Genomic DNA, 139,249 nt, shown 5'->3' on the forward strand with positions numbered 1-139,249 from the left:
TGCAGGTCTTCATTTAATTTCATTATGTTAATGAGTAGTATATAAATATCTTGCCTTTTCCAAAGTAAAACTAGTCTCACAGCAAGTCCAAGCAATAAGTAGGCGTAGAAAATATAAAGTACTTGGGGAGACATGCTTATAGAACCAAGTATTCCCACTGTGAAGAATGTTGTCGAAGAAATCAGTACCAAAACGAATGTATCCCAATAACTTTTAAAAAAGAAACTTTCATTTCCTGGTTTGTAAGTCATACCTAGAATGGCAAGTACTTGCAAAAGATATCGGTATGGACTATTGTAAGGACTGTACTGAGATTGTTGGTGCTGGTTGTGGTTTTCTTTAAGATAAAGTTTCTCTACTGAAGGTTTGTCTGGCCATGCTTCGATGTATTTAATCATTTTATTTTCCGCCATTTTCAAGAATGATACTAAGAGCTCAAATATGACTAGCTATAGCTCTAGAGGACCAGGATTTAAAACCGAAATCTAAGATATATTTATCGTCCTATTTTCTCCCAGTTTCAAGGGTGTTGCTACGAGCTCAAATATGACTGGATGTAGTGGTTGAGGATTAGGATTTAAAACCAAATTCTAAGATATACCCATCACCAATTTTCATGTTGAGGTGGGTACGCTTTTCTAAAAATGGCTGTTCATAGCTCAAAAAGATGTAACTCTTTTGACACAGTATCGCTGCTGTGGGAACAAAAACAATTTTTTTATTTTACAATCAGTCTTCCCTTTGCCTTGCAGTTCTTATCGTAATAAAAAAAATTTCCCTCTAGAGTTTTTTTTCAATTATCTTACAGAAAAAGATGAATCGATGTATTCAATTTATCCGTTAAAGACCTTTCGACAAAAATATGACAAACATCTTAATGAAAAATTTAATGATTGCTCGTATCGCTAACTACAGGGTTTCTATAACATATATCACTTCGTTATTTTTAATGGAAAATGGCTAAAAATAAATCCATTTCTTCCTGTACTTTATTAATACAACTAAAAAGTTCACATTATAAATAAAATTAGTAGCAGAGAAATTGCTTATATTTTTCATTTTTCTGTCAAACTCAATACATAAAGCTTTTTCTTACTGTATTGATTTTTGGAATAGACTAAAAGGATTTTTTTTGTTCGGGGAACAATACTTTTCGAATATTCCATTTATGTGGCCAATCGATGGCACGTGTTCCCCACCATTTATCTCTGCCATTTAGTTTCATGCAACTCGTTCATCATCACTCATCCTTAATTTTGTCGAAAAAGCTTTTATGCGTTTAAAAATGTTCATTAAGTCCTACATTTAAAATTAATCGATAGAAGTTATTATAAAAAAAGGAGTTGTCTCTTATATAACTTTCTCTTGAGTTTATAGAAAAATATTTGTTATTCTAAGAATTTTCACTTACGTGCGTGTTTCAAGAAAAATGAGAAATTTCTTTCATTTTTATTATAGTATTTCTTAGAAAAACAAGAAAAAATTGTTTATTTTATACTGTATGTAAAATTACAATTTGGAACGAATTTTTCGTAGGTAATTCCTTTCCGAATAAACCAAATATTTATCACAATCCGTTATGAAAGAATTTTGAATTCTCTGCATGAAGTAAACCCTGAATGGCACAATGGTTAAAGTACTGAGTTGTTCATTGTTAAGTAATGGGGTTCGATCCCCGATGTTGGCCCAACACCCAGCTTTACTTTGAAAGTTTTTACATGAGAACATAGTTAAAAATATTTATCTGGAGTCTTACATAAGATTATAGAGAATTAAAAATGGTAAGTAGCAGTAAAAATTCAGAAACATATTCAAAGAAGACTCAGTAGTTTTACAGAACTAAAATAAATAAAACACTGTAAATTAATACTGGCTCTCAGTACGGATGGTGGTAGTTAAGCGGTTGAAAAGATGGATAGTGGTTACTTGATGATTGTAGAGCGGGATGTGGAGAACGAACCCGGCCTCTCTGCTCCATGCTTCTCAACCACCACTCAAACAGCTGTCGGTATTTTTTATTTTATTTAATAACCATCGTTGAACACAGGGCTAAAGAGAATAGAAGGGCTAGTTCACTCCGCTCTTAGAGCTGAAGCTACGATTTCCCTCCTCATGACGTCACTGTGTCCACAGATCTCGGAGATCGCAAGCAAAGATATGATAATTTCGCATCTTTCTCTTTGTAAAAATAAGTTAGACTTTTTCTGGTTATTAGACTCCAAACTTTACGTAATTAACACATTATTTCCGTTCATAAACATAGTTCAAAAAAAACTTTCTTGGTTATTATATTAAAAAAATACCATTTTAAACTTATAAAAATGTTTTGCTAGTTGGTGAAAATGACACGATAAATACTTTATTTTAAAAAGTTCAGTTTTAACTTTAACTATTAAGAAAAATGAAGGCATATATCGACACTTTTTTTATCTACATATTCTTTTATAAAGATAAGTTAAGTTAAATTTAGAATCCCTGATTTTAAAATATGTCGTTAATAGCAATTTGTTCATACTTAATCATTAGGAAACATCAACCTTAAACGCTAATTACTGAAACAAAATAATAATTTAGGTTCATAATGACATCAGAAATTTTACAATTGTTTATAGACATTTAAATTTACGATGATATAATATATAGATATTTAAATTGAAGAGAATATAATTTTTAAAAAAAATCATAAATATTTAGAATAACTACATTAAAAAATATGTTATGAAATTAGGAGAATTTCAACTATATACTATATATTTTATTTATACTTTTTACTTACATTTTAATTTTCTTTGACTTTATCTATTTTTTAATTCTTTTCACCTGCCTTTCTTTATGAAGTAACGAGGCGGTTTCTATTTAGATAATGAATTTTTATAAAAGTTCTTTACGACAGAATAAACGTATTGCTGTTTTATATTAACTGTGTCATTTCGGAATCCATTCTTTACATAGTTGTTCATTTACTTTAGGGAACACGCGAAAAATTATACTTTTTCCTTTTGTTTTTATATCAGAATTTTTGCAAGTTGCAATCGCGCAAACTGGCATTTCGATAATAGTTTTAAATTCTTGTAAATTCACTGCAAAAACTGAGGAAAGTCATTATAGAAAATAACAAATGTCTTAGAATATCTCGCAAAAAGAAATGATACAATATTAGTTAGAGCTTTACTAGCTCTAACTAATATTGTATCATTGCCAAACGCTCCGTTCTTGAAGTAAAAGTGCGAGCTTTGCGCCAAAGTGACGTCACTAGAGTGACGTCGGAGGATCGGCGCGGCGAGAGATACTTCAAAGGAGTTCCCTTCTATTCTCTTTAGCCCTGCGTTGAACAGCCGACCCAAACTTATGGGTTTACGACTACTAAGGTTCAACTCCGTAGCTGTGTAATTTTGAACCCAATTCAGAAGACAAGGGAACTCCTGAATCGGGTATTGGGAGAAATTTGCCTTCGTGGAGGACTTTTTAATGGAGCTAATCCGCATTTGCGTTACATGAAGAGAAAGACTTCGAGAACCTCCCGAGGCAAGGGACCCATGATCCGTCTACCACTGAGGATATTTGACGTCAGCACTGTGGTCGGTGCAAGCCGGTTCCAGAATTCGTATCGACTTGCATTCGAACCCGGTTCGCCTCATTGGAAGGCGAACGCTCTATCCCCTGAGCCATCGCGGCTCAGCTGTGGGTATTATTACTAGCCACTAGACGCAATTGAAGAAGTGCCAATTGATCAGACTCCCAGCTTATAGTATAGTTAAACTGAATCTCGACCTTATAGCCGAGGTAGACAAAGACTCCACCCACTACACAATTGGGCGACTTTTTACTTTTAAGCTGAATAACAACATATTGAAATATCTGAAAGGAAATCCCTTAGAGATTTGGGGGAAAAGTGGTATTTTCTGTAACTTTGTTAACAAGAATATCAGTTTATGCGTTTGAACAAGAACTTACGTAGCTTAAAAGATATTTTTGCTTTTCGCTCTGCATTCTTGTAGAATTTTTTTACAACCTGAAAAATGAAGGTGCATCATGCTCACCTCATGACCACCATAATTCCGTTGGTCTCAAAATTGTGAAGTCTTAACTTCTGTTGAATCCTTTGGTCAACAAGCTAGCTGTTGCTGGAGTATTTATGCATAAGTAATAATGTAAGCTAGTAGTAAGGTAAAATTCATTAAATAAATTAAATTAGTTAAAAACTTAAGAAGAACGAACATTCATTAAAAAATTGCTAAAATTCTAGTTTTCTTTTTTAAAAATAAAAGTGAATGAAAAAAAACTATATCGTTTTAGTTGCATTGAAATGTCACCTTAAGGATATTTTTCGAAATTCAATCGCAATGAAAAATTAAAATACACTGCAAATTGAAGGTATAAAACTCTTAACTAAAGCATTTGCTGTTGTCAACATGTCCAATATTAAAACAAAAATAAAATTGGATATGCAATGATTTTTAAGCTTTCGTTTTTCTAATATTTGAAATCTTATTTTCAAAAATAATTTTTGTTATAATTAAGTTAATAATGCAAATTTATTTACTATGTAATGCAAATTTATTTATCAGTTTTTCCCAGACATTTGCAAAATTTAACCCACGGGCAGTTTAGCAAATATTCAAAATTGGGGCAATGTTTCTCTACTATTTTTCTATCTAATTGCATAGAAAAACAGGTTTCTCTTTGCGAAGAAGACTGCAGGTTAAAATACGACTTTTTAAGTGAAAAATAGTCAGTGGGTTAAAAAAGAAAAACATGAAAAATCAATATAATCTCCATTGTACTCTCAATCTAAAAATGTATACTTTTGATGTAAATTCTCTAAATTACGGAGTTCCGTTTGGGTGTGAAACCTCTTTTAACAAAGAATTCTGCGATGAGCAGTGAACTGTAGCAAATAATTGTTTTTTTTAATACAATTTAATGGTCTAGATCATTTTATTACTTATAGAGTTTTATTGCCTGTATTGTAAATCGTTTTTGATTCGTTAAAGAACTGTAAATTGTCGTTAAAGAATCGTAAGAGAATTTAATTCTAACAATTTTTCTCTAATTAGTAGCTTTAAAAGGTGTAATCAATTATGCGGATACCATTTTCATGCTTAGCTTGCTCTAAAATTTAAAATTTTTTACAAACATTCTGACTTTATGATTTGATTTGAATAGATTGAATTACAAACATTATGAGCATTCAGATTTGTTGTTGTTGTTGCAGTTCATTTACGTCGCACTAGAGCTGCACTATGGGCTATTGGCGGCGGTCTGGGAAACATCCCTGAGGATGATCCGAAGACATGCCATCACAATTTTGATTCTCTGCAGAGGGGATGGCACCCCCGCTTCGGTAGCCCGACGACCTGCACGCGAAGTCGAGCACGAGCGCTTTACGGTAGAACAGTTTAACGAGGACCAATCCCGCTCACGAGAGAGAGATGTTGATAATTATCAAACCATTGATCCCTATTTAGTTAAGAATGACCCAGAAGAAAAGGCAGAATTTGACTAATAGTTGTTCTGTTTCTCATCGGCTAAAATATCCTCAATGACTTATGGTTTGGTCCTACTGTCGTTGAGTCACCTGAAAGATTCGTGGTTTCCTTTTCCTGTGTACGAAATTAGTTGATTTCATTAATGTCTTCCACAAAAACATACCTGGTCACAAACATTTTCTTAAATGTTTTATCTTTTAGGTAGGTAGGTATTTTCTTCACGTCGCACTAGGGCTATTGGAGACGGTCTGGGATACACACCCCGAGGATGTTATCTTTTAGGAGGCATGGTAGAAATGGCACGCAATTGATTTTACAATTAGAAGACGAGGGCGATGTCTCAACTGGTTACCTCTCTGTAAACTTCCACAACACTCCATTTCCGATGGAATTTAAGCGCACCTTGAAGCTAATTCTGAACGGCCCAAATTTTAACTGGAAATTCTGGTTTTATTGCTTCGATCCTAATATGTTGCGAGTTCGTTCCACCATGTGTTCGTTTCTCTTCTGAAAAACCACACATCTTTTTGAGTGGACTGACTAGTCTATTTATAATGTTAAACATAGAGAATGAAAACGAGACAGTAGAGTGATATTTCTAATAGGAATTAAGAGAATTAAAATTGGTTTGGTTGATAATGTCACACTAGAATTATGAATGGGCTATTGGCGATTGGTTTTGGGATTCCTTCTTAATGATGATTCAAAAACAAAGCTGGCACATGCATGCATTACACTACCGCAATTTAAATCAGCGACTGATGGTGGTAGTAATTATCTGACTTCCGCACCATACTCCTCAACAATGAGTGGATTTTTATAGCTCTGAAACAACCAGGTACATTAGTACTTTTACTTTTTATTTACGTCACACTAGAGCTGCACAATGGGCTGTTGACGACAATCTGGGAAACATTCCTGAGGAGGATTCGAAGACATGCCATCACAATTTTGATCTTCTGCAAAAGGGATGGCTCCTCCCCTTTGGTAGCTCGATGACCTCCGTGGAAGTCGAGCACTTTACGATAGAGCAGTTTAACAAGAATCAATACCGCGCTCTCGGTCCCTACGCAGGCTAATTAAAGTGGTAACCTACCCGCTTACTGACCGTAGTCAGTGATGCTTGACTTCGGTGTTCTACTCGGAACCGTGTCTTTATAATCAGCCCACTGTGGGATACCGAGTACAATAGGGTGGAATTCAGTGAAAATGCTGTCCGATTAGACACCCAGTCTTGTCATGCCAACTGAACTCCGGTCCAAGCTATGATAGACGTGGCCTAAACCTATTTTATCAACTGTGCAAGGAGAAAACCAATGAAGTGACCCAGGTTTGAATCCCAGCGGGGGCTGTTTAATCCGAATTCTGTCCTTGGTTCGCTTAAACCATAACACTGATGTAAATTATTCTCAGTAATATCTTGATCATGGGTTAAAATCCCTTTGTCATCGGGCTAACCGTTTGATGTTTTCATCTCAATATAGCGTAAATGTGGGTTTGTTCCTAATAAACTTTTCCACTGAAGCTAGTTTGTCTCAAATGTTTAATCCAGGAGTTTCCTTGTCTTCTGGGTTGTGTTCAAAATTACTAGGCTTCGAAGTAGAACAGTGATAGTCATAAACTCAGAATTGGGTCGGCTATTTAATAGAGTTAGTAAAACAAAATGGTTTGCTAGAGATATTTTGTTGGCTAGATGGTAAAACCTAGTTTTCGGGGCACTCGCATATAAAATTACGTATTCATTCCGTATCTCGGGTGGAGAGATAACATAAATATTTTAATGGCACTAAAGTCGATAGTGGCTATATAGCTCCATAATGTATGTGACACTATGTAATCTGGTAGAACAATCGAATCGTAAACTAACTGTATCTCACAATATACAATTTACAACATACAAATACCAGCATAAGCAAAGTACATATTTAATAATAATTTAATAAGAATCATTGTTGAAGTGTTCCCAGAACTTACTAAGATAAATTAACCAGAGAAACTAAACAGTAATACAGAACTGGAAAAGTAAATTTACTTAAAAGCATAACAGAAAATTAATCTACCTAAACGAATACATATTTCGCACAGAACTTATTCTTATAATCTATACACATTAAAAAAATGTTCAAAATTTTCAGGCTTTTTTTTAAGATACATGCAATTCAACAGCGAAAAAAAAAAGAAGTTACAAGCATTGTGTTTCTATAATAATAGCAAAAGAGCAATATTCTTTCATAAATTTTATATTCCAAAATGCTGGCCAGGTCGATCTATCAGCGTATGCCTGCGAAGCCAGTGGTTGTGGATTCGAATCCCGCTCAGTGCATAAAAATGTTTCTCTCTGTGAGTTGTCCTTTGATGTGTGAATGTGGCCCACACTATCAATGGGTATCTATGGCAGCCTGACGCTGGTAATATTGTTCACTTTTGTGTCGTAGTTTCACAAGTACCCACCCGGGTAACATTAAATAAGCATCGTTTCCGGTACCTTTTCGAGGCAAAGAATGAGAAGTTCAGTGCTTACCGTTAGAGAAAAAAATATTTCAAAATTGTTATGATATTTGGTTAAACTACAATCGAATCCTATGGAAACGGCACTGTTTATTTTAACATAACACAAGCGTAAAGAACAAGCTGATTAGTTTGGTGAAGAAATTTGAAACTTGGATCATTTTTGAATAACAGCAATATTACAAAGAACAATAGACTCCTAAGAAAGAAGAAGCACGTGTCGCTTGCTTATGTGCTGAATTTCTGTATATAAATTTCTTCCATATTGACATTTTTATTTTTCACCCGGCGTTGAACAATCGACCCAATTCAGACTTTACGACTATCAATTTTATCTACTTAGCCTTCTAAATTTGAACTCAACCCGGAAGGCAAAGGAACTGTTGACTGTTGGATCAAGCATTGAGACAAATTAGTCTTCATGGAGAGCCTTTTGATGAAACGGTGCTTTATATTTTGATTCGTTACATGGAGGGAAAAACCACGAAAACCTCCTACAGTTAGCTCGATGGCAAGGAGATTCTAATCCATGATCCGTCTACCACTGAGGATATTTTTTCCGTCAGCACTGTGGTTGGTGCTAGCCGAAAGCAGAATTCGTATAAACCTGCCATCGCTGGTATTCGAACATGGATCACCTCATTGGAAGGCTTTTTGGCTCAACGTTTTATGCCCTGAGACACCCCTGTCCTCCTACATTGATATGTTTTAAGAGATTTATGTCTACTTCGACTTCCGTCATAAAATTCATACTTTATATATATATAAATGTTATTAATTTTTTTCAGACGCAAAGCAATAGTGCATCGGTCAGTCGGTTTGAATTTAACAAATAAAAAAGTAGGTAAACCTACCTTTGAACATTGAGAACGCACTTTAAGCCTGATTATTTAAATAATTTATCGCCAAGTGGCAAAGAGTCAGCGACGCATTTTAAATACATGTATTTTAATAAAAAAGTTCATTAAAAAGCGCTATATTCTCATAATTACAGCAAAATGGACGAAATAAATTTCACTTAGAGCAATCTCCAAATCTATGGAGATATGCAAATGATCTTTCGAATAATTTTCTTCTTTTTCAGAGTGTTTTGAAAAAGAATAAAATTCCAGCAAAATTCGTGCAATAGAATAAGGCTTGTTGGATCACACTTAGGATCACTACACAACATAGGAAAATAAATAAATAAGATAAAAATATATTTTAAGAATAAACAGGAAAATAAATAAATGACATAAAAATATTGTTTAAGAATAAACAGGAAAATAAAAACACCGCTTATAACAAATAGATTATGAATTTTTTACAAATAACTCCATAAGAAACAAGACAATTTTGTTTTTGAAATCTTTGATAATAGCTTCTCTAACGTTTTTTAAACATCAAAACATTCTTATGAATTTGGTATTATAACATTGCAGTTTTTAAGGGAAAAGGAAGAGAGATTGACAAGATTAGTCTAAAATAGGTACATCTTTAATTATAATAAGAGAGACTCATCTCATCCTTGTGAAGTTATGAAAGAAATCTTTAATTATAATATCGAATCTAAAAAAAGTAACATTTTAAACAGACACAACTTACAACGTAGATAGATAAGAAATATAAGCTTTTTGACAGATAGATAATTACACAGATACATTAACTCATTATAGATTAATCTAGTAAACTAAATTAGCTTGATTTTTAATACATGGAGCTTAAGAATTATTTATGTATATCTTCATATATTTTAGATTTAGGGTTAAAAAGAGAGTCCGCAAAGTTTTTTTTTTCTTCTTTCCTTCTCGGTCCGTTTTTTGCCTTTATGTAATTGGCATAAAAAGTATTGCATATTTAGTTATTAATGTAAAGAAAGAAAACAAAAAGCTTCAATTTCTGATTTCGCTTGCATGATTGAACAGTTCACATGAGCATATCAGATTTATTATTCATCCAAAACTATATTTCCAATTGCAATGAGTCGAGTTTTGTGGCGGTCGAATTGTTTTGAATGTATACCATGAAAGTCTCACAGAAAACATTATCCTTTCCAGGTAGACCATATTAAGTGAACAATGGAATCTATAGGAGTGTTAATGTACATTCAAAGTTTTTCTAAATCTTTATCCTAATAAAATAACGCGAAGTTTAAGTATGAAACTTTGTACTGATAATTGAGACTCATCTCAATTTTGTGAGATGAGAGTGCCAATGCGCTTTTTACAATTTTAAATTTGAAACATTGTAATTCTTTTAAATTTGAAACATTGTACTGATAAAACGATTTTTCAGTCTTGAAGCTTATCTTAACCTTGTGAAGTGAGAGTGTCAAAGTATTTCCATTTTTTAAAAGTACTAATGCCGCGCAAAGTAAAAATATTGAATATGATATATTCTATATTGAATATGCATTGTGCTTATTGTAAATATATATTCTGTTCAGCTAATTAATAATTAGTATTCGTTAGCTTGCACATTTAAAATAGTATTGCTCCGTACGTGACCATAGCTCCAAGTGTAGTCAAAATTAGACTACAATTGATTGTGAACATACCACCAACTGTAAAGTTGGGTGATTTCAACATAATACAGTCTGTAAGTGTATTCAACATTGTTGTAACTTCCACGCTAAAGCTATGTTCGGTTGTACTGTCCATCAGTTCAAGTAATGTTGTCTTTAAGGTGTTATATTGGGCATTTGCTGTAGATCCTCTGTAAGTCAGCATGGTAAAAATGAGCAAACCCAGTAAAAAACTAACACCAATTTGTCCCATTAAAATCGTGTCTTGCAAAACTTGGTCAGGGAAAAAAAAGCACGTGCTAACTGTATTAAAAAAGCAAGTGACAGCTGTCGCATATAGAAGTAGCGAGAAAGTTGAAACAAAGGAATCTATGTCAATAAAACAGAGCATTATCTTTTTGTAAATAGATAAGCAGGATGATAAGGACTCTTTTGTGACGCATCCCACTGAAGTAAGGTTAAGCTTGTCTCCAAATGCTTCTAAAATGTTCTTAGCAGAATAATATAAGTTGCCGCTAGTGATAAGACTTATGGCAATAGTAAATGACGAAGAAATTGTGGAGAAGGCCAAGCAAACAGGCACAAAATACATAAGTGATCCTATTTCTGACTCATTCATTTTCAATCCAAAGAATTTATAACCTTTGTCCATAGGCGTAATTTTAAAAGAATATAGTATCAGAAAGGTTGTTACAGTTGATACCCATACATAGAAAATCCTCATTGACTTTCTGGAACATGCTTGGCATTTAAGCACCTCTACTTGTAGATCTTCGACATTTATTTTTATCATTTTAATAATCACTGCGTAAAGATCTCGTCTTTTCCGAAGTAAAGCTACTCTCACAGCAAATGCTAGCAATAAGTAAGTGTAAAAAATGTAAAGGACTTGTGGAGACATGTTTACAGAACCGAGTATAGCCACGGTGATAAAGGTCGTTGCAGCAACCATTACCAGCATAAAAGTATCCCAATAATTTTTAAGAAAGAAATTTTTATGTTCATTTTTGCAAGTCATACCAATGACAGCAAGCGTTTTCAAAACATAACGATACGGGCTATTATAAGGATCGTATGCGATTTTCTTCAGTTTTTGCTTTTCTTTCAGATAAAGCTTTTCGACCAAGGGCTTGTCTGGCCAAACTTTGACATAATTCATTATTTTATTATCTTCCATATTGAAGGAACAACCAAGAATTTAAATCTGAAAGAAATAGAGGTATTTAAAGTGGGATTGAAACTTTATGTTTCTGGATGCTAATTTTCACAGCAAAGTCTATTTTGCTTCAGATAGTTGATTTTGTTTGTAGTGATTGTCTGGAAACTTAATATTTGATGCCGCTGATTTTCACTGCAATTTCAATTTAAATTGTTGATTTTGTTTGTAGTGACTGAGATCTAAACTTGGTATTTTTAGTTGCCGATGTTCACTGAAATTTCGATTTAGATTGTTGATTTTGTTTGAAGTGACTGAGATTGATAGTCAGTAACTCAAGCTGCCGATTTTCACTGCAATTTTGATTCAAATTGTTGATTCTGTTCGTAATAATTGAGAATGAAACTTAAAATTTCGAGTTGCCGATATTGAGAACAACTTAAAATCAAATTGTCGAATTTGTTTGTAGTAATTGCAACTGAAACTTAGTATTTCAAGTTGCCGATTTTCACTGCAACTTTGATTCAGGTTGTTGATTTTGTTCGTAGAGATTCAGATTGAAACTTAGTATTCCAAGTTGCCAATATTTACGGCCAAGTAGTCTTTGAATTGGTCTTATAATTACTAAAATGACACGCAGCAAATTAAAACTTTTAACCTACTTTGAATTAGAAGCAAAAAAGTTATTTTCAACCAATCAGAATATTATTTTGAAGAGAAAATTATTTTCTTAAATTTCGTTTAATTAATGAGTGAAATGGTTCTAGCAGAGTTATTGCTCGTCCGTCAAATTGCTAAAGTATTTTTTAAAGATTCGATTCTTCCTTATTCTTAGATGAAAATAGTTTCGTTTACAGTTACTGTCGAATTCATTATACAAAATTGTTTTTTAGTTCTTTTCTGCGATATTGATTTTACGAATAAATTAAAATGGTTAGTTTCTATAGTAGACAATAACAAATATTTTAAGAAGATTGCATTTAGATGTCCAATCGATGACGCGAGTTTGTCACGATAATTTATACCTGCCGTTTAAGTTTTATACGCCGCATTTATTATTTTTTTTATGCTTCGTCACGTTTGAAAAAGTTTTAAGCGTTAAAAATATTTATTAGTTTTAGTTTTTAAAAATAATCGATATAAGATAATAATAATAATAACGAAAGTGGTTAGATAGCACACGTAATCAACAATTTTTCTTGGAAACGTTTAGGAAATAAATTTTAACTCTAACTTTAATATCTACCTTAACCCATCTTAACTTTGACACACATCCTAATTAAAAATTATAATATCCGCATTATACATTCCTATATTTCAAATACAAAAATAAATAATATTCAGAAAAAAGATTTTGCTTGGTAAAATATGCAAATTTTTACATTATCTAAAACTAAGTAACTTCAAAAGACAAAATTTCATTAAAATTAAGTGATTAGTTTTGGGGAAAATTTCAACAAAGTTCGGTGATTCGATAAATAAAGTTTAAATTTTATTGTTTTGAAGCTTATTTGTTCCATCGTTATCCAATTTTGGATTTCATCGTTTATGATTACTCAGTTTGAAAAGGTAGAAATCTACGCATGCTTTACAATTCATTATATTTTAATGATTATTAAATAAAATTATAAAAGAAATTTCTTTTTGTATTAACGAGTTTTATTAATATGTGCCAAAAGTTTTCGATTCGGAATAATTCTCGAGATCTGATAAAATGCGCAAAAAGCAAAATTAACGTTAAGGGGATCAAGTTTTTGTCGTTTTCCTATCACAATATTCTACAGATAACGACTAACCACCATATTTTGAGGCTCAAACAACCAAATCCGACGAGAAAAGACATGTTATTCAGCATAACTACGTTTTTGTGTCTGCCTTCGGAATTTAAATTATCGCCAACATTAAGACATAAGTAAACGGCAACAAGCTGATCCGCCTACATGAGCTCACCACCTCGCGATTCCATATTGTCTTTTAACTAATTGACCTCGCGATTGTTCTTGCTGCATTCGATAGTATGCCTCAAAATCTTTTGGTAATAGGATTTTAAATACAAATAGCAGGGATAGCTGATCAGAAAATTTTAATCGAATTCACCAGCTGTGGCCATTTGGTCCACCTGCAGGAATTCACCTCATCAAGGTTTAAAAGCAAAACAGGCGGTATCGGGTATGTACTCTTCGTAAAAACGTTTTTTAGCATTAATGTCAATCACGTTAATCCTCCCTTATTAAAAAGGCGGCATCGGGTATGTTGTACTCTTCCTAAAAACGTTTTTTAGCATTAATGCCAATCACGTTAATCATCCCTTATTGCCCCCGATAGTTACAAATACCGAAATGAATCTTTTTTTCGAAATTAAACTAGCTTAGTTTTTCTATTCATCACATAAAGAATATATTGTCCAAATTTGAAACTCGGTGAAAACGTGTTATTTGGCATTGCTGTCAATTATTCTAATTACTCATTCATTACAAATATCGAAATGAAACTTGCTTAGCTTTTCTCTTAATCTCACAAAGAACATGTGGTCTAAATTTGAGACTTCAATCTTGGGCAAAATCTGTTCTTTAGCATGCTTGTGGTCACGTCCTTGGCGGTGGGGCAGTGGTTATTCGTCTTCCTCAATTATTAGAAATCTTTTTAAGTGCCTCTCAATATTTCAGACAAATAAAATAATTTTTAAATTATCATCATCGATTTATATCCATCAAACGAGATCAAAATACTGCCGTGCAACTGAAAAATCAACGTAAGTGACAGAAAATTCAAAATTGTTTTATCAGTTTTTTAAAATTCTCTTTTAGCTTTCGGAAAATAGCTGTCAAGCCACTTTTCTCTGAATAACCGTGAAGCACTTATACGTTGTTGTTTGAATGGCAAGGACGGCAGTGTTATCTTTTTGCAAATATTTAATAGACATTTTTTTATGTGTGAAATTTAGAGAGATAGAGTGACTGTGTATTTTAATTTACCCCTAAAAAAGTGGACCTCTGCGATGTCCGTGGCATTACAGTTAATTTTGGTCAAATTACTACGATAATTACAAATTATCGAAAGGAAACTTTTTTAGTTTTTCTATTTTCTCATAAAGAACTTATGGTCCAAAATTCAGTTTTCACGATAAAGTTCACTCTCTCAAACCATTTATTTTGCATCTTTATATGCGAAAATCCGAACATTAATCAAAAATTTATTCAAGAGTTCTATTTTTTGTGTGTGTACTGTATACAAAGAATTTTATTATATCAGTAATGATGAAGATGGATTCTAATTAAAGCTGGATTTTTTTGTGATTAGAATTGTGTGTTAATAAATACAGGTATCTCCAGCCATTATAAAATCTTGTATTTAAATTTTAAATGCTGTAAAATAATAAACTTACTTTTTTTAAAACTTTACAAACATATCCTCACTTTTTTTTTAAACCGCTTAACTGTTCAAATTAGACTAGGATGTTTTAAAGTGTTGAAAAATGCAAATGCTGCGCTAATCTCATTAATTATTCCTATACATTATACAAACTTAATTTATTTGTCAACATTTTTAAGTTTATTCACGAATAAAATCATGCCCTTGAAAGAAAAAAAAAAAGCGAAAAGCTTTTCTCAAAGTTTCGAAAAAAAGCGTGACGAAAAATAATATAATATTGACATTGCCACCGTAACGACTCAAGACGTTATTAATTACAAGAAAACATATTAAAATAAATGATCGTAATAATTTATAGCGAATAGTTAAAAAGAAAAAAACATATGCGTTAAGATAGAAAAAAAAAATACACAGCGTGTTTAGAAAAAAAAAATGGACCCTGTTATGTTCGTTAATCACCCTAGCAACCAATAAAATCGAAAACAAAAACATTTAATTTTCGGATAAACAAGCAATTAAAGTTAGAGATTAAAATTTAAAGAAAATCAAAATGGTTAAATAATCGGCATCCTTTAAACTAACATTTACATTAAATGCAAAAATTTGGAAAATTTATCATTGAGATAAATGAACCACACAGAATAAAAACTTAAGAGGCCAACCGAGTACAAATTTTGAGGTAAATGTACGAAAAAAAAAGACAATGAGTTCATGAGTAACTATAAAATAACTGAAACCAAGAATAAAACCTGCATATCTCCACCAAGCCTCACGTTTGAGATGATTGTAGAGGGGAAAAAAAAAGGAGAATGAATAAGTTTATTTTGAAAATGAACATTTTAATTCATTTCCTACTTCAGCATATGAAATTGAGATGACCGAATATCCTGTCGTCATACATTTATTTTAAAATTCGAGATAGGATGGGCCATTAACTAAACAACACAATGACCTCTAATTCAGTCTACTTAAACAGAGCATAAAAATAGAAAGAACGAATTGCTTAACATGGATATTGCATTCTAAAATATTGAAGTTTTTAGACAGGTTTTTATGGATAACATGTTAACATGGATATTGCATTCTTAAATATTAAAGTTTTTAGACAGGTTTTTTGCACGCGTGTCGAATCAGGTTTTTTGTAAATTTTTACATCCATTATTAGAAATAAGGAAATACTAAAAATTTATAAATGGGTAGATCACAACATTAAGCCCTGTTGCAAGCATTGATAAAAAATCTTTGAGTTGAAAATGCCCCCTTGCTTTTATCAAAGTGGTTTGGAAAAAGTCTGAAGTGCAACTTTAGTATGATTCCATTTCAGACTTTTAACAAGCCTTTTACGGTTACGTCTTTGAGTATCAATCCATGTTAGAAAATCTTTAGTTTTACTGGTAAAACCTACAATTAATTAGATTTAAGGCGCTTATAGTAACTTATTCTTCAATTACCTTAATACGAGTTTTTAGAATTCTGTGAAAATGAAGTGAAAAAACTGCACAGTAAGAGTCGTAAATCAATAACGAAGAGGAAAAAACAAAAACAAAAACGCTTCCAAACTAAAACCAATCAGTATAAAGATCTGCAAAAACTCATACTGATTGGTAGAGGAAAAGCTAGGAGAGTTCAAAATCATTAAAAACAAGTTAAATTTAGGATTCATACTCAAAAGTAGGATTTTTTCCCGCTTATTTTTACAAGTAGGTTTACATAAAAGAAAAAAAAATTAACAAAATTTAAATTTAATAAAAAATTTAAATTATGTTTAATACAAAAAAAACAATAACATAATAATGAAATTGGATTAGTTTTATTAGTTATGAACATTATATTTAAAACAAAATGAAACGCCAATTCTTCATTTCAAGGTACATTTAAAAATCAGTGATTTTTAAATAATTTAATTTAAAAAAAAGTGAAAAACAATGATCGAGATAATTTATTATGCTTTCGATTTGTGTAGAGAGAACAACAAAACATAATTTTTTTATAAAACTGCAAAATATTTACAAATTTTTAAACAAACTTCTCATATATCTCGTAAATCTTTTCATATATTGACAATAATATAGGGTGCAAAACTGCGCAGGAATTGGCTAACTCATTACTCTAAAAAACCTAATGTTTTTTTTTATATTACCTTATTTTTCATAAAAGATGCAATGACTTAATAAAAAGGGGAAAAACTATGATAGCTGTCCATAAAAGTTTTTAACAATAAATAACTAAATACATAAAAAAATAGCTGAAGTTTCAATTGGGGTAGAAACCCAAAGGGGAAACAGAAAAAATTTAAATCGTATATTTAAATCATATGCTTAATTATTATTTGTTTCAAATTTTAAACGTGGAAACTTTCAGATTTTAATTTTTTTTACAAAAAAAAACAAAATTTGGGCTATAATAAAAATGCTAATAAAAAATAAAAGTTTATCAGAATTACACTAATAGAGAAATCCACTTAATCAAGAGTTTTCTTTTAAAGAAGAATATTACTTTTCATCATACTGAGTTGATAAATAAGAGTGGTGAATTAGTCAGATAATGAACACCTAAATAAAATAATATTATACTGATGAATTAATGAATGGCTCTTAATAAATTATTTATTAATTATTAAATACTATCATCATAGGCTTAAAAATTTTTTTTCCCCCCCAAATGCCCACCTTTTAGAAAGATCCACTCTTTCAGGGGCACCATATTAGGTGGGCCAACGTTGCACCCACAGTAAGGATCGATAGTACAGAGAAGGAAAGAGCATCCAATCCTTGCCTGGAATTTGAACCCAGAACCTTTCTGATGCAAGGGCAGTTCCCTAATCCCTACACAGGCCAGTTGGCGACTTAAAAATGTAAAAGCTAGAAAGCTGCAAAATTTATCAAAAAATTTTTTTCCTCCTAAATTTGAAGATTCGATAATAGGTAAAAATTTTTTCCTCAGATTCGTAATTTCCCCCCCCAAAATAAATTAGTATACAGTGTCTCAATACATTTTAATAATTCTGTGATTATTAAATTATTAATTTTAGCTGCTTATAAATAGAATGATAAAGAGATTATTCAAATATTTTTATGAAAAATCAACTTCATTAAAATTTGTCACTGCATTTACTAATATTAAATGAATGGAGATTCCTTGAATTCATACTTTTTAAAACTCTTAAGACTTAAAAAAACAGAGTTTTTTTGTAATAAAATAATACAAGAGTATTATAAATTCTTGAAATTACAAATCCAGTAAGATAAATAAGAAACCTTGAAGAGTTTGTACAATTAGTGGACGACGCCCTAGACGCAAACTTCTTGATTTTAGTACTGTTGATACATTTTAATCTTAATTGTTAATTTTAGATGAAATGAATATAAAGGATACAAAAAAGTTTGAAAAAATTAAAATTAAGATCTACTGTTGTAGGCTGTCCTAAACTAACACTTGAAAATTCCATTAGTGAAAAATCCATGAGTTCAAGGATAGTAATAATTTGAAAGATAAATAATTCAAATATTTTTTAAAATATTAACTTGTACGTAAGCGTGAAACCTCTAGCGAATTAAGGTGAACAATTCATAGACAATTGGTTTGAGAGTAAAATTTCACTTTGCCTTGACAGTTTTTTGTTGTATCATGTTTTCCCTGACTTTTTCAGATATTCCAGTTGCGTTTGAACTTTTATTTGTTTCATGGCAGATTGGACAGTAGTAACTTTTTTCTAGGAACTTTTCTTTAAATTTCATACTCAAATAAACTGTCTATAGAGATTTTAATCTTTTCATTACTCTGATTGATCCATATAGTAAAAAAAAAAAAAAAGAAAAAAAAAGAAGAGATAAAATGCTTCGTTAAAATTGGCATATTTAACATTAATTACAATTCATAATTGTACATTGTCAAACCCAGATAAAGGATAGACTTCAAGAGATAATAATTAAAAAAATTCTTCAGATTATTAATTTATTCATTCTTTCAATTTTCATTAGTATATTCTTACAAATGCATTTTAATATAAACAGTATAATGAATTTCAAAAAAAAAAAAAAAAAAGACAAAGAAGCTGAAATTTGCAAAATTAAAAAATAAATAAAAGACTAAAAATAAGATTTAGCAAACGGAGATAAAATCACAGGATGGTCACTCAAATCAGGTTTCAAATTTCACTGATTTTTCCAGGTAAACATTTTAAAATTTCCAGGTCAGCATGTTTCCAGCCAGCTTTTTAAAGTAAAAGGAGGCACAGTTTCAGAAATATCTCTGGAATACAAGCATCATTTACGAACTTTTACATTGTAATTGCTAAATTCATATTTTCAATCAAAAATTTACCAACAAAACAGTAAAATTAAATGTTAACATATAGTTGGTTCTTAAAAGAACCTATTTTCCATCAAAATATGTTATAAAAGGCTACAATGAAATTGAGAAAATTAGAATTAATGCAATCATTGAAATGATTTGTTGACAAACATTGCTGTTAGTGATTGCAACAAAAATTGTGATTGATTAGCTTTGCTGAGAAAAACAAATTCACTGATCTCATTGAATGTGAGTACAAAAGCTAGTGCAATATAAAATCTAATGTCATTAAGTTATAAACAACTCATTTTTGGAGTACTTCATTAAGATAAAAATACTAAAACATTTTGTAAAAAAAAAAAAAAAAACTACCTCAAAAGCATCTGGACAAACTTGAACAATAAATGGATTCAGTCCATAGACTAGAAGGAAAAAAAAAAAAACTAGTTTTATAAACAGAAGCAAATATCCTACTCCCTTCTTTCACCCCCACAACTTTCTTTGTCTTTTCTAAACTGCATAGTCCCATAGTCAGATTTATTCATTCATTTAACAACCATGGGAGAGTTTCATATGGCATCTTTTGATGCAAGCAAAGTATTGCTAAGTTGATCAAATTTCAACTATATAGCAATAAATTTCTATCTATTAAAAGTGGGTATATATGGTAAAATAATTTAAATTAGTAAAATTAAAAAAAAATTGAAGAAAGAAATTCCAGCTTTTCTTTAAAATTCCCTGATTTTTTTTTCCAGTGTAAAAAAAATCCCCTGATAATTCCAAGTTCTCAAGGTGGGTAGCCACCCTGAATCAAGTTAATTAATTTTATATCAAGCGATTAAACTGGTGAGAACTAAATGCTAAAATTAAACACTATTTAATACAATACAGTTGAAAGATGGATTAGGATTAATAACCAATAAATATACTGAGGTGCTTTTGATAAAGTTAAAATATTGGATGAATATTTAATTTTTAAAAAAAATATTGGTTATTTGAAAAGTAATTCTAATTGAAATTGCTAAAACTGCTAACGTTCAGAAAAAGTTCAATTTATACCATCTGAAGCGAGACTAGCATTATTTTCTGAGAAAAATGATTTTAAAAATGTCATTGTCGAGAAAAAAAAAATATAATAAATGTCAAGAAAAATTTTATACATCAATTGATATTAAGGTGAAAAAAAGAAATTTTCTTTTTTTAATGACTTGCCTAATTTCAATCATGGGTGCCACTCCAGAAACATTTCATAAGTGAACATGTTTTTTGACCAATTAACACAGTGTAGCATTTTAAAATCATTAGCGTTTAACACTGTTTTAGAAAATTTATCGTTCGCTTTCCATGAGAATGGCCCACACTTTATAACAAAGATAGATTATTTAAAAAAAAAAATTCTTTTCTTCATTGAAATATTTTTTACAGCTAAAAAAAAAAAAATCCTAGTATATTTGTATTACACCAATTGTTAAAACACACTACTAATCTTTTCATGCATATTTCTACTTATTTTACACTTCACTTATCTACACTTGATCTACACTTGATTCACTTATTTTACACTTGATCTATGACTTAATGCTTTGTCATAGATCTATAAATTTGATAATTTAAAAAATAATCTTAATTTAACTTTGCCCACTATCTCAAAATGTTGGGAAAAATATACAAACTAAAGCAGATTTAGATTCAACAATATTTTGCTTAGACAATCACATGTATGTATGTCAGCATGAAAAAAAAAGTCGATCAATCCCATTTCAACATCATTACTTAATAATTTTGCAATAATTATAAAAACAATTTTTTTCCATAAATAGTAATAATTTTTTTATTTATTTTAACGTAAAATAATTATGACATTTTTAAAGAAAAAGTTAAATTTGCAAATGAAAACTTAATTTGAAAAACAAATGGAAAATAAATATTTATTGGAGGATGGAAAATCATTCCACTGCTCTTTTTTCATGACTGATTTCAGTCCTCATGACTGAAGAGTGACAACCATTTTTCAATACCTTAGCTATAATTGAATAAAATGGAAACATACTGACATATATACATCAAATGAGAGAATCGGACAGTAGTGAGTAATTAAAGTGTACAACTGAATATACTTCTAACTAACATTTTAATGTACAAACTATGATATAACATCTGATAAGTTAACCACCTTTTTAAATTGGTAATTTGTTTAAGTTGATAGAATTTCTTGCATTGGATACATATAACCCCTAGAGGATATATCACCATAACCTCTGCTGTGATGACAAATAATAATAAGATGCAAATTAGGTTGTTTTAAGGAAACTAAATTTTTCAATGTAAGAGAATTAATGTTAATAATCAAGAAATATTTGTTAAAAAAGAATATTAGAATTACCCATTATTGTTTGAAAATCTCAATACATATATATTGTAAATCTAATTCCATCAATACGAATGTAAAGTACACTGCGCATAATCTGCTGTTTAGAAATAAATTTAATAATTTGGAATGATTTTCTTCCTACACTGTTTTGTTAAAAAATTATTTATATGAAAAGAGCTTTGTAAGATAGCCACTAACATTTCTGTGTATCAGCGCAAATTACATTTTGCAAAACTAAAAAGTAATACATATTTTTTAAAGGTATGAGTTTAAAAATAACAAAAACTTTTTTTATAAATTATAAACTGGTTAAATGCTCAAAAAATTATAAACTGGTTAAATGCTCAAAAATATTGAATTCTAACAAGTTCAATCCATAGAAACACAAAATCGACAGAAAATGATTCTTTCTTTAAAACGATATTTTATAAATAAAATACTACAATATTTTATACAATAAAAAAGGGAAGATTTTTTTTATTGCATGGTTATAATGAATAAAATTATTTTAATCCTGTAATTTAGATGTTTAAATAATATTTTCATTTATGTAGAACATAAATCAGTGTAATGAAATTATATAATAATATTTTGAAAGAAAATAAATTGATAAATTTGAGTATAAGAAATAATTTTATTTTACAGAATAATTTATTTATGGTATAGTAATGTATCATTATCTGATTACATATATTTTGCACAAGGTGTCATCAGCCACTGACAGTGCCTTTTGTTTGTCCCTGTAAACAACAATATGCTATTAATGTAAGCAAAGTAATACACACAACATATAAAAAAACATTCTAGCTTTTATTTAATTATTCCAAAAATATGTTCTCATTCACTTTAACACTTTTGAAAATTGAAAGCTTTAAAAAATTAAAAACATTATTTCATGAAAAGAAATTAATTAACTTGGTTCAATTACATTAATATTCCTGTTTTTTTTCTTCTTTTTAACATAGCTAATTTATTTGCACTATTATAGTTTTTTTTTTTAAAGAAAATTTCTTAAAGCTGAATAAGCCTAGTGAAATGTAAGAATTGTTTTGATTACGATTTTTGAATGTCGATAAAATAAACTTCAGGTAATAAAAGAAAGATCACTTAGTAATAAAATAAATTCATAACACAGTTACAAAAATTATTCTGAAAAAAAAAATAATAATAATTCCCTTTTATACTTTATTACACAATTGATTGAGTTCAACACAGTTTCACAAATTTGAGTGATATTATACATAACATTTTGATATTCTGGTGCAAGATTGAACAATTTTTTAGCAGCATACAGGCAGATAAAAACAAATAGAATGTTCATAATTTATGTATGAAGATTTATTGCAAAAAATATATTCAAATAAAGTGAGAATGATCACTCTATAATAAATGTGATAAATCAAAATGTCTAACTTTTTGGTATGCAAATAAGTAAAGCTGAGATATCTTAAAACCAGGAAAAAATATTAATTATATAGATTAAGTAATTGAAAATAAGAAAAACATTGAGTTTCAGTGAATGTGTGTAATTAATAAAATGAAAAATATTAATTAATTAAATATCAATTTTACACATACAAAAGAAAGGAAAAAATGTAAAGACAGGGAAATTAAAAAAAGTAAATAAATTAAAAAAAAATTGTTTTTGAGAAATTTTTTTTATCATCAAAATATCAAGTATTTACATATGCATACCCTCCAAGATTATTCATCCAGTCATTGCTATTATAGCAGATTGTAAAATAGATAATTATTGTAAAGTAGATATTGAATTGCACCTTACATAAATTTAAATATAAAAGATTTAGGTAGATGAATTACATAAAAACATAAGTTAAATGGGTATAACCTAAAACTTGACAAAACTTAATTTGTGGATGATCTTTCAGCAATGCCATTTTGATAAATCAAAATTGCCAGTAGCTAGCCCTTATCTTAGTTAATCAATAAGTTTTTAGTACTATTATACAAGTTTCTGAAACATACAATACATAAAATTATGAAGGGTGCAATTATTTTTAAAACATCAGTAATTTGTCGTTAAAATATTTCCTTAAAATAGAAAGCAATCGTTAAATTTTTATAAATGTTGATATAGACAACATTGAAATGGGCTGAAAATTTATCATTTCTGAGTTTTGGTTAATAACTTAATATAAGAGTCTCAGTTAATGGTAAAACTTAATTTATGGCAAATTAGTGAATGAACCTAGTAATTATACATAAAAGTATTAAAAAGGGTATATGACAGACAGTGGGAAAAATGATTTAGATTTGTAACAAAAGGACCATTAAATAGAGTTAATATTCTAATTAATATCTCAGTTTAGTCTAGATTGGAGGAAAAGAAGAAAGGTTAAACAGAAAAAAAAAGTTTTTAAAGGAGGAAAAAATTCTTTTTAACAGGACTCCGGAAAAATTTAAAATTTTAGATTTTCGGAATTTTATTTAAATATTTAGCCAGAATATAACTTATTGATTTGCAGATATGAACATCAGGGATAAAATAGTTAGTAATAACCTGAAAAAAAAAGGCAATGGTAACACGAGGAAATCATACATACCCTGAGATTACAAAATCTAAAATTCGATTATCATGCCCAGTCCATTTTTTATCCATCTGTGCAGTGCGAGCATCATATCTTTCAATATTACCAAAACTGGCAATATAAACTAATGGTTGATCTTCATCACACACTAATTTAACAATTGGAGCCTATCATAACACAATTTCAAAAATAGTATGTTAGAAAGAAAGAAGAAATAGCAAATTTTAAAGAATTTAAATTTACAATATGAATTAAGAGTATAGTACGTTTGAAACTAATATTCTTTTTAAAATGATGTTTATGTTCAAACTGTAAGCATTAATAATGGCAGTTAAATAAGATGCAGAAAAGTGGTGTATTTTTAACATATACAGGGATGAGATTAGCCAAAAGGCAAAAAAGCTGAATTTCCACGATCATAAATTTTACGCAAGCGCAACCCTTTGATAATAAATTCCAGACAGTTTAAGGTAATAAATAATGTGTTGACATACAATTTTGTACTAATCTATTATTATATAAATGATTACATTGCTACTTAACATTTAGTGAAAATAAAAATTACCAATTGAAAAAATAAAGCTGGAAATTATAATTTTCCTCAGTTCACATAAGAGACAATTATTACTTGAAAAACTACCTGGTTTAGCAAATTAAAACTACTGAGAATATACATTAATATTTCATTTCTTTTAATAAATACTGTTATGTGATTTATAGCAAATATATCAGTAATATTACTTTTTAAATTATATTGGGAAAGAGCCTCATTTCCATTCCTAGCAATTTGGTTAATGCACAAATTGGAATGAGCACCATAGCTAAGAGCAATAGCAGAAGAAACTCTAGACATTTCCTCCAGGATGATAATATGGTCCAAAAATCCCTGACCTGAACCTCCATATTTTTCTAAAATCAATTAATTTAAATGAACAAATTTAAAAAAAAAATGATACATTCAATTGTGCCTCATAAATTTACTTTAATGCTTACCAGGTACTGTTATTCCATGAAATCCTAAGCTTCCCAGCTTTTGAAAAAATTCCTGATAAATAGTTCGGAATTTTAGTGAATAGATAAATCAACCAAAATAATTACAAAAATATTAAATAAACATATTTATTCATTACAAACTTAACAATCATAATCAATCAATGTAAGTATAAAGCAGCTATAAAATTGTTCTAAAAGTAGTGAACATTTTCTTAATTATAACAATATTTAACAAATCAAAGAAATTAAAAATTTAGTTTTTCAAATATATCTAAGTAATTAATGTAAAATAAATAATTATCTAATGCAATCTAGATAGAATTTTTAGAAATTACTAATTACAGTATTTACATTATTTATGCTCAATTTATAAATTTATGTTGAAGTGCATATAAATGAAAATCCATTATAAGTAATTAACTTTTTTCTAAATTACTTTTTAAGAATACATATAACAGAAGTTATTGTTATCATTATTTTATTATTTTTTTTAAATAGCTAACGAAACACATCTGTTCACTTTTTTTCCTTTCTGGGACAAATTTGAATTCCAATGAAAGAACATTTTGAGGCTACCCTACTTTCCCATGCCCAATGTGTTAAAACTTGAATATTGTGCAGGCACAATAATTTTAATCAGTTAGAAAGACAAAACTTGAAGAGAAAAAAATACTGTGTTTTAAAAAGTTTAAACAATCTAAATATTTTATTAATTTTAATGAATTTTCTTATTTATTAATAAGTCTTAGAATATTTCTTCAGAAGTATAGGTGCTAGTAGTACACTTTAGGATCAGGATCATGACAAGTTACAGAAACTTGTAAATTTCTAAAATTTAAATCTTTATACTTGTGGCTGTTACAAGTGTTTTCATTCAATATATAAACTTTTGATATGACTTATACCCTGCAGCAGGATTTTTTCGAACTTTCCGAGACAATTCTCTCTAGTACTAATACCTTTCTGAGAGACATTTTTAATAGTAGCAAATATATTTGTGACTAATTTAAAATAACACAAGTGCTTTCTGTTTATAAAAAGAAAAAAAAAGCCTCAATTCATAGAACAGTATATAATTTTTTTTAATTATAAATGTAAGTTTTTATTTATTTTTTAATCTACACATAAAAGAATACGTATTCTAATACTATTGGCGATATTCTCCTGTTCTAAAAAAATATTTGTATAGTTAATGTTTTTAAAATTTTTGCTGTTTGGAAATATTTTTTTATATTAATCTGAAATTCCAGATAAAACCAGCAAATGTGAAATTTCTTACTATCAAAAGAAAGTAGGAAAAAAAAAATCGCAAGCGTACGCGAAAAAGCTATTTTTTAAATAAAACTCTGCAGAAAGAGGAAAAAAGTTCTGTGGAAAAAAGTATTTCAAAAACTTCTGCAGATAAAAAAAANTATATATATATATAGAGAGAGAGAGAGAGAGAGAGAGAGAGATCTAAGCAATTTTTTTAGTGCTCCTCACCTTACTATTCTATTGAATATTTTGCTTTGGGTATATTGATACAATATGAGAAAGCACTTCTTTTTGCGGATATAATCGCATGAGCTGATGTTGAGATTATATCTCTTCACTATTTTGTTTTCCAGCTTTTTAATATTATTTAAAAATATTCTATTTTTATATTTTTTCTTCTTCTCTTGTCATTAATTTTTAATATTTTCCATGTTTTCTCGATATTTTTAATTTTGCATAATTTAATGTCAGTGTTATATTAAATTATTTTTAATTTATAATGAAATCTTTAAATTTTTTTTTTAAAAGTTTCTTAGTAACAATATAAAAACATGAACTTTTTAACTTTTTGAGCATTCAAAATTGCATAGTGTACATGCAACAATACATACACTAACAGAAACAAGTGATCTGAGTACAAATGTTGAAACATCGAATATTCTTAAATTGCCATCATTTGTTCCAACAGCTAAAAGTGTATGCCTGCAAAGTATAAGATTATTAAAACATATTGGTATAATTGCTAGTTAATTAATAAACTAAGTAACATTTTTATCAGCTTAGATACACAGAAAAAAATTCTCATAATAAGTCAAAACTAAATGCTTACTGATAGGAGAAATTGAAATTTTCTAACTCAAGCAAAATGCAAACGAAACAAATAACAAAAATACACTTTCTCTCAATAAAAATACTTTTTTCAATGGATTTGCATTTTTGACTATCAGAATATGATGGGGGGGGGGATAATTATAAGGAAAATAAAATTCCAATAGTTAAAACAGACGAGCTGTCTCAAAGACAGATTTTAAACTGAATAAATTTTTTTTTCACACAAGAATACACATGCAGAAAATAATTTTTAACCAATTTCTTTTATTGTTTTTATTTAATGAAAGTTGAAATATATTGAATTGCAAGATATACAAATATTTACACAATTATAAACTATGTAAATCTGCATGCCAAAATACAAAATTTGTGCGAAATTGGTTCAACAGTTTCTGAGCTATAAAATTAAATAAATAATAATAAAATAAATAAAAAATTCTTAGTACCATATTTTCCAGATTGTGACTAACCTCATATTTCGATGAACAAAAAACAAAATCCGTCATCTTTATTAATAGTTTACACTAATTAAGATTTGAGAGCTACTTTAAACCATTAGTTAGACACTTATTTAATGAAAATATAATCATTAAAACAAAAGTGTTTCAGGATAATACCTTTATTAATGTGTACTATGTACAGTTTACCTATGAGGCTTATTTAGGATAAATAAATAAAAAATTAAATCAGACAAAATATAATACGAAAAAAAAGTTGATATATCATCGATTTTATTAAGGTAAATAATCTTTTTTTAGTAAGAGGAACTATTTGATATGAGATTAACATGTTAGATAATATAATAGATGAAAAATGTTTTAATTATCTTGGAATGATGTATTGTTACTAGCAACAAGCATTTATTATGACTTTACTAGCATTTATTATGAATAGATTTTTTTATAAATTTAGATACTATAATAATATATATAGAATAAATAAAATTTTGAAAAATCTGATGGTGAATGATGGAATAATTTTAGTTTTGCAGTTATTTTTATACACCCTCAAAAAATGAAAACTTGAAAAATAGTGAGAAAATTAGGGAAAAAAAAGCCCTTAATAGAACGAAAAATAGCAAAAAGCATTCCCGCAACAGCTTGAGTGAGCCAGGGAATTCCATGAAGATTAAGGTTTCACAATTTCATAACCAACAGCATGATTGTGACAATGTGGTCAGCATTGTGCACAGACTGCCTTTACTTCACAGACAAGCTGGTACCCATCGATATAAAGCTGGGTGGGTTTTAAGTTGCCACTGGGGATGGAACCCCAGTTCTTCACAATGACAGTTCAGACTTGTATACATATATTATAAATATATATTACATTATAAATACATATGATATTATGAATATATATTATATTATAAATATATATTATATCAAAATATATTATATAGACAAAGAAAAAAAAAGAGAGAAAATTATGGATTTAAGGATTTTGTATGATGTAACCATTTGTCATGCAAAAACATTTACTGGGATTACAAATACAGTAGAACCATTATTGCAACTTTAAGCGCACTTGTAAACCTACAATGTACTTAAAGATGCATGCTTGCAATTGAAATCACCATTTGCACATTTTTTTGAATAACTTAAAAACCATTTTAGTAATTGAATTTACATTATTTCTGATACTTCATTTCAAAATTGTCCTTGAGTCACATTTTCTAACTTACGCTATTTTAGAGAGTTACACTCAAGTGTCTGCTTGTAAGCAAAAACGTGACTTTGAAAAAAAAAAAGAGTTAAAATTAAATTTTTAAAATGCAAACTTAATAAAATAAAATTCCGTCATACCCTTGTAAAAAGCCGATTCCTTCAATTGATTCTTTATCTTCATCGGACAGAGAACACTGTAATGTCTTTAACACCTAAATCAGAGTTAGGTGCATTTAAAACATATTACCAAATTAAAAAATATATGCATGGATATAAAATAATGTACGACATACTTCAAGATTACATTGCAAAAAGTATATACCAAAAAAAAAAAAATAAAATAAATAAAATAAAATAAAAGAGATTTATCAAAAATTATTATTTGAATTTCTTTTCGCTGTACCACTACTTACTCTACAGTTAGTTGACCTAATAATTTTAGCAGTACCATCTTCAGAACCAGTAGCAATTAAAGAACCATCTGAACTGCATGTAATACAATTTACGTTGCTTTCATGAGCTTCTTTCCCTAAAAACATTAAAAAGGATTAATTACTGAAATTTATATATTTAAAGTGATAGTTACAATTTTATAACATACATAAAAATGCATTCCAAAATAAGAAAAGGAATTGCATTTTAAACAGTTATCCAGTCACTATATAAATATGGTGAAGAAAATATACAAATATAAAAACTTAATTCTTAATAAACATCAGAAACATGTTTTACACAAAACAAAGCCTATTTATGGACAAGGGAAAATATACAAATGTTCAAAAATTAACCACTTCATGTAAATATTATTATCATAAAAATATTTTACCTGTAACAGAGCCAATTAATTGTACATTTTCAGTATCCCAAACTTTTATAGAGCCTTCCATATAGCCTACAGCACACTTAGTACCTTAAAAAAATTTTTTTATATTGTATTTTCAAATCTAATTTCATATCTGTTTAAATATTAGAAAAACACTGTAATAGCAAATAAAGTAAATTACTAAAAGTAAATATTGTTATTGTAGAGCACACATAAATATAGCATGTTTTCTTAAGACAATTTGATGTGAGATTCTCAATAGATGACAGTCCTAGTCCTACCTCTCTACAAAACTTTTGGAGGCAAGAGTTGTCACCAATACTGTGAGCAAATAAAATCGACAGAGTCATATATTATGAAATAAATGAAAATTAACCCAATTAACTGCACGACAGTAATAGCATTTATCCATGTGAAACTTATTTATTCTAAGACAAGGGAAGAAATTGGAAAAAAAAAGAAAGAAACAAGACAAAATGGAAGAAACTAAATATGACCAATTCAATTGTTCAGCAATATGAATTATAAGAGTAGCTTAGATTTAAATTTTCTTTTTTCTTCCATATTTTAGTTTTACTTAGAATTTTAAAATCTATCAATCATATTATTTAAGATATTTTTTAGTATTTACATTGAACAACATTTGATTCCAGAAATGTGTCATTTGTTAATTAAAACTTGATTAAGATAATTTAACAGTTCTTTATATAATTATAAAATTAGTTCTACTATACTCATTTACATAAAATAATAAAGAACTAGAGTTATTTCAAATTAATGAAACTTATTTTTCTTTCCAGATTTTAATTATTTCAAAAAGTTTAGAATATAATGCTATTTTATAAATAAGACTGCAATTATAAACTGATAAAAAAAGTTGCACAAATATTTGATGTCATTTTTTAGAAAGTGTTTCTTCCATTTGGGTTGAAGGAAACATTTTATTTTTATGGCAATTTTTTCCATGACTTTTTCCACTGTGGAAGAAATTTGCCACCCCTGCTGGGTAGCACATAAATGCATCATGATTCTGCTATAAAAACTTTTTCCTTTGTAAAGAGGTAAAAGGAGAAGACCCAGATGTAGGTGGATGGAATCATAGGAAAACTTGTTTCTTGCTGTCTAGAAAAGGAACTGGTGGTGTACAAATGCCAAAAATAAAATGCAGTGGAAAAGAATACCAAGGGATGCATTGACCAGAATGTCAAGCCAAATATGATGAGTTTAGCAAACAATATTTTGCATTACAAGTTTTTTAAAGACAAAACATTTTTATGTATACAAATCACATCAACTTTTAATGTAAGAAATATTAAGTCCTCCTTTATGAAACCTCTTAAAAAATGTTTTAAGAATAAGATATTTATAATAAATTTTTTTAAAAAAGAAAAGCAGTTTTAATGTTTATAAGTCCCATAATAAACAGTTTAATTATTAGCAGTTATTAATAAAAAGTTCAAAAATTTAACATACCATTATCAAATAATTTGCCACAAGAACTTCCAGATCCACTTGTTTGAAATAAGCTACAGATATCATCTCCAGGCACACTCCACTTCCAACAACTTCCATCAATTGTACCAGCAAAAAGTATATTTGCTGTAGGGTGCCACTCTGTCCACTAGATATACGCATAAAAATATATTTAATTACTTTATTCATTGAAAGAAAGAAAAAGCAGTAAAAACAACAATACAATAATCACTCTTACAGCTCTTAACTACTGTTGGAAAGTATACAGTCACAATTACATACAATTTAACATTTGTATAATACTTCTATAAAGAGTAAATTTAATTAAAAAAATTATACATTCAATTAAAATCTTACCATTAATAAACTGAATTAATCTTTCCTTTCAACATGAGTCTAAAAATTATTGTATTCTTGCTATGCAATGTTATTGTATCAATGGTTTTAATAATGATTTTGTTTTGTTGTAAGAACTTAAAATGAAGTCATCAGTTCTAACTTACAGTGATTTCTGTAGCATCAAAATTCCACACTTTTGTTCCACTAGCCACATCAAAAACTTGTACTACTCCATCCATATCAGCAGTCACAACAAGAGAATCATCATGATTGAAATGAACGGATATTACTGATTCAGTATGACCTAACAAAGTTAAAGGAAGAAAAAAAAAATTACATGTTCGAATTCACGAAGACATATAACAATGATATGCTAAAGATAATAGGAAACATAAATAAAGGGAATGATATGGAAAATATGAGCGTTGTAAATTTAACAGCATTTTTGTTCTTAATTGTAGCAAAACCCGTAAGATTCCTGTTCTAGAAGCCATAAGTTTCCTGTTCTAGAAACCGTATTTTTCCTGTTCCAGAGATCAAAACTATCTTTTTTTTAAAAATTATTAACATACATTCAAAAATATATTTTGCTACAAAACCATAAATATTATCTACAAGCCGTGGTGGTTCAGGGGATAGAGCACCCGCCCTCAAATAAGGTGCCTCGGCCTTGAATCCCAGCTGCAACACAAATGGGCATTAGTTCCATTTTCTTTTGAATTTTATTCAAAAGTACAAGGTTACGGAGCTGAACAATGATAGTTGTAAACTCAGAAATGAGCCGTTTGTTCAACGCCGGTTATAAAATAAAATATTCGGTACAACTATCATCTAAATAAAAAATTTGGATGATAAAAATGTATCTATTTCTGTAGCACTATTTCAGTTCTCTTTCACTACATCAGCTTAGAAAAATTATTCTGTCCTTGATATTAATATTTACTTCCACCAACCAAAAGGACATTTAGTTTCTTTATTTACAATTTTAGTACGGGACTGCATTAAGTACACATACTATTTTTGAAGAAGAGACTTAAATGATTTTTTAAGCTAACTCTCAGAGCAAATATCACATCAAGAAAATACCTATCATACATAAAAACATAATAGATTGTTTAGGGCACAGCGGTTTTGTTCGTTTGAAAGTTCTCAGTGTTCCATTTAGATAATTTCAGTGGTGAAAAATTGATTAAAATTGATTAAAGTAAGATATTATTTACATGTATGAAATATAATTATAAGGGAAATATCATTAAGGTTATTGTTTCACTATTCAGTGAAAATATATTTACAGTGAATAGTAACTACTCTTTAGAACACAGTGGTTTCGCTTGTTTGAAAGTTCTCAGTATTACATTTAGTCAGTATTACATTTCAGAGATGAATAACCTTAAAATGGATTAAAGTAAGAAATTTACATTTGGGAAATATAATTACAAGGAAAATATCATAAGGTTATTGCTTTACTATTAAGTATAAATATATTTATAAAACATATACATTTTTTATACATAAAAGAAAATTATTGATAAAAAAAGATAAACAAAAATCTTTACCAGGACATTCAAATTTAACAACACCAGTTCCTGTATACCATACATAAGCTTTTTCATCCTGTCCACCAGTAACAGCAAGACTGCCAGTTTTATCAAAACTGCAGCATAATACAGAATCTGAATTGAATAAAACAAAAATAATATTTAATAATAAGTAAATGAATTTTGAAATACAATACAAATGAAAGTAAAAGACAAAATTCAATGAAACGAATAAAAATTAAAAGTATTGGAAATTTTTGCAAAAGAAATAATCAAATTACATCAGGCTGTGTAGTCAAATCTTTCAACAAAAAATAAGCACCTTTTAAGTACTTTTCAAGCGCTCAAAAAATATTTTTAAGCACTATATACATTAACAAAATGCAAAATAATTTTCAAAGACTTCAGTTGATCATGAGAAAATAACTAGTTTCTGACAAAGAACTTTTTTCTTGATTATATTAGTCGTTATAAAATGATCAAGAGATTTTTCGGATTGATATCAGATGGTGGAAATTGAGAATATCTTGTAAAATGCAGCAGAGTTGCACATGAGAAGGCAATCTCACCAAACCTAGCTCAGTAGACGCACATACAGACTTGCAAGTATTTTATCAAGCATGTAAAATGATTGGCGCTTTCAAATGCTATGGACCGACGGTACGCCGAAATGAATTGTGAAAACGTTGAATAGAACAATGCGAAAAGCATGCTTTTGCATAATACATGTCGAAAATCGACATGGGAATGAAAAAAAAATCTCATTTTTGAAAAGGGAAAATAAAGCACTTTTTCAAAACATCCAATGAAAAATGCACCTTTAAGAACTTTTAAATCACGAAAATTGAAAATAAGCACCTTGAAGCACTTTTTAAAAACGCTATGTAACCAAGTACATGAGAAAACCTTACATCATTTGTTTTTAAATACAGCTTGTTTTCTAAAATAACCACCATAATACTAATTTAGTTAACTATTTCAGTTTTGTGCAACTTATTGAAAAATATAATTTTGACAATGCACATGAAAATATCATTTTGGAACAATAGGTTTCTTTGTAATTGTGGTTTAATATTTTCTTATACATTTTCACACAGTTTGTGTATTCATATCTCATTTCAATGCAGTACAAATTAGACATTTTAAGTTAATATTGTTGAAAATTAATCAATATAAAGTACTAAAAATTTTCTGAATTAACTAGATAGTAGCTGTTACATTAGGAGAGGTGGATGGAAAAATTAAAACGGGAAAAACAAATTGAAACAAGCAAAATAAATAAATAATATAAAATAGCTTTAAAAACTCATGTTAGTTAAGTTCAGTTTTGTTTGATAACCTTTTAATTAAAGATGATATATATGTTTGACGTTATGTTATTATACAATGAATAAAAACTGAAACAATAAAAATGTACAAGTGTGTTTGTCTTGTAAAATGAAAACTTTGATACTTAAACTCTAATAATATCAAAAGAAAAAAAATAAATTTACGAAATAAAATTAAAAATTTGCATTTACACAACATCAAAAATAAAATATAATAAAAACATTTATAAATAATAACTATGTTGATGTAGGATGCATTGCAAATTTCAACATAAAGTTACTATAACTTATGTTGATATAATTCAAATGAAAAAAGACATTGAAGACAAACTCATAAAATAAAAGCATTTTTAAGATTTTATTATTATAAGCTATAGAAATTTCTTATATACAATGGTCTCATCTCTAGATAACAGATCTTTCTTTTTTTTTTTTGGTAATATGCCTAAAACTTTTTGTTTAAATTTCATGTTGCATATTTTTAATATAGTTCATTCCAAAAAAATAATAATAATTTAAATGTTCAATGCCTATAATTTAGAATAACAAAAAAAAAGTTCAGAATCATTAAATTAGACCAAAGTTGTGTTACAAGGATTGGGGTGTACAGTCTAAACTTTTTAAGAGATGCATGTGTGTAACAGTTTTAAAATTCCATTTGTAAGAGTTTCAACAATTGTTCTTAGCGTAATGCTTAAGATTTATCTTATATTCCTAAGACATTTTCTAAAAATCTTTAAAAATAAGTTCTATCCCATTTAGGCTGATGTAATAAAAATGAGCATCAACATATAAATAAAAAACATGTACCTGTATGTGAGGTAAACGTTAATGCTGAATCATCTACTAATTCTAGTTCATCAGGTAAAAACTCATATTCCAGCTCATTTGGATCTAAAAAAGTAACAACAGTTTTAAAAATAAAATACACATGGCTATATACATATATTTGAAGACAGCCTAAATAAATAATCTTTCTACAGAGATAATATATGATTTTTCTTCATAACATGAATACTAGCAGAGTTTCTCAAGTAAAACAAAAAATATAAAATTATAAGATGAAAATAACATTTAAAATGTTATTTTTGAGCAAGTTGAGAGAAAACTGAAAATCTGAAACATAAAAAACTAAAAATTTTTTTTTGTCAGATATTACCTTTAAGAAATGAAAAATTCTAGTTTTATTTTATTACTGCCCTTAATGTTCTAAATCAATTAAATATGAGCTTTTGCATAGAATACCTTAGTCTTCAAATCGATATCATACTTGTTAAGATGAAATTATTTTTAAAATTTTCTTAAACTAAGCAATTGGAATATAGGTATAACAACACTTGTTTACCAACAATGGCAAAGACTGCTTAGATAAAAATATAAGCAGATATTTTGAATATTCTATGCTTGGTTAATGAAGATGATAAATTTCACTGTTAAGTATTTTTGCTACGTCATGTTTGTTACTTGAAAGTTCTTGAAAAATATTTCTCGAGTTTTGCCTGATTCTTAAAAGCATCAATTTGCTGTGGTATACACAGTAATGCAGCATAACAAGAGCACAAAATAAAATTAGAGCTTAATGTGCATGAATAAAACTTAATAAGTGTGAAAAAAAAGTTAGATTACTTCGTCACAAAATCGATATTACTTTAAGTATTTACTAGCGCAAACAATCAAACATACATACAGGGTTCCCACTCTATAATGAGATTGAAATTCAAGGACTTTCCAGGACTTTTCAAGGACCTCAACAAAATTTTCAAGGACCTTAATNAAAATTTTCGTTAAAATTTTTTTTGGTAACGAAAGAAAAAGATCGAGAATTTTCATTCCTTCTTAGGCTTTAAATTTCCTCCCAGTTTTTTGGACAAAATTTTCCTTTCTCTTATTTTTTTAAGCTCATTTTAAATCCCCAGAGATTTAAAGGTGTTTTCTGAGGTGCATAAAGGTAAGTTTTTAATCTAAATGAATTTTAATAATTTTTAGAATTATGTATCATTTCAAAATTATTTTATTAGTGAAGAGATAATTTAAAAATGGCTATGCAACAATATTGAACAAATAACTAAAATAATATTATAACTCATAAGATCTACTTAAGTAGCAGATGAGAAATATACTTTAATAATCCCAATTAATCCTTCAAAAGTTTATAATAGTGAGTATGTTGTAATTTAACCATTTTTCAGTCAGAGTCATGGTGTTTCTCACTAAAAAAATATTTCATTTTAGATAGGGATAATAGAACAAAGATTTCTATGGGATTTGGCATTCCTCCATAGGAATGGAATGCAACAGGTAAAATATTTAAATTTCAGTAAATAACAGTAATTATTTAAAAAAAAAAATTCTTTAAAATACAGATTAAATCTCAAATTACCATCCTCAATGACATCATCCAAATCTTCCAGAATAGGGGGTGGTGGTGGTGTATTACAAGGCATAACCTGATAAACAGATGGCAAATTATTAAAATAAAATAATTAAAATAAATGACTATGAACAAAATCATAAATTTCATCAAATATACTGTAAAAAATAAATAAAAATGTGAAAAACCTGTAGCAATCTACCCTTACTAGCTTATAAAGTGGTCATACAATGTAAAAAACTGAGAAAACATTGCTACAGTCAACTGGGATTACTTTGCACAGCTTTAAACGGCTAGTAAAATTTTTCTGTACTTCTTTAACAGAAGAAATAATTTCTTGCTTTGGTATTAGGCTTAAAAAATCAATATAGTGTTTAAACCCCCCCCCCCAATTTTCTCTTCAGTAAAAAAAAAAAACAAAAAAAACAGGGTGAGCAAAGAAACCCTTATATTGAGAGAAACTTTGCCCACAAGATGTTTCCAAGCGACTGTCTCTTAAGTCAACTTTCAGCAAACAATTCTTTGCAGGATGTAAAATGAGAAAAAATAAGCTTGAAAAGAAAAATATTTATACCAGATTCTTCTTAAATTTTTAGATTCCAATTATAGGGTAAGACGGAGTAAAGTGGATAACATAAAATCAAACCATTAAATTTATTCGGCTGAAAATTTTGATGTATTTTACATACATTGGATTTATTAAGACCAAACATTAGGCAAAACTGATCTATTTTGTTTGATTGTTTTCTAACAGTAACCCTTAAAAAAATTTATTTTTTGTTGATACATGCACTTTACCATAGAGTGGAGGAAAGTGGGTATAGCTCTAAAATTAGTATATATTCCACTAAAAAACAAATGTAAATATTTTTTTAGAAATAAAAACGTTTTTAAATAAATGTATTATGATTATATTTAAAAAAAAAAAGAAATGCTAAAAACTTATTATTTATAACAGAGATGTATTTTTATTGAATTTAGTTACTTTAAGGAAATTGTTTTGTTTTCCATGAAAAAACTGCCATATGAAGACAGAAACTTGTGTGAAAACTCATCTTTATCTTTAAATATGCTCATTAAGTTGTACAATTATGCTATTTTGAAAATTCTATTAATTGTATAACACATCTGTTACATTGTTATTCTCCCTATTATTCTTCTCTTTAAAAGTAAATTATTTTTTTAGCTTGCTCATTATAAAATATATATTAGATACTTATTAAAACTAAAATCTCTATCATACAACATTTAGCTAAGCCCAACCATGTACCCACTTCACCAAACCTCAGAAAACAATTCATGTAATAGATATAATTGTAAAATTTATTCTTAAAAATTTCTATATAGATGTCCCTCTACCAGTTAGAAGTAAAATTAAGCTTTTCACAGTTTTTAATGAACTTATAAGTTCAACTGCTTAAGCTACCATAAGTTGATCATAAATAGATAACTTTATAAGTTGATAAAAAACAAATAATTTGTAAACATTAAATCTTTTTATAAGTTTCTAAAACTGAAATAAAAAAACTTGCCTCAATCCTAATAAATGTCTCTAAAAATATTAAATAAATTATCTCAACTTATCAACAGAAAATAAATGTTTTTTAATATATATATACCCACTTTATCCCATTGTAATCCTTAAATTTTAAGCATACAAGTAACTATAAGTAGAAATAATTTTCTTAAAAAAAGGGAGAAAATATATGTTGGTATATAATTCAATGTCAACTGTCCTCTAAAGTCATCTTTCAGAAAAAAGTTCCTTTCCAGGATGTAAAAAAAAAAACTTGAGAATAGTTGATAATTAAATATTTATTTTAAGTTCTTATTAAATTGTTAGAGCCTAATTATAAAATTTTAATAAGTAACTATAAATAGAAATAATTAAATAAAAAGGAGAAAATATATGTTGGTACATAATGCAAAGTCAATTGTTCTCTGAATAAACTTTTAGGTAATGATTCCGTAGCTGGATGTAAAATAAGAAAAAATAAACTTGAGAACAGTTGAATACAAGATTCTTCTTAAATTGATAGATTAAAGATAGATAGAATTGAAACTCTTCCTAAGGGTCAAAAAACAGAACACACATAGAATGTGTGTTTATAACATTATTTATATTGTGTATGCTTATTAAAAACAGTATTTATTTAAGGTACTATTGTATTATAAGTGTTAAAACCCACACATCCACATACTTCACTTATTTTGATATTTCATACAAAGTAGTTTTTTTAAAATCATTTCGAAGTTTGTAGAATTAATGCTTGATATTTAGAATCATTTCTAAAATTGGATTCCGTAACAATAGCTAATGTTAGAGCAATCATTACTTTAAATACCCACTTTTACAAAATATATAATTTGCAAACAAACTAATCGCTTCAATATTTTCAGTTCAATTTATTTATCTCACATTGATAAAAATTGTCTATTCTCAAGCTAAAGATCCAAAATAGTTAAATTACTAAGAAAACTGTTGAATTTTTCTTTGAAGTGTATATGGAATATGAAACATGTGTAGAGAAATGAAACATATGTAGAGTAATTTTCTAGAAAGATGAAGTACCTGCATTGAAGCAGGCACTTCAACTTTAAGAAAAACTTCTGCAGAAACATTAATACAAATAATATGTACAGAGACAAAGAATATCATGATAATAAATATTTTTGTAAGTCAACTTAATTTCTACATTTGATAGAAAAAAACTCAACGTCTCAATCAATTTGACATGCTCAATTAATGCTTAATTATAACACCCAACCCTTTTTTTTATATTAGTTAAGTGGTACATGGGAAAAAGAAAATTCACACATGCAGGAAACTACGTTTTATTTTTTAAAAGTCCCAGCAGAAGTTGAGCATAAAACGTCTTATGAGTATAACAACTATACAGAACAGAATTAAAACAAGTAAAAAAATGTAAATTTCTACTTTAATTACTTAAAATTTGTTGTCAATTACCGCTTTCAGCGCAATACTTGCAACTTGATTAATGTTTACAAAATTTTAGAGGGTGAAGTTGTAGTAATTGTTCATAGTAATAGAAGTCAAAGTAAACGTAAATTAAGTAATACGTCACTAATGATCTTTCATAGATACATTCTTATGAGAACTTAAAAGTTAGTTTGCCTTCACATATTCGTTTTTAAATGAACCCTTATTAATTTGGATTATTCCGGAACATTTTCACAGAATGCGGTTTTCGCACTTCCGATAGTCATCGAAGGGAAAATATTTTCCCGAGTAAAACTCACCAATCAGATTCTCCATTTTTCTACGTGGTGGTCGGAAATGCGAGAGATGAGAGAGATTGGCGATCGCAACACTCGAATACGCCATCTGGGGAGAGACCAGTTACATGCCTTTATTAGCCCTTCTCCCTTCCCTCTCCTCCTCTTTTCAGTTGTACAGGAATGTAGTACGATATTTACCCTTTTTATCATATTTTTCCTTTTTATTTAATAAAAATATTTTTTAATATTTTCGTGATACTTTTCTTTAGAACTACGTTTAATGTAGTTTTCAGTTCCACATAGTTTTCCAACTTAGAAGATTTTAATCTATATGAAAATCAAGAGAGAAACTAACGTACTCTATGACTTTCCACACGCTAATGGGGAAAACATGCAAAGTATTGCCAAAATAGGTAGAGAGTTCTGCTCTACGTCACCTGTAGCACATTTCGATCGCCAATTGTCCCTTCTCACTGCCTGTGATTTTTTCACATGTGAATGAGAAATAGATCGTTGAAAAATATTTATCCGTTCACATGTGAAAGACAAAATCGCATGCGGCTAGAATGGCCCTTTTTGCCAGCTGTGGATAAGCTGTAGCACAATGCGAGCAGGCAGGGTTTCCTAACAGTGTAGGTTTGAATGCTTATGTTTGTTTCATAAATATAAGGGGATTTCCGAAGCAAAGAGTTCAACTGGTCTATTACGTAAAAAGTTTTGAGTTGTGTGTGTTTGAGAAAGGAGAAACCTCTTCGCACGCTTCAGAACCGGTGTTTGTTCATATTTAGAACATAGATATGATATTTTGATTATCAATTAACTTAACTACGTTAGTTGATTAGTTATCTATCGTCATTGATGTGGTTTGGTAGTTAAGTTTGTAATAGAGCTACACTAATGGACTATTTACGACGCGTTGGGATTCATCCGTAATGATGATTTGAAAACAATGGTAGTGCAAGCACGCACTTCATCACCGTAATTTAGATAGGTGGGAAGTAAACCTCACCTCGCCCAACATTACCCTACCACCCTTGTGTACGTGGACTTTTCTAGCCCTGAAGCAGTCAAAGACATTACACTAATGTGCATTTCGCATTGTAGGGTATTGTTTTTAATATTAGGCGAAACACTAAATGTATCCAACAGATGCGAGTGAATGTTTAGACTCAAGTGGAAGTGCATGCGAAAGTTGGATTTGCATATGAGTGCTATGGCATATATGATGGGAATCTGTTGCAGTGTGTATGGCTCCTTAAGAACTTTTCTCCCTGCTAGTTAAAAATTTGCAGTTTAAGGAGACCTGATTCTTGGAATGAATTCACCAATCAGGTTTTTAATTGCATGCGAATTATTCGCATGTCGTGAGAATGTTCCCTGAATGCAGAAATCAGGAATAAGATACTGATTAAATACCCTTAAGCTGTACAACGGGGAATCGAAATCCGGCCTAAGCACTAGCGGAAAAAGCTACACATCAACTAGGTGACTTTCAGTGGGAATGGCATTTGAAGATGTATAGAAGTCCTTTTTGGATTTAAGCTTTAATGAGAACATTTCAATTTGTTCTGCATTTTTTTTTTAAATTGAGATTTTAAAATTATTTGGTGGTATACAGCAATCATGGGAGGAATTCTTACATTTATTTCATTACGACACTGACAGTGATTAAAAATTTGTTCATACTAAACTATACTACTGTAAAACAGTATATGTTACATTTCCGGAAGTTCTTAGGTTTAGAAGTAACAGAAATATTGCTGTAATTTTTTCGATGAATCTTTCTTGTAAATATATATTTTTTTCTTTTCTTTTTATGGACCTTGGGAAACTTACTTTATAGGCGACTCTCATTTTTCATTCATAGATGCTCGTATGTTTGTATTTCTAAAAATGTAATTTGTCTCATTATTACAAAATGATTTATTATTTGAATTCAGCGCACCAAAAGGAGTTTACATGTACTAAATAACAAACATAGTAGTCAAACTCGCTTATAACGAACACAAAAGGACAACAGGACTTTCGGATTTCAGCTGAACTAATTAATATAATGTTTCTTTCCTTGCCAATTTATTGCAATTTTTCCACATGTGTCAAATTATTTATCATTATTTTATGCAATACGGAAAAATACATAAATTGTTTTTTTTTATTTATTATTATTTTTTTTTTACTGTACCATTTGTTCTGAAAGACACATTTATTGAAAATAGAAGTAGAGGAATTGATGACTTTACTAAATAATAATAAAGTAATAATATAACTGTGTTTAAGTCCGCAAAATTAAGCTATTTAAGAGTAATATTGTATTGTAGAGAAGTTAAAAAAGAACTGTGAGAAAGTTATGAAATAAAAATTATATTCCTCGCTGTCAATCTAGGAAATACGATAAATTTATGCATCTCTCTATGTATATACAGAAAAAAAGTTGCAATCACAATTATTTCAGAAAATTTTCATTGTCACATTTGATAGAATTTTAAGAAAAGTGCTCTAATAACATTCCGTTATGAAACGTCATTGATACGGACATTAGCTTTCGAGTTATTTTGTGTCAATAATTAAATTTTTTTTTTATGTGACAATTTTTGTGTCAATATTAAATATTTCTCTGCACCGCGGGATTCAGTTTAGCGAACACTACTTGAGTAAATTTATGATATTTTGCAGCTATTTTCTTTTATGCCTGAAGTTGTAAAACGTGTTTCTTTTTTACTCAAATACAAATTAGAATTAGTAGAGAAGGTGTTACCTTTGAAGTTTCGCTATTTCTAAAAGGATATTTATTGTAAAGAAAAAACTATTCATGGATGGTTGACAGTGTAAATTTAAGCGCAGATGGCGCTAGGGGTCAAAATGCGTCGTAAGATTTCCGACCAACTGAATTTTAAGAATAAATTTGAAAAAAAAAAGAAAAAAAAAGACAATTCAATATTATTATACTTGCAGTGTTTTCAATATAACGCGTTTTTTTAATGTAACTTTCAACGAAATAAACAACGGATGTAAACAATGAATTCGGAAGACTCTGCGAGCTTGCTATGATGCTAATCAAAAAATAATAAACGGTGTTATCTTACACAAATTTATCCAAATCAGAGATAACACTCAAAACATGACTCATCTTACACTTTTTTTTATGCAGTGATATTAATTTTGTTAAATTTGGTTTAGGCTCAGGACCTGTTAGAATTTATAAATTACAGAAAACTCTTATGTATGGTAAAATTACGCGTAAATTTTAACACAAATCACAGTAATAAAACTTCCTAGAATTTTAAGCCTGTTCACACATCGTCTCGTAGGCATAACATAAGCGGAAGGATACACTGGAAGTTTTATAAATTTCTTTCGGATTTAGGAAGCGTGTTATTGTTTATATTCAGTCAACCATCCATAGTATGATAATTATTTGTATTCATATACTTTTACGCCTGAAGATAGTAGGACTATGACTGGTTCGCCTATATGAGCCTACTGTTTTAAGGTCTTTCTCCTGCAGAAACACACGGATTCGCGGGACTTCTAGATGATTTGGAACGTGCAATTTCATTTTGATTTGCTGTCAGTTAGGATAACTACCTTCAGTTAACCCGATAGTTACAAAACATTAAAATGAAACTAGTTTAGTGTTCTTTATAATATGATAAAGAACACATAGTCCGAATTTAAAGATTTCTATCTTTATAGCAACATATTATTTAGCATACCCCAATAGTTACAAACATCTGAATTAAAATTTTTTAGATTTTCTATTTATCTCCTAAAAAATGGAACGAATTGAAGACCTCTATCTTGGTGAAAACGTGATATTAAGCTTTGCTGTCAACTAGGCTGATCACCTCTTTATTACCCCAATAATTACAAAATATCGTGATAATTGCAAAATATAGAAATAGTGTTAAAAATTTTATTGGTTTTGTTATTCATAACTTAATTGACATAATTTTAAAAAAATTTCAAACATTATTTAAAAAGTTAAATATTTTACATTCAATGCTTTAACACTTTAAAAAAAAAATGAAGTGGTAAATGTGCCATTCCAAAAACTTTGATTTCTTGTAACAAATTAACGGATTGTTTTTGTTTGTGCATAATGTTATTATCGATAAAATATATAGCAGGAAATTCTTCCAATATTCTTTAAATATTATGCAATAAATGTTAATAATTACTGTAAAACTAATTGTATTAAATGTAATACATAAAATTTGACCTCCTCTTTTTATTATAAATCTAACATGATATATTTTTATCTTGCTCACTCTCAGTTTTCCGATCAATCCAAGATTACGGACAAATCAGAAACAGTTCTTGAGATTAGTATGAACGCGCCCGAAAAATGTATCCCACTAGTCTCAATTAAGCTTTATTTTAATAGTTTGTAATCTGGCAACTTGGTTATGGAAATATTTTTAAATTAAGTAATTCGTAAGCACATGTCCTCTTTCTATCTTTGCCCTTTATATGTTCTTTTTATATTTTATTTTTAATTTCTCTTAAATTTTCATGAAATTTTTACTTGATTAAATTATGTTAACGAATTGGTCTTATTTTATCGCTTTGTTCTTCATCCACTATTGTACGGATATATTTTCCTAAATTAATATGCAATATTAGTATGGAGCACTATTTTTACGGATATAATCATGTTAGCTGTTGACAAGATCGCATCTTTACGTTAATTTTTCTATTTTTAAATTAATTATTATTTTAATTTCTTGATAATTATTTCCCTTTGTGTTTCCATCAGAATTTTCTTTTAAATATATTTATAATTTACCGGTTTTAATTTGCGCACAAGCAACGGATATCAATCCACTCCATTGCTTTGATTCTATCCCCCCCCCCACACTATATTGATAATCTGCCTCCTTGTGGATTGGAGAGGTGAAACGAGTGAGCGAAGCGATCTGAAAAGAATCGCGTAAGCAATTCTGGAGGCTTACGTGAGATATCGAGCAGAAGAGCGGAGTCTATAAATAGTGTTAAAAAATTTTGTGCTTGGATTTTTGAAGCTTATGTGCATTAAATCTTTTGAAACCAATTCGAACAAATAGTGAATTGACATTTCTACTGAAACTTTTTTTTGTCTTGTTTTTGGAATTCATTATTGACTGTCAAAATGCAAGACGCCGACAGCCAAAGAACGCTTTATATTCAGCTGACTGTTATTTTATTATATTTTGCTAAAGAAAAAAAAACATGTTTGTGCTTGTTATTTTAGACAAATATATAACATTGTTGACAATGTTGAAGATGCTTATTTTTCTTGTCTCTGGTGGTAGTAATATTTTTCGGCCAGATGAAATATTAATATAACTCATAATATTATATTTCCTAATAAGATTTATTACAATTACGTAATTATACCTAATAACATGTATTACTATATTAATAAGTATACTTACAATTAATATTAATAATTATTATTTATTATCATAATAAACCCCATACATAATGTTTGGCTTTTCACATAAAATATTTGATAATTAAATATTATTCATTTAAATTCAATTGCACAGCAAAGTTTAAAATATATTTGACGTTAGTGATATAATGTTTTTTGAAAAATGAAAATTTTTAAAATTATTTTTTAATAGCCACATTTCTCCTATATTTATATTGGAAAATTTAGACTAAAAAAATGTGTTAAATTAAATTTTAATTACAAATTTTCTTTAAAATAACAATGTACATTTAACACTTTTAAAAATGTCTAGTCAGAAAAATCAAGTTTGCTTTCGTAGTACTCAACATAATTGACATATAGTTAAAACAGACTTAATTACTTCTTAATATTTTTAATTTTGTTGACTTACTTGTATACTTACTAAGATATCGGTATAATGATTTTAGTCGCTTTAAAAGGCTGAGATGGGATTTTAATCACTTCAAGTTATTTTTGACGAAAATTAAAGCGGAATTCACTTATCTTTATTGAAGGTTTCTCAGTTTTATAATATTAAAATGTTACATTAAAAGCTTCTTAAATTGTAAAAAAAAGTACTAAGTGTTTTGTCCATGGATTTTTGGTTTTTTAATAATATAGTTTTTGTTTTATGTGTGCAACAAAAAGAATTGGTTTACACTCTCTTCTAGCAAATTTCAAAAAGTTTAGCAAACAAAAATCTGTGATATAAGAACTGTACCAAAGACGAAGACCAGCACACAATTTTGCGTGTTAGCTTGTCGTTAAAACAAATCAAATTATGTCGAATCAATGAAAATAAAGTACTAATCAAAAAGCACTATGCTTATTGGCAAAAGTTATTTGTGAAAAAGCTACATTAAATGATAAAAGTACTAATCATTAAAATATTAATGAACATAACAAAGCAGGCCAACATAATCAACAAAGCAACCTATCATAAGAGTACTACTAAATAAAAGTAAATACTATCAACACAATAAGTCATAAAAGTACTTGCTGTCAAATTAATGGATTTTTGTTTTGATTTCCTAAGCTCATAAGAATACAGCGAAAAATACTGGTTCATAATCATGAAGTAAAACGGAAAAGTTTTAGAATCATGAAGTCTGAAATAGCGGAAGTAATCTATTACGCCAATAATAAAAGCGAACACTCAATTTGGCACTAGTGACTTTTAAATTCAGTTTAAATAGATCTAGTGTGGAAATTTCTAATGATGTAAATACTTTTCCTCAAGCATTTTTACTTTTAACTATTCAGATTCAACGTAGTTAAGTTGTGAAGCCTTCTATTCACAGTTCCACAAAAATATATACTAATGTTTGTTGCATAATACTTGAAAACTGATTTTGTTATATTTTGCTGATATATTTACTTGAGCTGATTTCAAATTATAAAATGTTTTGTAATTATGAGACAAATTACACTAACAGAAATATGAACATAACGAGCATCTATGAATTAAAAAAAAGGAGTCACCAGAAAAATAAGCTTCCCAAGGCCCATAAAAAGAAAAGAAAAATAATCTACAGGAAAAATTCATTGCAAATGATACAGTAATATTTTATCTACTTCTCAGCATAAGAATCTTTGGAATTGTAACTGTAAAAAGTTACAATTCCAGCGAGTTCTGTCAGACTGTAAGCAATTTGTGTGAAGTTTTTGCAGTCTACTATCAAAAGAGCATTCCGCCTGGGAATGGAAAGTGATGGCTAAACTGGATTGCTTCATGTGCAAATAACAGGTGTGCAACAACAGCAAAATCGGGATTACTGAGTGGATGGTCAAACCAATCGCAGTGAAATTTTTGTTCACCTCTCATTGACTTCTGCAGCACCAGCGACGAAACTTCTGCAGCTCCCAATGTGTTTTGTAGCATCAGCGACTTCTACATGTTCTGGCACATGAAGAAATTTCTGTTCGCTCATTACCTTTACAAAGACATACAGACATTTGTGACTCAATGGCGCCATTCGCAGACTGAAGAGTTCTATGACATTGGAGTTAAAAAAACTTATCCCATGCAATGACATATGTCACAGTTCTGGTAGTTCTTATTTTGAGAAGTAGCTGAAATTTTGCTGTTTCTGTCTTGAAAATTCTTTCCAAGTAGCTGTTTTTTTCTTTTAATGTTTTTTGTGAGATAGTGAGCAAACTATTAGTAGAATAGCCACATGATTAAACTATGAATAAAATACGAGAATATATGAGAAAAAACTATGAATATACGAAAAAACTATGAATATAAGAACAGTCATATAACTTAGGTTGTTTATGACACTCCGACTCCATTCCCAGACGGAAACCTTTTATGATATTGTAGACCAAATTTATCCCACGCAATGACATGTGTCACAGTTCAGGTAGTTCTTATTTTGATAAGTAGCTGAAATATAGTTGTTTCTGTTACAAGAAATCTTTTCAGATATGTTTCTTTTTATGGATCTAGTGGAGTATACTTTCTGAATGACCTTCATACTATAATGAACGAGTAAATTGTTTGAATATACGACTTAATGAGTAAAGTAAAAAACGAATATCTATATCATTAAAATATGAATAAAATACGTGAATATATGAGCAAAAACTATGAATATACGAATAGAACAGTCCTATAATTTTGACTTAGTTTGTTTGACTTTATTCCATTTTGGAACTCAAAACTAAATCACTGCAATTCTAGAGATTCACTACTTTTTCTTCCATTTAAATATAAATTTTTTAAAAGCTCAGTTTTAAATAGCTTTCGATTTTTTTAAATGAGTAAATTATGAGCAGAATAGCCGTATCATTAAACTATGAATTAACGTGAATATACGAGAATCAACTATGACTATACGAGTAGAATAGTGATATATTTTTGACTTAGGTTGTATGATTTTATTCTATTACGGAACTTAAAATCAAATCACCACTGCAACAATTCTATAGATTCACTACTTATTCTTTCATTTGGATATAAATGTTTTAAAAACTCAGTTTTAAATAGTGTTCCACTTTGTTAATATTTAAAATGAAAAATAGATTTTATAAAGATGTTAAATCTGAAAGTGGAAATCTTCCTTTTTGACATTTTACTAAAACGCAATGAGTAATTTTTTGTGCGCTGACTTCATTTCCCATAACAAAGGAAAGGACATGAGGAACTAAACGAATTAAATGATACGATTTTCTTCTCCTTTTGAACTAACCACCAAACATACTTCAACATCTTTCTTACTTCTCCTATTGTAGTCGTTTTCTAAAATATATAACCGACGAGAAACGGTTCCAAATCATTGAAACGGAACACTTCTCGAATGAGAGGAAGACACAGACCGTTAGCTTTAAGAACCCGATGCTCGTTATTCAATTGGAGTAGCTAGATAGTTTTTAAGAATTACTTAGTATTTCCCTAGAGAAAAGTTACTCGAATCTAGAGAAACTTTTTTGAGTTTTGAACCTAATGAGTTAGCTTTACGTAATGACTCTTGTTCGTAAATTCATTCGGTTTAATCAAATAAATGTGGGGAACGATTACCAAGAAAAGTGTTTGCTTCCTATTTTTGGAATTAAACAGTAAGAAGCAATTTAGCGTGATTATTCCGCTCCAGAATATGCCGACGTGTTGTAATATTGGCTATATTACACAGAATTCTGAGTGTTTTACAAATTAACTACAATTTAAATTAGAAGTCAAATACATTGCTATATTGATACATTGTTGACGCACAGCATATTAGATACGTTTTTATATTTGGAATAAAATATAGTTAAACAATGTCATCATTAATTTTGCGATAAATAAGTTGCTTTTTCATTAATTATAGAGCTTTATGAAAGAATATTATAATGACTATGACTGAATTATGATTATTATTATGACTAAACTATTTTTTAAATAAATTTAGAAAAATCAATTTTGGAAAGTATAGAAACATAAAAAAAAGAAACTGTTTTGAAATGATGCTTTTTCTTTGAAATTCGTCTCATTTGAGAACAAGTTAATCTTCAATGTTATTGTTGTTTAAAACGCTTTCCGTAATTTTTAAATTTTACTTATCACTTCAATTCTTCCTCTAACGGGAATGTGAGAGTTTTTTTAAGGTTATCTAAAATGCGTTCGTCAATATTTTTATTAAGCTTTCTTCTATTCTAACCCTATTTGTTTTAGAGGCTTACAGTTGATTTTAAATATTTTTATGCATGGAAATTGTGATTGTTTTCAAAATAACACTTAACATGTTCTTCAATTCTCCCACTAAGCTCTCATCGATTCAAACTTAAGTTTTTGCAGACGTCGTCTTTAAATATTTTTATTTCCGAAAATAAGATTATTTTCAGAATTGCACTTTGATTATTTCCAGAATTGCATGGTCTGCAATTCTTTCACTTAGCATTTTTTAACACCAACTGCAGTAGAGAAGACAACAACAATGTTCTTATATGTTCTTAAGCCCGGAAGTTGGAGTATTTTCAAAGACAATTCAACATCTTTCTTCATTTAATCTTGGAATCTTCACAGGAATTTTCAGCAATGGGGTTTAAAGTCATAGATAAGCTTTCTCTTCATAAGCGATTTCAAATTAAGTTTATCATTAGCAAATATCCAAGGTTTATGCATATTTGATAATTTTTATATTTTTTTTTTAAAAAATATTGACTATGCAAGTTTTCTAATTTTATTTACATTATCATACAAGTGATTGGATTTCGCTCGACTTGTTATTAATAAATTAACCGTCATCACAATATTTCATAATTGAAATAAAATTTATTTTTCTAGGTATTAGTATTAATTATTACTTTTCATAAGCATGTCTTCTTTTAATTAAATGTGGTCCAACTTCTTTGACACTGTGGCATCCTGAAATAAAGGGACACTCAGTTAACTATCAGGATGAAACTAAAGAACTCATTTCTGAAAATTTCTTTTTCTATTAAGATAGATATTTATCTTTTTTACTTAGAAAATCTTCTTTATTTAATTTGAATAATTAATTTAAACAATTTAAATTGTTCGAATTTTAATTGAAATTATATTTTCACGCTTTCAAAACGATGCAAGAATTGACCTAAAATATTAATTTAAATTACGAGTTATGTAGATTTAAATGTCGGTATTTTCCTTTACATCTGAGTTAAAATGCAAATGCAAGATGAGTTTGAACAATTGAAAACTATATTTACTTCTCGTTTTATTAAGGGTGGTAAATAACTACAGTGCACTCCCGATTATCTGGGTTAATCACCGGGACAGGTAGCACGGACAATCGAAAACCACGGAAAATCTGAAAACTCCCTTTTATTAAAGAAAAAATCAATATCAGTACAAAAAATATAAAAATTACTGACATTTGCATGCTGTTTAACATAAAACAAGTAATTTTCCTTTTAAAAAAATGCGTAATGAGTCATCGCCATATATCGATACACATATTTCACGAACCTCAGTAATGTCACCGTAATCAAATCCTCCCATGTAATCCAATAAAGTTTCCACAGAGCAGCAGAATGAGAAAGTGTATTTCTCTCATTTACTACATCTTCTGCATCAGTTACTATCATCACTATTTGATTTAACAGCAAAACGATGCCTTCATCTGTCAAATACTGGAACCCAGACTCGCATGAATCACTTTGAAACCAAGCTTTTAAATTTTCTTCGTCAAGAAATTCGAAACCTTAGATTTCTTTTGTTTGTTCAAGAATACTGATATCATATTTTTCTTGAATATTTGAAGAAGATTATTTATCAAGCGGTATGATCTTTCTCCACGATCGTGATAACGTAGACGATTTTACCTTTCACCATGCTGCTGATATTCCATATACTGCAATTCAATAACGAATATTGCTTCGAAAAATTTGGTAGTGTTATAAAGCTTGAAAATATTTCTCTTAATATTTTTTGGGTGACTCTGGAATGAGCACGGATAATCCGCAAACCGGATAATCCGCGCACGGATAATCGAGAGTGTACTGTACATCATTGTTAGCGAAGATTAATAGACTTATCTACAGTATCAATAAAGTGTTTGAAAGGATAAAAAATAATTAACGCGTGAGAGGCTCAGAAGATAGAGCATTCGCTTCCCATTGAGGTGTCCTAGGTTCGAATGTCTGTGGAGGCTGGTTGATAAGAATTCTGTTTAAAGTTTGCACGTTGACAGTTATAAATTAAGACTAGGCTTTACCTTTATTTCTTGTTCAAAAGCTTCTACATGAAAAAAAAATCTATGAATCCTTAACACTCATTTAGGCTGTTTGCTTGGCACTTGCAGCTTCGGCATTTCAGTTTGACGTCAAAAGACAGATAATCTATGGTTTCTCGTTGACAGTTCAATGCCAATTATACTTAGATCATTCTTCCACTCTAAAAATGCTCCGACACTGTCACACGCATCCCTCACCCACTCAGACCTTCAAAATTAAAAGGCATTGAAGAATAAATGTATCTTGTATAGTTAAATAGGAGTAAAATAAGGGCTTGCGCCATATGAATGAATTTTTTCAAAAATGTTACATATACCAGCCAGGTCTGTTATAGGGACTTTTAAGGTAATTCTAGGATGAATTTAATGAAAAAAAATGATGGTGATCAGTGACGTGGAGAAGAATTTTGTGAGTAATTTAAAGTTGTTATTATTTTTTTTTATCATGTAAGAGAATTGAACTAAAACTTACCCACAAGGTGCATCGCTCGATCCAGTTCAGATCGCAGAGTCTCAATAACACTTTTAACTCCTTCTTGTCCCTGAAATCGATTCACTAATTTAAAAATAACCCTCTTGATAATATAAAAACAAGTATCAATCAAATAGAAATACTATCAAGAATATAAAAGAGAATATCTAAGTAGGGTGAAGTAAATTACGCTATATCGCTAAAAATGATAGGATTTGTTGGCTAAATTCTATCTACATGAACTTTAGAATCAATCACTGTTGTATTAATTAATTTGATTTTTTAAAAATCCATTGATTATTTCTGTAAATAAAAAAATATGTCACTTACCGAGTGGGCTAGTCCCCAAACTATTGGTCTTCCAAAAAACACAACTCTTGCTCCCAGAGCTAAAGCTTTAAGAATGTCACTTCCCCAACGTACCCCACCATCTATGTAAATTTCACAATCAGTTCCAGATAATGCATCAGCTATTTCTGGTAGAGCATCTAACTACAAAAAATATGGGTTGTCCATAAGCAAAAGATTCTGCTTTAAAGTGGAAAAAAATTGTTTGAAAATTTAACCCTCAAGACGTAATAGTTTAGGAAATTGTTGTACAATCAGAGCTTTCAGAATTTTAAAATACTCTGCCAGCCATGCTATTCTGTGAAACACATACTCGAAGGAAAATTTTACTTGCTCAAACAACTTTTTCCAATTCCTTATTAATGAAAACATATAAACATACCAATTATTAATCTGTCGAACGAAAAAAGTTAACAATATTTTACAAACATCAGCACTCTTATTATTGAATTATGCATATCAGAAGACAAATGTAAATTTATTAAATTCCCTATTCCTATAAGTCACTCCTTGCAATATTTCGCTTTGAGTGCATTTGGAACATCAGATCAGTCGGGAGTTCTGACCAGATCTTGCAGATTGACAGCAGATTGAGGACTTACTATTAACCTTTCTTATTCTTTCAGAAAAATTGATTCAACTTTGAACCTTAATATTGGCTGTATGAACCATAATAATGAGCAAATTAGCTAGGATAAGGCAGTTATTACTCTGTTACTAGACTCGAAAGAAAATGAATACAACTTTAAACTACAACATTGGAACCTTAAGCAATATTATATAGTTCAAATTTGCTGCCACTTTAATAAGATGTTCAATCGTGCTATCTTTACGTTGTAATTTAACCATAATATTATGTAAACGAGTTTAAGATTTTTTAATTTGCAAAATAATATGGTTCAACTTGGCAATATAATTAGGTCGCAGCAAATTTACATGATATTGTGGAAGAACATGATCTTAAATTTCAAACAGTGTGATTTCCAGAAGTCGGTAATTTTTTGAAGAACCCATGTCAACAGATTTCAGTTATCAATGATCTGGTTTAAAAAAAGTAGAATTATATTATCAGTATTTTGGCATCACTGTAGTCTAGAGTATACTAGTATAATCTATTTTTTTTAGTCTGCAATGATTTAAATTGTTTCTATTCATAAAAAAATATTTTTGAATTCATTACAAATAACAAGAAAAACATAAGTACAAACCGTTCCATCAACGCCATCTAGTTGCCGACCACCATGATTTGACACCCAAACAGCTGCTGCTCCATATTCCACTGCTTTCTTAGCATCCTCGGCTTAAATAAATAATATTAGAATTGATAAATAATGTATAAATAAATATATATTTGGATAACTGAATCGTAGATAAATCATTGCATTCCTTTTTACCGCGATTCAAAAGCCAATAAGAATAGACATACACGCATGACGTCGCCTTGAGCATCCAATTAAATTTGGTCCAAAAATTGGTTCAACTTGATGATAATTCGAGTCTAATTGCTGTAACGGGAATCCACCAAGGACAACCATGTGTTTAGGCCCATGTGATTTTGATGTGACTTAAACCACATTATCCCGCTCTACTCTTCTTTTCGAGTTACATTAGGGTACTGGGTACTTGCACTTCGAAAAGAAGAAGAAGACCTTCCATACCCACACATGTGACGTATGACGTCAGCGACAGCTAATCTTTATCAGTAAAATGGTGTATTAAAGTTGAGCTAAATTTCTCTACATAAGTTAGAAGGGTAATTAACGATAAGTTAATTAAATAACGATCCGTATCGCACATTGAATTATCTGAAATATAATTCTTTCTCGTCGTCTTTCACGTAATTTAGAATTATTATTTGTTTATGTATTTTATTGTAACCATGATATATTTTTGTTTTGTGTACCTTGCAACTTCGATGCATAATTAGTTTGTTTGTGTTCCTCATGGTTTCGTGTCTGTCTTTGTGTTAAGTCTCTGTGTAAATATATAGTGAAAAAATTTAAATCTTTGTGAAAGAATTTTTAATGTGTTATTTAAGAGAACTGATACTTGACAGACTTGGTTTATTCGAAATAGAATGGAAAGAACAGTTGCTAACGTAAGCAAACGCCTCTTTTCAACAACCTATCACGATCGAGATAGTCTACGTCACTTATAGGTATCCTATTATCAAATTAAAAGAAAAAAGTAATTTTACAGTTCTTTTCATTGAAGTTAAATAGCAGATTTAGATAATTTAGATTTAAAACTAATAATTAGCTTAGCAATTTTTTTGAAAATAATGTATTTTTCCCACACTAGTTTGACTATAAAACTTGTAATATATTAACGTCATTAGGTTGTTTCCGATGAAATCAAGTTTTGATTATTTACATATGTTTTCCGTATAGTTTCTTGGAAACAAGTCAAATAGTAATGGACTAAAAATAAAAAAAATAAAAAAACCAAACATAATTTTTAGCGACAGATCGAAAAAACAAAAAACAAAAATTAGTTTTTTTGTCTGGTCAAAAGCAATTTTATTTAATATTTCATTACCGTCGCTGAACAGCAGACCCAGTGATTGGGTTTACGACCACTAATGTTCAACTACGTAGCCTTGTATTTTTGAACCCAATCCAGAAGACAAGGGGACGCCTGGATCAAGTATTGGGAGCAATTAGCCTTTGTGGAGGACTTTTTGATGGAACTAACCCGCATTTGCGTTACATGGACGGGAAGACCACGAGAGCTTCCCCTAGTTAGTCTGACGGCAAGGGGACTCTAGCCTATGATCCGTCTACCACTGAGGACTATGGCAATGTATCACGTCAGCACTGTGGTCGGTGCAAGCCGGATGCGGAATTAGTATCGCCATCGCTAGGATTCAAACCCGGTTTACCTCATTGGAAGGCAAACGCTCTATCCCCTGAGACATCGCGTCTCGGCCAAAAGCAATTGTAAAAATTTGAGCATTGTACCTAGACGGAAAGTAGCTGAAATGTAGATTAAATACTCATTTCTACCGAATAAATAGACAAAAAAAAAGCGAATTAAGCAAAACATGTTAACATTTCATAAATTCTTTCAAGGAATCAAAAGATAGTATATATAATAATTAATAATTTAACAATAGAAGTTAAAAAAATAATCACTTTACCAGTTAGAATTCCTTTTAGAACAATTGGCAGGTTTGTGATACTCTTAATCCATGTAACATCATCCCACGTCATTTCATGATCAAAAACACTGTGTCCCAAGTTTACATGATTTGCAATTTCTTCTCCATTGCTGATTTTCTTCAATGCATTTGCAACATTGGGTACACTGTAAGAGTGATTTTCATTCAGTAATAGGATTTAAATAAATACAATAGCTTTTAAATTGGATAGAATGACAATTTATAAAAGTTTATAGTGAATAAGTACATATATGTAATACTGTCTTAATTTAAAATTTGCAATGAGATTTTTTTTGTAATTTTTTGTTAGAGGAATGAATTTTAAGTAAAGGAAAGACGAATGAGGTGACAACTATTTTTTTTTAAAACTTTCATAAATACGTGTTTAAGTAATTTCATGGAGACAAGTAGGCAAAGTGAACACAGTTGCCGTACTGACTTTCTCCAATCAAGAAGCCAATAAAGTATGTATTGCATATTTCAAGCATTAAGTGATTGTTAGAAGAATGCAATAGAAAAAGATGATGAGTCGGAGTACAAATTTTGGAAAAGAAGTTTCATGATTAGTAATTTATTGATACGTTGCTAAAAGTACGAGTACTAATGACTCTTGTACTGTTCAAACAGGGTTTCTACAGTGAATGTCAAAACTGGGATGGATGCTTGTCCATGATTGAGTGATGTGACCCTCGGTTGATAAAGATTCATTACTTGCTTTAATTTAATACGCAGAGCTTTTGGAGAGCACTCCAAATTATTTCAACTTTTAAAATGTAAACAATAGTTTGACTGCAGATGTCTAAATGTGCTAATTAATTAGTACGAATGATATTTACAGTTATGAAACTAGATAAAGAAACATAATTTCTTTGAAAAAGCATACCTTTTCTCGACAGATTTGGATTCGTAACTTTCAGAGGGTGAGCGATAGTCGCAATCTGGATATTTATGGTTTCAGCAGTTTCAATTTCAGTTCAACTCGTTCAATTTTGGTGTTTGACCGATTTCGACCTGCAGTAGTTATTGGTCAAAACAATAAAATAGTTAAAAGTAATCGAATGACGTACCTTAAATGAGGAGGAAAATCAACACCCCCAGTTCGCCACATCCGGAGTTGCAATCCAGTTACAGGAATATCTATGGTTAAAACTATAGCTTTGTATCCATTGGATTCAGCATTCTTGATTATGTACTCATTGACAGCACGTATTCTTGACATGTATAGTTGCATAAACAATGGCGAAGAACGATTTGGAATGCTACTGGCCACATCTTCCAAAGATGTAGTAGCTACAGTACTTAGTGTATAAACAGCACCCATTTCCTCAGCAGCTATAATACACCAAACACAAGTTTTTTTATAATTTGAGAATTAAATTTTATTAACATTTAAAATAAATAAATAAATAATTTAAAAATTGAAACTTTAGTTTCGAAAAATACGACTTTTGACAAAAAGAAAAAAAAAACTTTATGTTTGATAATTTTTTGATTTTCTAACAATTATCAAGATAAATAGAAACCAATGTCGATTTTCAAATAATTACTATTACATTAAATACAAAAAAAAATAATTATATTCTTGACCTTTTGAGCTAAGGAACATTACAAAAGGATAGAAATATCATTATTATGTATTTTATATTGAATTTTCAATGGGAGGAAAATAGTTATTATTATAAAATTATCATAAAGTGCTTATAAAAAGATGAGTTCGTAAAATTCTTTATATTGTTATTTTACAAATGCCAGTCTATTGGCTATCATACCATTTGACTACGTGCTCTCCAATTCTTTTTTTGCAGTACATATCAAGTCCTTCAAAGCAGGGCATTTGTCGAGATGACCTGCAGTCATGTTTTGTCCAGTTCAAAGAGAGCGGCAGTAGCTGTAGCAGATTTAGCGTTAAGCAGTGAACGGAGAAGTCTGCTACATTCTTTATATTCTTATAATTATTATAAACTAAAAAAATTAACTATTGAGACCCAACTCAATGTTCTCGGTGTAAAAAGTTATTATTTACTAATATAGTTTCATGGCGATATTCCGAAAATTAAATATTTATATAATATAATATAATATAATATAATATAATATGATAACGTTAAATAAAAATAAGGTAAAACGTTCTGCCAACCGTCGTTCTCGTTGCTTATAATATATACTTATCAAACACTGTCCCTCTTTATACATAATAATAAATTGCTCACTAAAACACATATTTGAACTACGTGAGAATGATTCATTTGTATGAGATCTCATTCATCATATCTATGAAGAATTAAATATTGNATATAATATAATATTAATATAATATTAATATAATATTATATTAATCAAATGTTATATTAAAAAAGTGGAAAAAGGAAGAAAAAAAATCGAAACTAAGAATGACAAAAAACTGAGGCATGCGGCAATTATTATAAACGCAATTATTATTAAACGGCAATTATTATAAACGCATTAAGCAGAATTATATGAAAGGCATCAGTTATTACAACTTATAGCAGTTTATTGTACTGCATTTTTATTGCAATTAATTTAGTTTTTGCAAAGAAATCTTTTTGAAAGTTAAATAACTTATATAACAAACCATTGTTTAAAACAAACTGCTGAAGCTTTTAGGACATTGGTTTTCCAATCTTGAGAGATACTTTTTAGATTTTCTCTTCGGTTATTTTTAGTCAATAATTCAATCAATAAAATGATCGAAAATCCGATACATTCTACGATACGAAATGTTTTTAGTTGGTAAAGGAAAAAAAATTCTTCAAAAGGAATGAAAAACCGAAACTGTAATTCTCAAATTTTAAAAACCGATAAAAAAATGGCCAAAAATTCATTTTACAAATGATTATTATATTCCTTTACCTTTAAGTGAAACTTTCTGTAAGTGAATAAAACTTTATAAATTTGACAAGAATTTGTTGTGCATAACAGTGAACATCTTAATAAACTTTTGATCTAATGATTGGATCTTCTCGTACTAAGATACAATAATGATTCGAGGAACTAACTCTTCTGCCTAAATTTTTGAAACTGAAATTTGGAAACTTTACAAATTATGAGGGTCAAAATTCCAAATTCCTCCCCTCCCCAAAAAAAAGATGCGCTCATAACGAGAAAGTAGGCTGATTTCGTAACTTACAACATGGTATGAAGAAACATTTTAGCGTAAATAAGTTTAGAACTTTGAATTTTAAAGATGGCATCTTAATGCGTGAAAATCCGATTATTAGATAAAAAGTTATGAAGGTGTTCTTTTTTTTTTGAAATTTTTTTTTCGCACTGTACGTTAAATAGCTTCCGACTATGCGTCAATGGATCTCATTTCCGATATTAATTATTTAATTGTTTATATAACATATCACACATGATAATAAATAAATAAAATATAATTAGTTAATTGGATATTGCATATATTTTGGAAAATGTACACTTTAATTTCCACTTAATTATATTTCTTTAAAATTTAAAACATCGTTAGAAATTAATTAAATATTACCACTATGCTTTTGCCACATTATCCCCTGATTAGATGAATTATGTTGTTAAATAAATTCAATACTACAACGTATTTTTTAAGTAATCGATAGGAAGACTTCAGTTTACTAACAGTTTAAAAGTGAAAAAAGATTTATGTATGAAAATGCAGTTATGTACATTTTAGAACTTATAAAAAAGTTAAAATGTGAAGTTAGTTAAAACTGTTAAACTGTTTGTGAACTGACGTATTCCTATTGACTGCTTAAAAAAGTGCATCAGAATCTGAAAATTAATTCAGCGCGAGGTTAAGCCCAAGCCCTAAAGCTGTAACGTTAACATGCCATTCACAACCACACTTGATTAGGCATAACCACTTGATAAGTCACAGATGCCCAATTAGAATACTTTTGAGAGCCCAGCACTTTCTGAAATTGGGAATGGTGCCACTTGAGGACAGCTTAAGATCTGAAACCGATGCCTCTCTATTCACGAGGCATCGAAGCTGGTTTATCTCAATTGTACAGATTCTTGTTTCAGAAATCCATAGACACGAAAACAAAAACAATAGCAACCCAATTAGAATGTGTCTAACTTCAAAGTAAAATATTGTAAACGGTAGTTGCAATTAGTAACCACAATATTACACAAATTGATTGAATAACAGACAAGTGATATAGTTCAGGATCTGGGTTAGATATCTCTATTGTTGGTATGGTAAAATTTCCATAAAAATATTTTAAATAAATTTTTTGGAAGTAAGGCGAGAGTTAGTCATAAGAGAAATTAGTTTTTTTTCCTTGCTAACGATGCGTTCGTCTTATGGCATGAGCACCATAATAAGGACATAAAATTTGCATGAATAAGTTTACCTTTTGAAGCAGCTATTTCTCCGTCTGGATGTGCCAGTCTTTGATAAGCCGTTGGGGATAACCCGATTGGTAAGGGTATTTTGTGACCAAGAATAGTTGTAGACAGATCTCTATTCGGAATATTCTGTAACATTCTTGGCACAAAGGCATATCTGTAATGCATTTGTAAAATGTTAATCATAAACGAGTACAATAAAAACGAATAAAAACTATTTTATCTGTGGGGGCTCTTTTAATAATTTTGAATAATAATTTTGATTTCTCTTTTAATAATTTTGAAGAAAATTAGCGAAATTTAGAGATTTTAGAAAAATTTTAAGTGCCAAGAAAACTTTCCTTGCAATAACCAAATTTTCCCCGAATTTTTTATTCTTTCGATTCTGGTTTTCATTTGATTTTTCGAATGTTTAGGGAAAAAATTATATCTTTAAATTGAAGTAGCACAAGTTAAATTCCCATACTTTTATTTTTTGCTCGTGATGTTTAATTGTACTTATATCATTTTCAGACCTGTTGAGAAATTGCCATTATCTGCTCTGTAGTTTAATATTCTTTCTATGATTTCTGGTTTCATTTGGGATTTTTAATTTCAAATTATCATCCAATTTAACGTCAATTTCTTTAGTCAACATATTTTACTTCTTACAGAAAAGAAAAAATGATTTAGGCAAAGTGAAACTCAGTAGAAAAAACACGTTGAAGGTAAAGAAGCAATAAGTTTTCCATTTTCTTTAAATCGTGTACTTTATCAATCTCTTAATTGTATTAAACTTTTTGTTCAGAAATTTTTTTCATGGAAATTCAATTTTTGTCGCATATTTCTTCTTAAAAGTTATGCGCGTTTTTTTTCTTAATAAGTGAAATAATAATAATAATAATAATAATAACAATAGTAACAACTAGTCGCCATAGGTGAAAACGCTTTGTCAGCTTTCAAAACAATCTTTTACAACCCATAAACTTTAATGGTAACCAAGCTGAATGCACAACTGTATTTAACTTTTCTTTTTCATCAAAACCTTCTCTAATCTTTACAACTTAATTAGTTTTAACAGTTAAACAGTATATGAACCAATTTCTTTCAGCGTCTAGCTATTGTTGGCTTTGTCAGCATGGTAGTAGTTTGATTTCAATTTTAACTATATTCATGAGATGCCCCAATATTGTCCAAATTTTTTATGCATTGAAGTTTAAAGAAATAGTTTAAAAACTGTCCTGGCAGTCATTAAATCATACAAACAAAATAAGTATAAGCTCGGGATATTTCAACATAATAGGCTAGCTGAAGTATTAAAATTATTTCCATCTCTGTCGTGAGTTAAGATAAAAAAAAACAACTTATTTAAAGGTTCCCTTCCTTACGCACGTCTCAAGTCATGACCTGAGTATTGTAAGATATATACATGCTATTGTTCAAAAAAGTCATGTCTCCATCTCAAATAATTGGTATGACATTCTGCAACACCATAGCACCATGTATTATTTGAAATTTCCGTAGCCATTTTAAAAAGGATAAAAAATGTTCTTTACAAATTATTTCGTAACTAAGTTCTTATTTCCGTAAAAAAAACAATTTTAAATAAATACTCAACGTATAACTAACAACAATTATTACTTAGGATAACCTAGTGGAAATATATAATATTTCTGAACTCCACCAAAGACAAACAACAATGACAACAACAACAAGAACAACAGTAATTATGATAATGAAACGAACCTTTCAAAGGCACTAACATTTTCTCGTAAAGTTACTTCTCTCTCCGCTCCTTGACTGAAGAATTCCCATGTTTTATAATCCAAATGCTTTCTAGAATATTCTTCATAATCTTTGATACACAACATTTTAATTGTATTTCTCTGTAAATTAACTTGATTAAAGTTTTTCTTCTTTTTTTAAATTCTTAAAAGTGAAAAAGCAAAATAATACAATTATTAGTAAGAATAATGCATTATTAGAATTATTAACTGCAAAGATGAAGTATTAGAAGAGAACTAAAAGCTGCATTTTTAATTAAATTCTGTAAAAAAATCACTGTTTAATTATCACTAATCCGGTAAAAAGGAACTGTTGACGTATCGTGGTAGCTTACATTCCTTGATAAAAGTGATTAAGTATTTAGGGTGTCGCAATATCTACCCTTAATAAATAGTATACATTTTAAGAATCGTTGCCTGAAATGAAGTCAAATTATCTAAATTTTAGGAAACGCACATTAATAGTTATAGCGTTAAAAAAATAAAAACGTTATCAAAATTTGACAGGCATCAATTGAGGAAGGCGGAATGAAAAACATCAGAACTAGTTAAATGGCAGAGGAAATTTAATTGTTTTTCTGATGAAGTTCTCTCAATTTCTGCAGTCAATCAAGCTGATTTTCGCATTTTAAATTTGTCTTATCAGAATATGATACAGTTATTGTTTTTACCAACTTCAAATATAAATTTGAGACTTCAAATTGTATCTAATTTTTACTTCATTCTTTTACAAATATGTATATCGAAATATATATTAAGGGTGATTATCATGGGTCACTCTGTCTGCCTATAAGTGACTTAATTTATTTTAGGGTGATTTTATTTGATAAAAAAAGTTGTATCAGGTACCCATAGGTAATAGGCTAATCCTCTCGGTATTAATATTTCCAATAGGAAAGAGCGTTTTAAAACAGTAGTAATGCTTTATTGAGGTCGCACTACATCTTCACAATGGGCTACTGGTCATTGTCTGGAAATGATCCGAAGACTTAACATCACAATTTTCAGTAGGGACAACCCCACTTTAGTAGTCCGATTCTTCATTTTAGAGCTTTCTTAAACAACTATGATGTCTAATTTTTAAATAACTTTAAAAAGCTATTCATAATCTTTTAGTATAGCCTTCTTATATATTGCTGTTGAACATAATACATAAATCATTATAAATATTACTAAAATAATAATAACAAAAACTTCAAAGAGTGGACATAAACTAGACTTTCACAAAACTTTTAAATATATGAAGCACAATTTCATAATATTTTCTTGTAGGTTGTTATCTTTTAAAAATTGACAAGCCAAGAAAAACTTCATTATTTCTTCACAAGCTCTTTAATTAATAGTCTGTTTTATTAAATACATTACAATGTGTGTTATTTATAACAGACTTAAAATTTTTATTTCATGGTTTGTAGTCTAAACAAGGGTCATTTAGGGCAGTATATCTAATCAAAAACTTAAAGCTAAAATTTTAAACATTAACCTTATATTTTTTCTATTTTATTCACAACCAAGTTCAAAAATAAAAATTTCGATAAAAAGTTCTATTTTTTCAATTATTGATGTTAGTTTACTTGAATTTGAGACAAATTGCATTTAAATTAAAAAAAAAAGAGTTTGAAAAACAATCAGCTTATAAATACCGGCATTGAATGTTTTTTATAAAAACTAAAAGTATATCTTACCAAATAACTTGAGTATGTTGATTTAAAAAGTACGTTTATGAGTTGCATGCTTCTGTTGTTAACATGATAGAAGATAAGAAAATAAGCTTAAACAATCGAAACTTTGATAAGATATACTATCAAGTATGAAAGTCTACGTAACTAAAATAGTAAAAAGAGACAAACCTTAGAGGCCATTTAAATACATGTTACTTAAATTTTTATAATAATAATAATAATAATAGTAANAATATTATTATTATAATAATGTTATTATTATTATTATTATTATTATTATATGTGGAAGTTGTGGTGGAGCAAAATAGCAAGAATTCAACTTTTCCAAAGGAAGGAAATTCATATTTGAAATTAAATAATTCTGAAAATATTTACCAATCTTTAATGTTTTTGTATAAGGTTAACTAGTTATTGAACTCATTCTTACTCAGATAAAAAAGTTGCACTATTGTTAGAGAGATCTTTATCAACAGTTTTTAATTCTCAAATATAAGTACTTGTAGTGTTACTATTTTATATGTGTTTTTAGTAAAGAAAGCGTAAACATTGGCCCTTACTTTAGTACATAATTTCTATATTTTCTTATTTATTATACCTACAAGTTTTTATTTCAGTTTCTATTTTTGTTTTGTTTTTTGCTCGGGGTTCAAAATTATAAGGCTGCGGAGATGATCATTGATAGTCGTAAACTCAGAATTGGGACGGCTGTTTAACGTCGGTTATAAAACAAAACAAAATAAAATAAATATGAAATTGTTAAGAATATTTATATTATTTTGAAAATTACTTTATTTCATGCTTGTTCCTTAAACTTTTTCTTCCTTTTAGAAATGAATATTGTAATTTTTGCTATATTTTGAGAAATGCTACAAAAGAAATGACATTAACATCAACAGTTTTCTTAAATCGCTTAAAATTTTCAATTATCGAAAAAGTGGCCACATTTTGCAAAGTGACCACTGTTAAAAATGCTACAACTGGTCACTGGTCAGTAGCAAAATTTCCTAAACACTGTTATATTTGGCACTAAAAAAGAAGCTACTGATTACAGTCGTTCAGTAACGATTAAGATTTAACCACATTCCGGTATTTTGGAATTTAGTGTACAACACTTCCAATTTTAATCTTTTCTTTAATTTCCGTTGTCTTTGCATTATTTAGATACATAAAAATCGATTCAAAGCGTTATTATAGGCATTATGAATACATGGCAACAAATAGTATTAAAAATACTGATACAGAAACGTCATTCCCAAATGGCAGGCAAACTATCTAGGTTGATTTTATTCTTGTTCGCTTCATGCAAAGAATCAAGGAGACATAATTATTATAAGCGTGTAATTAACTCTTAGAGAAACTCATTTTCGATTAAATACAGCTATGAGCTACCAAAACTCTATTTTAAAGTTAACAATTATCTACAGTTTAAATTGAAACAATATAAAATGAAAATTATACATTGCGTTTATGCAATTATACCATGCGTTCCATTCTTCCGTATGGTACCGAATGCTGGAGTCCCCGGAAATCAGAAAAGAAAAACTTGAAACTTTTAAAAATATATGCCTAAAAATTATACTAAAAATCTTCTGGCCCAATAGTATAACAAATAAAGACCTTTTAACAAAAGCTAATATCCCATCTGCTAATGAAGAAATTTTAAAATGAAGATAGAGATGGCTCGGCCATGTACTAAGATTAATAGTGTTCGACCTACCCCCGGAGGAATTTTCGGAAAGGGATTCGACCCGTCACCACGTGACAACCAAAAATTGCAAAATTGCAGTAATGCAAAATTAAAACTATAACTCAGCCATATACTAAGAACAGATAGAAACTATCCTGCAAATGTTGCAAGCTCATGGGCGCCTGACGGAAAGAGAAAAAAAGGGAGATCGAGATGCATTAAGGAAGATCTTAGTAGAGCAGGATTAACTGGAAGAAGCGCGTTGCCTGGCCAAAGACAGAAGTGTGTGAAGAAAAAGACTCGAGGCCTCATGTGCCAGTTCGGTACGTAGAGGATAAGTAGGTAGTAAGTATAATAAAAATCTTAGGTGAAATTCGAATCATCCAAAGCAAAATGTTCTATTATCGACAGTGTACCTCTTTCTTAACTTTGTAACTACTTTATACCTAATAAATAGTAAACGAAAACATAAAAGATTTGCTTCAGCATAAAGTATTTTTGAAAACATCTCACAGTTAGATCTAATGTCTTAAAGGTGAGACGGTATGGTGTTCATTACCTTTACCCCTCTGAATCCGTTATTAGTGTTACTCACAATTGTTCCAAAACGTTTATATTTCATAGATATTCCTTTCCCTTAACCCGCTCAAGACGTGATGACGTGATTATATTTTCACGATCCACGGTATCATACATGAGATCAGTCTTTCTGACTTCAGAAACCCATCATCACACGGACGAGATTTCAATTTGGAACGTTTTATTCCAGGTTTTAAAAGGCACTAGATGGTGGTTGAAGTCCGTTATAATTTCGAAAAATACGACACAGGTGATGACCTTCAATCTGTGCTTTCTATTCCGATTTTTTTTCTCTTTTTTATCCGGTGTATTTGAACATATAAATAACTGCACACGTTTGACCTTTTCGAGAGGATTGGGGACTTTAATTATTCTTTGCTAGGTTTTTGTTTATAATTTAATGAAACTTGAAAAGGATGGTTTACTTATTTGTTTATGTGGGCATGGACTTGCTGTTTACAGTTACGAGTTTGCTACATGGTATTTGGTATATTTGGGTCAGTTTTTTAATTATTACTTTTTTTTAATATCAGGAACGTTTAATTACAATATCTTCCCATACTATAAATGATAATAAACACTAAATTTCAGCGCATTTAATTTCAGTGAGTTTTTTATGAAAATTTTGAAATGAAATTAGGCTTAAGAGGAAAAATCACTCGGTCACGTGCGTATGTATACTTTCGGAATGTGTGAGTCTGCGGAAACGCTCTTTTGTACTTCCGCTGGTTCAGGTTACTAAACATCATTGCAATTATACTGCTTTTATTTAATTTATTTCAAACAACACAACGACAACCTTTACAAAATTTTTTCTAAAATATATAAATGAACTGCTGTTGTTACATAAAACAATTTACAATATATTACATTTCAATTGAAATATTGCATGACATTTTACATTTTACAACAGTGTCTTCTTCTCAATAAGTGAGGACCAACTTCTTTAACATCTCGGACTCCTAGAACAGGGAATGCATTAGTAAAATGTTTGACAAACATCACAATAATCTGCTTTATTTAACTTATGCTGTAGAGATACCTTTCCAAAACGTTTGTTGTCTAATTATTCAAAGTTCATAAACTTAAACTTTAGAAAAAAATTGCACTGAAATTAGACACTAGATCAGAGTTTTATAAGATATTAAGACATGCCAATTTCAACAGATAAAGGCACACAAGGAGCATGAAGTAATAACACTTAATCTCAGGATTATTTCCTCATTTTGGTATGACTAGAACTTTCACATTGCTGCTTAGACTGGCGAATGCACAAAAATTAAAAATATTTTTATGCTGTCTCAATCAACACAAGGGAAAAATTATTTAACACTATGAAATGCTGTATATTGTTATGTTTTCGTTTTAACGCGAAATGTGTTTTTTTTTAATACTGGAGATATTTTGTTTGCATTTAATGTCTTGAGATTTTTTTTACAATCTTTATTTCCAAAATATAGAATAAAAGAACGTTAAATAATTTGGCGTAAAAAAGTATAAGGACAAATTAGTATTATTTCACTATTTCGAGACATTATGAAAGAGATAATTATATTTTCTTGAGAAAAGTTCATGAAATTTTCACTAGGCAAATTCTCTTCATGTATCTAAAGTTCAATTTTTAAAAAATATTACATGGTGAAGCATTTGTAAATTACTAATCTAATACCCCAGTAGTACAATAGAATTTATGGAGTGAATCTGCATCACTATCTTCGTAAGTTCAAATTTGTCAGCGAACTCAATTTAGTCAGATAGATAATTATTCTAAAAATTCAACTTAATCTAACATACATGTAGCCAAATTTGCATGCATGATGTAATAAATGAAATCGTTATGTTGTTTTAATTTAAGTTGAATTTGATGCAATGAAACTAAAACAAGAAATATATGCAGTAATCAAATAACAAAAACAATTTTTACGCACGTTATTTTCGGCGTTCTCAATTTAGCTCTTAAATTTTTATTCGAAACAAGTATAGAATTGTATTATAAAGCAGTTTCAGCAATTCCTCCTTCACTTGTTTTTTTTTAAATAAAAATAAAGCGAATGAAAATAATCTGCAGATAAATTAATAATCTGCAGATTCATTAATGATCTGCCGAGCTGCCCGGTTTCTAACCGGGCGGCCTAATAACAGATTAGAGTATCGAAGTGTTAACCTTTTTTAGGGCGTATTACTTTTATATTCGTATTTTAACATGATACAATTAAAACAAAAAGAGTAATAAATTCTTAAAATGTTGTTTTCTTTTAATTAACATATGACATCTATAGAAGCATTTTGATGACATATAATGGTTTTCCTTAGTTCTTTACAAGTATAAGATAAAATTTCTTAGACCGTTTTACTAAGGTTTCTTAGAAATATCTAACATTTAACTACCTGCAAGATGCATTGCCCTATCTAATTCAGATTTCAGAATTTGAAGAATATTTTGAACTCCCTCTTGACCCTGCAAAAAAAGCATAATTGAAAAATTAAACAATAATAAAACAGTTTCTGAATTATTATAAACAATTTTCTAAACAAATGCTAGATTTTATTCTGACTATTAGCTTCAAGAATGTTTTGTAATAGACAATAATGTAAAATAAAATAATGTAAAATAAAATAAATTAAAAAGTGTGTAGATGGCCCATAAATGAAGTTTTTGTCGGTTGACATTATAATGGAAAGAAATTTAATATTTGTTTAGTAAAAATAAAATTAAAGCTTTCCGCAGTAACCCTATAATTTTTTTTTAATAACCGTCGTTGAATAGTCAACCCAATTTTTAGGTTTACGACTACTAATCTTCAACTCTGTAGTCTTGTAATTTTGAATCCAATCCAGAAGACAAGGGAACTCCTGGATCAAGTATTGGGTGAAATTTGCCTTCGTGGAGGACTTTTTCTAAGGGTTTGAGGCGGTTAAGTATTCACAATCTTGTGACTAATGGCATGATTTCAAGAATGGTTCAGCATTGTGCACAATCAGCATTTACTTGCTAGATCACCTTGCACAAACTGAAGTATTTTATATTTAGTATAAAATGTGGAAAACAAGTGCTTTTTATAATCAGATTGATGATTACGGAGCTGCAAAAATTATGGAGAGAAGATAAGTGGCATTTTGAACTGATGTTAAAATAATACGTAATTTCAATTAAAAGAAGCATGATCTTTAATACAAAGTGACTGTTTAATATAAATATTTTGTTTTTCAGGGAACCAATTATAGATTATGAATTTTTATTAATTTTCAACAAGGAGAAAATGTAAGTAGACTTTAGTTTTAAAAAGACAATAAAAAAAGAGCTTGTTGCTAATTGCGAATTTAAATACAGCATTTAATTTTTTTACTCTAAAATGCTATTTATAATGATAACACACACTTTTTCAAAATGTATATTTTTTCAAAATTTATTCATCAAAATATTCTCTGATATTGTTTACAGAAAAGTATTTTAAAAATTTTCACTTAATAATAGCACAATGTATAGAAACATTGCTTTCTTGCAAATTGTGGTCCTTCTCACCTAGGTACTTGATAAATCGGCACTAGATTATAGCACAATATATAAAAACATCTTATTATTTCCTCTTAAACTCTGTTTTTTCCCCATCACGATACTTTATAAATTGGCACTAGATAATAGCACAATGTATAAAAAAATCTTATCTCTTACTTGAAAAATTGTCGTCTTTTTCACCACGGTACTTTATAAATTGGCCCTAGATAATAGCGCAATGTATAAAAATATCTTATCGCTTACTGGTAAATTGTGGTCTTCTTCAACAAAAATAGTCTTGAAAAAAAAAAGCTATCTTAAAGAGTTTGAAAATGTAACTTAACATTATATTGCTCCTGTTAAGTAGCGCATTTCCGTAGCAGGCATAATTGGCCAGGTGAATCATGGAGGCTAAAATTTCGGCAACGAATTGAGGTCAATATTACGCATCAACCGCCTTTACTCCCCAGACAAGCTGGTACAAATCGATGAAAAGTTAGGTGGGTTTCAAGCCACCATGGGGTATCGAACTTCAGTTCTCCTTAATAAAAGCTCAGTGTCTTAACCACTAAACCATCGCAACTCATCAGAAAACACAATTAAATCGATAAAATGTTAATATTCATTATAAATCTTATTATTGAGAAAGAAACGTTTCCAGTTAAAATCCTTGGAAAATTTTCTCCTTGGAAATATATTTCTAAAATAAAAAAGTTGACTTTTGAAAGAAGAAAAAATTAAAGCCTTCAGTTAATATTAAATACTTCTGATACCGTAACATTTGGTATTACCGTAGGTTCGCTTCAAATGTGCTTTCTGCAAAAAACATAATTGACCTTATGCATTTGTAATGCAAATGAACGTTAAACTGTTTCAAAATATTTTTCTTTAAAAATCAGCTCAATTATGAAATATAAATCTGCTTACTGAATGAGCTAATCCCCATATCAATGGTCTTCCAATGAAAACTACTTTTGCGCCCATTGCTAACAATTTAAGCACGTCACTTCCCCAACGAACTCCTCCATCAGCATAAACCTCAACATCTGTTCCCTTTAAAGCAGCAACTATTTCTGGTAAGACATCAATCTAGAAAGATAAACAATTAGAAAATCAAAACATAGAGTTTTGATAGAGTCAATCAAAACATAGAATCAAAACATAGAGTTTTGAAAACATAGAGTTGAAAACAAATCCAATTTAAGTGCCTTACAATTGAGGTAAAGACATAATTTCGAATTATGTTTACCATCTAACGGTGAAGAATTATTAACGAGTAATTAGATTAAATATTTAAAATGTTATTAAAATTTTTTAAAAATTGCCAATTTGGCGAGGTTTTCCCACCTAAATGAAAGTCATCAAAATCACTGAATAATTCTCACTTTTTGTAATCAATGAATAATTCTCACTTTTTATGAGCTCACATAATCCAGCATTGGACAAACTCTTAAAAGATTAAAAAGTTAGAACACTTTTTAGTTAGCTTAACTGGAGCTTTTCTTCAAACAGCCATTTTGTGCCATTTTCATAATTAGCATATTAAGCGTTGGATAAAGATAGGCTTAACTTGACCTAACAGCCGTGATTAACTGTTGCAAATTCTCAGCAATTATAAAAAATAGCATATCGTTCGAAAAATATTTTATCTCATGTAGTGAAAGAGCCTGCGTATACAGTTTTATCAGAAGCGCAAGGTAAGCATTCCAGTGAATTTGAGAAAAATCAACTTTAAAGAGTATAGAACAATCAGAATGTTTTAGAGCATCTTTTTCCATCAGAAGTTTGCTTATTTAACAGTTTGACTGTTATAACCATCTTCTTTGATATATTCTTCTACCATGCTCTATAGTTAGTGAGGAATTTTAGAAAATCTAATGTCTGTTGCAACATAAATTACTTTATTTTAAGGTTATTCTTCGAATCATTTGCTATAATAAGAAATAACCCTTTTCAGAGAACAATATTCTATTTTTAAAACAGTTAATTTGTAACAATTATGTATAAATGCTATGTTACATTTTGCCCAATTTTAGCTTGCATCATCTATATTAATTTCAAAAATGGTGAAAAATGTCAATATTAAAAAAAAGCCACAGTCAGGTGATAGTTCGAAGTTCTTATGATTTAATTTTGATCTAAATTTTTAATTTCTTAATTTTCGAAAAGTTATTCCAAACCTGAATTGTTTAGGCTGAAAACTGAAAATTATTCATCGATAATAACGAGCTTCATCTAAGTGAAAAAATCTCGCAAAATAGGAGTTATTTTTAAAAAAAAGTTTACTAATACGTATCTTTAATGTTTGAGCTATTTGTTCTGTTTGGTTCTGATATTTCTTTTCAATAAGACAGTATAGATAGTTTGAAATCAAAAATTCGCTTCAAGTTTGAGTTAATCAAACTGGGACATTTCATTTTTATTTGGCAAAACAGCTTCAAAGAACATCCTTATAACAAAATTAAAACATTGACATATTCAATATTTATTAAATAAAGCTTGACACATTAATCATAACGTACACAATGAATGTTAAATATTCAAAGACTGATTTACGACAAGACTGATTTAGTTCAGTTGTTTGAGATATGGGAAATCTCTATTTTCTTACCACAGAACTAACACCATCTAACTGACGTCCTCCATGGTTGGACACCCATACCGCAGCCACACCGTATTCTGAAGCCTTTTTAGCATCTTCAGCTATTTAAAACAAATGTACTCTTAAGATGAGATATCATTTTGAGTAAACTATATAAAAAGGAACTTTTTGTTGATCACGCATTAATTTAAATCATATTTTAACAGTTAAAAAATGAGCAGTTATAAAGATATTACCAGTTATAATTCCTTTTAAAACAAGAGGGAGTTTCGTTATACTTTTTATCCATTTTACATCTTCCCACGTGATGTTACAAGTAAATAGATTCCTTTGCAAGTCTACGTGATTTGGAATCGATCCATCTTTGCTGAGAGTTCTAATGGCGTCTATAGCGTTTGGAACACTAAATAAATTAAATAAATAAGAAAAAGCAAACCAATCATACAAGGAACACGGAAAGTTCATTGAAAAAAACAAACATTGTAAAATATTTTTACAAGACATATTTACGAATGTAGATTAGAAAAGACATAGCTATGTTTTTTTTTAATATTTTTATTTATCATCTTTGTATGTCAAAAAAATTATTTAAATAAATAATCCCAAGAAACTGAAGCGGCAAGATATTACTTGATTAAACACTTCATTTACTTCAAAGGCATGCGATTTGGAAATAACAGTAAACATGTTTCAAACGTTAAAAAATTGGCGCAAATTTTCAAGACTTGTCACACGTGAATGAGAAGAAACAAAAGTGTTTTGAAACATGAAATGTGAAATTGCCAATAAAAAATAGAAAAATAAAGGTGACTTACAAAACTAGGAAAAACCACAGTAGCCGAGAGAGAAAAAAGATAACTGTTCCTGCAGTTCATTTATGTCGCTCTAGAGTTGCACAATTGATTATTGGTGACGGTCTGGGAAGCATTCCTGAGGATGATTGCGATTTAAAATTGTGATGGCAAACAGAACAAGAAAAATCACAGTGGTAAGTCAGGGTAAAATGCATTTCCACGTGCCATGGAGAGATTGTGAGAAACTAACGTGGTTCCTTAGTTAACGACATTAGTTTTTCATCACCTCTCCATGGCACGTTGAAATGCATTTTACTTTGATCTGTCCCTCTAGGTTACTGTGGTATCATCAAAAATCATGAAAATCATCATTGTATCATCAGATATCTGTAACTAACGAAAAAAAAATCAAGAAAAAGAAAATTAAAAACTTAATCTAAAATTCAAGATGGCAAAGAAAGCGGACTCTTAAGTTGGAAAATTCAAAAAACTTTGTCCTTGGTCAAATTCATCTGCTCGCTGTTGTATATTCCTGTATGTTTAATTATTTCTGGAAAGAAGCAACGGGATTAAAAATTTATTTCTACCTTAAGTGTGGTGGCATCTGTATTCCTCCAGCTTTCCACATCTTTAGTTGTAAACCAACGACTGGTGTATCTACTGTAAGGACAATAGCTTTGTAGCCATTGACTTCTGCTTTCCTAATCAGATCCTCATTGCATGATCGGATTCGGGCCATGTAGAGTTGCATAAATAATGGCGAGGATCGATTTGGAACACTACGAGCAACATCTTCTAAAGAAGTATTAGAAACTGTGCTTAGAGTGTAAACAGTCCTCATTTCTTCAGCAGCTGTAAAAGAAGGTTTTAAAGTATGATTATAAAATATATCCAAATATATTCTCTTTTGGGAAGAGAAAAAAAAAGAATCTTTTTTAAAATTCGCTCTGAAATAATGTATTTTTTTAAAAGATGGACGTTATACCAAGGGAGAATTCCTTCGTAGCGAATTCTCTTCCATTTTCATTGGTAATTTTAAATTTAAAATACAGAAAAAGTGGGATCAGGTAATCCTTGAGTAAGCCACGAAGTTCTAACTGCTAAAAAGAAATCCAAAAAATGAAAATTAAGGCGAATTATGAGAGGGTTACTCAGAGTTGCGCTATGGGCAAGTTCTCCAAATTCTGCTTGAATATATGAATATTTTTGAAATATTTTTTCAACATTCGAAACCTTATGGTTTACTCTAGGTTTGCCTTAACTCACTTTTTCTATTCAAAAATAACAAATGAAATGAAGATTAAATGGTGAATTTGAGATTTAAAGTTTTTCTAGTATTACAGCATCCTCTTAAAGTCATTGATGAATTTTTGATTATGATATATGAGGATAATTTGTAATGACAAAGTTATGGTTATGACTTAATGATGAAATATGTTTTATGTTTAAAGTATGTTATATGTTTAAAATATGATTTTTTTTAAAAATTTCAAATGAGATTTGCATCGATAAGCGTATTTCTAACAACAAACTTTAACCGCAGTTTTCTTGAAATCATCATTCACAATTGCTGAATAGCTCACTGGTACATCTTCAAAATTGATAGACTTATGCTAAAAAGCATTAATATCACCTCTAAATTCTTATCAAAAAGTGAAAAGTTTTGACTTTTAGGTAATTTTTTTCGTTAAGAAAAGGAATTTTTCAATATTTTTTTAAATAAAAGATTTAACGAAAACGAAAGACAATCTCTCTAACTGTGCGTCTTTTGGTTATTAAAACTATTCATTTTTAATGATTGTTAAAAATGAAAAACGATTTGTTTCAAACTAAAGATAGGAAATTTTAAATGAATATAAAAGTTTCGTTATTATTTTCGATACAAACTGTCCCTAAAAATGTTTTTTCAGAAAATAAAAGTTTTGATTGCACAATATTTTAAGTGTCTACACAAAATGTGATGCTACAATCTTTACATGCCATTAACTTAATTGTCATAGCCAAAAATGGATCTTAACTTTCTTCATCACAATTCCTTCACGCACAATGGGTTTCAGTTAATGACATCCAGTACAGCTGTTTTTACATAGTTTCTTATTATGAAACTTAACAAAACTAAATTATTTGACTTCCTTATGAACTTGTGTACAAAAGTATCTTAGAATTAAAACCAGATGAGCGAAAATGTTAATAGAAATTTATTCAATCTATGTGAAACAACAAACGTATGCTAATTTATAAATAAGGAAGTAATAAACCAAGTGAAACTAATAATTATTTCAAATGAAATTGACGATGTTTTTTTATGAGTTGATGAAAACTGAAACGTCAATCTAAAGCTCGATAGTGATTTGATAGTTTTAAATGCAGAGATTGTGATGACACAATTCGATACCTGCAAGTGATGTAGAGTGGGCATCTTGATCCTGATTGATTGTAGAAATGTAGCACTTGCATACGTTAGCAACTGTTCTTTCCCTTCTATTTCGAGTAAGCCAAGCCCGTCAAGTATCAATTCTTTTAAGTAACTCATTCTAGATTCTTTCACAAAGATTTTAATTCTTTCACAATCTATTTCTTACTTAACACAAAGATAGACACGAAGCCATGTAGAACATAAACAAACCAATAATGTATGGAAGTTGTCAGGTACACAAAACAAAAATATATCAAGGTTATATAATAAAAGACGTAAACAAATAATAAATCTAAGTTAAGTAAAAGAAGTAGATGAGAAAGAATTTTAATTCAACAAATTTGATGTGCGATGCGCCTCTGTATTTATTTCACTTCACGTTAAATAACATTCTAACTTATGTGGAGAAACTTAGCTCAACTTTAACTCGTCAGTTTGCTTATAAACGATCAGTTGACGCTGACGTCATAGTTCACATGTGTGGGTATTTGTGATCGTCTTCTCCTTGAAGTGCAAGTACCAAGAAAAAGAAAAGTAGCATATACGAACGTGCAAATTTAAAACAAAATTTTAATAACTCTGAAATTGTGAATTGGTGTCAGAGCTTTATAACATTGTTTCATTTAGCTTCTTTGAATGAGTAATATTGTTTAAGTCAATGCTCGTTTTTTCTTGGAATTCAACTTTATGCTGGGTGTTCCGCAATTCTACCGAAAAATTCCGACATATGACAAAAGTGTGAAAATTTCGCATAAAATAAGGGTTGCAAAACACGTGAGAATCGAAAAAAAAAAACTCATGCAGGCTTCGAATTCTTGCTGAAAAAACAACAAAAGGTGCTACAAACTCGCTAACTACAAAAATATTTATTTAATTAGATATTACAAGAGTTTCTCAAAGTGGTACCCACTGTTGTCGTTACACAGTCTACAACAACGTAAAAATGATTCCCGGACGCACTCGAAAATTTTGCCGCCAAAGGGATGACAATCGAAACGACAATCGGTGAGTATGCAAGCATATCATTAACTAGTGATTAAGACGACCACATAGAAAAAAATCTCGCAGATGTAGATCCGGTGAACTTGGAGGTTATGCAAAAGGCCTCATGTGGTGTGTTCGCGTTTTTTACGATTTTAATCTACTTTAAATTGTTTGCTACTCTTTGTTCGATATGGGTTTTGACTTTCTTAATACCTTTTATCACCGATAAGAATTTGTCTATCGCATTATGGAACACTATGTTTGTAATCCAATTCAAGGGAATAAAAAATTCAAAAATTGAAAATTTCGAATGGACATCTTCCCACCACAAGTTATGGTGGGTGAACAGAAGACAATTAATCAATATTTACTCCAATTAATTTTAAATTAACCTGATTTTTTACCTTTGGAAGCAGCTATTTCTCCATCGGGATGTGCTAATCTTTGATAGGCGGTTGGTGCCAATCCTATGGGTATGGAAATTTTGTGCCCAAGAATTGTGGTGGATAAATCTCTTTCTGGTGGGTTTAAAAGCATTCTTGGTATGAATGTGTATCTGAAGCAAAATAATCGAAAAAAATATTTAGTTTCTCTGTATCAAAATAATAAAATGTAAATGTCATAACTCAATGTAAATGTCATAACTCAATGTCCTGTATTGAAGTGTCTATACAGGATATAATAATAATAATAATACAATGTTTTAAGTTGAGAGAATTTTCATATTTTGTCGATAACTATCGAGATAGTAGGCCAATTTAAATGAAGCTTGGTATGAATTTGGTTAGTATAATACAATCAAAATAACTATTCAACAGTTATATTGCATACAAGCGTCGGAGTCAGAAGACAGGACTTGCAGAATTGAACAGCAAAATTTGTTAATTAGGAGTTTTATCCCATTTGAGTTAATTTACATTGGAATACAGACACCATATTCTGATTTTGGGAAGAAAATTAGACAGTTTAAGGTATTCTAGTGGCAACCGGTGTAACTCAATCAGCAACACTGTTTTCATACCTTGAATGGTTGCCGGTGGGTAGTTGATTGTTACAATTGTTCTTTTTAAAGCACTGCGGACCTACTTCCTCCCAGTTTGAGATCTAGAAATCTAGCTGGCATTCCACACAACTTACATATTCACTTTCGATATTAAATTCAATTAAATGTAAGAATCGTGCGGCATGTGTCGACAGCCATTAAAGTAAAATTAGGGCTATCTACACACATGAAGTGGTGAACATATTGTTCTTTCACATTACCTCCATACCTCCCATTAGGGCCGGGATAGCCTGGTCGGTAGGGCGTTGGGCCCATATCCAAGAGGTCGTGGGTTCGATCCTCGCCGGCCGAAGACTCCCCGTGTAGTAAATGGTGACTGATGCACGTTAAATCTGTCGAGTCTCAAAGTCCTCCATGTTCCCACAACAAATCAATACCTCTGGGGGTACTGATCCAGGAGTTTCCTTGTCTTCTGGATTGGTTCAAAATTACAAGGCTACGGAGTTGAACGTAAGTAGTCGTAAACCCATGAAATTGGGTCGGCTGTTCAACGACGGTTATAAAATAAAATAAAAAAATACTTTACACAAGCCTCATTGCCTCTTTTAAACACATGGAGGAAAGTATAATATATCTAAACATTTGTAGACATTCATCGCTACCATAATGGTCAAATTCTTGAACAGTTCTAGGTTAAGGAAGTAAGTCCCCGGCTCTCTTCCTGTAAAACATGAACCAGAGACACCTTACCTGTCCTCCAATATTTGAGAAAATGACCATCATGGCAGAGAGTTTCGATGGTCTAAACAGGCTTCATGTTGGGTAGTTGCTCACTCCATATTTTCGAAAGCATAAGTGTGTGAATATAAGGAAGAGATCTTAGAGCGATATATTAAATATTTTGAACGCACAGTAGGAACTAATGTTATTTAAATGTACAATAAAGCATGACAACGAAGAGTCAATCTTGTCATCAATTTTCTAGAATGTGGGGATTTTCGTCGTTTTAAAACCGATATTCATAGGCCTTATAGAGAATGTCTAGGCATAGGCCTCACCTTATAGAGAATGTCTTGAACACTCCAGGGATGGCTATTGCAATTCTCAATTCCCTTCAGGTTACTATTTCAGGGTACATCGAACAATAATTTCGTCAAGGTGACAAAATAACTATCACCACTTCCTCGAGGAAACAAATTTTGTCAAAGTATTTCGTCATTCAATTTCCCCCCCAAAACACTTTCATAGCGTTTGATGTATTAATTACTTGAGCATTGGCGCCATGTAGGGGGATGAAGGTTGCGCAAATAACACAAGTAGGACAGATAGGTCAGAGAGATAAATTATACACATGCCTAAAGCGGGATTCAAACTAAGTATCTTCCTAGTTCGAGAACAACTAAATAATCAGGCACTACTGTCGGTTTACTTTTTCAATTAATTTTCGATCGTCTAGTCTTCTTTCTAGTTAACAATCTCCCACAATGAACTGCGATGAGATTCCGAGTTAAGGAAAATTTTGTCACATATTCGAGTTTTCGTGTTTAGTCACAAATCACGCGATTTCGTGATGAAATGATTCTCAAAATTAACGATTAATAGCTCAAAGATTTCTAAATCGTCAAAAGTGATAGTTTTATAGCTGAAAGTGCAAACTTCATCTGAAGCAGCTCCCTAGTTAAGGATTTATCAACAAAATATGCAAACTCTTTTAATATAAAATCCCAGTGCAATAAAGCCACAATTGGCCACTTTTTAATTTAAGAAGTTGTTTCAATAAAAAAATTATTTTTATCAAGGAGTGAAAACTTAAATATTCTTTTTCATTCAATGTACACTATACTTTTTTTTCTAATGTAATTAATTTAAGGTATGTACAAAGATTTTATGAAAGGTTGAAAAATGATACTAACCTTGTGTAAGAAAGCAGGTTTTCATTCAAAGTCCAATCTCGCTCAGCTCCTTGACTGAAGAAAGCCCATGTTCTGTGTTCCAAGTGCTTTTCAGCATACTCTTCGTAGTCTTTCAGGCATAGCATTTTTTTGCTGCTTTCCATTTTTCAATTCTCTCTCTCTCTCTCTCTCTCTCTCTCTTTTTATGCAGAAAATAAAAGAATACAAAAGTTCTAAGTCAACAAATTATTTTCACGTCACTTAACGAGGACTGTAGAAAGTGGAGTGATAAATTATTGTTACATTTTTTCGCGTCTTTTGTTTAAGGAAAAATGTATTTTATTATTTAATATTTACTAATATATTTAGAAATTAATGACAGAAAATGTGACGCTGAATAGCTTGAGACCAGTGGTCGGTAGTAGCTCACTACAAGTTGTGAAACTACTGTAGTTGCTACATTTTTTGTAGCGTGTATTATAGTGCGCGACATTTTTTAAAAAAAAAGTAGTGCAGTAAGTTGTGCAATACGAGAAAAAAAAACAGTAGTTTGTAGCGATCCTGGCAATAACTTTTTACGTTATCTTAGTAAAGAAACAGGGCTCTAACATAACTAATTTTTAGAATTTGATAGGTAAAAATATTCGCTGGTCTGACGAAATTTAAAATGGTCCTATGAGTAAACAGGATTTGCGTATTTAGAGTAACTTATAACTAATATTTAAGCTAACCATTAAGAATAATATACAGGGTAAATTCCCTCCGGGTTTCGAAGCGTTATAGTAAAAAAATGAAGACGAATATGGCAAAAAAGAACATATGAAATTCAAGTTTTAATTTAAGCAGTTGCCGGTAGATGGCAGTAACATGTACCACTGAAGCCAGTTGTAGTAAAGAAAAATGGCGTTTATGAGTAACCCTGCATAATTTATCACTTTGGTCACACTTTTACATGCGAATGCACACTTGTGAAACAAAGGAATGGAACATATTTTCGATATACTTAATTTTTTAGAAGAAGTAAAAAAAGCATTCAACACTTCACGAAATTGGAAAGTATTTGATAATTTCCTAGCATTTCTAAAATTAAATATTCACTGTCGTGCGAGGCCTAAAAAGTTGAATCAAATGAACAAATTCGAAAAAAATTGTTTTAGAATAATAAATCGGCTCATGTAAACATGAATAAATATTTCTAAATAATTCTTCATGTATGATATAAGTGAATTTTTTATTCAAAACCATTGTGAACATAGGTGTAAATTAATTTCTTGAGCAAAGATCGGATCCTTAAAGTATTGAAGTAGCGACTACTTTTCGAAAGTAGTTCGTATTGCACTTAAAAAAGAGTAGTTGTAACTGTAGTTGTAGCTAACATTTGTAACAAAGTAGTTGCAGTAAACTATAAAAGTAATGTACTTTTTCCGACTACTGCCTGAGAGGCATTAATGCAAAAGTTAGGTCATTTTGATAAATTTTTTGCATATTTAAAATCGGGTGTCTCATAATCAACACCTTTACTATATATTTATGAAATCATTGTCATAAATTAAAAAAAAAACATTCATATTGGTGATTGAAAGATAATGTTTAAAAAGAGGAAAAAAAGGCAAGAACGCTGGTGAAATTTGTGTAAACATGAGTGAAAAATTTGGGATGAAAGACATTAAAACTAGTTTGATAACCTCTTGGAACTCGGAGGTGTTTTTAATAATCATATTTCAACTCCACCTTCTCTCCAGCAATTAAACTTATTTTGATACTTTTGTTCATCCTCACTTGTGATTTCTTGGATTTCGAGGGAGTTTTTTCTACATTTAAATAATAATTCACTATTCCTAATATGCATGCTATTTTTTTTTTTTATCAAAGATTCTAAAAAAATATATATTAAGGGTTGTAATTATAAAACAGTGAGTATAATTTTTCTGACAAATGCTGTCAGCCAGTTTATATTCGATGCGTTGAGGGTTAATTTTCCTCTCAAGCTATATGAATTGTCTTTCGCTTGGAGTAAATGTGATTGTCGTCAGATCAGGAATTATTCGGGTTTTAAAGAGTTTTTTGATCACGATATTTTCAAAAATAATTTTTGGAATGCATAATCTATATATATATTTCTCTTACACGGCAACAAAAAGAGCCTCATTTCAACTCCCCGAATGGCAACGCTGGGAAATCGACCAATGATTGCCGCTAAAAATTTCATATGCCAAATCTAGCTGAGGTGGCTCAACATATAGCGCTTTTAAAAGCGGAAACTGAAATAACCAGAGAGAGCATTATCAGCTGCGGCAATCTCATACTATTAAGCTAGGCAGAAGTGAGTAGTCTTTGTCGATAGATCTCTATTTTAGTATTTTGTCGAGAGCGCTTTTTTCACGAATTTATATATTACGAATTTATTTGACGATTTTTGATTTATGTCATGAATTTATTTGCTTTATTATTGTTATTAGTTATTCATTGAAAAATGAGCCTCAGTCGTGCTGTTACGCTTTAAGATTTTATACTATAGCACATTTCTAGTAGGTTTAACAAATTACATGTCATTTATTTGAATTCAAATTTATTTTAATGACTTAGTATTTACTAATATGATGTAATTTTTTTTTAAAAAAAAAGTTGTTATATGGATTTGAATGATTGTTTTGAATTCTTAGAATTTTGTGCATTTGCAATGTACCTAAGTTAGTAGCAAGCGAAGCGAGCTTGGTTTGCGAAGCAAACCATATAAGATTGCGTAGCAATTTTTGGGGGTTGGCGAGCGTTAGCGAGCAGGGGGCGCAGCCCACTAGTATTAAATTAATTGCAGTAAAAAAGATACAGCTTTTCTTACATTTGCCAAATATGTCAATGAAATATTCTTTTTTAAAATAAGTGAGTTTCAAACTCATCAACTCTACAAATTTTACATTTTTCGCAAGATTTATTCAAACTTTAACAGCATGTTTGTTAAGTTTTGTGACGAGCATTTTTCACATAATCAACCCATAAGAGCATTTATATTCAAAAAAATTCATTTATTATTTATTTTATGCTAGTTCAAATCATTTATGTAAACAAATCAAAATAAAAAATAATATTTTTAAAAACCACGTTTTTGTAGTGGAGAATTATGATAAAAAAATGAAAATTTGAAAAACGAAAAACGTGGGGAGCATGAAATTCATAACAGTAGTGTTATATTAGTGTGTGTATGTGTGCTCATCAGAATATGTGCATGTATATCTGTAATTGTAATTGTATCTGAATGTGTATGTGAAATATTTTTTTGTATATGCATGTGTATGTGGATGTGTATGTGGATGTATATGTGGATGTGTATGTGGCTATGCATGTGTATAAGTAAGAAAATGTGTATATGTATATGTATGTGTACTGTCATGAATTTCATGCTCCCCACGTTTTTCGTCTTTCAAATTTTTATTTTTTAATTATTACACTCTATTACAAAAACGTGTTTTTTAAAAATAAAATTTTTTATTTTAATTTTTTTTGTATTCACTTCCAAAATCTAAATTTTTTCCCTCACTGTACACAAAATATTTCAAGTGACACGTGACACTAATTTGAAATAATCGAATCGACAGCAAAAGACAATCGCGAAAATATAAATTTTTCTTTAATTTTAATTTTACTTTACTTTGTATGTCTTCTTTCTCTTCATTTTCATGCATTGTCATTCAATTCTGAACTATGTGCAAATTTGAAGGCTGTAGCTAGTCGGGAAGTTAGTTTAAAATCGATTACAAAATTCCATCCGAACAGACATACACGAAGGCAAGTTAAAATAAACGTGGTAATAATCTGCAAATGAACGCATTTTATTTTGTTCATCACGCGATTAATAAAATTTACCGTAAAAAAACAAACAAATTTTCGTTAAAGCTATTTATTTTTGCCGCAAATTTAAAACTGAAAAAAAATATAGAACTCGTGCTAGAAAACAAAGTAAAAGAAAACATGCTTACTTTGGCAGATTATGGAATTGACTCTTCGCGCGTGAACTCTTAGTAACAGGCAAGGATTAAATAAACGGAGGTGATTGTTTCAAAACAATGGTCTGAGCTTGACGTAAATCTCTTATTATCTGATACGAAGGTTGTGTTTAAGTTCTCGATTTTCCTGATATTTTTATTCACCTGATATTATTATACATTTTTTCATGTTACGTAATTAAATATAAAGTTTGCAATTTTGGAAAGTAAAAGTGAGAATTTATATCGTTTTAGAATATCAATTAAACAATAAATTAATGGAAGTTTAATTAATTTATTATACATGCTACATCGCTTGAAGTATTTTATCACAATAATATTGCTCAATTCGTTGAACTCTCAATACATTAAATTAAACGATACGTTAACGATATATTAGAGTATTAACGAATTCTTCTTAAATTTGTTAGTACAATGTTATAGTTCAACGTGAAAATAATTTTATACCTTAAATTTTATACCTTATTAAGATTGTGACGGATTGAAATTATGACTGCGTTGTTGTTCATCCCAGATTCTCTTCTCTATTTCTTTTGTATTACCCATTACTCATTGAAGTATTTTTTTACTTTGTTAACTTCCATTTTAATCCCTTAAATTTATCTCTGTAAGCTGTAAGCTAATTCATCCATTTTGACATCTTCCGGCTTTATGTTTTGAATGCTCCAGAATTTTCTAGATGTAAGCAAACGGAAATGTTCGTTAAAAAAATTCCAGTTCTAGGTTGTAATCAAGGTTATAATTTTTACGAAAAGGCAAAAGTTTTTCTAAGCCATTCTATGATAGGTTTACATTAATAACTCACTAAAAATATTTTCTGTCAGAAAATATGTGGCAAATATTTATGGTAATATTGTTATATGAATGTATTTATGTTAATATTGTTATATAAATTAATAAATTATTAAATTATTACATAATTTAAGTAAATTAATTAATACTAAATTAATTAATTAATACTAAATACATAAATTATTACTAAATACATAAATTATTACTAAAAATTAATAAATTATTACATTATAAAAATAATTTACATTTTACTGTGCATGAAGTTCAATAGTAACTTTTTTCGCAAATACTTTTAAAAGTGACAGTACATAGAACCTGCATGTTTTCTATTTTTGGCTGCAATGCTTGATTCCTTAATTATTTCAATTGACTAAAATCTATTTTCAATTTGAATCTATTCTGCAATATTTCGAATCGTTTTGTTAAAAAAATTCGAATGTTATTACATGCAATCAAACGAAGTATAAAAAAACCTAAGCCCACGTGCCATTAATTTTATTATACTCAAAAACTCCAATATGGAATAGATCTATTATTTTCTATCAGTAGTTCTTACAACCAGTTTCAAAATATATCTCATTGCAAATTTCTCAAAATCTATCCAACGACCAAAGAAATTATGTTCAATTTTACACAAATTTAAATTAAAAGTTCGATATTTCAAAAGCGATTTCTTAATAGTTTTATGGCTAAATAATTGAAAAGGGAAAATTACAGTCTGTTAATCTCTACTTATATAAAGGATTACGAGATGGTTAAAACGAAATAATTTTATTTTATTTTTCAAACTACTAATTAAGGAAATATTTCATCAATTCTCTAAATATAACGGATTCATCAAGACATCACTACCTCATTAAGCAATGCTGGCATAAATATTCACAATACATTAATATAATATTTGTATTTAACACAAAAAAATAATTGCTACAATTTAAGGATTAATATGTTACACAATTATAGTTTCATATTTTACAAAAACACTTCTTTTGAACAAAATGTGAACCAATATCTCCCACACTTCTGCAACCTACATTAAAAAGAACAAAAATATGACAAAATAAAGCAGACATCTAAAAGAAATGTAAATGCTTAAAATTTTTTATCATTTTTCACAAAAATATAATAGATATTGAAGAGAGAAGAACTGAATAGTGATTTTAACAAAGAAGAACTTTTTAAATGATTTCGCAATTTTTTATTAAAAATTTAGTTTTGTCATAGTAAAATTTTTTATCTTGAGTGCACGAATTTGAAATTTGCACATCGCTAAACTATAATGAAAATGCACTTCATTAGTATTGCTGAATTTTTAGTACAAACTTACTTTGCATATTATTAAATAAATGGTACATGCTTATTGTTGAATTTCACTAAAATTATTAGCATAATACTTTTGTTGTTTAAGATTTTTGGAAATAATGTGCAGTGTGCAAAAAAACGTACCAACCTGAATAACTTTTGATCTAATGATCAGATTTTCACATTCCAGGACTCAATATTAAGGGTTCAAGCGGGTGACCTCAAACATACTAATTAAAAAGTGCAGACGATATTTTCAGTTATGAAATACAACACAAAAACGTACTTTCTCTGAATAAATATACCTTTTGAAGGGATTTGGATTTCTGACCCCGAAAATATGAGGGGTAGCTGCAATCTGGGAAATATGGTTTCCATAGTTTGGTCTGGACAGCGTTCCAAAGTTTGGGCTCTTTAATGTTAATTCTACTTTTTGCGCATTTCGCAAGAAGTAAAAGTAATGTATATCTCGAGACTTTCTTAAGCGAATTTAAAATTTTTTACACTCGATTATAAAATTCGCATGGAATTATCAAAAGATAATTCCATGCAAAAAATAACTCTTAGTAGATATTTACTATTTTATTTAAGAATGGTTGAAAACCTCCTGAATTGTAATGTATACAATTCTTTGTATGATTTTAAAGAATGTAATTTTACATGGAAAAATACACATTTGGAGTCAAATTGGTTAAATAGTTCCTGAGAAATTAAATTTTATGTATCTGACTTTTTTAAAATTCAATTTTTCAGAAATTATTCGACCGAATTCGCTCAAATTTTGTATTTTTCCATGTAAAATTACCTTTTTCTTCTTAAGAAAGATAAATGGTTTTGACAACTATCTTTAAGAAAACTCTATGAAAGGGTTTGCACTTCCCGACGCGGATATTTTTTTAATTGTCAAATTTTCCATAAACCAATTTAATTATTAGAACTCTTTCTTACCAATCAGATGCATTGCTCTATCTAATTCGGATTTAAGTATTTCTAAAGCATTTCTAACTCCTTCTTGACCCTAGAGTGAAACAGTAAATGAAAATTCCCATCTGTACTTAAATACATAGTAAGACAATTAAATAAAATGCATTGAAAAACTTGAATACATTCATTTACTAATCTAACTTTTTCAGTTTAACTAACTTATTTTCTTTAATTCACAAAAATTTTACTTTTTTTTCCAAATTGCTTTCAACGTTTGCTACACGTGGAGTATTATATGTTCAGAGTGCAAAAAATAAGCTGATCACCCTAAATAACTTTTGATCTAATAATCAGATCTTCACGTTCTAAGATTCAATCTTAATGATTCAGAGAGGGATACATCAAATGCGTAGGCGATATTTTAAGTTAAAAAATCATACACAAAAACATAATTTCTCTGAATAAGCATACCAGTTTTTCGAAGGATTCTAATTTCTGACAACCAAAATATAGGGGGGGGGGGGGAGTTATCCGCAATCTGGGAAATATGGTCGCAATAGTTTGATAAGGAGAGCGGTCCAAAGTTTGAGGCATGTTAATTTTACTTTTTGAGTACTTGAGACTTTTGGAAAAGTACAAGATGCATGCATTTATGAAATTTATTTTTTCAAAGCTAATTCTATGCGAAATATAACTTTTAGTAAATATTTATCATTTAAAATTATTTTATTTAATTTAAGTTGAAAAATGTTTGAATTGCAAGGTATATAATTTTTTTACATAATTTTAAAGAATGCAATTTTAAATGGCAAAGTATAAGATTTGTGCGAAATTGGTCAAATAGTTTCTGAGAAATCAAATTCGGAAAAAGTGTTTACTTATATTGCTTGAGCTAATTAATTAGCAGATTTGAGTTATCCCCTAGAAACTTTAAAGTTAAGTCCTAGAACATGAAGATCCGATCATTCGATCAAAAGTTATTTACAATGGTTCGTTTTTATTTTTCGTCCTGTACACAAGAATTTTATAATTTTTTCATATTTGCAGGAATTTGATCTCAGAATATTCCGTCTAATATCTCTAAGTAATCATTATGAATTTCAAATTTTTAATTTAAGGAAACAATCTCTAATGTGCACACTTGTCAAGTTATGTAAATTTAAAAAAAAAAAGGGAAATTTTTTGGAAATTTTCATAATGGCATTTTTCTTACTAACAGAATTCAGTTCAAATTTCGGAAATAATATGAATATTTATTACTTCGAGATTGTGTATGACTGATTAATATAAAAATTAAATATTTCGAAATTGTGTACGACTGATTAATATAAATATTTATTATTTCGAGATTGTGTATGACTGATTAATATAAATATTTATTATTTCGAGATAGTGTATGACTGATTAATATAAATATTTATTATTTCGAGATTGTGTATAATCCTCAACTAGATTGATGGGTATCTTGTCTGTGCGGAAGCGACCGACCGCACAGTTAATATTATGTTGCTGGTCAAGAAATTGTGTAGTCTTAATTTTCATGAAAGTTTTGACCGATAATTGCTTGTTGAGTTATTTATAGCGTAAGTGTGTTATTTTTTTAAATTTCATTTAGCAATGATTGTTTAACAAAGGGATCTAATTAAAGAAAGAAAAAATTAATAAACCGTTTGAAATCAATTTTTTAATGAAAGAATTATTGTAATTCTAATAAAATGGTGAAAGGAATTTTATTATCGTTGAATTATTTTACATTCCAGAGAATTTTTTTGTTTAACATACTGTATATTTAATAATTTAACGTTTTTATTACACCGAATTCGTTAAACAATCTTGTTTCAGGACACAGAATTTTTACTAAACATATTTTTCATAGTATTATTGATAAATTTTTGAAAATGAAGAAAAATTGTTTTCAAACTATTTTTTTCATAGATTTTATATTTTAGTACAAATATAATTCCGATAATCAAACATATTTTTTAGTAACTATTAGACTGTTTTCTCTGATTAAAAAATATAGTTTTTCTCCTAATTAGAGCTTCGGAAAAAAATATCTATGAAAAGGATACTGGTGTCATAACTTCCTTAAAAAAATTTTTCATCAAGGTAAAAGCAAACTTTAAACTATTAGAAATATATAAAACAGTTTTATTTTAAAATATCAAAAATGAATTGGATAATTTGAATATTAGAGACAAATTAATGTTTTTAATTAAAACTATAGCAAATGAATAAGAATGGTTTTAATTTAAACAATAAGAAATGAAACAGATAGTTTAAATTTAAACTAGCAGAAATAAATCAGTAAGTTTGAATTCTAGCAATCAGAAATATTATTACTCCAGATTTCAAGAGTAATAGTTCCTTTTCTGAACGTGATAATTTAAATCTAAAGAAGATAATAAAAGTGTATTAAAATAATAAAGATAATGAGAAAATAATAAAAATGTTATTGTTATATGCCATTTGGGCAAAGGGGGTGAGCTTCTTCCTGTTTTCCAGTGGCGCCATCTATGGACGGAATTGCGACTTTTGTTACAGACATACGCCAAAGTCCGTTTATAGGGCCGACCCATTCACTCATCCACAGATCGTAATTTTGACAAAAACCAGAGAACGATCGATCTCCAAGTCAGTACCGTCATAGGTATGGTTTGTTCTGGAAGCATGGAGGACTTTATGACCCAACAGATTTAATGAGCACCAGTCACCATTTATAGCCCGGGGAATCTTCGGCTAGAGGGGATCGAACTCACGACCCCTTGGACATGGGCCCAACGCCCTACCAACCAGGTTATCCCAAATCCAATAATAAAGATAACAAGAATATAATGAAATAATGAAGGTAATAAAATAATAAAATATGTACAATGACAATAAAAACATAAAAAGATTAATTTGTTTGGAACGTGTTTGTTTATTCTCTACATCGTGAAAATGATTTTAGTTCGAATTTATTTAACTAATTCTGAAAAATACGTTTCTTTTTGATGATTTTCTTTACAAATATATAATAGAGAAGTCAGATGTTTCGCTAACTTTTCAGTTTTTAAATAATATATTATGTAATAAAAATAATGTCTCTAAGTAATTCCAAGCAATTATAATTACCGAATGTGCCAATCCCCATATTACAGGTCTTCCAATGAATACAACTCTTGCACCCAATGCCAAAGCCTTTAATATGTCACTTCCCCACCGAACTCCTCCATCCACATACATTTCACAATTGGATTCTTTTAGGGCAGTAGAGATTTCTGACAAAGAATCTATCTAGAAAAACAATTAATGAGTTTATTTCAATTATATAGTACCCATATATAACTTTATACACATATGGCGCTTTTTTCCCCAAATATATTTTGAAAGCGATATAACGATTTTTGGCTATAAAGGACGAACTTGATTGTAATCGTTTGTATGAAAATATTTACCCCGATCTGCCCCAACTCAGGGCATACGGGTAAATGTTTATTAAAACCAAGTAAAAACAGTAAAGAACATAAAATACATAAAGTGCATAAAATACAAAAGTAGTAGTAATACAACAGCCCGTAAACTTTGCGGGCGAGCAAGACTGTTGAACAAAATTAGCTATCTACAATTAGTCAGAATATTATATCTTTAAGAAAACATGAATAATATATCTGGCATGTATGTCATGAAAAGTCCAGGTCAACAGACCCTAAAATATGGATTAAAAGCACAATTAAATTGAAAACACCAGCATTATTAGAAGCAAATTAAAATATAAATTGCCATTCTAGGTCAACAGACCCTTATATTGAGGCAATCAAATGGCATAAAATTTAAAAACTAATCATAGGGCAAATTGCCTATTAAGGAAACTATTAAACGAGTTACAAATAGTAAAATAACCAAAACTAGTGTTGAAATAGTAAAAGTGGATTAAAATGGTGTGAATGACGAGGATAGTTCAAATCCAACCTAAGAGCACCATGAGATTTAAAATTTTTTTTAAAGTCACTAAAAGTCCAATTTAATGGATAGTCATCAACACCTGGCTGAGAATCAAAATCGCCGAACTAGAGTCTCCGATGATGAGGTAATTAAAGCGAGAAAATTAGAGTTGACTCAGGAGAAATGGAAACGCTGATCCATACGGTAGTTGGACGGTCAGAGTTAGTAAATATTTACAGTGGGTTTAATGCATCTTCCGAAGTTGCTTTGATAATGTCTTTGATGATTGATCTGCAGGTCAGGTTAGAGTAAATTTGGTGTTCTGTTTTGTTGTGAAAATTGTTGCCTCGTTGTGTTTGAAATTTAGGACAAATTAGGTGATTTTTAGGAAAAATCAGGTGATGAATGTCTTGTTGTGAGTTGCAATTAGTACATGTTGAAGATTTCCTAAAAAATCTTGCTTGGTGTGTGCCAAACACGCTGTGGCCGGTTAAGAACTGATTAATATAAAAGTTTGCCTTCATTCTTGCAGTTTTTGGATCCTTAAAGAATTTGTAAGTCTGCCGTCCTTTTGTACTGTTGGTCCAGTCCAATTTCCATCGAGACATAATATGGTTGTTGATTATAGATTTGATCTGAATGTAATCGTTTGTATATAAGTTGTCCCATTACCTAGATATAATCTGATGGAACATCTTGATTTTGAGAGTTTCTGGGGTGTGATTACTTTGGCAAACAGAGTAATGTACGGAGTTTTAATGAAACAGGCGTTGTGAATACAATAAAAGAAAAATGGATGAAAAGGAAATGATCTAGGAGAGTGGATTAGAGTCAGAAACAATAAAAAAAAACACGTTGAGTTTCGGCATTTTTTAAAAAAGAAATTTAAATATTTTTACTGCGGGAAGTTGATGTTAACCCCTTACAAGACGCCTGTCTTAGTATGATCTCTATCCAGTTCTGGCAACGAAAGGTAAATAATCTGGAACGAATATCCAGACTAGTAGACAAGACAGACTAGCAAAGAAAGAGAAGCGTTTTATACTACGAATTTTTAGCTGTCTAGTTCAACTAAACTGTCATTTGCAGCAGTGGTTCAGAGAATAGAGCATTCGCCTTCTGATGAGGTTACCTAGGTTCCAATCGTAGCTGCTGGTTTTTGCGAATTCTGCGTCTGTCTCACATCGACCTTGTTGCTGACGTAAATATATCCTTCAACAGGTAGACGGATCATGGGTTAGCATCACCTTGCAGTCAGGTTAACCGTATAAGCTTTCGTGGTATTTTTTTGCCATGTTACGCAAATGCAAGTTAGTTGCATCTAAGAGTCCTCCACGAATGGAAATTTCTCCCAATACTTGAATTAAGAATTGTGTTCAAAATTAAAAGACTACAGATTCGAATATCGGTAGTCAGAAACTCAAAAATGGGTCGGCTGTTCAACGACTGTTATAAAAATAAATGAATAAAAATAATTTGTCATGTCAAAGTTATCTAAATGGATAGTTATTTCCCCCTAAATATAAATCAAACTATAAATTGTAATTATGAATTTTCTTTTGTAATCGGAAATAGCATGAAAATCCACTTTTCTATTAATCGTATTGTATCTTGTATTGTCTATTGTATTATTCGTAACCGTATTGCATCCGTAACAGAATTATCCATAACCGTATTGTGATTTGCATTGTATCACAATGGGTAATAAAAAAAAGTAATAATAAAATGTTTCACATTAAGGGTTATACACCGTCATTGCTGTTTACCGTAGCACTAACTCCATCTAACTCTCGACCACCATGATTTGATATCCAAACTGCTGATGCACCATATATAACTGCTTTTTTAGCATCTTCCACTAAAAACAAATGTAACAAATACTGTTATTTGTAAATTGCAAACTAAGAGGAGAAGAAAGCAACAAAAGTTGCAATTTAATAACAAAAAAAAGAAGATGAATCAGAGAAAGTAGGGCTAAAATTTTGATCTATTAAATAATTTTTTAATAAAGGTTATGTGGAGAAAGGCGAAATATAATTTCTCCAAATAACATAGTGCTGACTATTTTATTAAATCAATTAGGTGACTCCATTCCTTGTTCGCTTAATACTGTTTCGTATTTATCTTCATTTCTCGTTATGAAATAAAAATTTTATAGAAAAAAAATTATTTTCCCATGACATATTGACGTTAGCCTTCTTATTTTTTTGAAATTTTCTTCTTTTTATTTCTTATTCTTCTAATCTGAATCAGATGAGTTTGTTCACTCTCATCACTTCCAGCTGCGTCATGTGGTTCCCTTAAAAGATCGTTCCACACCAAGGTAACATAATTTAACAGATGTCGTGAAGTAGATTCATTCATATTGCACTTTGTACAAACTAGTAACTTTAAATTTAGCTTAAGAATATTATGCTAAATTAAGAAATTTAGCTTAAGCCTAATTTGTAACTTTTAGTTTAGCTTAAGAATATTAAGTTAAATTAAGAAATTTAGCTAAGCCTAATTTGTAACTTTAAATGTAGCTTAAGAATATTTATCTCAATTAAGAAATTTAACTTCAGCCAAATTTGTAACTTTAATTTCAGCTTAAGAATATTAAGTTAAATTAAGAAATTTAGCAAAGCCAAATTTGCAACTTTAAATTCAGCTTAAGAATATTTATCTAAATTAAGAAATTTAGCTTCAGCCAAATTTTTAATTTTAAATTCAGCTCAAGAATATTAAGTTAAATTAAGAAATTTAGCTAAGCCTAATTTGTAACTTTAAATTCAGCTTAAGAATATTAAGCTAAATTAAGAAATTTAGCTTGAACCAAATTTGTAACTTTAAATTTAGCTTAAGAAGGCAATTATTGAGAAAGAAACAAGTTCATCTTCGAAGAGTACTTTTCTAAACTCAAACCTTCCATTTAATAACCTTAAAAAAATAGTTTTTTTTAACAGTATAGTTTCATTTACACTAATTTATATTCATGTTAATCAAATTTTTGTTGTAACAATAGTGAAAAGCTAAGCAGAAAGAGTACTTGAATTTACATATTTGTTGCTCTAATAAATAGAGTATGTAATTCTGGTACATTAACTTTACTTTCATTTTTTCAAAAAAATAAAAAAATAATTAAGTGAAAAAGAGCTCACTTTTTCAATACTCTAGGCAGTGCTTCTCTTGTAAAAAAATAATAATGTTCCGCAAATTTAAAAGAAAATGATAGCTTTTGGGATGAGGAAGTTTCTCGTTTTTTTTATTACCAATGCGGCTTTTAATATGAACAAAAAATTAAACACAGGAAAAACTTAGTGTCTAGTTGTTTCTAATGATGTCATTACTCTTGCAAATTAAGTCCGGTAGGAAGGTATTTAATTCCTGTCGCATTAAGATGAAGAAAACATATAAGAATAAACGCATTTTTGCATTTTTTTGGCCATTAGTAAATGTACCTGGAATAAACGAGTCCTTTTTAAGACAATCACAGTTATCCAAAAGGATAGGGTATAATTTATAGGTAGGTAGGTACTTTTATTTACTTCGGACTGGAGCTGCACAATGAGCTATTGGCGACTGCCTGGGAAACATCCCTGAAGAGGATCCGAAGACATTTCAACGATATTTTGATCCTCTGCAGTGGGGATCTCATTTGTGAGGCCACTTCCTCAATTCAGACATAGGGAAGGGAAATTTTCTTCAAATCCCTGTACTCTTGGTACTACTCAACGGCTGACCACCGAACTTTCGATTCCACAGATTTTACAAGCAGGTATATCGCATGCTAGTGGAGTTGAGGATCGAACCCTCGTCTCTCTGTACCGGAGTCCGGTTCTCTAACCACTCGGCTGTTAAATTAAGTCAAGAAAAAGCGCCTTTCGCTTGAGAACAGAGCGCCGTTAAGGTAGATGTGCGTCTTTAAGGATCGACCCCTTCGGATGGAAAACTGATGCTCTAATCACTAGACTACCACTATCTCCTCCCCTCCCCCCCAAAGAAACTTTTATGTAATGTATAAATCACTATTTTGCATTGTTTGCACAATACAAACAATGTAACAATCACTATTTTGCACTTAGTGGATTTAGGTACAAATCACTACTTTGCATTTGTTTTTGATGCATATTTATCGATGTTTTGATACATGAGCAATTCTACAAATAAACGCCAATTAGGTGGCCAAAACATTTTTTTTTGGGGGGGGGACACGCTATTTCTGCATAAATTTTCTTCTTTTTTACACTAAAAAAGCAAGGAAAAATCGTGAACATGAAATTTTTTCTTTGTGAGATACTTTAAATGACAAAATATCAATCTCAAATTTTTTCCGATTTTTTCAATTTACGAACTTTGATTAAATTTTTTTATTTTTGGTTTTTATACTAAAATGTAATCTTATAGTATGAAATCTCTATAAATACATTTTAGAGAGACATTATAATCTATATATATATTTCTCTCACACGGCGACAAAAAAAAGCCTCATTACAACTCCCCGAATGGCAACGGTATAAAATCAACCAATGATTCCCGCTAAAAATGTCACATGCCAAATCTAACTGAGATGGCTCAACATATAGCGCTTTTAAAAACGGAAACTGAAATAACCTTAAGCTAGGCAGAAGTGAGTAGTCTTTGTCGATAGATCTCTATTTTAGTATTTTGTCGAAAGCTCTTTTTTTCACGAATTATATTACGAATTTATTTGGCGATTTTTGATTTATATCACGAATTTATTTGTTTTATTATTGTTATTAGTTATTCATTGAAAAATGAGTCTCAGTCGTGCTGTTACGCTTTAAAATTTTATACTATAGCACATTTCTAATAGATTTAACGAATTACATGTCATTTATTTGAATTCAATTTTACTTTAATGACTTAGTATTTACTAAAAAGATGAAATTTTTTTTTAAAAAAAAGTTTTTATATAGATTTAAATGATTGTTTTGAAATCTTAGAATTTTGTGTACTTGCAATGTACCTAAGTTAGTAGCGAGCGAAGCGATCTTGGTTTGCGAAGCAAACCATATAAGATTGCGTAGCAATTTTCGGGGGTTGGCGAGCGTTAGCGAGCAGGGGGCGCAGCTAACTAGTAATATTATATTTATGTAAAAATCATTTTATCTGTATAAATGGCGCAGATTTATCTCAGCTATTTATTCAGATAAAGCGATTTTTACATAAACGACTTTTTCTTGCTTTTCTAGGGTGTAAAAAAGAAGAAAATTCATGTAGAAATAGCGTGCCCCCCCCCAATTTTGTTTGGCCACCTAATTGGCATTTATTTGTAGAATTGCTCACATATGTTTTTTTAATACATATTTATCAACTTGACAACCTCACCGAGTAAATAAACTTTTAAATGATTTACAGTAATTTATAAACAAAGAAACATGAACAAAAGAAATTATAGAGATTTATTTTACATGCTTTACTAGAAAATACTTAAAGAAAAAGTCTTGGTTTAAACTCTTGATTTAAATAAAAGATCATAAAAGATTTCCTTTTAGTACTTTTACAATCCATTTAATAAATGTTAAAACGTAATATTATTGTTTTAAAAAATCTCACAAAAGTAGGAACTAAATTAAAGTTTTTTTTTTATTTCATGAACTTGAGCAATTTGTTTTGTTATTTGAAATGAAAATGAGTAGTATATGATTTAATGAAAGAATAAAATTATATATCACATTACAGCAATATAAAAGAATAAAATAAGAAAGAATAAAAAATCATTATGTAGCCATATGAATGTTTTTATGTGCGCTTTTTTTATTGATATGAATATAAGGCTATAAGGTCGAAAAACAACTCTTTGTTTGTAGAAACAGGGATTACAATAATAATAATACATATGTATTAATACATGAATAAAAAAATAACTTAATATTTTTTCTTTTATAAGCATAAAAGAAAAAGCTTTGAGTTTTATTAAATTTATAAAAAAATATGCGCATCTGGGAATTATATTAAGCTCAACGTCATATGAATCCTATAGATAGGAATTACATAAACTAAGCTTATATAGTTTAATTAATTAGTTTTTGTAATTATAAGCTTAATGATTAATACACTCATGTCATTTAAATAACAATAAATGAACTTGTGTAATTTAAATTATAACATAAGTTCGATATTATAATATATTTAGTTTATTCTTACTTGATATTTTTCATTAAGATATTACCAGTATTTGCGAACTTAGTTGATCTATAAGTAGCAGAATAATGTTGTTTTTTATAATGCTTGCTTATAATTTGTCAAAATTGATTTGCAGTTTTATTTTATTTTACATCCGGCGTTGAATAGCTAATCCAATTCTGAGTTTACGACTATGAATGTTCAATTCCGCAGCTTTGTAATTTTGAATCCAATCTAGAAGACAAGGGAATTCCTGGATCAAGCATTGGGACACATTAACTTCGTGGAGGACTTTTTGGTGGAACTAATCCTCATTTGCGTGACATAGAAATCAAACCACGAAAACTCTTATGGTTAGCTCGACACCAAGAGAATTCAAACTCATGATCCATCTATCACTTTCGAGTAAGTTTTAAAAGTTTTTAATTAAATGACTACATAATCTTAATCAATCTAAAATATAAAATGCTTCATATTTTGATTATTAATTACTTCAATACTAAAAATAATTTTTTTGAAATGTTTGGTAGTTCTGTATTAAAAACTCTGAATATTAAAATAGAAACTCAATATTAAAAGTGACTGAGCACCCTATTATCTGTTACGGAATTTTGCTTTGTTTTAGGAAACAGTTCAAAAACATTCCAACTCTGTATAGAGCGAAAATTACCGGCTTGAGATTTTGTTTGTTTTTTAGAATATATACAAAGATTTCCAAAAAAAATAATAATTACTAAACATTATTTTTAAATTCCAGGTGGAATATAATTTTTGTAATAATGTATAAATAATGTTGAATGAAGCTAAACAATTTTAGAGGAAAGATGTGACCACATTAGCACACATATTACGTTTCAGTTATGCATTGTAAAATTACTTATTTTAAAAATTACTGTAAAATAGCAAGCAACACTCTGTCCATCCAATAAACAGTGAAGTACCTATATATTTTACCTTCACGGTTTTGAAACCGTTCACAGCTAGTATGGTTAAAAAATTATGAATACAAAACTATACGTTTTTTAACCATTTACAACTAGCATTGTTTCAAAACCGCAAATTAGAAATTTAACCGATAATTCGAGTAAGGCTTTTCGTTAGGTAATTAGCATTAGCGTTAGGTTTGGGCTGAGTTGTGCCTTATCTAATGAACCGTGGAATGTGGTTTATTTAGTTTATCAGGTTGTTTCATTTATCGTAAGAGATGGGGAATACTAGATGATTTTGTGTCAAGCTGGTTTATGGTCTTGCCATAAGTAAATAAATGAGTGAATGAGAGTATCGCATTCTAAGAGTCCAAGCTTACAATTTGAGGAGTGTAGGACATTAGAAACTCTTCATGTGCTGAAAGGAATGAAGAAAATATTGTGGTGTGAACCCTCTGACTTGAACCACCGTTCTGTCTATCATGAGATTCACAGATTGGCCCTCCCGACTATTATATGTACCCAGCTGCAAGGAACTAAGTGCCTAATTATAGGTTGGCCTAGTTGGTGCCGGAAAATTTTGGTTGTTAAGTAGCATTTGGTGAAAGCGGTATATAACGGTTAAGTAATAAACGGTTTTTCTCACAGTTAACAGTTTGAATACCATCTTTTATAATGGTTATTTGACTGTTTTGCTTGGAAATGGTAAAATAACAATGAAATAAATTGTTATTTAACCATATTTTGAGAGAAATTTCTAACAATGTTTAATAAAAAGCGTTAGTGTTAAAACATTGAAGTATTCTCAAGGAGAATTTTTTAGACACTGATGAACTTTATTATAGAGCAAAAACTTAATATGCTTAAGTCTTTTTGTTCATTAAGGTATCAGTGCTTCTTTCACATTGTTTAGGTTTATTCAACATAGTGTATATGTTAGTGTGAGTGACCGAAATCAAGAGAATGCAGACTTTCATCGGTGAATGTCAACAGTCACATAGTCGCTTTGGTAAATGTCCAAAATATTTGCTACATCAGATTTAATATTAATTTACTCGTTGATATTATTATATTTAGTCAATGTTTTAATATCTGCTGATGAGTTAGGATAAACCTCAGAACTCGGAGCACCGGTTAAATTCATACTGGACAGTGGCACTTGACCCTAAAAAAAACATTGATGTATTGCGTACCGGGCGAATGTATACCAGGCAGTGGTCCTGAACCTTAAGAAAACATCGGTTTAGGGTATATCGAGCAAATATATACCTGGCAAAGGCATATTTACTAGATCTAGTTTATATTTCGGACATTTACCAAAGCGACTTTGTGAATGTCAACATTCACCGGTGGAAGTCAACAACCACTAATATCGGTCTTTCACAGAAACATTCGATTTCAATGAATTATAATATATTTCATATAATTATATTTAATCGAAAATTTAAACGTAATGTTTAAGAATTACATGTTTTGAAAAAAAAAATTACCACCTGGGTTATTTTTTCCGATTCAGAATTAGCCTGTTTTCGCACATTTCCTAAAACAAAGCGAAATTCTGTTGAAAAGTATAAAAACGAAAGTGATAAGACGATTTTAATACAATATAATGTCGTAAAATGAAAAAACTATTAATTGTTATACATTGTGAAACTTTACTCAAATATAACCTTTGTACATAAATTATCTTTTTTTTCATCTGAAAACAAGACACTTTTAAACTTTAAAAAAAAAAGAAAAGAAGAAAAAAGAAAACGCTGTGGGTGCGTGATCTACTTATTTTTGCTTAATAGTTGCTACGAATACAACTAGAATTTGACTGGTTTAAACCTAATTTAGTTTTAAAATTGCGATTTATAAAAAAGTAACCTTTGTACTTAGTTCATCATTTTTAATTCTGCAGAAGAACTCAATTTTCTTCGAGCATCCAGTATAAAGTATAATTTCCACAATGAGAAAAAAATTCCAATAAAATTAACTTACAATATACTAAGGACATTCCTGATAAAAAAATTATAATTCTTGTTAATAAAACCAAAATATACGTGACTTAAATTATTCATTTGGTAATTTTTCTGTTCTTATGGTAATGGTTAGCTGGAAATTTGGTTTTCAAAAATATAGTTCTTATTTCCACACATTTGAACTAAAAAGTAAATTTAACCGAATAAATAGTTTTATGCCATGCTCCAAGATAACGTGATAAAATTAACAAATTTTACCACAGTCACCAAATTTTATCACATATTATAAAACCATATTTTATCGTTAATTTTACCTAAAATCTTTACCAAAGTGCTTCGGTAAAAATTCTCGAGATTTTTGGAGTTCCCATAGAGTCAGAAACACTGTTTAATTTACCATATTCTGGTAATTCTGATCATAATTTTTCTCAGTGCAAAAAATATACTTTATCCAATTTAATTAATACCTAGTTTTCAAAATCAAAACATCTAAATGAATACCTGTTAGAATTCCTTTAAGGACAATTGGCAAATTTGTAATGCTTTTGATCCAGGTAATATCCTCCCATTTCACGTCGTAGGCAAGTAATTTCTTTGCAAAATGCGAATCACTTAAATTTTCGGTATCTTTTACCTGCTGGATGGAGTCAACAGTCACATTGGGAGTGCTATAACGCAAGATTCAAAAATGCTGATGTGTAAGAAAGAACGTCACGAATAATTGGATACCTGCAAGTGATGTTATCATAGATAAATCGTGGCATTTGTCGATTCAAAAGTCAATCATATTCGACACACACGTGTGGCGTCGCTTAAAGATATCTAATTAAGAGCACGTTAAGAAATACGCGAAACGTATTTGAAATTGGATTCCTGCGAGTGATGCCTTCACAGGTAAATCGTGGTAATTGTCGATTCAGAAGTCAATCAGATTCGACACACACGTGTGGCGTCGCTTAAAGATATCCAATTAAGAGCATGTTAAGAAATACGCGAACCGGATTTGAAAATGAATTCCTGCGAGTGATGCCTTCACAGGTAAATCGTGGTAATTGTCAATTCGAAAGTCAATCAGATTCGACTCACACGTGTGACGTCGCTTTAAAATATCTGATTAAGAGCATACATTAAGGAATATACAAGACGGATTTAAATTTGGATGCCTACTAGTGATGTCATCACAGGTAAATCTTGGCATTTGTCGATTCAAAACTTAATCAGATTCGAGACACAAGTGTGGAGTCGCTTGAAGATATCTAATTAAGAGCATGTTAAGAAATACGCGAAACGGATTTGAAATTGGATTCTTGCGAGTGATACCTTCACAGGTAAATCGTGGCATTTGTTGATTCAGAAGTCAATCAGATTCGACACACGCGCGTGACAATTTGAGACGTTTCCTTCAGATATCCAATTAAATCTGATTTAAATCATTTTACTTCTTCAGTTGCAAGTACCCAGTTGCTCATAAGATCAATTAAAAGAAATAATTTCTACAATATGCATATTTTGAGCAATTCATAGAGTTTTTAAACTCCATAAATATTGCTTTCTCAAAATTCTAATTTTTTATAATCGCAAACTTGGTAACTTCCTCAACATTCATTCAATATGAATTTAACCGAAATACATATTAATCCCGTAGTTTTTATTGCATTCGGGATTTTCATTGATTTATTTTAAAATTTATTACTAGATAAACTCTGATTTTAAAGAAATTTTGTTTGGGTAATAAGGTGCTAATTTTTATAATAAAAATAATTTTATAAACTATTGCGTTTTATATATAGTTCAATGCATGCAGAAAGCATATAAGAACAAATATATTATTGCATTCTTTTTACAATTAATAATTCTACCTGGAATAAACGAGTATTTTTTGAGCCACTTACACTTAACTTTACTTTGTAAGTAAGTAGGCACTTTATTTACGTCGGACTAGAGCTGCATAATAAGTTATAAGTTAGTCATTGGCTACGGTCTGGGAAACATACCTGAGGATGATCCGAAGTCATGACATCACAATTTTGATCGTCTACGGAGAGGATAGCTCCCCCATTTTGGTAACACAACAATCTGTGTGATGTCCAGCACTTAACGGTAGTACGTTTTAATGAGGACCGATACCGCACACCTTCGATTCCTACTCAGGCTGATCAAATTAGTCACGCAACAGTTCACTGACCTCATCTTGGTGTTCTACTGGGAGCAGTGTCCACCTCCGAATGGTATATATTGTGCTACGTAGACTAAAGCGAAAAATAACGTGAAAAAAGCAAAAATAAGGTACAGACATGGACTTACTATAGTTTCGGTTCTCTAAACAAGAAGCTTCCTTGGTGTCTAAACTGCGAATTTAGTTTCGGTGTTGATGCGAAATCTAGATTGGTTTTTTTAATCATTGAGAATGATTCTTATCTAGCGAACCAAAATTATAATGCATATTTCTGTAATTTATTTGTAACTTTACTTACGTTGTTTTTTACTTTAATTAAAGTCATGCTTTTAGTTTTAGAAATTTTGAAGAGAGTTGAAACAATATATCATACAAATGTTTCTACAAACTTAATAATGATGCTAAGTTGAACTGTATTACTTTATAAATTAAATTACCTCATACTTAATTATATGATACAAAGGTTTAACTTGAACTGAATCATGGTTTAATTAACTCGTTATTAAGGTTAAATAAATTTGCAGGCTATTATAGCTCAATGTATGTACGAAAAGTTAAATAGATTTCTTTTGATTTGGGTCTATGGGAGTTAGATTTTCCTAAAAGTTTAATCTCGCAAATTTGTGCATATATGAATCAGCATCTGATAAGCTGTTGCTATAAATCGTAGCTCAAACTTCCCTATCTTCTCTCTCTCTCTCTGTATATATATATATACTGTTGATATTGTACACATCAGGTAATTCAGACATTTCTTATATATTACCAGTCAAAATAAAGGTAAATGCATGTAACATTTTAACATGATTAAAAAAATTAATTAGAAATACCAGGATAGACATTATTTAAATAACTTAATTTACATCATGATTAAAATTGTGATTTAAATCACATGATTTTTAAGAAAAAAATCCTTGATTTGAATCAATTGATTTTTTTTAAAGAAAATCATTGTTTTAAGCCGATTGGATTTTTTTTTAAATAAATCATGAAGTCGAAAATATTTGTATAAATATATTCTTTAGGGTGTGATTCTTTTTAAGTCCCCTTGCTGTCAGGATAACCATGGGAGGTTTTTTCCTTTCCATGTTACGCAAATGAGCGTTAGTTCCGTCAAAAAGTCCTCCACGAAGGCAAATTACACCCCATACTCGGATCCAGGAGTTCCCTTGTCTTCTGGATTAGGTTCAAAATTACAAAGCTACGAAGTTGAACAATGCTAGTTGAACACTCAAAAATAGGTCGGCTGTTCAACGACGGTTATAATAAAATAAAATAAAGTATAGGTTAAAAACATATAAAAGGTAAAAACTAAATAAGGTGTAATTAGTAGCCGGGAAAAAAAATAACTAAGCATACACTCATATAAAAAAAGCCTGCAGTGACTTTTTCAGGAATTATATGGAGCATGAAAGGGAAATTTTTGAGTATAATATAATGAGCTGAGTAATAGGAGGAGGTTTCAAGCGCATCGAACAAAGCAAAATAAATGTTTCTTCCGTTCATTCAAGCAGTTACTGAGTGAGTAATAAGTATATTAATTAAAGGCATTGTTGGTAATCAAACGCGTAGGCAGTTCGAATCATTCGCATTTAGTAAAAAGGAGTGTCGCAATTTTATGTCACTTATTTCNATATACAGAGAGAGAGAGAGAGAAGACAAACACGTGTAAAACGTTTTTACCAATAAGGACCGAGGAACAAGTTAGAACAAGGAAATCTTTTCTCGCCGTCGTCATTTCCTTGTTCAAACTTGCTCCTCTGTCTCTATTGGTTAAATCACTTTACACATGTGTTTTCTTTTCACTTCTCTTCCTCCATTTGACGTTTAGACACTGAGGAAGGTTTATAGAATTGATATTATAATAGGCCAATTTATGTACCTTCATTTGTGTTTTATTTTACGTTATTCTTTGATGAAATAATTTAAATCTTCAGATTTTACTGTTTTAACCAACAAAAGTTCTTTACCTTAAGTGTGGAGGTAGTTGCAACCTTCCAGTTTGACCCATTCTCAGTTGAAGACCTAGCACTGGGGCATCAATGGTAAGTACTATAGCCTTGTAGCCACTAGCTTCTGCTTTTCGAATTAAATCTTCATTTGTAGATTTATCATTAACCATGTATATTTGCATGAATAAAGGATGTGATCGAGGATTACAATAGTTGGCGACATCTTCTAGAGAAGTGTTAGCTACAGTGCTAAGGGTGTAAACTGTGCCAATTTCTTCGGCGGCTGAAATATCAATGAGTTGTGCAGTTATCAAGAAGTAAATGATGAGTAAATAGGCAAGATATCTATAATGACCTAAGAGCATACATTAAGGAATGAACAAGATGGATCTATAATTGGATGCATGCAAGTGACGTCATCGGTAAATAGTGGCATTTGTTGATTCAGAAAACAATCAGGTTCGATATACATGCACGATGTTGCTTACAGATATCCAACTAAATCACATGGTTAGGAATATTAAATTCACTTCTTTTCAAGTTGCAAGGACTCAATTTATGTAAAATTATATACTTTTCTAGATCACGACAAACGAAAAACATAACAGCGAAGTCATAATGAATTTAGAGTAATAACCATAAATATAACCATATATATATAATATAAACCATATTATTTAAAGCCATTTTATTAAACCTCATGACCTTAATAAAAACGCCTTTAAGTTAGCTGATAGTGAATTGTTAAATGTTTTTCCTAATAATATGTTTGAAAAGTAAAGAACTTTTCAAATTGTTTTCTTTTTTTTAAAAACGCTTATCAGATTGCGTACGTAAGATTTTTGTACTTTATAGGCTATACTTTAAAGCTTGCCTTTTTTTTTGGTGTAATTCATTTTTTTAGCAGCTTAAAAGAGCTCATATTTAGGCAGTTTAAAGTTGTTCAAATTTAAAAAACTTCGACATTCCTGCTAATTGTAAAAAAAATATATAATCTTTTTTCAGAATTTTTTTTTGTGGAAAACATGAGAAGTTGGGAGAAAAATAATGAAATGAAAGTTTAAAAAAAGAGTCACATTGAAACTTTTCTTGTGCGTTCATCAAAAATTCTGAACATGAAACCCTTCCATTTTCTTAAAAGATACACAGAGCTTATAGAAATTATTTTTGATTCTGTCAACCTAGTTAACAAGAATGTTCTTTAAATTTAAAATTTAACCTAATTAAAACTAATGTCATTCAAAATTATCGTCATTGGTGCATATAATTGTCAAGCAATTTAAAATTCACCTCTAGAAGCTGCTAGTTCTCCATCTGGATGTGCCATTTTTTGGAACCCGGTAGGAGCCAGCCCTACAGGCATAGATATTCTGTATCCAAGTATTGTAGTTGACAAATCTCTTTCATCAACATTTATTAGCATTCTTGGGACGAGTGTATATCTACGATAAACAACAAACACTCAATAGTTATGCTTCTAAAGCACTTAAGTTTCCAAAATATACTCCAATTTGCATATTATCACACAATTAGTGAAGCATACTTACTGCTACAGCTAGAAATCATTTGAAGTAGTTTTGATTTGGGAAAAAAATAGTTTCACAAGATATGAATTTGGAATACTTTTCTGAAAATCTTGTACACACATACCTGTTAATAAAATTTTCCCTCTATTTTTCATCTACTGAATGATAAATTTGAGATAGATTGGTATAGGGGTTACAAAAATTATTAATTTTATGCAAGTGTTATAGGTAAATTAATGAGTTCAGTTATATTTATTAGTGACAATTATTAAAAAGAACTATGTTTTTCTATTAATTAAAATAAATTATACTCATCCTACGTTTAATAAAAGTCAGTATATATTTATAGAAACAACAGATTAATAATTAGTTTCGTAATTATTGTTGAAAGTAACATTTCATTATCATTAATAATTTATTTCATCTACTGAAAATAATCATATTGCTTAGATCATAATTATTATTAAGAGCAAACATTTAGGAAAATATGTCTTCAAAGATTACTTGCTTAGTGTAACAGCCGATTCACTTTAATCTAACTACCTACTACTTGTGAATGAATTAAGCGCTACAGGTATAAGATGATGTCTACGGCCTGGAAAGGATTGGTTCTGCAGCAAAAAACTAATATATATATATATATATATATANAGAAGAAATAAATATTTTATGTTCGCTTAAAAAGATTAAGTTTTTGATTTATTTTAAAAATAATTCTTCCATTAATAAAATAAGTTTAAGTAATGAAGGATATTTTAAAAGATAGAAAATAAATATGTGTATGCCAATTCTGGCATCACATATATATATATTCTTTCAAATGCATCTATTCATAATTATGGAAAACAAACCTTGTATAGGCTCTGAGATTTTCTTGTAGAGTTTCTTCCCTCTCTGCTCCTTGACTATAAAAAGCCCACGCTTTTTCATCCAAGTGCTCCTTAGCATATGCTTCGTAATCGTTTATACACAACATTTTTCTAAAACGTATTTCACTGAAATTTCATATGTGAAGAAAAAAAAATTAAATATCTTCTATACTGAATAAAAATATTAATACGTATATTGTAGCAAAATAAATGAAATTTTTTTATGTGTTGGCAACGAAGAGCTGAAGCAAACAGAGCTTGTAAGTTCGACAGAAAAGAGAAGTTGAAAGCGAACTGCTTATGTAAACGAAGAAACTGTTCTATTTGCATCAAAAAGCTAAATTTAATTTGATGTCATATATTTATTTAGGGCATTATTTTAGTTTTTATGGCGTTTATCAATCTTTAGATAATTTTTATTTCATAATTTAAGTAATAACAGAGTGGACGTAAAAGTGAAGATAAGTTACCCATGACGTTCAAGTGTAAAAAAAAAGTTGTGAGAAAGCGAAACCAATTAATTGGGTATAATATGAAAAAAACACAACTACTTCGATAAATCGAAGTAGTTGTGTTTCATATGTTGTTCCTATGAAAAGTTGTGTTTCATATGTGGTTCGAAGTAGTTCGAAGTAGTTGTGTTTCATATGTGTGTCATATGTGTGTCATATGTTGTTCCTACTAAAGTAGGAACAACATATGACGCAATGCTAAACGAATGGAATTTAGTTGTTGTTTATTTAGTTATTGTTATTAGTAGTTGTTGTTATTTGTTTTAGTNATTTATTGAGGTCATATATTTATTTAGGGCATTATTTTAGTTTTTATGGCGTTTATCAATCTTTAGATAATTTTTATTTGATAATTTAAGTAATAGCAGAGTGGACGTAAAAGTGAAGATAAGTTACCCATGACGTTCAAGTGTAAAAAAAAGTTGTAAGAAAGCGAAACCAATCAATTGAGTATTCACAACTCAAGAAGAAGACAATCATAGATACATAGGCGCGTGATCGATGAACTCAGCGATAGCTGATCGTTTATAAGCAAGAAGATACTTTAAAGTCTAGCTAAGTTTCTCCACATAATTTAGAAGGTTCATTAACGTGAAGTTAAAGGAATACAACTCCTTATCACACACATCGAATTTGTTAAAATATAATTCTTTCTAGTCTATGTCTTATACTTACCTTAGATTTATTATTTGTTCATGTATCTTATTTTAACCATGACATGTTTCTTTGTGTACTTGGCAGCTTCTATGCTTGTTTTTGTTCATATTCTACGTGGCTTCATGCCCGTCTTTGTGTTAAGTAAAAAATGCATAGTAAAGAAAAATGATATTTTGGTGAAAGAATATAGGATGTGCCACTAATAAGAATTGATACTTGACATTCTTGACTTACTCGAAATAGAATGGAAAGAACATTTGCTAACGTAAACAAATACCACCTTTCAACAACCAGTTAGAATCGAGATACCAAAACTACGTCACTTGCAAAATTAGAAAAAAGTTAATTTTATTCATTTTAATTAATTTTTATGATATTATATATGGTATAAAAGACAGTGTTTTACCTGATTTTGCTATTTATGAAACAATTTATTCAAAAGTACCGTTTGGAAGATGATAAACAATGCTAGTGTCTCCCAAAGAAGTTTCGGTATTACTGTAACACACAATAGAGCCTTCTTTTAGCATGAAAGATGATTGGTTAAGCGATGCGTTAACTCCCTTCTTGGCCGCAATACTCAATTTATTGAAAACAAAATGTGTGGTAAAAAGCGCAAGCATTTGGCATAAATAGGCAGCTAGTTATATTTTGATATCCAGGACAGAGGAAAATTTAAAGTCCCTCAATGCCACAATACGGATAAAAGAAAAGTAGTACTTAATATTTGTTCCGATAGAGATATAAGACAAAAACTATCTACTTCTATACAAAACAACAGGAAGGAAAATGGATTGAATGGCAAAACTGTCATATATGCTGATTCCCTGAAAAATCTGCTTAGCACCATGGTCAAAAGTACTTAAGTAGTGATTTATATGAGTATTAACGTGGATGCTCATCCCCAGAAGCCATAGTATGCTTACCCTTTTTCTCTATGGTGACCTCATATTTTGTGCATTAAAAACATTCATAGATACCTTCATATCACAATTTGTATAGTTCAAAAGTTAAATTTCTTTTTATAAATTTGAAACAAATGTATACATAGTATTATTTAGGTAAATTCAGCGTTTTTTATTTTTATTTTGTTATATTTTAAGAAAATTATCAATGCCAATATTTTTCGTCGAATCATCTTAAAACTTATTTTAGTTTAAATGATGCTTCGTAATTTATACAAAAGATATCAAAGTGTTTTGCTGAAACAGAAGTACAAATATCATCGAAAAAAACCCAGTTATATGAAGGCTTTTCTAATATGAGACCCTTTGTTTCTGTCACTGCTGCGTTTCAAAGCTACAATAGTGTATATAGGGAAATTTCACAAGTTTTCAGGATAGCCTCCTTCTCTGCAACTTATGTTGAATGATGCTTATCCATCCATACAACATGAATTTTTGTTTTTATACCTTCTTCTTGGTTCCATTTTTACATAATCTTACTATGCTTTTTTTAAATTTTTGAAAACCTTTTTTTTTGGTTTCTATGCATTTTACCAGCTCGTATGGGAATAATTAGTTCGAAACAACTATTCCTATATATTGAAATTTAGAATTGTGAATTATATGAGGCATACATTAAGAGCTCCAATTTCAAAATATTACGACAATTCATACAATGCTTGACCTTAATTATATTGGCGTCGATTGAGCGAGGAAAGCTATCCAAAGGAGCAAGACGTTTCGGGAGAGGGAAAGCTCTGCGAGAAGAGGTTGAGCCTTCTAGTCTATTGAAGTTTGCTCAATATATTTAAAATCAATCAGATACTTCAAATGAGATTCTATTCAGTTTCAAGGTTTGGGTTTCAGTGAGAAGTGTTTAAGACTTCTTAGGTATAGATATGCACTGTAAGGAAATTGAGGGTTAAAGTTAAACAAACGTGTAATTCAAAACAAGTTTATTAATATTTTTTTTAAAAATACATCTAGAAACTAACGACAATTAAATATCAGCATTAGTTAGAAGAAGTTGTGGCGTAAATTGGACTCAGATAAGCTGTTATAGCGTAAAAAAATGCAACTTTGCCAGTTTTTTAGAATATGAATATCAATGCCCAAAGAATTCTAAAGTGAAGCAATTAGAGTGGCATTTTCAAATTTAGTAGACACAGCAACAATTGTTTTCTTCAGAAATTCGTAAGACTGTCAAATATAACATTTTAAAAGCTCATTAGTAAATTTTGAAAAAAAAAATTAAAACTAGGGTATATACTATATTTGAAATAACACATTTTTAGCAATATTGATTAAAAGGATTAAATAAAAATTGATCGAAATTAACAGTTAACGAAAATTTAAAATACAGTCGGCATGTTTCGAGATCATCAAAGCGTTTATCATCAAATGATAATTTATCAAAAAGTGGTAAAACAGAAGAAGATAAAATAAAGAAGCTTACGAATAGCGATGAAAAATTTTTGAGAAACAAAATAAACCTCAATTGGCGAAAAAAGCATAATTATGAGAAAAATGTTGTATCCGCTTATGTTACAATACATGAAAACTATTTTGCAAAATTAATCTCGATGAAAAAAAAATATATATGAAACTTAAGAACAAAGAATTAAATGTTTATTATTTTTTTACAAAGCTAATTTACAGTGAGAAAATAAGTGTTTTATTTATGAAATTTAAAGGTATAAAACTTACCAAAAATGAAAATATTGTTTTCCCGAATCAACAATTTTACACGATTTTAAATTTTATCAATACAGATTTGGGGGTATGGAAGCCTTGTAATAAACTTAGTTAAATGTAAAATTTAATACAATGCCATGACATACCAAAAAAAAAATCATTTGATAAGAAAAACAATAGTTTTAGGATATCAGAAGATAATTTATATACGAGGAAATAATCTGCATCGCTGTGATTGTTTTATTTTTTTAGATGTATTAATTTTTTACAAATTCGACAAAGAAAGTAACTGAAAGTAGATAGAGAAGGCTGCGCGATCCTACAATGGTACTGCTTTCTTCGTTAATATTGACTTGAATGCTTGGTTTCTCTTTTGTGATCACTTGGGGGATTCCTGCTGATAAATTTCAAATCAAAATAAAAAACAAGAAAAAAGCAAATAATGAAATCCATGAAACTAATGACAGTTAAATATCAGCATTAGTTAGAAAAAGTTATGGCGTAAATTTGACTAAGATAAGCTGTTATAGCTTAAAAAAATGCAACTTTGCCAGTTTTTTAGAATATGAATATTTATGCTATGAGAATTCTAAAGTGAAGCAATTAGAGTAGTGTTTTCAAATTTAGTAGACATAGCAACTATTGTTTTCTTTAGAAATTTGTAAGACTGTCAAATATAACATTTAAAAAAAACAAAGCAAATTTAAAAAAAAAAATTAAAATTAGGGTATATACTGTATTTGAAATAACACATTTTTAGCAATATTGATTGAAAGGATTAAAAATAATTGATCGAAATTAACAGTTAACGAAAATTGAAAGTACAGTCGGCATGCTTCAAGACCATCAAAGCAAAAACACACACAAAAAAAAGACAAATGAAACTGATTAAATAATGAAAATCAGAGCTAGCGAAATTCATGTATGCGATCAGTGCGATTAGCACTACATAATGATTTTTTTGTCTTCTGATCTAGTGCTTGATTCTCTATCTCGGACTTGTAATTATCTCTCGATATAAAAATCAAATAATAAAAAAAAAATAAAATTCAGAAAGGAAAAATATTACCAAGTGAGGTGTAAGATAACTCAGTTAGAAACTGGTCAGCTTTTGCATTGATACTACTGCTTTCGACATCATTGCTCTTAGTATTAGATTGAGTGCTGGATTGCTTTCCTAGATTCGCGGTTCTCTAAGGATTAATCTCATATCGTGGATTAATATAACTCAAGCGATTAGGCGTTAATTTTTTTAAATGACTACGAAATGAAAGCACCAAGAAAATGACTCCAAATAATAAAAAATAGTGAGAATTGCCGCAGTGAGAAGTTGACGTATGAACTCACCAATCTCGCGCCACCTTGGTTTTTGTTAAAGGTTGTGTTGAAAATAAATTCAAAACATTATAAAAAAAAAAGGTGATACTTATTGGTTAGAAAGAATATGACACCAAGTTCGACAACACGTAGGAACAACGCTAGATTCTAATTTACATAGGTCACCGGTTACCGATATGTCTTATTTGGTACACATAAGTGTATCAAATTAGACGCCATTGCAATTATTAACGATAACAAATAACAATACACATCGAACATAATAATAATAAACTAATAAATAATAAACTTAAACAATCGATTAGAATAATATCGCGATCATATCAATAGACTTATATATCTAAAAGAAAACCTCGTGGATATTATACATACCGACAATAATTGAATACAAGATTATCGTGAAAATTGATAAATTTTATTTGGGTAACGAAAATATTAATCAATGTTAGAACTATGTAAATTAGTTAAACTAGAAAAAATATAATAGATATTAAACAATATATTATTAAATATTGCTGTTTTTTAAGTATGCATCGCTATTGCAACATTCATATTTATTGGTTAAGGAGGCCAATGTTTGAGTTGGCGACAACTTGGATAAGTATTCGCCAACACATAGATCCTGTAATCGAAAATCTCTAATCTGCTTTCAACATAGTTTTACTTTTTTCAATATTAAAATTATCAAAAAAGATTACGTTAATTTATCTATAATTCCTTTCTTATCAAATTTCCTTTAATTTTGTTTAAAGAAAATTTCACCCCTTAAAACATCAAAAAACTCCTCAATTTTTACGAGCACATTGAATATAATATTAATTCTGAAAGATTGGTTGATATAAGAATCGAAGTGAATATAAAGAAGTAAAATATTTCCTTTCCAGTGCATAGCAGTAAATGAAGGATCTTATCTCTGAAATAAAACCATTTACGGTGAAGAAGAAGGAATTTTATGAGGTGATATTTGAGACCCAAGAAAAATCTACTTTCGTAAGACTTGGCGAACTGGAATTGATTTACGGCATCTTGGCAATGAGATGCACTGAGATATATCTTCCCTGTTCAGTGTCTGAAATACGAATGGTAGTCACGCAAGACCAATTACTGCTGAATTACGCTCAGCCAAGAAACTGTTCAATCGTAAAAACTTCTTCTGAAAAAAAAACTTGAGAAAGCTAAAGTAAGTGTTTCTACATTCCGTCATAAACACATCTAAATAAGAAATTATTTATATCAGTGAAATATCAGCAAAATTTGTGAAAGGAAATACCAAAGAGTAAGTGGTTTTGTATTTTTTTCTTCTAAAAAATCCTTTTTAAGAAACATAACTATAAATAGAATGTTTGATGCACTTGCTGTTTACACTTTTTAAGGCTAAAGAAATTGGAATAAAGCAGAGAAAAGTAAGGCTGATTCAAAGGAATTTCTTTTTTTTTACTAACAGTATGTATCCGTGAGATTGCAGTCAGTCAGATGCTGGCTGGTTCATGACTATTAACTAAGCTGGTTTTGATTTTACTTGCTATTAATACGTTAAAAAATTTGGTGGCCAAATTGGCTCATGGATAATCACCTGGTATTAAGCTAGTGGATAAGTATTGACTTACCGTCATGAGAAAAACTCTCGCGGAGAGTGGTATCTAGAAAAGAGAAAACAGAAACTGGTAGTAAAATTACTTATATTCCACATTGGTATTCAGCTAGTGGATAAGTATTTACTTTCCGTCATGAGAAAAACTCTCACAGAAAGTGGTATCTAGAAAAGAGAAAACAAAAACTGGCAGTGAAAGTACTTATATTACACCTTATATTTTTAGAATGATGAAAATATTTTTTAAGGCAAAAACAGTTTTGTACGTATTTTATGTAGATTAATATATCACGATAGTCATGGACTATGATACCCGAAAAATAGATTAAAATAAACTAGATTAACTACCAGTTTTTTTTTGTTTTCGGGTAAGGCCTCTGTATGAGAGTTTTTCTAGTGACGAGAAGAGAATACCTAAAGAGGATGCCAAATCGCGAGAGAAACTTTTAATCACAAACTTCATTTCCATTGGTGTGTTAAAATTTAAAGTTTAGAGAATAGTAAATTCAGATAAATGTAGAGTATGCCATAATGTTTCAAATGTTGAAAATTGTTTTTTTCAAAACATTGAAATACAAATAAATCATTGGAAAACTTTCCCATTGCGTAAATCTAAGTAATTCTATCATAATTTGCTTGTATGTCATTATCTTATATCAATATCCTTTTCGGAGTTTGAAACTTCATGCCTTCTCTAAGTGTGTCTATATGAACTCACCTTTTCTAAACTTAAATTTTTAAATTATTTCTGAAGGTTAAAGAGAAATTGTTTCTCTTGTGGTATGACGTTCTTTTAATAACTTAATTTAGTTTGCCATTCCTGTCTCGAAATGCATACTTGAGACGTTTGGTTCATAAGTCGGAATAATTCCCTTTCTTAGAACAGCTAATTTTTTTAAAGTACTTTGATATGCTTCAAAATCGATTGTTTCTGATCAAATACAGATGCTCTAAATGTTTTTGAAATTTTAACCATAAACAGGCATTTACTTTCATATATTTTTTTTAAAAACTATATTTAATATTTTCTTGAATCCCTTTTGCATAAACTAAGGAAGGTTCCGTTTCTATCCCAAATAACGTGCTTATATATTTTATTTTATAATCGTCGTTGAACAGCCGAGTCAATTTGATGGGTTTAAGACTACTAATGTCCACAGTCTTGTAATTTTGAACCCAATCCAGAAGACAAGGGAATTCCTGGATCGAGTATTGGGAGAAATTTTATTTCGTGGAGGCCTTTTTGATGAAGGTAACCCGCTTTGCGTTACATGGAGAGGAAGACCACAAGAACCCACCCACGGTTAGCCTGACGACAAGGGAACTTTAACCCATGATCCGTCTGCTACTGAGGATATTTCACGTCATCACTGTAGTCGGTGCAAGTCGGATGCGGAATTCGTATTGACTGGGATTCGAACCCGGTTCGCCTCATTGGAAGGCGAACGCTCTATCCTCTGAGCCAGAGCTGCTCAACTTGCTTATATAGCAGAAAAAAGACTTACACAAACTTTGCATTTAACTTCTTATTCGATTTTACACGACACAAAGAATCTTTTACTTAAGTTCTGCGCATGCTCTGTAGAAAACAGAGGAAACTCGGTAGAAACTGTTTTGTGATGACTGTAATGCACAGAACTTAAGCAAGTGAGCGAGCGGTGTACCACGTATAAGTGCAAAACCTCTCTAAGTATAAGCTTAAGCTGGGTGCGCATCAACACATTTTGCTCAGATTTCATTTTATCATATTAACATTTGCATAACAACTGAGCACAGAGTTTATTCATTAAGGCTTATACGCGAGACCAAATATACCTTGAGTATTATAAATCTAAATCTCAAATATTTTTCGAACGAATTCTAAATAAACTGAAATTAGAGATTCTATTAAGCCTTATATACAGTTAGACACCAGTTTGACAAAAAATAGAGAGAGCGAAAATTCACAAATTTGATAACAGGATAATTAAGGTAAAATAAAATAAGCAAATTTTTTATTTTTTCAACAGAATTTAAGAAATTATCTGAAAATGTTCTTTCTTCTTTTCCAGCTCTACTTTTGAGAAGATTTAGGAAACTGTAAACAACCTTTAAAGTGAAGCTCGATAAAAATGATTATGTTCTTAATGTACTCCAGGGAGGAAAAAAACCCACTTATGGCACATTTGTATTTTTTCCTTACCATTTGCTCATTAGAAAGGCATTTGCTAAAAGGTTTGGACCATTAATGCTTGTAGAAAAGCACATGAGACACCAAAAAGAAACAAAGATTGAAGATATGATAATGTAAAATGAAAAATACGCTTTAAAGGTATTTACTTTCTTGCGCTTCAAAGAGTCAGAAATATTCTATGGGTAGTTTACCAGAACTTAGCAGGAGCTGTAAAGCTTGTCAAATGTCTTCTTTTTATTTGCACCTGAACGGAATTTTTTTTAAAGAAATGTAAGTTTAGAACATAAAATTAAGAGATTTTTTTAAAATATTGATTATGTTATTTAATTTGTAATAAAGATTAAACAAACTGAACGTTTGAACAAACTGAAAATTTCATGGAACTTATAAATTATATCTAATCATAGTTAGGAAGTAGTTAAATGTCGAGAACCTTTATTTAAAAAACAATTAAGTTACTTTCGTAGCAGAAAAATGCCATTTAAGAGTTTAAGGAAGACTATTTGCTTCTGAGGCTATTTTTAGATTTTTGTGGATAATAATTTTAAATATGTCCATCACATCAACTTAAACAGTTTTCTAAAAATATATTATGAACAAATGCTTTACTCAACTTAATGTTTTTCAAATTTGAATTTTTCCTAAGTAATTACACAGGAAAGTATTATGTAAACTTCTCCACTTACAATGTAAGAAAATATTCTTCAATAATAAATATACGAAATAATACAATCTATTTATTAAAAACATTTCTTTTTTTCTTCTTAGAAAAAATGAGTGCTTTGGTGTAAAAAGTTTTTAATTTGGCCATGAAGGTAAAATAAAAATAATATTACATATAGCGAAAGAGAAATAAAAATATTGGAAAATAATATTGAAATTATGATAAAAATAATATTGAAAATTATTGAAAAGTTAATAAAAATAATATCGAAAATTATATTGGAATAATAATAATAAAAATATTGGAAACTAATATTGAAATAATAATAAAAATAATATTAAGATCATAAAAATAAAATTGGAAAATATTGAAATAATGATAAAAATGACATTGGAAATTAATATTGAAGTAATAGTTAAAGTGATATAGTGAAATAATACTGCAATAATTATAAAAATAATTTTGAAAAATATTGAAATAATAATAGAAATAATATTGAAATAATAATAAAAATAACATTGAAATAATAATAAAATAATATTTAAAAATAATATTTAAAAATATTATTTAAAAATAATATTTAAAAATAATATTTAAAAAAACTATTTAAAAATAATATTTAAAAATAATATTGAAATATTAATAAAAATAATTCATAAAAATAATATTTAAGAGTAATATTGAAATCATAATAAAAATAATATTGGTAAGAAATAGTGAACTGGTAGTATAAATATTTTTGAAAATAATATTGAAGTAATAAGAATAATAATATTGGAAAATAAAATTGAAATAATAATAAAAAAATAATACATCAACTTTCAGCTTTTCACGTAAGTAAACTAATCATGACCTTTTCTTCCTTTTAGCTTTAATTTCTTATAATTTTTGCAAGCACAGGTTTTTAATCAGTCAAAATACATGATCTTTCAGAAAATTAAATTTTCGGTGTTTGAATTCATAATAAAAAATCATTTTAAAGCTACTTAAGAATGTTTGAAAAACCTAAATAAACTTATTGAATCACGAATATTTCAATTTAGTAAATTATCACCAAATTACACTTATGAGAAAGAACGAAATAATTTTGATAGCAAATCGAGATAATAAATAGAAGTAAAAAAGAGAAGCTAAAACTTTATTTTCATGGCATTTGATGTCTTCCGATTTTAAATCACATCTTAATAACGTCATACTAAAAAATATAAGTGCACATTAAAAATTCTGATAATTCTTTCATCCTTAGAACAATTTATTAGTACGATAGTGGTTAAAGTTGGCACTACTAGCACCAATTAATAAATGAAAGTTGATAGTACTGGTTAAAACTAAATGTGATGTTTATTGCTGTCAAAAATATATATTTCTATAATGCATATATATTTCTGATATATCCATCGTAGGCTATTTTTTATTTTATATTATAATCGGTGTTGAATAGTTCGATTCAAGTTTGAATTTACGACTGTCATGTTCAACTACGGAGCTTTGTAATTTTGAACTCAACCCTAAAGATAAGAGAACTCATCAATTTAGAGTAAACTAGTTTTCCTGAAGGTCTTATTGATGGAACAAATCCGTAATTGCATTACATGGAGAGCAAACCATCAAAATATCCCACGGTTATCCGATGGCAATGGGATTCTAACACATGGTCCGTCTGAGACCGAGGATATTTTCCATCAGCACTGTGATAGGAGCGAGTTGGGTGCAGAATTCATATCGACCAGCCATCGCTGGCGTTCAAACTTGGGGCTCCTAAGACACCACAGTTTGTCGTCGACTAATTGGGGAATCTAGATCTCTGCAACTCATGCTAGACCCACTGTTAGATTCGGCAATGGGATACCTGCAAGTGACGTAGTATGGGTATTTCGAGCCTAATTGGTTGTTAAAACGCTGCTTTGCTTACGTTAGCAATTGTTCTTTCCATTCTATTTCGCGTTAACTTACCCCGTCAAGCATCTATTCTCTTAAGTGATACATTCGATAATCCTTCGTAAAGATTCTTTCACAATGATTTCAATTCTTTCACCATATATTTCTTACTTAACATAAAGAGAGGCACGAAGCTATGTAGAACATAAACAAACTAATTATACATCGAAGTTGCCAGGTTCACAAAACAGAAATATATCACGTGTTACAATAAAATACATAAGCAAATAATAAACCTAAGAAATAATTATGTTTCGATAAATTCAATGTGCGATACGGTGCTGTATTCAATGAACTTCACATTAATTAACATTCTAACTTATGTGGAAAAACTTAGCTCAACTTTGACACGCCATTTTGTTTATTGACGATCAGCCGGTGCTAACGTCATAGGTCACATGTGTGGGCATATTTGGTCTTCTTCTTCTCGAAGTGCAAGTGCCCAATATGCAAGGCGTAAAGCAAATTTCTTGATATCTTTGTTCTTATTACAATCAGGATATAAGCTTTTAAGCTAATCAGGAATTGTGAAAGTAATTACGAAATCAGACGGATTTTATTTAGGCTTATTGCAATAAATCTTTCACATTAAACCTTCTCAAATTTCAGTTTATTGCAAATTGACTAAAAGAAATCAGGCTAAATAAGCGTAAATGATGTATTTCAAATTAGGCAAAAGTTATGTGTGTTCATTGCAATAAGACTAAAAGCCTCAAGATGATTGAAAAATGCTGGGCACAATTAGGCTGGTGCATTGCAAAATGACAGAGATTGGTTGCAAAGAGTTTAATTATTAAATAAGCTAATGACTCATCTATAGTTAAAGGCATGCGTAAAACTGAATATAATATTTCATGCTCTAATGAAAGATTTAAATTTATAGGAGATAACATTAATCAGAAATATAGAATTTGATATTATAAGTATTTACGTATAAAGTAAAACAATCAATGAAAAATATAATCATTTAATTATCGTCATAAATGTTTGTACGACTATTTTAAAATAACATTAAATGATTTTATTGTATTCACAATGGATTGAGAATTCCTTTAAGTATGACTTATTCCTGTAATATTAGGAAAAGATATTAGTCAAGAATGTATCAAAATGATGAATAAATAAGATAAAAAGGCAAGAACTTGTAGAAAAAGGATTCCATTGGAAAACATTTGAGAGAAATATATGTAGTTTTCTTTGTTTATCATAGTAGTAATATTTTTTTTTCACAAACCACTAGCTGAATGAAATTTATGATAAATTTATGTCCGCAATTATCCTAGCTTTAAGGTTTCTAACCAAAAATTTAATTTCCAAGTAATGTAGAAAGACCAACACTGATATATAATTTTTAAGTAAAGTTAGATATTTAGTTTCTTTGCTTAAAAATTCACGATTTTGAGTATCACGAGTTCCTGTTTGATTTCAGTACATTATTTAATAATAAAACTATTTGAGTAATAAAGCTTAGACTTCTGTTTAAATACAATAATTACTTTTAAGTCAAAGTGTGTGTTTTCTTGGGGGGATTTTATGACATGATAGTATGATGGTATTACATCCCAAAATTATGTATATAACTATACATTTATGACATATTATGATAAAATTGTATTAAAATATGTCATTATATGAGCGAAAATTAGAAAATCACCAGATTTGTCTTTGGTAATCATAAATTATAGTTTTTTAATTTTTATTTTTATCAAAGGACTGTATAAAAAATACCAGCATAATATTTTAACACTATCATATTATATATAGATATATTATTTGTAAATTTCTTGACAAAAGAGAATTACGAATTGGGGACGATATAATATTTTTTGAGACTCAACTCTCCTGCAAGTTATGATTATGGAATACTCTGGATGCTTGACCATAAGGAATCTCTTTAAAAAACTCCGTTTGGTTTAACAACTCGGTTTGAATTTTCAGAAGAGCAGTACCCGCTATCATCCCAACAATTATCAATTATATTTTAATAATAATAATACATTAGTTGTAAACTCATTTCTGGGTAATACCATGAAGCTACCTGCTGTTTCATGTTTTTTTTTTGCTAAATTGTCGCAGTCAAATTTCAACTCCGATCTCTTGTATCCTTATCCATTTGGAGGTAAGCTCATACAGAAATCACATGGAATCTTATTTTAATCTACAAAAGTTCCTCTTTCCAGTGCCATGTAACATTAATATAAATAGAGAAAAGTTGAATTGTCTCTCTGTACTCTAATTAACATACAAAATATTGTTTATTTTCAATTATTATTCAAGTTCATGTTAAATATTTTAAAAAAATGGTTATTAAATAAACTTTTTAATGATTTACCTTCATATTCGTAATTTTCCTCAGATAATAAATAAATATTTAATATGTCTTCAAAGACTGTTATTACTTTCAATAGTTCTTTAAATATTTAATTAATGCTGTACAAGTTTTAACAACTCTTTTAAATATCAGGGGTCAAACCACCAGCCATCAAGTAGGCAGGTTTGGCCCAAATTTAACTTTTCACTCTAAAGGAATCATGAATAAAAAATGCAGTTCATAATATAAGTGAAATTAATAATGCAAACAAGTGACAAGCATTATAAACTATCATATAACGCCAACTTGGAACATCTATGTTTACAAAATATAACAAAAATATTTTTGTAAAAAGTTGCGCAAACCTTACATGTTTCCCCAATTTGTACAATTCAAAATTAGTCACAACGTTTGTATAATGCATTAATTGACAAAAAATCCGATTTTTACTCATAGCATGTTCACCTATTTTTTAATTTCTCAAGAAAATGAGTACTGTTTGTCTACGATAGGTACTCTGTCCGCCACAAAGTCTGCGGCAGTCTGGTGCTATGGAAACAAGAAGAGAGCATTTTAGGGAGGGTGGCTTCGATGAAGAGGTCTTTTCTTTCGCCTTCGATGATAGCTTGTATGGGGAGTATACCAGATTGGCTGACTCAGCCACCAGTAGGAGACTTATTTAATCTGATTCAAGAACTTTTTTAAGATTCGCATGAATATTTCTTTCTTACTTAAAATAATTCTCTCGATTCAATCAGTTGTTATTTTTTAAATACAAAGGAAAAAAAGTGAACAAATTCTGACATTAAGGGTAGTACAGGTTTTTTTAATATTACTTTTTAATTTTACGATATTTATTATGAATGTTCATTGATTGTTAGATGGTTTAATTTCTAAACTTGCACATTTTTTAAAGCAGTTAATTTCTTTTATTACTTGAATTTTCTGGAAAAAGTGAAGAGCTTAAACTTAATAACTCTGATTTTAAAAGGAGATAAAACTTTTGCTGAAAATAAAAATAGTTCACGTTATCTGTGCCGGAGAAATATTAAATATCTTTGTTTTGATTATTAATTTTTAAATATTTTATTTATTTATTTATTTTTTTTTTTTTTTGAAACTGAAAGCAAGTGACCGCAACTAGGATGAAATCTAAAACTATCAACGATGATTTTTATCAGCACCCATCAAACCATCTGAAATTATCTGAAGTTTTTTTTGCTTAAATTACGTTTTCTTATTCATATTTTATTGTAACCTGTACAGTTTTTTTTCACTATTTATTAAAAACAGTTTTTATTAGCAAATTTATTTTTTTCTTAATAACCAATTTACTATGTATGATAAATTTATAGATGAGTTATTTATTAATAAAACATTGAGCTGCTTTAAACAATTTTATACAATTTCCATACATATTCCATACATACATATAAATTTTTTAAATTTTTTTTCTAAAACAGAAGCTTTTGAAAAAGAGAAAAGATTAAAAAAAAGGAATCACACGCTCTAAACGATGTTTCAGGCGCGAATGCTCATTTCTCTTAACTCTAGGGCTAATACAATAGATCGAAGAAAGAAGTCTCCTTTTCTCCCACCGAAACCAGTCTTAAAGAGGGACCCCGCACCCCTACTTGAAATAATTATACCTCGTTACCATAGTCCCCGCCACCCCTCCAGACGAATGGCGGACAGAGTACCTATCGTAGACAAACAGTACAGATATTTCAAAGGAGAATGAATTATGCTTGAAATATATATGCATTAACGGTGATGAAGATGCAGTAATTTTTTTTCTTCATGACATGTCACAATCTTTCAGTGTATTTCTCTAGAAAACTAGTCCATATTTTTTTTAAAGGAAAATGAATTATTCTTGAAATATATTTACATTACTGTATATGAATATGCAGTATTTAACAATAAAATATGTTATTTTCCCATTGCATGTCACAAACCTTCACTGCATTTCTCAGGGAAACGAGTACATACTATTTTGTTTTCTTTTTTAAAAAATAATAAATTATACTTGCTATATATATTATTGTTATTGTTAAAATTAAATTTAATAATTGCCAGATATTCTCACAGAAAATTTTCACGTGTATAATACATTCAATTATCTGCCCAAAAGATTTGTACCATGCCAAATTTGTAATAAATAAAACAAAAAAATACTATTAAAAATATAAAACTTTTAGTTTTAATTATAGTGAAACTCATTTAGGATTCCTTATTTAGAATGATAACCTTCAGAACACGAAATTAATTGCTCTTATTCTATAATGCGCAGTTTTCTATCAAAATTTCTAGATATTCGTGAGGTATTTGCTTCTAAAATCTGTCAAATTAGAGAATCATTCCTATCTTCTCCGTACTTCTTGGAATATTTCAGATTACTGCAATTCATCATTTGTATAAATGAGAAGATTAATTATTATTGACACGTGATAATTGACACGTGATTATCAATTAATAATATCAGGCCGTACTCCAACAGTAGCGTTTCCAATTTAAAGTATAATGAAGACACTGTAGTCTAACATGAGTATAAAATGAAGAAATGAATGTGAAATGAATGACGGATTTATTGGCTTAAGGTCTAAGTATAGTCAAGCTTCTCTGAAAGAATGGTTAACTAATATTTTATTTAAGTAGTATTTTGCCATAGTAAAACAAAACAGTCAAGTAACCACAAAAATGAGGATATTTAAACTGTTAAGTGTGAGAAAAACCATTTATTGACTGTTTTCATCGAATTCAGTTAAAACACTGGAATTTTAACCGTGCCAACTTTATGAAGCCATTTAGTTCCTTGCAGCTTATAGCCGAGTCAATTTCGTGTCAGGTTGAACTGGGGTTACTGGGGATTTGTCCTTCAGCGTAGAAATCCCCATTGTTTCTTCTGTTCCTTCAACAGTTGAAGAGTTTCTAGTGTCCTGAATTTGTAACCCTAAACTATTGGAATACGATACTCTGATTACGTACAGATGGCAGCAACACAGAGATGTTTAACACACACACACAAAAACAAAAATCGTATTTTCCATCTCTCACGATAGGTGGCACCACCATATCAACTAATTAAGTTACGTTCCACGGTTCATTTGGCAAAACACACCTCAACTAACAGCCTAACTCTAAGATATATAACCTAACGAAAAGGCTTACTCAAATGTCCATGAAAAATCTAACTTTATTGTCCAGTTAAATTTTATTTTTACGATTTTGAAACCATCTAGTTATACCATTCAAGTTAATAAATGTTTTAAAACCGTAAAGGTAATTGCATAAACAGACTGCTGCCTGTTGTTTTACGGTAATTTTCGAATAAAAGTTATAACAGTGCATGGCATACGATTTTATATCTAGCGAAAAGTAAATCACAACTACATTACTTTTGTAACTGTTGTCAATTTTGAACTAAATATAAAAGGGAATAAACTCAAATAAAAGTCTATGTAAGCTACTCTATGTAAGGTGAAATGAAGGCACTTTATACTAAGTCTGATGTAAAAAAATATAAATAGAAATAAATAAATAGAAAATAAATAAGTAAATAAAAAGAAATAAACGATTAAAAGGGAAAATATTGCTGGGGAACTCCATAATGGACACCATTGTATGCATGAGGAAGGAAAATCCATCAAGAAGTATAAAAAGATTATGAATGGTGCATGAAAAAAGTGAACAAAAACTTTTGTTCTAATGATCAGATTTTAACATACTAACACTTAATTTTAATGGTTTGATGCCTTAATATGCTAATATATAAGTGCAGACGATACTTTAAACTACGAAAAGACACTAAAATGTACTATCTTTAAATAAACGTATCTTTTTTTCGGTGGTTTGGGATTCGTGATCTTAGAAATATGGGGGATAAACGGAATCCAGAAAAAGTTGTCAAAGTTATTTGGGTAAGGGAGCAGGTTAATTTCAATTTCTGTGTTTTTCTTTATGCTCTCGAATACTTCTTAAGCAAATCGAAAGATTTTTGAGCATAACTATAATATTCTTCTTTCCAAAAGTAATTCAAAGTGAAATTTTTTTTTCAATTATTATTATTATTTACTATTTATTATTTTCAATTATTTATTATTTGTTATTAATAGTCCAAATATTTTGTAAGGTATCATGAGTTATAAGGTGTATAAATTTCTATATATTTTCTTATCCAATTTAAGACCCAGTTTAGGAGATCAAACTAAGAAAAAAAGAAAGCCGCATGCTTAAAATTGCATTCCTCGAGGACATTCAAAAATGTTTAAATATATATCAAATTACAAAAATGTACAGTGCGCAAAAAAAAAGAAACTGGCAACTAATTATTTAATGCAGACTATATTTAATGCTTCGAAATCAGACGCAAAAATGTATTTTCTATGAACTAAGCTACCTCTTTTCTAACGGATTTGGATTTCTGACCCTCAAATAATAGGTGGTAGCCGCGATCGGGGAAATATAGTTCTAATAGTTTGGTTAGGAGAGCGATTCGAAGGTTGAACCAAGATGTTAATTTTTACCTTTTGAGTATTTCGCCATACTTCGAGAAGTTTTCAAGCGAATTAAAAAATTTTGCACACAATTATAAAATTCGTTTATCCAAAGATAATTACATGCAAAAAATACATTTTAGTAAATATTTATTATTTTTTATTATTTTATTTAAGAATAAGTGAAAAAAAATTTGAATTGTAAGGTGTACAATTTTTTATATCATTTTAAAGTATGTAATTTAACAAAGTGAAAAAATTTTAAAAAAGGCGTTTTTAAAAAAATGATTTCTTGAGAATTGTTCGACCAATTTCTCTCAAATTTTGTATTTGCTATGTAAAATTATATTCTTTAAAATGAATTACACCTTTCAATTCAAAATTTGTTTAGAATAGTATTAAATAAAATAATAAATATTTGAAAATAGTTTTTTTTTCATGAGATCGGTTTTGCGGCTGATTTTGTAACTGAAATATCGTTTGCGCTAACTGATTAGAATATTTGAAGTCACCCTCTTCGAACCATTACGTATGAGTCCTAGAACTTGTAGATCTGATCACGACATCAAAAAGTTATTCAGGGTGGTCCGTTTTTTTGGTGCACTGTGCATCCCAATACCAAGATTGAACGAGTAAATAATAAGCTGCTATATAAATATTTAAATTTTTAAAACTTTATATATATATATATCAGAATCTTTCAGCTTATTAACAAAAAAAATATACACATATATATAAATAGTTCAAAGAGAAATATATAATGAGTTTCTACTCTAATGCTAGAACATGGAAGAAGACAAGTTTTTTTTTTTTCTCGATGGATGCCAAAATGGCTTTTGCTCCACGTTACATCAAAAGATTAACTATCAGTTGGAATGATAAATTGAAAGCTTATCGTTTCTTATTTTTTTAATTATTATTTTTGATTGAATTTATAAAGTTCTTCATAATTGTTTGGTCATTCTTTTTTATTTTAGTTCCATCAAATGCCTAAATGTTAAGGTTGTTTGTTAATGAAGGCAAACATTTATTTTGCAAAGTAAATTACGATTTAGTTTAAATATTTTTATTTATCATCATTTTTCTTCTTATACTTATATATATTTTGAATAAATGGGTAATATAATTTAGCATAGCTGAAATGCACCATTATTCCTAACAATTAATGGAAGAATAATAAGAGAAAAATGTTATTAATGTAGAATTATTTTTTCTCTGCTTATAGTAGAATTTATTACATGAATGAATAGAAAGACAGGATTAAGTAAAAATAAGAAAGAAATACTTTTTTTGGATATTATGGAAGTACATGTAAAATTGAAGATTTAGAGTTGGTTAGAATATATTTTTAATTGAATTTGTTTAGAATATATTTTCAAATATTTCAAAAATATGAAATATTTCGAAAAACTAACATCAATTCATGCGATCCAATCGTAATTCAATAGATAAAAACTCAACTTTGAAATAATAAATCACAAAGAATTATTATTCACTCATGACATACAGAAGTAAATAAAAAAATATGACAAAGACGAAAATGTATCGTAGAAAGTCACCTATTCACATCAACTAAATCCACTTACACCGTTACCGTTAAGTGATGCTAGAGGGCTCTGTACTCTTTATTTTATTGTAACCGTGATATATTTTTATTTGATGTANAATGAATAGAGTTATAAGATAGAAAATATCACTGTTGTTATCTTCAAGATATTTGAAAATTGAATCGTTTATAGCAAAATTTAAAACAATGGCTAGCTTTTAACCAATCAGAAAATTCCATTTCGACTTTCACTGATATCGCTGGAACGGTTTATCGCACGGGATAAAAAGTATCCTATGTCCTTCTCCTGGCTCTAAACTACCTCCCTGCCAATTTTCAGCTAAATCGGTTCAGCCGTTCTTGAGTTATAAGTGAAGTAACTAACACGACTTTCTTTTATATATATATATATATATATGTATATATTAAAATGCATTGAAGCGTTTTAAAGTTCTTGTTAACGATATAAAGAAACAATTATTTTTATTATGTATCTTTATAGTTTCTCTTTTATTTCGTATCTTTATAAGAATAATGTACATAATTAAAATTTGAAATCGTCTACCAAATTGATTGAGTCTACCAAATATTCAAATAAAGCCTAAATTAAATCCCATTTCTAGTTTTTTTTCGTGTTGAGTANATTATGTATCTTTATAGTTTCTCTTTTATTTCGTATCTTTATAAGAATAATGTACATAATTAAAATTTCAAGTTGAAGTCTACCCAATATTCAAATAAAGCCTAAATTAAATCCCATTTCTAGTTTTTTTTCGTGTTGAGTAAAAAATAGACAGTGACTTTACTATGCGTATTGAGTATATAAATGCAAATTTCAGATTTTTATTGTAACATCTCTCTTTCGACTTTTATTTACAAATCATTAATAAAGGAAAATAAAAGAAAATTATTTAAATAAGAATTATTTGGAAGCTTAAAAGCAAATGAACTAAAGAACTTCTTTAAAAGTAAATAGTTCTTTATTTCATATACTCATCAGAAAACAATGAATTAAAGATCTAAAAGATGTAAGTTAATTTGAAGTTAAAATCATTATGTATACAAAATCCTCTGGTAATATTTCTTTGTTTTGTGAAACTTGAAACCATTACCCATTTTTATTGTACGGTTTACTGTCTTTTGTTTTTAGTGTTTGATTTTATGAGTAGCACTATGCGGGATCTTCATTAGCATATTGCATAACATTGCTTTACAAATAGGACAAAGGATAGGGAGTTAAAGATAGAAGGTAAAATCATAAATAATTCTGCGGATAAAACGTGCTCTCATTTGCAAATAAAAAGATGAAGAACAGAGTAAATACAAATTTAAAATTCGATAACTTCCATATTTTAACTCGTGTTACGCTGAAGACGCAATATCAAATATAATGAAATATTCATTTATGTAATATTTAATTTAGTGGTACATTGTGAAATATATATATTTAAAAATATTGCAATATTTGTCCTTTGTCTGAAAAATTAAAAGCTAGTAAATAGTTGAAAGCTAGATTAAAAGCTAGTAAAAAGCTTAAATAGTTGAAAATATTAGATTTTTAGTACCTTTAACTGTTTACTGCTTTTTCTGAATTTGCTAACTGAATTTGTTAAAATTTGAGGATTTGTTAGAGTTTGTTCTGAATTTCTTACAAAAACCTTCAGCTGTTTTTTCTGAATTTGTTATAGTACTTAAAAAGACAGATAAAATTAAGTGTACGTTTTCCATAAGGTATATTTAAAGGTATATTTTAAGAAATAGATATATTTAAAAATATTGCAATACAGTACTTTGTTTGAAAAAAAGCTATTAAACATGTTACATGCAGTATAGTTAAGAATATTAGATTTTGCAGTAATAAAACAAAAACTTTTTTATAATGTTATATAATACTTAAAAAGGCAGATAAACTTGCGCATGTTTTAAAAAGATTAAGACAGACAAACATGCTTTTTTCATTCCTGATTTGAAGAGCTTAGTGGAAGAACCAGGTAAGTGACATTTTAGTGAATTTGTGTAAATGAGATTTATGTTCCTCGAGATACATTCCTCGTTTTTGTTATTTCGCTCACTCTTTATGTTTTTTTATATTTGTGAAGACATAGCTCATACAATTTTCGGAGTATATTTGTTGGACTTTAATTATTTTTTTATAAAAAAGTATTTTTAATGATTTTTGAGCACAGCATCTGCTTGTTTTTATGGAAGGATTTTAATGTTTTTCAACGAATATATTTTTGTTTGTAAAGTTAAAATAAAGAGAAATATATGTCTAAGCTTGTATTCACGCAATAAAATTTTTGCAAACTCAATTTGGGAGAAACTGGCAAGTCTGAGAAAAGTTCAAAAATGATTCAGTTCAGCGTGAGTAGATTTTTTAGCGGTGCTTATAGCTTTAATTGGCGAGTATTCAGTAATTATTGATTTAAAAAAAGATTTCTTCTAAATAGCACTGATTTTGGCCAAAATATTCGTTAAATATTTAGGTATGTCTAAGACAGAATAAAAGTATTTTTATTAGATTTAATACAAAAAATATCTATAGCTGTTGAAGCTTGTTTTTTGTAGTTTTTTCTATCGTGGCAAACTACGCGATCATGATTTGGTAACATTTTCATGAATATCTGACGTAGAACAGCCTGTCCACTCAATGGATATGCAGTTTTTTCTTATTTTCAGCTTCTTAGCTTTGAATCTACAAGAAGAACAAGACAAGGGATCACCTGCTTAAAGAGCCAGATCGCAATCAACTTCGATCTAATCAGCATTGGCTCAAAATGGAGGAAAAAACTACGAAAACCTTTTAAAGTTAGCCCGATGTCAAAGGAGCTCTGATTCGCTTTCACCAAAGTATAATTTGCACCAGCAATATAATCTATGCTGGCAGTGAGAAAAATAAAATTAAACCATCTCTATGATCCATTCATATGTAAACTTAATCTGCTTCCGCTGAGTCATGAAATGAAATGAAAGATGAAATTTTTTTGCTGTTAGTTTTTTCATATACATGAGTACGTTTAATATTTTAGATTTAACTCGTAATATTTTACGTCTCCATGCTTCGTAAAAATTGCTGAGGAGCTCCTTGTTATTTTCAATTTAAAAACAATAACCCGGTAAAAAAAAGGTTTTTTGGTAATAAGTATAACTTATGTTAATTAGTGCTGTTTTAATTTGCCATATTACACTAATATAGGTACGATACCTACTTTAGGTACGTTAAAAATATTTTTTGACTAAGATAAAAAGAAATGCTGATAATGGTAATTTCTACAGGCTATCAGGAGTTGGCACGCTCACCAAACGCGATGGTTTCTTCGCAATAATTGTTGCTTTTTTGGCATAAAAAGTTTTTCTACGAAAGTTTAAATTGTTCATTTTAAGTATAAGTATTGGAAAGAATTCTATTTTCTTATGCTTGTACCCCTACTTCCAACGCCAACCATTTTCCTGATGATTCTCTTAAGATCTACTTTTTTTTGTTGATAAACGTCGTTGAACAGCCGACCCAATTTTGGGTTTACGACTTCTAATGTTCAACTCCGTAGTCTTGAAATTTTTAACCCAATCCAGAAGACAAGGGAACTCCTAGATCAAGTATTGGGGGAAAGTTATGCCTTCCCGGAGGACTTTTTGATGGAACTAACACGCATTTGAGTTACATGGAGAGGCAAATCACGAAAACCTCCCACGGTTAGCTTGACGGCAAGGGGAGTCTAAACCATTATCCGTCTACCACCGAGGATATTTTAAGTCAGCACTGTGGTCAGTCCAAGCCGGGTGTGGAATTCGTATTGACCTGTCATCGCTGGGATTCGAACCCTATTCACCTCATTGGAAGGCGAACTCTCTATCCCATGATCCACTACGGCTCTAGTAAGATCTATTCGTGAAAATAAACAACTTTGTTTGACAATCAATTTTAAAAATAAAATATTTCAAATTATAGGTTTATTTTCATTACAAGGATAGTAAGCGCACAAGCGTAATTTAATATTTTCGTTTATCAAACAGGTTGATATATTAAATGCAATTTGTGCATACCGTGTATGAAGCTGATGATTGCTAAGTTTCAGACCATTTAACGAATCGCTTTAACCGTAATTTATATTTCCATCTAAATCTAATTTGCACCAAAAAATAAGGATTCTAAAACAATTTATAAATTTAGACACCAATTTAAGCATGTTTATTTTGAAATATAGCGTATTAAGGAAATAAGCAAAATAAGCGTATTAATTAAATTGTAACGAAACAACTCCCTTATTTTTAATCTTTCAAAATGTAATAATAGCTGAGTAAAATAAGAAACATAAACATTGCAGATAAATATCTTAAAATTAATGATAGAAAAATATTTCATAGAAAAACAATTTCTTTGTGATTTTTTTTTAATTTTATCCTAATGGCAACCAAAAATATAATGTGGAAAAACAGGATCCCACTTTATGATTTTCTGGCGTAAAGTGGTGGATTCGTGAAGGTGGACTAGCTGGTTCCTGGCTAGTTTGTTAATTAAACTTTTCTTCAACTAATCTTTTAAAATATTTTATCTTACAGTTTTTGTTAACCATGTTTCCATGAAATTGTTTAAACCAGAACTCATCTGGTTAAATTAGGTTTCAATTTCAATACAATTTATGTTTTCTAGTGTATCAATTTTAGTTAGTTCTCATCATGAAAATATAATTGCCTAACGTGGGGGAAGTTTTAAATTTTTTTCGTCTTTTTTTATTCATAAAAAAGAAGAAAGCACCAAAAATGAGTTTGTAAAAGTCTTTCAATTGCAATAAAACTACCATTTGGTTATTTGGTAATATTTTCAGATAGATTAAATATTTTAAAAAGTACAACGTATTTTTAACATGATAAGTGTCAGTTAAAAATTAAACTAAGGTAGGAAATAATTATCGAATTTCTTGCAAGCAAAGCGCCATTATTTTTATCGAAAAAGGGTAAAGAACAGTTCTCAATTAGGAATTATTCTTCTAATTGTTGCTCAGGGGCTTGGAACAGAAATAATTCCTCTCGATAATTTAATTTCACAATGGCATTAATAATATATTTAATTAGATATGTTGATTGTGTTTGGTGTTTTTTGCATATTTGATCAAAACAAGAGGATTAATCTATTGTTAAAAAGAATAATAGAGAGACTAGTTTAATGTAATTAGTACAATTAATTTAGAAAAAATGTTTTTTTAATGTAAATTTTAGTAAAGGATAGGCTTGAATAATAAAGGTTAACTTACATGACGTTTGTTTGATTAAAATTATGTACAGTCAACAATGTAATAAATGAATTATCCCGAATAAGTTTTGTTTTACTGCAACATAATGATTATGTATTATTTTTCAAAAATCTTTTTTTTTTATGTAGATTTATAAAATTTTAGTTATAGCGATAACAGGGAGACATTCCAGAAGAAATTTTAAACTTGAAATACTTATATATAAATAATGGGTAAAATCTTTCAGATCTGGGCACATCTTTAAATCACTTAGATATTTTTCAACTCTTTTTTATTATCAATTAACACCTTTATTATGATGTTTTATTTGCAGTTCTTATTAATGCACATTACTTATGTTATTATCTTGTTATAACTTTGTCTAAAATATGCTACTTTAAATTCACCTAAGTTTTATTTACATTTCATTTTGGAATGTTAATAAAGCTTGGGTGAATGGATGCTCTGTAAATAAATTAGTGAAACTAATGCATGCAAATTACATTCACTTATTTCTAATGACTGATAATTGAAGAGTTTAGAGAGAGAAGGTTTTAAGTAGCATTTTGGAAAGAAAAAATTAAGGAAAGATGCAATTTTATTTTTGTTAACATTAATTTAATTTACGTAGTTTTGAAATTTCAAAGACCTCAATAGAGAACTAAATGGCAATCTTAGAATAATTTCGGAATGAAGAAACATGAATGAGCATTTGGCAACTCTAGAAACCCTCATTTTTATCAACTATTTATGACGCCAAAAGTGCGAACTCAATTAAAACACACTCAGTTAATCAGCACTTAGCTAAAAGCGTGAACTGTTTAAATAAGTGTTATATATTTATTGATTTCGTCAATTGAAAGTTTACTGGCAAGAAATTAAGAACTGGTATAATTTTTATTTCCTGCTTCTAGTGTATATGTTAACGTTAATTCATTAAAAAGTCCCTTAATACCTATTTGTAATTTAGGTTGTCATTAAAATTTCATTGTTTAAAATGATATAACAATTAATCTTTTGTACAATTTGAAAATTTTGCACCATTAAAGAACGAAATAATAATAAAAAAAATTGTTTAATTTTTAAGCTATCTTTTATATGTTGACGTATATCTTGAAATAAACGACAAAACTTTTTCCTTACTGAATTGCTTGGGTTATATTTTTCAGACTCTATATTCCATACATCCATATTTTAAGGGTCAAATATCCGAGTCCCACGAAACGTGCTATTTTTATTCTGAGAAAACACGCTTTGTTTATTTTTTTTTCAATGCCAACCTATATAAATTTTTTTCAATGCCCACCTATATTCAGTCCTACAGACTGAAAGTCTAGGCCTGCCAGCTGCTATGGTAACAAGCGAGAGCACATTTCTAAGGGGGCTGAAATGGAGGAAAGAAGGTGTCGATTGGTTTACTCACGACGACCTGCGCAGAGACAAAACTATTCACCTCACACCCCAATTCGAAGTGACCTTTCCTGGTAACCATGGTACCTGCCACGACGAGAGACGGGTGTCTGGAGGAGTTCTCATGAAAGCTGTACTATAGTGACATTTCCTCATTCGGGTATCAGAAAGGCAGATGTGTCGACCACTTTTTCAGGGGACACCGTATTAGGGGTATCAACGATACCCCCACAGTAATAAGGACAAATAGTACAGAAAATAAGGTAAGAACATCTATGCCTCTGACCGGAATTCGAACCCGGGACCTTTCTAAAATGAGGTCAGCTTCCTGACTACCAAGCAGAGCAGTCGGCTTCAAATATAGTATTCCATATTTGCTTAATAGCCGACCTGGTGACGTGCCTGACTGCGGAGTCGCTGGTCGCGGGTTCGAATCCTGCTCAGGGCATGGATGTTCCTTTCTCTCTGTGTTTTATGTCCCTTCTTTGTGCGTGATTGTGTGAATGTGACCCGCCCTATAAACGGGTTTGTGGCTGTGTGATGTGGGCGACGCTGCTCCACCACCGTGACTTCGCTACAGGTGCCCAATGGGTAACGAGAAGAGAGTAGCAGTTCTGGCATTTCTGTGGCCAATGAGACAACCCCCAAGTGCCTGCCATTTAAAAAACAAATATTTGCTTAACAAGTTTAAGGTCAACTTCTCGAACCATAAGTGTACTTGAAAATCCAATTAGAAGATTAACAGTTATTTAGGAATGTTTTTTTTATTTGTTTTACGCACTATATTTTTATTCATCGGTGTTTTGAAATTTGTTAGGAGTTTATTCCATATTTCATTATTTGTATCAAATTGTACTGAAAATAAAGCATTTGTATTCTGTTCTTCTTTTATTTCCTATATCTTTTCAAATTTTTTTGTGGTAGTAATTTATTATCGAAATTATACTAACAATAAGACTTATCTATAAAGCAACAGCGATTAATTTCCTGACTTGAAGATAAGTTTCAGCTTTCTCATTAATTCAAAGAAACAAATGCTTCCTTCAAAGAATAATTCTTGCCAGCAAAGTACTGAGTGTTTAATTTCTGCAGACAGAATTAAACCTTAGGTAAGTGGTACTTTCATCACATCAAATTAATGAGGTTATACGCAACAATAATTAAAAAGATAAAATAGGTGCAGTGTTGTTTTACTATTATTTATTTTTTTTATGAACCGTTAGTAAACTTTCATGAATGTTCTTTTTTTATTAATTAAATATGAGGAGTTTTATTTCAAGATAAAGGATAAGGATCATTTATTGTAACAAATGAAGCATTTGACGAAAGAAGTAAGGCTTATTTTTTAGTTATTTTCAAGCCTGGCTAAAATATTATAAAAAAAGTTTTTTGATTTAATATTTCGTAGATAGAAGGCATTAAACCTTGTCAGAAATGAAATCATTTTTTTAAGTTTTAAACTATACCCGTCCAATTTTTGGCAATTTGTTGGCAAATGACTGCCTCAGAGTAGGTATTTAATATCTGGAATAGAAATCCCTTTTAGGGGATTTGCCAATGATCTTTTCTTTTTAAAAACTAATTCTTTTTCCTTAATATCATATTCATTGGAGAAACTGTATCTTAAAAATTAGTTAGCTCAAAAATGTTTGAAAATCACCGAATTTTAAACAAAGGCAGTGGTGATTTTCGTAACTGTTAGATTCCCTGGTCCGGCACATCTTAAATAATAAAAAATGAACATCTTTAAGCGAAATATACTAATGCATTTACAGAGTGTGGCAAAAAAAAAAACAACAACCGTAAAACAATTTTTCATGAAATTTTAAAATAAATAAATCAACAAATATAACAAATAATAACAGGGGTAGAATTTTATTAATAAATAAATTTAATTAGTTTGCTAGTGGCTGTGTTTTATAGCGATAGGGAGGAGCAAGCGCTTGTTAAAAGTTTCAGTCGAAAGTCTTGTACTTTTAATCAATCCCATTCTTGCCGAAGTGATTGCTTTAGAGAGTTCAAACTTATGTGTGGTTTAGTGCAGAGCTTAGATTCCAAAATAGACCATACACTGTAATCCATGGTATGGAGATCTGGTGAGTAGAGTGGCCATTCTTTAGATGATATCATGTCTGGAAAATGCGCCTTGCATCAGTCTTTTTTTAAAATTTTTTTTAGGCCTCGTAAGCTGGTGCGGGTTCTTAATGAAACTTCCAGTTTCCATAGTCGAAGCTTCTTAACCCATGGAAGTACAAGAAGTTATGATCTAGTCAGATGATAAAGAGCTTATTGTTCATGAAAATAAATCTCTCCAACAGCTGACTTGCTTCCCGTCTCAAAAGTTTTCGGCATCTTTGGAGCAGCACGAGTTTTTTACAGTAAAAAGCTCAACTTTTTGGAGCTTTTAAGCCCCTCTTTTTAGACTATATGATTAATTTAATTTTTTCTTAAAAAAATTGCCATATCGAAATTTTATTTGCATCACGTTAAATGAAACATAATGCTAAATGATCAATGAATATTGCATAATTTCAGTCAGTTTAAAAAGCTAGTGTGTTTTTATTTTCGGGATTTATTTTTTTATACACTTTTTAAGAACTCGAACAGCATGCTGGCAGAAAGAATAATTATATTTCATATTCCCCAATAAAGAAATTGACATTAAATGGTTAGTTTAATATATACATGAAAAACATATTCGAAATTAGCCGCCAGTCTGTGTCGATTAATTATGTCACCTGGTGCTACTTCTAAATTACTGGAAAAAAGTGAGAATTTTTAAAAGCTTCTTGAATGGAATTTTAAAATATCAATAAAATTTAATTTAATAAAGAATAACTTTCATTTTGCCTGAAGCAACATGCTTTGAAAATTGCTTTAGACAGTCAGAGTTGCATTACAATAGCAGTTTACAGCATAGTTTAAAAAGGCAATTGGTTAGGATAAACACATAGCTATTTACATGATATATATATATTTATGGTGTTTATAAGAAAAATTAGTAAATTTCAGAAGAACTTATAAATTGTTCGTGATGATAAATCAAAACAAGTATGATTTTTATCCACTTTTTACATATTATTTCTTCTCCCACGAATTTTTTAAACATAATTCTTTATCATGATGTGTAATTTTGTTTCCCCTTTCTTAATTCTTCGCTAACAAATTAAAAGTTTATTTTATCATATTATCTGTTAGCTCTTCAGTATAGTTTTTCACAACACGAATAAACAAAAATGCCACTTTTTGAATTTTGCCCAAAATTATTATACACCGAAGAATTCTTTACTCTTTGTATACTGGAATAGGCGTCTCAAGGTTGCACAATTTCTCCTTTCTTCACACTTTTCCCCTTCCGTTATCATATTATTGGAAAATCTTACTTTCCCCCCTTACCAGTTTATTCTGACTCCTTTCTGAAACGCACTATGATGGGAAAAAATAAAGCAAGATTTGCTGAAACCAAGGTAACGGTAAGGGGAAAAGTGTGGAGAGTGGACAAATTGCGTAGCCGAGAGACATCCATTTTATTTACAAAGAATATATAAATGCAAATCATGAACAATTTATCATTAATTATTTATATCCTAAATATTGTGTGATTTTCTTTTTGAAGCTCTTGGATAACAAAATCACAATTTAAGTTATCATATTATAATAATTATTCAAATTTCATTCTTCACTATTAGTTACAGAAAATACATTTCTGAAACTTTACTCACTATTAATTATTAAACACTGAATAATACATAATTTAGAACCTTTATAATTTTAAGTAAAATAATAAATAATCAAGCATTCTTACATTCATGCAGATGAAAAGTAAAATGAAGCATTTAAAACCATTTATTAATTAAAGCATTTAAACCATTAGATTTCATTAAACATTCGTAATTTGTTTTAAAAGTGAAAGAATTTTTTTCTTTTATAGCTAAAACTTTTGAGATAATTTTTAAGTTATTTTCTGCAAAACTTTTTCAACACTTAGATTCAAAAAATGTGGGTGGTAATATTTTTCCAGCAAGTTACTAAATCTCGAATTTTTTATTTTGAAGAATAAAAGAGGAAAAAGAAATATTTTGACACGCTAAAAGAATAGACTGAAAAAAAGGTATGCTATTTGACATAAAATATCTATTTCGGTTTTTTATAATATGATATAAGTTAGATAAAATCATTTTTAACCGTGCTTGAAAAATAAGAAAGAAGGGTACTTGAAAGACAGCAGTCTGCGAACGAGAAAATATTCTAAAATTTACTTTTAACCTTGCAATATCTTCTAATAATAGTATCAAAGTACACGATTCCTTGTTTCTTCCACACGAAACATAACTGTTAATAAATAACAGTTATCGGTAGAGAAATTTTTGAATGCGCACTTCCAAAATGAGAAAACAAAATGGTGTGATAAACATGAAGAATATAATATTTGAAAAATGATTTATTTTTATCTTTTTTCCCTTCTATTATTATTCTAAAATAAAATGTTATTCAAGAAATATGGGCAAATTTTTTTAAAATTTTTTTTTGTTTTAAAATTAAGATTGTAATTTTTTTTTATGATCAACTTCGTGTTCAATATTTACAACAGCTGTTTGAAAAATTAAATTTTTATAACTTAATGATGAAACATGCGATTTTATTTTTAAAAATTTGATAATACTTAAAAATAAAAATAAATATCATGGCCACTGTTCCTTTAAAATAATTTTCTATTAGATTTACCGACAGCAAATATTAATTGTGTTTGAAACATTATAAATGGAAATCAATTAGGAATTCATGAAAAAGCATTTAATTAATTAACATAATGTGGAGTGTTGCGAGAAGAATAATGATCGAGACGTTTCAATTAAAAATCTACATTTTTTACTGATATTGTGCTCTTTTCATTATGTGTTTAATATAACTTATGAAATTTTAATGTAAATAAGAGATTATATCTTGTAACAATTAATTTTCGTACTAACTAAGAATAAAAATTTTAAGTTGTTTTTGATTAGAATCATAATTAAGCTATTTTGTCTTTTTAAAATAGGTTTTAACTCTTCTCTGGCTTAAGACTACTACAATTTAGAATAAGGCTGGAAAAACTTTTGATCATTAAGCAAGCGAGAAAATGATTTAACTCTTAATGGTGTTTTAATGCTTTTCATTCTCGCAGACACGACAACTCTACAATTTTTTTCTCACATACTTTAAAATTTACCATCATGTAAATAGTTTATGTAGTTTCCTGTGGACTGTTATTCTTTTTATAGCATTCAAAATATATTGAAAAATAATTCTTGTTAAATAAGAACTCGGCTATTTCATGATGTTTAAAATTTCAAATTATACTAAACCTAAATCATGGTCACTCTCGGAGGTTATGTATAGGAAATACAATTATGTTCTTTTTAGCACTTGGAGTTCTGTTTGTAAACTGAAGTTTTCCAATTGACTGACCACTTTACCCTTTTCCTCTCAGTATATTCTAGATAAAGACCAAAGCTCACCTCGAAGAAGAGTGTTAATTTCAAATATTCATATTGGGCCTTAATCCCATTTTTTAAAATACGTTTCTTAAAATACATATTTCAAAATAAATTTTTTTAAACAATTTGCAGCTTTCCCATAGTTATATCTGTATTCAATTACACAGGTACGGGCTTCAAAGTTTAGAGCCCCATTACATAAATGTTGAATCACATTACATATAAATCTGAATTCACTTCATGTTTTCTACACTTGAGGATTCTTTACTGCCAAATTTCATAGTTTAGTTCTGGCAAAGGCAGTTAACGATCTTGAAGTTGTGAGAAATTTTAGTTTCTTGCTACTTTAAGGTTAATTTTAAGGTCATGCTAAATTTACACGAAACATATTGATCTTTTTAGATTCGATGATGGTGATTTTTATTTAGATTCTACTCATTAGTATGTATTCATAGAAATATACACCTTTGCGGTTCACTGTAGACACAAGTAGCTGTCAGTCAAAGTCTAAAAATATTTCTCAGACCTTTGAATGATCTTTGACCTACGAAGCAAAGGTTCGCTTTAAGTATATGAGTATTAATAGTTAGTGTGGATGTTCTAATGGTCAGGGCTGTGGTTCACTCATTTCATGAAAAATATTACTGAATGCAAATCGATGTGTTTTTCTCAAAATTCCAGATCTTCAGTTCTTCCCTCTCAAAACCTTGACAAAATTTTCTTCCACAAACATATAAAAACATACGTTTAATAGTTTTACGTAAGGAACACATGCTAAAATTTTCAACAAAACCAAGAACTCAAGTTTCAAAGCATTCACACAACATAGCATTCATTCACACCAGAGGTATTTTGAGAAATTGCAACTTTTCCTCAACTTAAGATGTCCTGGAGGGCCAAAATCATCATTTTCAGCTGCTCACTTACTTTGCCACCAGAGATAGATTTTTTCAAAAACAACTTCCACTACGGCAAATTTCTCTCAATACTTGATCCAGGAGTTCCCTTGTCTTCTGAATTGGGTTAAAATTACAAGGCTGCGGAGAGGAACATTACTAGTTGGAAACCCAAAACTAGGTCGGCTGTTCAACGACGGTTATAAAAAAAAGTTATTTTGATTTGCAATATTTTTTTAAGATAGTTTGAAATTAGTTAGAAAAAACGTAAAATAATGATTAAATAAATATGTATGTTTTTATTTATTAGCGATTCTAAAAAATATAGAAAAAAAAACATGCATTTCAGAACAATCTTTTCAGAAGATTTTATATGAAATTGCTTTTCATTTTAAATTGACTTCTGACGAATAAGTATTTTTATATTTATTTTTTTATCTCATTATTACTCAAATATGTTAGATTATCCTATCATTTCGATATGAATAAAGACAAAAATAAAGAAATTAAATAAAAGAATCAAAAGTGTTGATAAAAATCCAACTGAACTCTAACTCTTATTAGTTTTTATCACCTATAGTAATCTGAACTTGAAACATGAATAGCTTCTACTTTAAAATCTTATTTGTTTAGTATGTCTTAATTTCTTCTGAAACGATAAACAATTGAAATAAAAAAGAAGTGTCTTTTTACTCAAAAAAATTAAATACATTTTATTTGAAACTATTTTGATGCAATTAAATGCTATGATCCTTCATAATTTTCAGTTTATAAAAGAAAAAAAAAACTTTTAACGTGTGCACATTTTTGAAACTTTTTAAACGAAAAAACAAAAAAAAACGCATGCAATTTTTTGAATTTGCTGTGGTAATGTATCAATTAGTAAGTATAAGAATAATGTTCGTAAACTTTCTATGAGACATTTTGA

At 29.4% G+C, this 139,249-nt stretch overlaps 4 protein-coding genes and 1 long non-coding RNA gene across 9 annotated transcripts; 1 reads left to right on the top strand and 4 right to left on the bottom strand.

Moving 5' to 3' along the window:
- Positions 1-22,306: 22,306 nt before the first annotated feature.
- LOC107448571 (angio-associated migratory cell protein) lies at positions 22,307-39,959 on the bottom strand. 2 transcript variants are annotated; one of them, XM_016063931.4, is made up of 12 exons: positions 39,827-39,959; positions 36,868-36,934; positions 35,298-35,381; positions 33,178-33,294; positions 31,786-31,925; positions 31,283-31,430; positions 29,813-29,896; positions 29,400-29,515; positions 29,125-29,198; positions 27,100-27,190; positions 24,257-24,408; positions 22,307-22,432 (listed from the first exon to the last, which is right to left on the bottom strand). In XM_016063931.4, exons 2-12 carry the CDS (start codon positions 36,929-36,931, stop codon positions 22,369-22,371), a joined length of 1,134 nt encoding a protein of 377 aa, XP_015919417.1. In that variant the 5' UTR covers positions 36,932-36,934; positions 39,827-39,959; the 3' UTR covers positions 22,307-22,368. The 2 variants fall into 2 exon arrangements, with proteins under 2 accessions (XP_015919417.1, XP_015919347.1); XM_016063861.4 differs by having other exon boundaries at positions 39,806-39,947.
- A 10,223-nt stretch (positions 39,960-50,182) lies between these two features.
- On the bottom strand, positions 50,183-63,602 carry LOC107448446 (2-Hydroxyacid oxidase 1). Its single transcript, XM_016063668.3, has 9 exons — positions 63,508-63,602; positions 61,785-61,924; positions 60,065-60,216; positions 56,777-57,041; positions 55,689-55,855; positions 53,758-53,849; positions 52,532-52,693; positions 52,202-52,271; positions 50,183-50,381 (listed from the first exon to the last, which is right to left on the bottom strand). The coding sequence occupies exons 1-9, from the start codon at positions 63,553-63,555 to the stop codon at positions 50,317-50,319; spliced, it is 1,161 nt and encodes a 386-aa protein (XP_015919154.1). The 5' UTR covers positions 63,556-63,602; the 3' UTR covers positions 50,183-50,316.
- A 2,916-nt stretch (positions 63,603-66,518) lies between these two features.
- Positions 66,519-83,060, bottom strand: LOC107448043 (2-Hydroxyacid oxidase 1). Of its 3 annotated transcripts, none has more exons than XM_071182888.1 (9): positions 82,932-83,060; positions 78,979-79,156; positions 76,467-76,618; positions 73,250-73,514; positions 72,105-72,271; positions 71,878-71,969; positions 70,194-70,355; positions 68,159-68,228; positions 66,519-66,732 (listed from the first exon to the last, which is right to left on the bottom strand). In XM_071182888.1, exons 2-9 carry the CDS (start codon positions 79,119-79,121, stop codon positions 66,668-66,670), a joined length of 1,116 nt encoding a protein of 371 aa, XP_071038989.1. In that variant the 5' UTR covers positions 79,122-79,156; positions 82,932-83,060; the 3' UTR covers positions 66,519-66,667. The 3 variants fall into 3 exon arrangements, with proteins under 3 accessions (XP_071038989.1, XP_042899885.1, XP_071038990.1); XM_043043951.2 differs by having other exon boundaries at positions 78,979-79,146; positions 82,932-83,059; XM_071182889.1 differs by having other exon boundaries at positions 78,979-79,140; positions 82,932-83,039.
- Positions 83,061-84,507: 1,447 nt separating this feature from the next.
- LOC122269695 (2-Hydroxyacid oxidase 1-like) lies at positions 84,508-105,603 on the bottom strand. Its single transcript, XM_043043963.2, has 8 exons — positions 105,425-105,603; positions 104,338-104,489; positions 103,066-103,330; positions 99,421-99,587; positions 91,667-91,758; positions 89,091-89,252; positions 86,001-86,070; positions 84,508-84,780 (listed from the first exon to the last, which is right to left on the bottom strand). Exons 1-8 carry the CDS (start codon positions 105,547-105,549, stop codon positions 84,716-84,718), a joined length of 1,098 nt encoding a protein of 365 aa, XP_042899897.1. The 5' UTR covers positions 105,550-105,603; the 3' UTR covers positions 84,508-84,715.
- LOC122269697 (uncharacterized) lies at positions 102,871-115,088 on the top strand. 2 transcript variants are annotated; one of them, XR_006225345.2, is made up of 3 exons: positions 102,871-103,140; positions 111,473-111,864; positions 114,231-115,088. It is a non-coding gene; the product is annotated as an uncharacterized lncRNA (long non-coding RNA). The 2 variants fall into 2 exon arrangements; XR_006225342.2 differs by having other exon boundaries at positions 102,876-103,140; positions 111,473-111,768.
- Positions 115,089-139,249: the final 24,161 nt, after the last annotated feature.

Source organism: Parasteatoda tepidariorum, chromosome 1, assembly GCF_043381705.1.
Source record: "Parasteatoda tepidariorum isolate YZ-2023 chromosome 1, CAS_Ptep_4.0, whole genome shotgun sequence".
Taxonomy (NCBI): Eukaryota; Metazoa; Arthropoda; class Arachnida; order Araneae; family Theridiidae; genus Parasteatoda; species Parasteatoda tepidariorum.

Coding starts and splice junctions, on each gene's coding strand:
- LOC122269695 (XM_043043963.2), bottom strand. CDS start 105,549: ATGTTGTGTATAAACGATTACGAAGCATATGCTAAGGAGCACTTGGAT. Junction 103,331..104,337: donor AGAACTAGCAGCTTCTAGAG/GTGAATTTTAAA, acceptor TTGATATTTCAG/CCGCCGAAGAAATTGGCACA. Junction 91,759..99,420: donor CCTTAAAGGAATTCTAACAG/GTATTCATTTAG, acceptor ATTTGTTTTTAG/TGGAAGATGCTAAAAAAGCA.
- LOC107448043 (XM_071182888.1), bottom strand. CDS start 79,121: ATGGAAAGCAGCAAAAAAATGCTATGCCTGAAAGACTACGAAGAGTAT. Junction 76,619..78,978: donor AACCTGCTTTCTTACACAAG/GTTAGTATCATT, acceptor ATTTTGCTTCAG/ATACACATTCATACCAAGAA. Junction 70,356..71,877: donor TAGATGGTGTTAGTTCTGTG/GTAAGAAAATAG, acceptor TTATCTTTCTAG/ATTGATGTCTTACCAGAAAT.
- LOC107448446 (XM_016063668.3), bottom strand. CDS start 63,555: ATGCAACTCATAAACGTACTTTTTAAATCAACATACTCAAGTTATTTG. Junction 61,925..63,507: donor CAACATACTCAAGTTATTTG/GTAAGATATACT, acceptor GTTAATTTACAG/AGAAATACAATTAAAATGTT. Junction 60,217..61,784: donor AATGTTAGTGCCTTTGAAAG/GTTCGTTTCATT, acceptor AATGCATTACAG/ATATGCCTTTGTGCCAAGAA.
- LOC107448571 (XM_016063931.4), bottom strand. CDS start 36,931: ATGCCTTGTAATACACCACCACCACCCCCTATTCTGGAAGATTTGGAT. Junction 29,516..29,812: donor ATTAATTGGCTCTGTTACAG/GTAAAATATTTT, acceptor TAATGTTTTTAG/GGAAAGAAGCTCATGAAAGC. Junction 29,199..29,399: donor TTAGGTCAACTAACTGTAGA/GTAAGTAGTGGT, acceptor ACTCTGATTTAG/GTGTTAAAGACATTACAGTG.